We start from the raw sequence: 110860 nt of genomic DNA, 5'->3' as shown, positions 1-110860 counted from the left end.
AAACTTTCTGTTGAAGTGATATTTCTTAAGGAAAACAAACAAAATCAATCTATCTAAGGAATAATGTTATGCGGGACGTATTTAAGATTTTAAGCTACCTAGCAAAGGAATTCCTTTTTTTGTAAGTTCAATTTGTAATTTTATTTTAAATGGTTGGTTATTAATTTTCATCCCAGTTAAGTATAAATAGGTCGTGCGTATAGAATTGCATCCTTTTTGGACGAATGTTTTTGTATCCACATTGTCCCAAACGAGATTAGAGAGAGAATGCATTTTTGTATATGTTTTGTGGTTATTTGCATATTGTGTATTCAGAATATTTTGCATATTATGAATTGTATATAATGTGAATTACTGTGCTGTGTATATTATATGCATTTTGTGAATTGATCCTTGATGAATGATAATCCAAAACAAAATTGAACATAACTGAATTTGTAATTAGTTGGAATAAGAATTCGAATTTTATGTAAAGTAATTTTGAAATTCGAATCAGAAATGGTTCCTTTAATTTTTTTGTAAAGTTAATTACGTGAATGAATATTCCATATATTGTGAATTTTATATGTGATGTTGCAAAACAAAATTGGACATTATAGTTTTTTTTTAATTTAAAATTGACCGAAACGTTTTTTAAAGGTTTAAGAAAGAATGAATCATTTATTAAATAAATGAAAAATATTTTTCATTAATTTTTTTTTTACCACAAGTTATTAAAATTTGAAGAATCGCTTCGTTTACAATTTTCCTTTTTTTTTTTTTTTGTAATGTTGTAAGATTCCGTTAAAAACAATTCTATTATTCATTTTTTAATTCAATAAAATATATCTATGGATATTTTATATACTGAAAATTATGTTTTTGTTTTGTGATATTACAAATTAAAACTGGACAATGTAGTTTAGTAAATTTTTTGAAATATTTGTTTAAAGCAATGATTTTTTTTAAATTTTTGTATTGAGAAATCTAAAAGTTTTTGGTAAAAATATTAAATGTTATGTCGTTGTTTTTTCCATGCATTTTTAAGCACTGAAAGGCAATGGAATAATTTCATAAATGTATCTCTGTGTTATTGGTATTCCAGGTGTGAAGATTTTTCAATTCTTTGTGCAATTTTTAAATTCATGTCAAAGTTGATTTGAAATTGTAATAAAATGTTTATCATATTGCTTCTTACTTTTATATTTTCTGGATATGAACCAACTACCTGATAGCAAATCTCTTTGACTTCGTGTTTCAACACGTTTAGGCTACACGATTTCTGAAATATTTGAGACTTATTTTTCTTATATCTATCGCTGAAATAGATTCTCAAACTTTATTAACGGAAATAAATGGCCTCCTCTCTGATTGTCCAAAGTCTTTTCGACTAAAAGTAATCTTTTCATGCTTTACGTCCGTAAATTTAATCCAAAATAACCTTAATATAATATCTGATATTCAATCGGATATTAAAAAAAAGTTCACTGGCAGTTCAATGTTTGATTTACAAAAGAAGAAAATAATTCTCCTCGGTAAGCTGGAAGGAAAGCCAGATTTTTATTCGTGTAAGTTACTATTTCCAAATTCCTTTCAATCCTTGGACGAAAATCAGAGACAATTTCAGAAAATAAAATTGAGAGAGAATGCACTTCTCGAAACATTCTTGCATACACTCCGATTAATCACCCCCCCCCAGTTCTCCCCCCTTTAAATTGTGGGCCTTGGATAAGGCCACTAATATCTTGAATTCCGTTCACTAACACCATGCAAAATAATTAAAACTGACAGTTCTGGTGATATATATTTGCATGAATTTGCCGGTTTTACTGAATCTGTCTTGAAAATACTTGTTTTGGAAGCCTGTTTGCAGACCGACTCACGCCAAAATTTGACACAAAACTAAAATTGTAATCACAAGAGAATATAACGAATTTCATTGTTTTAAGTCATTGCTTTTCTAAATTATTGCATTTACGCGTATGTGAAAGTACAGACAGACGGATTGTCAACTATTCGACAGGTTTGGTTCTAAATTTAATAGGTATCTCCATCAGAGATGATGAACTTGTGTGCTAAATTCTATTTTCATTAGATCTTTGCGCTTTGTAATTATTGAGTCCACTTGTACTCAAACAGCCGGGCAGACAGACTTCCTCCGAACAGATTTTTTCTCAACATTTGATAGAAATCTATGAATTGGTGAAAACACTGTTTATGAAGTTTCATTTGTCTACTTTAAAGCGTTTTTGAGTTGCCTTCCTTACAGATAGTTATAATGGCAAAAGTGTGTTTCACTGTCACGGGGAATTCCAAAACGAAGAGTTTCATTAAAATTTGGAATTTGAGTTTTTTGAGCGTTACAATACTCTCTTTATACTTCACTTGCGATGAAGTAAAAATGAAATGGGACATATTGAAGCAACCATAAGTAATTTTTAAATTCCTATCAAATAATTAAGTATTTATTAAAAAATAAATAATTCCAAAGTACAAATATTATAGAACCAATATACAAATGTAGACTTGTTGCAAAGTCTGTATTACTGAAGAGCTTTGAAGTTTTTAGCAAGTTCCAAAACTTTGCATCCTTCGGTAAGAACTGAAAGTTTATCTGTACACTTTGAACATACTTGAAGAAATGAACTATCTTCTACAAATATTTTTCTTTCAATTAATTGCAGACGATAATGACTTATGATAGGAAGTACGAATTTATCGTTTGATTTTTCATTGATATTGGAGGGAAAAAACTAGGGTTTGACGGTTTAAAAAACCGGTTTTTTAAAGTAAATTTGTCACATTCGAAAACCGGTTTTTAAATTAAGAAAACCGGTTTTAAGAATTCATATTATTATGTAAAAATTAATTTTGAACTTATTTGATTTGCTATTTATTCTATGCAACGGGCAGCAAACACATTTTTTCAACGTTGCAAGATGCGTTGGCCAGTGCTTGTGTACTCCACAGTTGCGCCTCGAATTCGTTAATATATGTTTTTCATGAACATCCCTTTTCACTTTTTTTTTCTAGGTGAAACAAAAGTTTGATAAAGTCCATCTCTTGCTTCTCGTCGGATGTTTTGTCTATCGGTATGAAGTCGGTGCTAATAGAAACGTCAGCAATTTGACTGGCTCATTTCGAAGACCGTGAGAAAGGAATAAATAATTCCCCGTTTTCTGCTTCTTGATCACAGTATTTAATGATATCATATAAAATTTTCTTCGTACCACTCCTGAAAGCATTTTTACACCACTTGAACTAGCCATATCAATACGAAATATTCAGTTAAAATAAAATGCTGTCAGAAATGACATAGCACTCACATACACGTGAAAACAAATAGAACTAAAAAAGCATCTAATGCGAGAAATCCACGGTCAAATGTGCTCATCGTTCCGCGTCTCACCCCTTAATGAAATGGAATTATCGAAATGTGGTCTCAGAATCCGATCCGTCTCGAGTCACGACAGGTTTGCTTAATATTGTAAAGGCGAAAACTGGAGAAAAAAAAATAAAGTTGTTATATTTGGTAAAAATAACTTAAGTATTAAGTATATTTAATTTTTATGTTTATATTTTCTATTTTGCATTTTAAAATTTAAATTTCATTATATAAATTTCTACTATCAGAAATTAGTGAAAAATAAGAAGTTCTAACTTCTGTTTAATGGAATTTTAAATAAGACACAGGGTGTTAAAATATTCCATATTTTCTTTCGCATCGTTTTAACATAAATTATGTCTTTAGCAAGTATCGGAATTAGATTAAGAAGTGTTTTTTTTAATTACTAGAAAATGTGTAGATTAGATTATTTTAAATTATATTAATGTAGGACTCAGAAATCACTACTATTTTAGAACGCACATTTAATTACATTTAGGACGATTAGGACATTTAGGATATATATACATTAACATAAAAGAATTGAACATTCAGTAGATTTCGTCGAATACGTCGCGTCTCGTCTTTCGTCCAGATCCGTCTGATCTGCCACGTCTTCACTCTCGCCCAGATCCGTCTGATCTGCTCTCCGTCTAACCAGCGTCAACTCCGTCTAACAACCAGCAGATGGCGCTCGCCAACAGGCGCTCGTCACTACATTCGGCGATCCTGACGTCTCTTTCGACCTCGAAAGTTAAAGTAGAAAAATCTGAAAGAATAAAAAAAAGAAAACAGTATCTGGATAAAACAATAAACATTTTTTTTTTTTAGTCTGAAGACCATGCTTTCATGAAATCGGCTGCTGTGGAAGTTGTATTTGGTCCGTCATGACATCCAACTTTTTCCACGTCATAGCGATCCTTAGGTTTAACCTTAACAATCCGATATGGTCCATGAAACTTTGGTCTTAGTTTGAGTCCAGTTCCAAACTGCGTCCGTTGTATGGCCACTAATTCACCAAGTTTGTAGATGCGCGCCACTTTTCTTCGTTTGTTGAAACTTTTCCGATTCTCTTCTTGCATCTTCAAAATGTTTTCCCTTGCTTCTTCTCTCATATTATTTCGATCTTCCATCATTGCTTTTGTGTATTCTTCTTCCAATATTTCCTTTAAATGTAAATCAGTTGTATCTTTTAATTTTACACCAGTTAAAAGCTCAAACGGGGTAAACTTTGTACTCCTCGAAACAGTACTATTGATTATTTTTTGCACTGATGCAGCATGTTTATACCATTTGGTAGGATCTGTTATTGAGAGTTTTGATAGAATGGGTATTAAAATTTTATGCATTATTTCAATTTGCCCATTTCCGCGAGGAATTCCAGTGCTAATTTTGAAATGTTCAATATTTTCATCCTGACAGTATGTTTCAAATTCTTTTGAGGTAAAAGCTGAACCTCTGTCTGTTATTATTCTCGTCGGATTTCCAAAAGTAGATTGTTGAAGCTTAAGTTTAGTTATTGCATCCTGAGTAGATGTTGATTTAACCGGGTACAACCAGACAAATTTTGTAAAAGCGTCGACTATTGAAAAAATATGCTGATAGTTCTTATTTGTAGAAGGCATAGGGCCAATGAAATCTATGTGATAAGTACTTAAAGGCAAATTTTCTTTTGGGATGGGGTTAAGGAAACCTTCACCTTTCCCACGTTTCTTATTACAAAGAATACACTCCACGCAATTGGCAATCACACTTTCTATTTTTGACCTCAACTTTGGTATGTAAAATTCTTGCTTTAAAATTTCTTCCGTCTTAGCCACAGCGTAATGTCCTTTATTGTGAATTTCTCGAATAATTTCTCTTTGTAATGCTTCTGGGACTATGAGCAATTCTCTACCATTATCGTATTTGTATAAAACTCCATTTCTCACAATGTGTTCACCGTCTTCTTGTTTATCTATCAAAGCTTTCAATTTCTTAAGGAATTCGTCCTGATTTTGAGCATTGGCTATTTTAGTGGTCACTTCACTATATGAACGAGTAACTACAAGTACTGCGTTTCGACTAAGAGAATCTACGTGTGCCATTTGTTTTCCTGATCTGTGAACAATTTGGTAATCAAATTACTCTAATTGTAAAGCCCATCTTGCAACTTTTGGTGTAAGATCTCTTTTACTCATAGTTTGTTGAAAAGCGGAACAATCAGTCACAATTTTAAACTTAGAACCCAGTAAATAATGTCTAAATTTTTTTAATGCTTCGATCACAGCCAAAACTTCTAATTCATAGCTACTATATTTTTCTTGTTGTGGGGAAGTTTTTCGACTAAAATAATGAATAGGATAAAACTTATTGTCGGTTCCCTGTTGCAGCAGCACTGCTCCGAACCCCTGACTGCTAGCATCTGTATGAAGTTCTAAAACTGATCCCTGTTGATAGAGATGCAAAACTGGCTCCTGAGTTAAAATATCTTTGAGTTTTTGAAAAGCTTCCTTTTGTTCAGATTCAAACTTAAATGCAATGTCTTTTCTTAGTAGATCACTAAGAGGTTTTGCGATTTTTGAATAGTGGGGTATAAATTTCCGAAAATAACTAGTAAGGCCTAAAAAGCTTTGTACTTGTTTAACAGTTTGTGGTTGTGGAAATTTTTGTACAGCTACCGTTTTAGATACAGAGGGCTGTATAGTTCCGTTTTGGATTCTATAGCCTAAAAATTCTATTTGTGGTTTTAAAAACTGACACTTCTTAAAATTAAACTCCAAACCGTACTCTGATGCAACCTTTAGAACACGTTGTAATTTTTCTAGCCCTTCTTCCTCGGTTTTGGATGGAATAATAATGTCATCCATATAAATCAGTACAGTTCCATCTAGCATCAAATTCCTGAATATCACATTAATGTAACGCTGAAATACACTCGGACTATTGGAAAGTCCAAATGGTACTTTAAGAAATTCCCACTGGCCATGATGTGTTACAAAAGACGTAAATTTTGTGCTATCTTTCTCTACGTCTACATGAAAAAATCCGTTTTTCAAGTCCAAAGTAGTAAATATTTTTGATTGCTCAAGTTTGTCGAGCAAATCTTCTATGAGGGGTAAAGGGTACCGATCTTTAATCATCTTTTTATTTAGCTTACGATAATCAATGCATAACCTATAACTGTCATCCTTCTTCTTGCTTAAAACTACGGGAAAAGAGTAATTTGAACTACTGGGTTTTATTATCCCTTCCTGTAACCATTTATCAATCTGAGTTTCAACGAATTTTTGTTCTTTAAAGGGCAACCTTCGAGGGTTATGACTAATCGGAATATCATCGCTCAATATTATTTTCATTTGCAAATCCGCACTTTTTGTTTTGTTTGGCGAATACTTATTTAAAAGACGATTTATTTCCTGTCTCAACGGTTTTTTTACATGACTCATGTCGATTTCATCATAGTTTATCGAATCCGTTAAATGAATGAAGTATGGGAGAGGATGTGTATTTATTTTATTGCCAGTCTCAGCAAAAATAGGTGCCTGACTGTCTCTTTTCAGCTCCGAGGAACGTAGTGATACGACCTTGACCTCGTTTCTCACCAGCCGGGTGTAATTTATTTGGGCTCTTTTTTCATGAATGATAATTTGATTTTCTTGAAATGAAAAGCTTAGATTATTTAATACGTCCATGCCAATGATTATTTCGTTCGGCATTATTTCTAACACATACACATTAGTTGATATTACATATTCATCAATTAATATATCACAATAAAAAAAACCTAGAGGAGTAATGCTATCTCCACTTATACCAGCTAATTTCACATTATCAGTCATTAAATTAGGTTTACCAATTTTCAAATAAAAATCATAATTAATCATAGTAATATCACTTCCAGTATCAATTAATGCATCACAATTTACACCATTTATTTCAACATTTTTACTAAGCTTATTTACAGTTTTTGGAGAGTTACGAGTATATACTTTATTAGAGAGAGACACTTTAAAATCTCTTTGCGGGCAGTTACTGGCTTTGTGGCCAAAGTTACCACATTGGAAACATTTCAATCCTTTGTTTTTAAACTTGCAATTAGTTGATTTATGGCCAGTCTCATTACAATTAAAACATTTATTATTACTCTTGTTATAGTAATTATCATCAGCATAATTCTTTTGAGCACGAACGAACGGCAATGGTGAATTTTTAGCTTCTTTCGCGATATCAAATTTACTTCTGTTTTCGGAAACACGCCAATTTCTGTTTGTTTCCTTTTTAAGGTGACTTCGTGCAGCTTCATATTCGTCCAGTTTATTAACCAAATCTTCTACTTTCTTTATTTTGGGCAAATCGTCGAGAAAATGATCGCGTACGTCATTTGGTATTTTACTCTTTAACTGGTCAACGACCATTAGCTGCTTTAAATCTTCAAAATCGGTTATTTCTAAACAATTTATCCATTCCTCAAAAAAGTTATTCAGTTCAAAACCGAAATCCCGCCATGATGAAGAAGAATCTCGTTTGTGAGTAAAGAACTTCTGCCTGAGTTGTTCGGAAGTTAATTTAAATCTTTTAAGCAACAGTTTTTTTTATGTAATCATAGTCATTAGCTGATGGATCAGGTTCGCGAGCAATTAAATTGACTATATCCAATGGTAATAACCCGAGTAAATAAGAAATCCAGTTTTCTTTTGCAATGTTAGCCCTACTTATTTGCTTCTCAAATAACGAAAGGTAAACACTTATGTCTCCGCTATTATCATAATTCTTTAGCAATTTTAATATATCATACTTAGGCATATCTGATACAGTTAAAGTATTTTCTCTACTTTTTAACTCAAGTTCTAACTTTTTCAAAGTATATTCACGCTCTATCTTTTCGGCTTCGGCTTTTTCAGCATCTAACCTTTCGCGCTCCTGAGTGATAGTTAAAAGTAAGTTTTTTACGAACTCTTCGTCATAGTCTTTCGACTCTGTTATCATTGTAACTAACTGTCGCACTTTGGCATCCTGTGGTGCCGTTAGTTCTAATTCGTCTACTAAAGTTAGTAAGTCGCTCTTTCGTGCTCGTGTAAGAAATGCCATACTTGAGAATAAATCAAAATTGTACTCACAATTTCTTCAACGTCGATCCACACTGCGTCAGTCTACAAGGAGTTGGTATCCAAAAGGTTTATTGTAGCACGTCAAATTGCTCTACGTCAAATTTCACTCCTGTTAGGCTCTTCTTTCGTCTATGTGCCGGTCTTCATTAATATCTCGGCCGAACCCCCATATTTTGTAGGACTCAGAAATCACTACTATTTTAGAACGCACATTTAATTACATTTAGGACGATTAGGACATTTAGGATATATATACATTAACATAAAAGAATTGAACATTCAGTAGATTTCGTCGAATACGTCGCGTCTCGTCTTTCGTCCAGATCCGTCTGATCTGCCACGTCTTCACTCTCGCCCAGATCCGTCTGATCTGCTACGTCTTCACTCTCGCCCAGATCCGTCTGATCTGCTCTCCGTCTAACCAGCGTCAACTCCGTCTAACAACCAGCAGATGGCGCTCGCCAACAGGCGCTCGTCACTACATTAATATTAATAGTTAAAATAATAAAATTGTAAAATAAACGTCAAAAATATTTATTCAATAACTTTAATTTCATTTTTAGATAAAAATGAGTAAGTCGGAAGTTTGGGATAGTTTCAAAAAGTTCGGGATAGACAAGGCAATCCAATCTGAAATCACTGTAATAAAATGTTGAGCTGCAGAGGATCATCTACGAGCAATCTACATAATCATTTGAAAGCAGTTCATAAAACAGTTGTCGGAAATAATATAATTGTTTCGTTTCTTAAAGACCCTGAAGAAACGAAAGCTGAATTTTCTGAAAAACGAAAGCTGAATTATGAAGACACTGAAAGCTGAATTTTCATTATTTGAACAAACGAATAATAGAACAAAAAACTTAGATTTGTAATTTGATGCCAAACTCGGTAACTAGTGGACGAGTATTTTCAATTTCAAGCAATATTGTATCCAAAATAACGGGACTTAGCCACCGTTCAATGGATATTTTATAATTTTTAAAATCCTATTTTCTTAGGAGAAATTAAAATTAGTGAAAATAATATTAATATTATTTGAAATTTTTGTTTGAGTTTTCGTTATTTTGTGTAAGTAATATGTATATGTAATCTTAATTTTGTTTTTTATATTTTGACTTTGATATTGATTTCGTTTTTTGTTATTTTATTCAAATTAAAATAAAATAAAAAAATAGAATAAGGAAAAATATTTTATTTTTCCCTACTCAATTTTTTTTTGATAAAAATTCGAAAACCGGTTAAAACCGATTTTTTTGGGAATATCGAATTCGAAAACCGGTTTTTCAAAAAGTCGGTTTCTGTATAAACCCTAGAAAAAACCCATCTGCTTCTCTTAATTGATTTTGGAGCTAAGATCTTCAAACCAAACAACCGTCAAATTCATAAAACCTCCACTATAAAAGGGTTTTCTTTTTAAAAAATATATAAAAACAGGTGAAAAATACGCAGTTTTGGGAAATTTTTAATTTATTCGATTTTACTTATTGATAGCATTCAATTTTTTTTCTTTATTTTAATTTTATTAGTTTTATTCAAGTTTTTAATGTTTATCACACGTGCATTTAATTAATTTCATACTGTGAAAATTATAAAATTTAAAATATTTTTTTTTTCATTTTTTTAAAGTGGCGACGTAAATTATTGGTATTTGAAACAGTTAAAATTATCTGCTCTGGATTACCCTGTACGATGGACAATTCTACGCAATGAGTGAGGGTATTCAGTCCATGTGGCTTTGGGCTGAAATATTGTGAATTAAAAGTAAAAGCACTATTTAAGATCAATTTTATAAACAGAAATGTAAATATGAATTTTCCAAAAATGTTTGTACTTTTTTATAGTAGTTTTCAACTTTCTTCTTTAAATCAGCATCATGGTCAATAATTGTCGGTTTGAACTTTTTTTGATTTGAACCTCTTTTAAATACGTCGCACATAATTTCGAGGCATCTATAAAGTTTGCAAAATAACTAAAAAGTAATTTTTTTTTTGTACGGAGCAATACCGAGAACCATGATGCGCGGAATCAACGGACAGAATTTATTCATTCAACAGGTCTTATTTTTCACAATTGATACAAGAAGTGGTGAATTCTAATGGAAAACGCCAGTAATAGTATTTGCAGATGCAAGTTGTTTTTCTAGCTTTGAAAAAAAATAAACTCATGGCCGAAATTGTAAAAAAAAACTTCGATATCTTTCAATATTCGATAATTTATCTATCTATGATTATCTATCTTCTATCTATTGACCGTCTCAAAGAAGGTACGCCAATCATTTCCCAGTGTTTCTCAAGAATGACTCGCCTAAGATTATGAAAATATTGATTGTTCTAAAATTATAATATTCAAACTTAATAAATCGGTGAGATTGGATAGCAGAAGATAGAAATGCTGATTTATTTAAAAGGATAGCTTTATTTATTTCAAGAACATTTCGCAGAATACGTTTCTTTACGACCAAAGGGCTGTCTAAAATTTAAACATCAAAGTATTTTTAAGTATATTTATTAACTGAAAGAAAAGAAATTATTACAATTGACGTCATTTAAATCCTTTTGAAAATAAAATTAAAAACTATACTTTGCCAAGAATCAGATAAATTTGTGTTGAATATTTCTTCGAGATATATAAAATATGAAAACTATTCTGTAGAGCATTTAAGTCTTTAGTACCTGACAGCTCTGCTTTAAATTCTGGTTTTTAAAAAAAAGACATGCTTGATTTCTGTAAAAAAATTCTTTTACATTAATTTCCGTTGAATCATTTGCATTATAATTTTAAGTTGGAATTTTTCGGGCGCTGATAGAAAATTAGAGATAAGTAGAAAATGAATAAGTAGTAATTAGAGATTAGTAGTACATAAAAGTTTGAGTGAATTACGTGGCTATCAAAATGTGAAGCTTAAAAATATTTTGCTGACAAGGCTATTCAGATATCAAGTTACATAAACTATTTAATTGAAAATCTTAACGACCATTAATGCTAGCGAACCGGCTAGTCGCTTTTGGCGACTAGTACATATAATGAAGCTGAATTTGTAGTATGTATAATGAAGCTGAAACTCTCTACAGGGCAGACCATTTGAGTTACAGCTACCAAATTAGCAGATTTACACATTGGGGGTCTAAAATGTGCACAACGGAGCTATTCTTTTAAAATTTTTAATTATAATTTTAATGAATTAAAAAATTACGCGAAATTTCTACTTTTTTTCTCAATAATTTTCGAAAATATTATCGCAGAAAAATAATACTTAAATCAAGTTTAAGTTCATAAAGATGTCTTTTTAATGATATCATTCTTTTTCCAAGCTTCCATTTTTAATGAATTTCTAAAAAACTTCTTTGACCACATTTTTCAATAATTTATTTCGCACAAAATAAAATTATAATTTATCCTGCTTGAGCCCTTTAGATTTGCTTGGGAAAAATTAGCTGCTGCCATCACGCTGGCAAAAAATAAAAATGAAAGATTAAATTAACGCTTAGTACAAAGTAAACCTAGGAAAGTGTAATTTGCAGCGCGTGTCTGTATAAAACGAAATAAATATGACATCTAAAAAAATAAAGCATAGTAAAAAAATAAAACAAGACAAAGTAAAAAATAAAAAAGTTGTCTGTGGCGTTTTAAAATAGCTATAACATTCATTCAATAATACTATTTTATTTAAGACATACATAGTTTAATATATACTCTAATCAAGGCTCAACTTCCAATTTCTATTACTTGATTAATTAAATCTTATAAAAATGGTCTAAATGAAATAAATAATTATATTTTATGCAGTCTGAATCAATAAATGTTCTGATGAATTACGAACTTTTATACGGATTATCAGTTTTGTGAATCTTGTTTCACAAAACATTCTTGAGACATTTCCTATTTTAAATAACGAAAGTTCCACTCTTTTGAAATTAAAACGTATTTAAATATGAACATTAGAATGTCTCTATTCTATAAAAACAAGCGAATTTCGAACTCGCCTTCGGTCGTCTTGAAGAAAATACGGCATTCAAGGCTGGGACTTTTTCCAAGAGTGTTTGCCTAAAGTAATTTAATTGTTGGTAGTTCTAAAATGAAGATAATGAAAGTTTTATAACTCGGTAATGTTTGATAAGATTTTTCATGCTAATTTTACTGAATATGATTTATAGGAACGAATCACTCTATAAAATTCAAACTTCATAATTGTTTTCAGAAGTACATTTATTGATTGAAATAAAATAAATATATATATATATATATTTTTACCGAAATTAAATCTTTTTCAATGTAAAACTTAATTTTATAATAAATCAGAATTTTTTTTATTGAATAATTCTTAGAAATATTGCAAAAATTGTTTAAAAAATATATTCTGTGTTACACATAAGATTACAAAGCTGAAGGGTTCTACTTTGTTTTGTAATATTTTTAAAAAAATGTTTGTGTTTAGTAAAGAAGTTTTTGTGTTTATTATTTATATCTTTTTCTAATTTCTATTTTTCTCCATTCAATTTCAAATTTAAATTTAAATTTTAGGGAAGTTGACAAAAAATTAGAGAGATAAATATAGTATAATGTAATTGAATATTGTACGGTTTCTCTAATGGTATGAGTTAAATGACTGCAAAATTTGAAGCTTAAAAATATTTTCCTGGAAAAGCTTATAAGAGACCGTCGTATATAAATATTTAATTGAAAATTTGGAAAACATTAATCCTAGCGAACCAGCTGTTCGCCAAAGGCGACTAGTACTTATAATAAAGATGAATGTTTGTTTGTGTGTTCGCGCTGTACAGGCCAGACCGTTTGACTTACAACTACCAAATATGACATATGTATACCTTTCAGGTCAGAAATATGAATTTCGGAGCGATTTTTTTAAAAAAATTAATTAGAATTTAATTACTTCAATTTTCGTGTTTCATAGTGAATAGAATGCAATTTGCAATCAATTGTACATGCAATACATCTGTATAAATAGACGCTTTTCTTACAGTAAAGTGTTTACGCAAGCTGCAGTCACGCGTGCCATCTATGCTACAAAACCGATCGATAGTTTGAGGGATACTTCTCTTTTGATAAACAGTGAGGAGCCTGGATCTTCGCGGGGCATTGTGGGAAAGTCGCCCACCTGTTTGAAGAGCGTAGGGGCTGTATCGATCCGCTAAAGGAGGAAGATGGACAATTGGTTGATTTATTTCCGTCATTTTAGGCACACGCAATTGGTGGTGACAAGCAAAAATTCAAGGTAGAGTTAATTGATTTCGGAACCGATAATATAAAAAAAAATTTTAATTTTTTTTTACAAAAGATTAAAATTTTTTTTAAAAAACCATTTTTTTTTTCAAGAAATTTTTTTATTTTTTTTTTTATTGAAAGATTTTAATTTTTTTAAAGAAAGATTTTAATTTTTTTTTGTTTGTTTGAACAAATTATGTAAAATTTCTCCCCGTTTAATAAAAATTCGATAATTTTTGCTAATGCAAACGAAGCGCTGATTGAAAAAAGAAAAAAGGAAAAAAAGTAAAAGAAAGCAGCAAAGAAGACCAGAGAATGTGTGCGTTGGTGTTCTATGGAGACCGTTAAAGTTAGAGCTACCTCATTTGATTCAGATATACAAAGAAAAAAAATGCACCTTAAAATATGCAAATATAACTTTTTTTCAAATTTTATTAAATTTTAACTAAAATTATTGATTAAAAATTTAGTTAAATTCTGAAATTTTTCGTCATAGCTTTCGAAGCTGATATCTCGCCAAAATAATATTTACATCATCTAAACATTCAAAAGATTATCTTTAAAATGCTCAAATGAAAAAAAAAATATCTACTCAAATTAACATCTAAATTTAATAAATCGAAAAAATTATTTATTTAACGAAAAAAAATCGCTATTTAAAAGAAACTCAATTCATTTTAATTGTTGCTATAAATATTTTATACCGGATTTTTTTTTTTTCATTATTGAAAATGAAAGTATGGAGACAATTTATTTTTCCATAATCAGTTGATTTCTGTTTAAAGTGTGCTTTTAATCTTTTGAAATCTTGTCGCAGTTATATATCAAGCTAATTTTCCAAACTGGGCATAGAAAATAATTTTTTCTGTTTTGTTTGTTCTTAATCAGAGAAGAAAAAAAATCTGCAAAAAATCTGATAGTATTTTTCGTAATTATTGTTCGTCAATAGCATTCGGTGAATAGTCCAAAAGTATGTTTATTACCAAGTATGAGAGAAAGTTTTTCGGAGACCATTCCTGTTTGTTTTGTGGTATTTTCAATATAATGCATTTTTGAGCCTTCATTTAGTTACTGAGTGAAATGCACTCGGAACTCGTTCAAATAAAATCAAATATTGCTTAAATTTTGTACTGACAGGATATAGCCCTTACTTATATCCTCAGATATATCAGGGCGATGCATTAATAACTTTCATTTTTTTTCTCGTGTACGTAGTGTAGGAAGTATTATAATCGTCAAAAAATGATTTTGAGATTTCCTCTAAGTGTCAGACCACCCTGAGTCCGGAAAACCCATTTGCGGCCACAATGCCTGTCTGTCAGACTGTTACAAGTATAACTCAAAAACGATACAAGCCAGACAGTTGAATTTTGGTATATGATCTTTATACCAAGCTTTCAGATTTCTATCAAATTTTGAGTAAAATATGTTCAGATTAAGTTCGTCTGTTTGAATGTAAGTCAACTCGATATCAACAAAACGAAAACAGCTGGAAAAATAAGTTTCGATACACAGATTCAACATTTATACTGTAGAAATCAATCCAATTTTGAGCCAAACGCAACAACGCGTTTAGTATCTGCCTGTCTGTAATTTCAGAAATAAATAGTTATAATTCTTATAACAAACTATAAACTCTCCACGTTTCATTTCTCCATGAGTCCGAAAATCATATTGTTGGGCATAACGTATGTCTGTCAGTCTGTGAACACAATAACACCTAAACGCTTTAAGCTAAACGATATTTAGTGTGCTGAATTACGCCCAAACCTCGTAGGCTTCTATCAAATTTTGAATGAAATCCATTCAAAGGAAGTTTGTCGCTCTGGCTGGTCCTTAGAGTACAAGTGAATTATAAAACGCAAACAGTTAGATGGATAAAATTTGAGTATGCAGGTTTCATTTTCTAAAATATAGATACTTCTCCATTTTTGAACCAAATCCGTCAAATGGGTGATAGTCTATCGGTCTATACTTTCGCATGTTAATAAACGCAATAACGCAAAAATGCAGTGACAACTGAAACCGATGAAACAGAAGGTAAATAGATAAGGTTGTATTTTTATAACCAATTAAGAGTCGGCGTGAATTAATCTCGCTATCCCTGGTGGGGGGGCCCATTTAGCGGCTCACCACTAGCGCGGAAAAAAGGGCAATGTGGCGAGAACAGAAAACAACTCCAGCGGAGATAAGGGGAAGAACAGGACCTTCGACCCTTCACTTGATCTGTGGAAAGCCAGCGGTGAGCGTCTTCATGCATCCTGATATGCTGTTAATATTAGTTTCGTCGCCCAAAAGGTTAGATGAATAATTTAAACTGTTGATAGCAGAGAAGTTGAAAGTTTCATTAGTAATCACAGAATGAAATTAAAACATTAAGCAGCATCATAAAAATTATTTTATTACACATAAAATTTCTCTGACAATTTTAACATCAACAATTTCAAGGTAATCAACATCAAGATTAGTACACGTCTATACACTAACATGCACCAAAGCATCAAATGTGTAGACACACATTTTATAATGTATTAAGCAAGAACAAGTGGAAAGAACCAATAAAATATAAACAGAACTTGATTCCTCGAGATAAAAGCAAATTATATTTTTTGGCAAAATAAAATACTTTTAAAATAAATATTAGTTTTAAAACGAAAATAGTTTTTAAAAACATCACCGCATTACGAAGTAATGTATATGCTTTGCGATGTCAGACAACTATGATACAATTTGCAAGTTATAAAATTTTACAAAGCATGAAATTTCCCTGACAGTTTTAACATCAACAATTTCAAAATAATCCATGCCAAGATTAGTACACATCTGTAAATGAACATGCAACAAACATCAAATGTGTAGACACACATTTTATAATGTATTATGCAAGAACACTTGGAAAGAACTTAAAATGCTAAAAGAACTTGATTCCTCGAGATAAATTCAAATTAAATTTTCTGGTAAAATTTAAATATTTATACAATAAAATTTTAGGTTTCACATGAAGACAGTATTAAAAATCCCCAAATTAAAAAGAAAAGAATTTGCGTTGCGATGTCACACAACAATGATACAATTTACAATTTACAAAATAGGTATGCATGGAACTTATCGGAAAAGAAAATTAATACACTTATCGTATACTGCTTTTAAAGGCATTAAACGTTTTCTTGCAGAGTTCGGTTCTTTTATTTCTTCTTTTGGAATGTCAAGATCAGTGTTATCCTGGATATTTTCTTGATCGAAAATATCAATGAAATTGTTGACTTTTAGGAGACTCTCGATATTTTCCTTCTCCTGATGTAATCCACGACTTTCACTGAAGAATTTTACATTCCTCCGTCTGCCTGATTCGGACAGCTTCACCTCTTCAATGAAAAGATTCAACAAATCCCACTTACCCTCCTTGATTAGTTCGTAGTTAATGAAACTTCCTGTGGAACCCAAAACAGCTTCATCTTTTTTCTGTTCGTCCAGATGCCTGAAAAGAAATTTGACAGTTTCTATGTCGTCACTTCGAATAAAATCTCGCAAAATGTCGTTATAGACTATCAGCGATAAACTGAAATCAAGGGGATCGAGCAGGAAAAATTCTTGAAATAATTTCGAATGATTATATCCCCAAGAACTTCTTCGGGATAGATTGAAAAGCACCCGGATGTAAGCGCGTAATGAAAGGGAAGGATACGCGGATTTTGCAAACTCGATAAAGGCATCTTGCCTGGGCCAATCCAGCACGCACTTCAAGATCTCACAAGGGCGGTGCGAAAGCAATATCTTCTGCTCATACGGCTGCATCACGGACATCAAATAGAACAAAACGTCACCTAATTGTTGGCGTTCCTCCATGTAAAAGTAATAATCATTTGAACGTCGGCTTGCTACAGACATGGCGGTTTTCATCAATACTTTTTCTCTTTCTTCGAACGTTAACTTTTCATAAAAGTACTGAGTAGCCGTTCTGTAACCGCAGGTTGCAGCACTTTCGAACCCAAAGTGATTAATGGAGGGGTGGAATTTTCCTTTTTCTGCAAAGTATCTAAGACATTTTTTTTCTTTTCCTTTTAAGATGAAAGTCCAAACAATAACCAAATATGGCTGCTTCAGATTCGCAGGGTCGGCATCATAATAGGACTTTTTGCTTTTTTCGGGCATCTTTCGCCAAAGCTCTCTGATGTCCTCTTCTAAGCAGTACAGACAAGCGAGCTTGTAACGTTGTGTCAGGTGCAGCTTTTCGAGGCGAATGAGTGTTGCGGCTGTATCTGGATAATCTATACTCCCCAATGCTGTCCAACAAAGGTGTTCCAAATTCTCCATTTCGTTTAGGTTACACGGACCTAAATAATTTTCATGGAGATCCAACCATTTTATTATTTCTCTGGAAACTGATTTCATTAAACTGAATAACTCGTGTTTCATCGTTTGTGGAACCTTAGCTTCAGATAGAAGATCTTTCAACAAATCGTACATGGTTGTTTCGTGTTCCTTTTGACGTCGCGCTGCTGAATCTGTTTGCCCAGCATACGCAAGCATCTTGCGGTGACAGCACAACTGTACTGCCAATTTCCTCATAGCAAGCTCTTGAAGCGACTTGAAATGCAGGCTGCTGAGATCAAACTCCTTTGTCATTACGCTTTCTGGCAGATCAGGAATTTCTGTAATTACCATCACGTGATTTCCCATGTCAATACACCTTTTTTTAGTTTTTTTTTCCAGATTTATCGGATTTTCCATATTGATGTAATGTTCCTCAAAATATTCCATCTCCTCCATCAGTTCGCTGGGATGCCTCTACCTGTAAAAAAAGAACAAACAAGATTATCGATATTTTGGCAAATAAATTTTTTTATGAAAAAACTCCTTTTATGGCCGCTATCAACGTTAATATTACTTAGATGCAGTAATATCGCGTTCGAAACCAACACTTTTATTTTAGGTCAGATCTTTTAATTTAAATCCAAATCAGATGACGTATACGACCCCAGAAATGGCATTTTCTTCTAAAATACTACCACACCACATAAGCTGAAGAATGTTTGTCCCACGACTTCAAATTTAGACCTTCATACACTACAAGTCTTTAGTGGAATCAGGTTTCGAACTTGGAGGCCTCCGACATTTTAAGAAATTACACTGAGTCCTCCTGGAATCAACATTAAGAATTGAAAGAAGAAAAAAAGCTGTTGTTAAAAATATAGAAAAAGTTATTTGTAAGATTACTTAAGGGATCAAAGAGAAACTGTAACTTACAAGAAGATCTCTAACTAGGTTTCCTCATAGATTAGTTATCAATAAATCGTCTATGAGGTCTAAGACATGTGTATCAACAGGTGCAGTTTATAAGAAGCATCTGACACTGAGCTCTGAGGAACAGAGGCACCTGACACACTTTATAAAAATACATGTACATAAATGCACAGTATTTTAATGTCAAACAGTTTGGTGGAATCGTGGAATTGAAATTATATTTAAACGATTTATCTGAAAACGAACAAAATCAATATTTCTGGCGAGCAATTTGGCGACAAAATGCAAATATAAGCCGATCTGTGTATATATGTCAGGAATTAGTTGTTTTTTTTCAGTCTTCAAAAATTTATCTAAAATCTGAACTTATGCAAAACTGGTTTTAAAAAAAATCATAGGGTGTTCAAATGCATGGTCATAAGGGATGAAATATCGTCAAACTGGTAAATTAGATGGAGTATTTTTCAATCATGTCGCTGTAAAATAAAACGTCAGATGCCAACGTCAAATCTAGTCATCTTTTCTGAAGCTAGCATAATTTTTCCAATAATTTGTTGTCTTGTGTAATATATCTTGCATCTACGCTAGTTTTATTTTCTGTGTGATTTTATTTATAAAAATTTTTGAAAAGTGATCTGGCGCAGAAATTCATACAAAGGAAATTTAAAACTACAGATAATAGTTTGGTATTCTCGCATCTTGGCACTTTCCCATTAGGTAGGTACAAATTTTGTCAACATTAAATATTTCATTCAAAATAAATAATCAATTATAAGCAATTTCTATAATTTAACAACTTATTTTCAAAGAGAGAATAACTGATTTAAACAAAAGGAAAAACTCATTTCATTTCAAACTTTTTTTTCTCTTAAACTTAAGGTAACTTTAAATCACGTTAGAAAGTCTATTTTTGTGAAAAAAGTGATTTCTTTGACTTAATTTTTTATTAATAAATTTATTTAACTATTTATTTTTATTTATTTATTAAAAAATTATTTAACGTGCTTGGTTTACTGTTTAATATTTAAACAGTTTTCTTTATTACATCGTTTGGAATTTATTTCCAAGTTTATTTTTTGGGAAATACAGTAATTTTCTTTTTGCATTTTCATATATTTTAATACTATTTTACATTTTCAAATGCCATTTTCTCAAATTCTAATTCTGAGGTAGAATTTTTATACGAAAAACACTCACAAATTAAAATGTAATGCATAATTTTTTATTTACATTTAATATTATAATTTCTCAGTATGTTCTGCAGTTCCTCATCTATGGAATAAATAATCCATTCCTTTAAAAACATTCAATAGCTATTTCAATGCTTCACAATACGAAAAAGAAAAAAAAATATATTCATTTTATTTCACATTCCAAACCTAATATTTAAAGAATGGGGAAAAAATACGGCGTTTTTTAAAACATTTAGTAAGTGAATAATTCTTTTCTTTAATTCTCTTGAAAACTTTGCTATAAATTATTTTGATAAACCTCTAAAGTAATAGATTTTTGTTTAATACTTCTTTTCAACGAAAAAAACTGACTTTTTTTTTAAAATCCTATAAATATTTTGTCAATAAAATTGCTATATTTCGGTTAAACCAATGATTCTTAAAATCATTTTGATGCAGAAATTAAGAAATATAACTATTTTATAATTTTTGTAGAAAAATATCAGCCTCGGCGTAATCACATATTTTAATATAAATATAAATTATAGAAATATATACTATATTTGGAAATATTGAGCAAGTTTTCGTTTGTGGCAGGATCGCTTTTCGTTAGATTGGACTGTCAATATATAAATAGATCACCATAATTTACCTTTAAAAAACAATTGCAAAAATCTAGGCTTATATGGAAAAATATTCATTCAATACATATTAAATGCAACAGCTAAATCGAGGTTAGTAATCAGCAAATACAACCTATAAAAATAAATCAAGAAAGATCGCGAAGAAAGATTAACTCAGAATATATAGGCAGAACTCAGAATATATAGGCAAAAGTTAAGAATATATAGGCAGAAGCTTTCGTATCTAAAAAAGAGACTATGTTCATTTTTGTTTCTCATATACAAAGATATAAAGAAAGTATTCCAATCGTCAAAAAATCAATCTCGAGATTTTGACGAATCTCCACATTATAGGCCAGAAAATAGAAATGAAAAAAAAAAATGAATTAAATCTATCTGATTGCCCGACTGTCTGTCTAACTGTGATAAAAATAACCCAAAAAAATACTTTGAGTAAAAGGGATAAAATTTGTTGTTCGATCTTTATATCAAATTTTAAGATTCCTTTGTTATTTAGAGCGAAATCGACTCAAAAGAAATCTGTCTGTCCGGTTTTCCGAATGTAAGTTAATAGGATAGCTACGAACCGATTAACGCTGGATTAGCCTGACTGGTAAGGCGTTGGATTTGCAACCCTTGGGATGTAAGTTCGAACGCCACCTACCGAAGACTATCCCTTGGTGGCTTGTTCACTTATAAATATGTCGTAGTCACAATGTCTTCCAAGTAGAGACATTACCACTAAGGGGATTGGATCAGAGGTGATTGCTTTTTGACAAAGACAGTTAGAACAAAGAGAATTAGATGGATAAAATTTAGTGTATTGATTGAATAAATAAACAGTCCTTTAAAAGTCTAAAATATTTATTTCAAAAATTTTTAGCAAATTCAGGACTTTACACGAACCAAATATTACAATGACGCACTTGAGTACAGCGCAATTCAGTGGTAACTAATATCAAAATAACAGACTTGAAAAATTCTCATGCGATCAGATCACCAGCGAAAATTCTTTCAGTGAACTCGTCTCTCTCTACTTTTCCCATGACATGTCCTATTTATACCCAGCCTTGGCGAGAAATGACGTAAGCATTATTCCTTAGATTTCCAAAAAAGTACCCTAACTACCAAAATATTATTGCTAGAGCTTCTATTCTCAAACTTCCGAAATCTAAAGAATTGTCGACAAGACCGCCAAAAGTCTGGCCAAGTAAATGGAAAAGTCGCTAAGCGGCAACCCTGCAAACTGATAAACCGATCCATCGTTAGCGGTTACTTACGCATAAAATCTGTTTCGTCTGTAATATTTACAAAGAAATATAATAAAAATAAAAAATATTTACAAATCCCTAACAATATAATCTGTTTCAGCAGACAAATTTGAATGAGAGATTATATGGATCATCAGTTTAATGAAGTACTTGTATTTTTTGAACTCTCTATCTGTGATAATTTAATAAGACAATCAGTTATGCGTGAAGCTGTTAAAAATCGGACAGTGTTCCTTCAAGAACAAAGACCATAGATTAATATTTTACAATCGAAGACATCTCAAGTTGAATTGAAACCATTCAGTCAGTATATTGTTATATCTGGAATGTGACAGCAATTGTAAGCAGCTGTAAAAAACAATTACCATATTCTGAATTTGAAAATGTCATTGCTCTAATTTTTTTTGAAAACCAGCAGCCATGAACATTTCGAAACCTTATCGCTCACTCTGTAAAAAGGCCAAACCATATCACAGGACAAAAATTGTGAATCGGGCAAGGATATGAGCTGTTTGCATGGCATTGACGTACAATAGTTAGGAAATATTAACGTTTGGCATGAACTGAGTTTCTTTACTGAATCTAGAGCTTGATCCTTAGAATGTTTTTAGGAAATTAATTCCTGGCATGTTTTAACAGTATCCGAAATTCGTGTGTGTTTTCTATTCATGGTTATTTCAACCGATTGAAACAAAAATTTGATGCACGACTGCAATGGTAGTCACACAATCTCATACCTAATTTGATATATTTACCCAAATTAGAAATAAATATTAAGTTTAATGCAAAAAGAGCCAAAAAGAAGGATATGATTATTCTGGCCTGTAGACTTTCTCGAGGGTGACCCTCAGGCAGATATTCAAACCAGTGATTTTTTCTGTGTTTTATGGTCTCTTTCTTGTTTGGTTTTGAGCAAATTTGTTATGATCTTATTTAGATTTAAAAATATGGAAATAATTATTCTTGTTATTGTGTAATTTATTCTCTTTCACTTTGTGATACTAATTTTATCTCCAAAACCACAATTTCATGGGATTTTCGGGTGACGAAGGATCCATTTTTTTGGATGAAAGTCAGACCGCTCATAGTACAAACCTGAGCTGGACCCTTGAGAATGTACATCAATACAGGCCAGATACATCTTTCTTTTTGGTCATTTTTTGCATCAAACGTAATATTTATTTCTAATTTGGTTAAGTTTATTTGTGTTTAGTTGTAGCAGCAATAGCGTTCTGTAAATACAATGTATCTTTTGTTATTTGATTTCACGAATTATATATTTTAAATGAATTTAATAATGATTGCTTTGGGAATGATAGTTTCGTCATACATTTAAGACACTACGTTTCCGAGTTATCGTGCTTCTGAAAGTAGAAACCGACAGACGGTCAATCGCTTATTGGATTTTTATCAAAATTTGAAAAGTGTTAAGACTTGCACATGCTAATTCTGTGCATTGAATTTTATCTACATAGCCCTCTTCTTTTTGTAGTTTTTGTGTTAATTATTATTTGGAAAGGGCAGACAGACTGACTTTTACTCTAGTTGGCACAAAATTTGATGTAAAAACCGTATACCAAATTTTATTTGTCTATCGCAAAGTGTTTTCTGCTGATCTTTGTCATAGACATAATGCCAAAAACTTGTTTTTCGTGCTCAGGTGTTGTTTAAATGTGAAAATTAGTCGAAGATCTTGAGTTCGAATTTTTTTATGATTACAATATTTTTTTCTGTACTTCAAGTAAGAGAAAGTAGAAACAAGTAGGAAGGCTAACTATACAAGTGTTTTTAGGAATAAAGAGACAAAACTTTTTATCATACGAGGCAAATAATATTCTCTAATGCCAAAATTTAACTCTAATTTATTTTATTTTTAATTCATTCTCTTTCCTTTTCTCAGAGTTGTTTTTTCTATCTAAAACTAAATTTGCCAATCAGAAAAAACAGTATATTAAAAACATATTTTAATTATAGATATGTTTGAACTAAAGCATCAGAAGTTGGGAAACCCCGAAAAGTCATTGAAAACAAGCCGAAGTACGAATTCTGCTTGTACATGTTATGTGCGGTTAGATATACAAAAATATTGTTATAAATTCATGGAGTATCTTTTTATTTTCTATAGAAATATTATGTAAAAATGTATAAAAATTTTTGAACTCGGAAATTTACTACACATATTGGATTTGATGAACAAAATAATGATAATTATTCATGAACAAAATAATAATTATTGTTTTATCCCGTGTAAAATTTTGAAGATATCTTATTTAAATATTTCATAAGAAAATGAATTATTTATGTTTCGGTATAAATAGTTGAGTTATTAAATCTTTTATTATTATTAAAATGGTTAGTTCTACCAATATCTTTGTTTACATCAAACGAATGAAATATTTGCATTGTTAGGTCAATCAAAAATTTGCATGTAGTCATTTCAATTGCATCAAGATATAAATACGTTTAGATAGAACAAATCAGAGAAAATGTGATGAATTACATTAAAGAGAAACTGAAAGTTTTAATTAATATTAAAACTAATTAATATTGAATTTTAGCTAACAAATTTTTTTTTGACCACAATATTTATTTCATTTAAGCAATTACTTTTCAATAAAATTTTCAATTAGATATTGAATAGTCTTAATTTTTTAATAGCTTCTGTTTCAAAATATTTTTAAACTTCGAATTTTGATAGTCGTAGAGCTAATACAGTTATAGAAGCTTTAAGATATCCAGTGCATTTTACTATACAACTCTTTAATTTTCGGTCAACTCCTGTAATATTTAAATTTGAATTTTAAATAGAAGACATAAAACTTTAATAAATCTTGGAACTTTTTGGCTGAAACTAAAGATACTTTTTTATATATGACTACAGAAAATCGTATCCTTCAATATAGTAATTTGCCATAAATAACACACACACACACACACACACACACACACACACACACACACACACACACACACACACACACACACACACACACACACACACACAGACTTATCTTTAATTTAAGCGTAGATAAATAAATGTGTCTTTGTGTGTTGGCGCTCTACAGGCCAGACCTTTCGACTTACAGCTACCGGATTGGGCGCATATATACCTTGAAGGTTGGAATGTGCACCTCGGAGCAGATTGTTATAATTTTTAAGTAAAGCTTTAATTGATTAAAAATTAAGCGAAATTTCGGAACTTTTTTGCGATAACTTACAAAAATATTACAGCACTAAACTTATTTTCACAAAATCAAATAATATATTCAACAATACTAAAGTTTTAACCAAGAAATTAAATTTTTTTAATGAAGTAGTTCTTAAAAAATTTTAATCATATTTTTCAGCAATTTATTTTGCACAAAATAAAAATATAATATAAGCTGCATGAGCACGTTACGCGCCGATTCGAAAAATTAGCTTTTATCAAAGTGTTGCATCACATTAACAAAAACTCATATTTAAAAAAATAAGTTAAATGCTATTGCCAATTAAATATATTAAATATATAAAAGCGTAATTTTCAGCACGTGTCTGTATGAAATGAAATAAATATAAAATATGATATTTTCTATAGAGTAGATGCAAGGAAACGATTGCTATGATACTTTATAGTACCTATATAACTGATTCAACAAAACAGTTTTATTTAAGGCAAATACGGTTTAATATATACATCTAATCTAATCAATGCCCAACAGCTAATTTGTAAACCTTTAGTAATAGACAAACATCTGTTAACAAAATGGTCTAAATGAAATAAAGAATTATATTTTAAGTAATTTGTGTCAAAAAATGTTCTGATGAATTAAGAATATTCAATTTTTATATATACCCTCTTCCTTGTGAAACAAACTTAATAAAATTCTTTTAAGACGCTCATATTTAAATACACAAAAATTGCCCTCCAATAAACAAAATTAATCATTAAAGCTGTCCGTTTTATGTAAATTTGAATATGATTATTTTTTAAAAGGCACGATGGGAGATGATTGGCACGAAAGAAGCCAATCATCTTCCTTCCTTTTTATAAAAAATTGTAATTTCTTGATGTGAAATTTCCAAAATAAAAATTAAAAAAAAATTCTGAAAATCTTTAATAGGCTGAAGCATTTAAACAGTTTGAAGCAGAGAAAAATTATTTTTAATATTTTCTTAAATCCGTCAAAGGCAAGGTCGAATTGCGCCTTATAAGGGTCTTTAGGCAGAAAAAGTCCCGGTCCTTTTTCACAAACATTTTTTTTAAATTCTTTTTAATATATAAATAGTTTTACATACCAAATTTTGACGAATTGAAATTGAAAAATATTAAATTTTAAGATAATAGATTTCAGCATACAAAGTATTAAATTCTATATACGAAAATAATAAAATGACAACATTTTGCAGAACTTAAATACGATTTAATAATACGATCGGACATTTTTTTTTATATTGTAAAGTTATGTGTGCATAGATATTTAAAATCACAAAGCAATGAAATATAAAACTAACAATATGTAATTTATTAGAAAAATTTAAAATAGTATTCCAAAATTTGAAAGATATTTAGTTGAATTTTGAATAAATAATAATATATTGTCTTTGTATATTCAATGAATGTACAAAATATTTTAAAAATATTTTAGATCTAATTGAACCCCTTGTCCTCGGTGAAAATGGCAAACATGCCATGTTTCTTTAGAACTAAACAATGAGGCGCAATTTTTTCTCCTAATCTCCACCAAACAGGTGGAAACTCAGTAATTGAATACAGTTAGATTATCATTGGTAAAAATAAGTTTAAAAATAAACGTTTCTTAAAGATCATTCAATCGCTCATTATTCGCTTTCTGTCAACAGTGCAATCACTGAATGACGTAAACAACTTACCTCTCCAGCAGTATGGAGATTCTATTTCGCTTTCAAGGTCGCTTCTTTGTAGATTCAGAATGCAAGCCACTGTTTTTTCACTCTAGCCAGAAATGAATTGGTATCGAGAAACCATTCAACAATTACCGACAAAAATTAAATCGTTATAAATTGTAAAAATCGAATATGACAGCAGGCGCACTTCTAGAACATCTGAAACAATGGTCGAATCTCATCCGAATGATGCCACTTGAAGACGATCGATCTGTTTTGCTCTGACGCTGATGATGATGTAGAAAATTTGACACATTGCGCAGCTTTTAGATTTTGACGCACCTATTAATAATTTGAATTGAAAGAATATAAAAAATAATGTGTTTGCATCCTTTTTTATGAATAAAAGAATTAAAAACAGTTTTTTTAAAAAGATATTTTAGAGGGAATTTCTTCAAGCCAAGATTACATGTGCTTCATTTTTTTTCTCCATATAACAAATATTTTTACATTTTTTTCTTATCTGTTCTATAAAATTTCTTTCTCAAATCATATATTTATTTTTTTAAAAGCGCTATTAAGACCACTTGCAATGTTTTGAAAGAAAAATTTAAATAAGAAATCATCATTTCTTTTTATTATATTTTCATCGAAGCTTGCGTTTATAGTTCTATGTTCTCTCCACAGATGGCACCTGTAGCAAAATCTCTTCTGGATATTTCTAGAATAGGAAACCGCAAATATCTAGCTACCGATATTGATCTATAATCTCAATTTCGAACTTTTTTCAATTAATAACACTACTTAAGTGCATTGTGCATAGAATGCAACTTGCAATCAATATTACAGGCAATTAGTCTGTAAAGTCAGATGCTTTTCTTGTAGCAAAATGTTTCCAGTGTTTATACAAGCTGTAGCCACACGTGCCATCTGTGCTGCAAAACGGATCGATCATTTGAGGGGACGCTTCTCTATTAATAAACAGTGGGGGGCGGTGGATCTGCGGGGGGCATTGTGGGAAAAATCGCCCACCTGTTTGAAGAGCGTAGGAGCTGTATTGATCCGTTTAAGGAGGAAGACAGATAATTTTTTAATTTTTTGCCGCCATTTCAATCTCGCAACTGGTGGTGACTCGCAAAAATTCACGATGGCGTTATGTATTGATTTCGGAGTAGAAAATATGAAGAAAAATTTTTAATTCCTTTTACAGAAATATTTTAAATTTTTTGAAAGAAATATTTTAATTTTTTAGAATAAATATTTTTAATACTTTTGAAAGAGATGTTAAAAATTTTTTTTGTTTGAACACATTGAAAACAGCGCTAATTGAAAAACAAAAAAGGAAAAAAAGAAGAAGGAAGAAGCAAAGAAGACCAGAGAATGTGTGCTCCGGTGTTCCGTAGAAGTTAAAGTTAGAGTTACCACATATGATTCAGATATATCTTGGAAGGTAAAAAACTTCCACCTGCAAATATGCAAATATGACTTCTTTTCAAATTTTGTTAAATTTTAATTAAAATTATTACTTAAAACTTTAGTGAAATTTTGAAATATTTCCCCTTATATTTCGAAACTGATATCGCTCCAAAATGGTATTTACATCATCTGAACATTAAAAAAAAATATCTTTAAAATTTTCAAGTGAAAAAAATTTAACTCAAATTTACATCTAAATGAAATTAATTAAAAAAATATTTATTTAACAAAAAATCACAATTTAAAAGAAACTCAAATCAATTTCATCCTTGTTATAAATATTTCATACTCAATTTTTCTTTCATTCTTGAAAATGAAAGTTTTTTTTAATTAATAATTTATTTTTCAATAATGAGCATATTTCTGTTTAAAGTGTGCTTTTAATATACCTTTTGAAATTTCGACGCTCTTGTATCTGAAGCTAATTTTTATAACTAAGCAAAGAAGATAATTTTTTCTGTATTGCTCTTTCTCGAAAAAAAAAAAAAAAAATCTGAAATAATCGTGGTTTAAATGGATTTTTCGTAACTATTGTTCGTCAATGCAGTCGGTTTATAATCCAAAAGTAGGTTTTTTTTTTACAAAGTATGAGAGAGAGTTTGTTGGAGACCAAATAAAAAAAATACAATAATTCATTTCATCGTTTCCTCATTTTCCCATTCTTTCAATAATTTTATAAAATCTTCGAAAACAACAATAACAGATAACAATACAGCAATAAATCTTGTACTGTATACAACAAAAAATCATGTACTGCATTACATTTCAGTAAACTAGCCGCCTTTGGCGACCATCTTTTTCACCTAGATTCATGATTTATTATGCTGTTAAATATTAATGATTTAAAAATTCTCATTTTATTGCTTTCTAAGACCGAAAAACATTAATTTAATAGAATACGCTAAATGAAATTAAAAACTGTACATATTACAAAATAAAACCGTAAGTGAAAATCCTATTTTGGAATAAAAGTCTGAACAAAAATTTTCTTTTAATATTAATCTAAACGCGACTGAATGTTGTGACGGATGATTTTGAATTTCGTAACATTAAAGCTTATCTTTTACAAATCATTTATTACATTTAAAATTTATCAAAAATAAATAAATTTTGTGCGGGAATAAAATGGATTTCATTAAAAAAAGTAATGTTTTGAGCTTTCCAGATAATGCAAAATACTATTTTTTAGAGAAAAAAACTTTGGAAGTTATGTTTTTTTAATACCCATAGGTAGATCGTAACGATATTTATCTGTCAATGGTTAAGCCTAATTTCTCGCCCCGATATACTTCACTTGGTTCTTATTTCTTTTACTTCTATTTTCTTCTGAGTGAATAATGTTTTTGGTGAGCAATATCCCGAAGAATTTTAACAATATTTTGCAGCTTCACTAATTAGCAAAGCGGCGGATCAAGTGTAGGTGTTTAGAAGTTCAATAAAACGTTCTGAAACGTTCTTACAGTGATTTTTTACCTTAATTGATGCCATTAGATAATACGTAATTTCACCTCATGAGTGAAAAGAATTTTTAATCCAAATACATTTCTAATTATATCCTTCAGCTTCATTGATCAGCGAAATGCTGAGTGCAGCTATAAAAACATTCGTAATGATTTGTTTCTATTTGGCTACTATCATTCGACAGTATGTAATACGAGCTATTTCCGTCCTGCGTACATAAGCCTTTTATGCAGTGGCTGAAACAATTGAGAGTACACCTTACTTTTACTTGATAAATGCAACTTTCAATATAAATAACACATTACAGAGAAGTGCAAACATGTTTTTACTTTTACCCATAACAAATGGTTTCATTTAGAGTAAAAATAAAGAACAATTAACGATGAATTTCTAAATTGAAAAGTTTCAGAAGCATTTTAAATAAACATACGCAGATTTTTGCCTCACAAAATTGAGAATGCACCAGTGAAATTTTTGTAATATCTCGCATAGAAAGAATGTGTCAATATTTAGTTGCATGTCTTTTGAATTTTTTAATGGCCTTTAAATGTCGTGGTACCGATTCGACCAAATTTCTGTGGTATCTGACGATATTTTTCCCCATTCTTTGTGCAACACTTGTTTTAAATGGGTTTTGTTTCTAATTTTGTGTTTTTGAACCATTGTTTCGAATGTGGCCCACAGATATTCAATAGCATTTATGCTGGGGTACTGTGGTTGTGTGTGAAAAAGTTTTTACCGTGAAAAATACACCACATTTTGACGTTATGTGTAGTTCTTTTGGGGTCGTTGCCCTGCTGAAAAATGAAATTTTCATCTAAACCTAAATTTTTAGCACTTTCCTTTGAATTGCTGCTAAGTATATCCAAGTAAACCTTATGTATTATAATGTCATCTATAAGAACTAAATTTCCTAACCCGGATGAAGCTATACAATCCTAAATCACAACGGAGTCACCACCATGTTTGACTGAAGGATGTACATTTTTTGGAACCAAAGCAATATTGGGTTTTCTCCGTACGGTGCGGCGATTGTCACTGTATAAAATGCTCAGTTTTCTTTCATCACTAAATATATCTTTCTTCCAAAGTTATTATGAGTTTTTCCAAACATCAAACACTTTTTCTGAATTTGGAAGCTGATGAACGGTTTCTATATAACTGTTCGACTTTGATATCCATCTTGTCTAATTACATTTCGCACAATTTCAGCACTTACACTCCTTCCTATAATTTGAGAAATTTCTGCCGGAAGTTCGATGAACTATATGATCTCAGCAATCTAAAGGAAAGTGCTAAAAATTTAGGTTTAGATGAAAATTTTATTTTACAGCTGGGCAACGCACTGCACATAACGTCAAAATGTGGTGACTTTTTCATTGTAAACAGCAGTTTCACACACAAGCCCAGTAACCCGGCGTCAATGCTATTGAATATCTGTGGGCCACATTCCAAACAATGATCCCACAACTCAAAATTAGAACCACAACACATTTAAAACAAGTGTTGCAAGAAGAATGTGGTAAAATATCATCAGATACCACCAAAATTTGATCGAATCGGTACCACGCCATTTAAAGGCCATTAAAAAAGCCAAAAGACATGCAACTAAATATTGACACATTCTTTCTATGCGAGATATTACAAAAATTTCACTGGTGTATTCTCAATTTTGTGAGGCAAAAATCTGCGTATGTTTATTTCAAATGCTTTTGAAACTTTTCAGTTTAGAAAGTCTTTGTTGATTGTTCTTTAATTGTACTTTAAATTAAACCAACTGTAATGTGTAAATATAAAAACGTGTTTCCACTTCTCGGCAACGTGTTATTTATATTAAAAGTCGGATTTATCAAGTAAAAGTAAGGTGTACTCTCAATTTTTTGAGCCACTGTATATGCAGATATTTCATCTGCTTTTATTGAACGTACGGTGGAATTATTTATTATATTTTTTATAGTAAAATAAAATTAGACGATGCAATAGTTATTACAGACGAAGAAAATGTACTTAGTATTTATGAAAATTTTAATTTTCAATAAAAAAATATTTATTTCTGATAACTTATATTAAGCAAAATAATTAATTAATACATTCATATATATAAAACCGAGTGCTTAGTTCATACGACTATGTTTAAGTCGTCAGTTTTATAATATGTAAATATTTGAATTTCTTTATTGATTTATGCAGATTATACTAACAATTTATCCAATTTAGTCAATGCATTACTGATTTTAATGTAAATGACAACGTTAAAAATTCGATTTTGTTTATGAAAATAGGATCTTTTTATTTAATATTTTAAGAATTTTCTTTGTGGCAAGTGCTATAAGTGACAACAACAACAACAGAATTTTCTTTAGAAAACTGTTGAAATTTTTTGGGAAGTTACACTGATTTTAGTATTTGCGATTGCAGAAATTGAAGTGCTATATTACATCTTAAAGTCCAATTTCTCAAATTTTCATCTTTGATAGAATTTTCTTATGAAGACGCTCATAAATTAGAATCTAATGTCTATTTCGTTTTTGTTCAGGTTTGATATAATAATTTCTCAATGTATTCTGCACTTCCTGAACAAGAGAATAAGTAATTTATTCATTTTGAAATATTTTATACGTTTCACAGTGTGACAAAATTTTCATGTTTTTTACCTACTGAACCCCAATATTTAAATAGTGGATAGAATTACAGCTTATTTTTAATTATTTTTTAATTCATTCATTATATTTCTTGAACGATAAAATTTTAAATAAATCATTTGATAAACCTCTAAATTAAAATAGTTTTGCTTAATACACTTTTCTATTTACCTAATCAAGATCTTTTTTCCAATTTTTAAAATCGTTTGGCATTTAATTATAATATTTGATTTCATAGATATTTTTGAATATTTTTTATGCAGAAAATCAAAACTATAAATATTTTCAAACGATTTCAAAACAATTGATGTCAAACTTAGTCATGAATCTTGAATTCTAAGTATTAATAAACTATGTGAACTTTTTTAAACAGTTGTCAAAGAACATTTTGATAAAGAACAGCATTATAAATTCGTTAAATTCAATGTTAATAAATTTACTTGATTGATTTTATGTACGTTCTTGTCAAACTATTTTGCTCAGATATTAAATATAAGTTCTATATAACCGTTTCATATTTTAACTTATACATAAAACCTTACTAACTTATACTTATATATTAATTTATACTTATACCTAAAACACAATTTGGCAAATTGTTTTATTTGTAGAAATATGTTTTGAAACTGAATATAAAATATAAGAATAAAAGATAATATTCGGAATTAAATAGAATATGTGCGTATTACACATTTAAGTTTTATTTCAATTCATTTAAAAAGTAATAAAATTTCGAAGAGTTCAGTTATTTTAGTATGAATGTATTGATAAAGATTTGGCTAAGAAAATTTTAAAAATTTTCATTTAACACATTGATTTTCTTTATTTTTAAAGATGAAAGTAAAAGATGATTAATAAAAACGCTCTCAATATCTATTTGCAGAACATTAAATATTAAAAAAAAGAAGAAGTAAAACACGTGCAGCTTCTAGAAATTTCTGATCAATCTCTACATTTCTTTATTTTTATTCGTTCTACATCTCTTTAGCTTCCCGCTATTAAATCCACGTACGGTTAATCATTTTTGAAATAAGAAATTATATTCTTTATTTCGTAGAATAAATAATATAAATTCTGATATCTTTCATAATTAATAAGTGTGGCAATATTGTTCACCAGCAGATATATATCAAAGCCTTTCTATTTTAATTAGAAACCAGAAACTAAATTCTCACAGTTACATGAGAGAGAGTTCAAAAAACAAATTTTTTTTTGATTGTGGTTTACAATCTATAAGAAACAAATTATTTTTGACATCAAGAAATTATTTAGGTAAGGTGAGAACTAAACCTTTTTTGGAATAGTTTTAAATTAACTATATAACTTCTTGTTAAATAAGAATAAATTACTAACATAATAGTTATTCAATTTTGTTTTACAAGTGTTTCACTCTCAGTCAAACTTTCCTGATATTTTGATTACAAGTTCTTAGTTTATTGCTTGTTAAAATGATCAGTGACGATGTCGTTCCCGCGCTACCACGGAAAAGAGTTTCAGTAGCTTCTGAGGATTAAGACCGGTGTGCACCCGACGGCAGAAGGCTGACTTCTATCTCATATGAAGATGAAATTCACACATTCGCTTGCACAATCCCTTTTTACAGGGGGGCACATTCACACATCTCACAGAGAGAACACCGATGAAGAACCACCATGCCTGAACCGGCATTCGAACCCGCGACTCCCAGATGAGATGGGTTACCCTTATGTAAGGACGCCGGCAAATGATCATTTAAATAAGGAATTAAATATTCTGAGAAATTTACATTCTAATGTTTCTATTCTAAAAATTTTCGAGACTAACGTTGTAATGAGAAATTCGTAATTAACAAATTGTGAAAAATTCTTGAGTGTGAATATATATAAACATTATTTTTGTGTCATTCTATGAAACAGCAAATAATTTACAGGTGCCTGTAAAATTTTAATGTTAACAACTGAAAAATAAATATTTTAGTTTGTTTTGAAATATTTAAAATGAAAGAAAGAAATTTTCGCTTCTTTATTAAAATTGAACTGATTAAAAAAACAGCAATTTTTAAAAAAAAATTTTGTAAACAATTTCAAATGTCGTAATTAAAATTGAAGAAGGGAAATATATTTCGCTTCGATTTAATCCAAGTCTTACAAAATTGGTTTAATATAAAATTATATTTCAGTTAAATATTAAAATTAGATATATATAGGTATGGGAAAAGTTAAGTTTTATTAATTGAAATAAATCTAATTTTTTTAAAATTATTTTCTCTGATATTAAATCAAATTATATTTTTTCATGCAATTCTTTAAGTTTAAAATTCACGAAATAAATATTTATTTCATTAAAAGATATTATCAGTTTTAAAATACACATAAATAACTAATTAATAAATCGTATTAATCTTAATGAGATTTCCGCAACTTTTGTATATACGTCTTTAAATTAACAGTTGATGATTTTTAAGTCATTTATAAAGGAAATCCTAAATATGTGATAACTTAATAAAATTGTTAATCTATACTTATAATAAAGCTCAATGTGTGTGTGTGTGTGTGTGTGTTGGCGCTCTACAGGCCAGGTCATTTGACATACAGCTACCAAATTTGGTACATGTATGCCTTAGAGGTCGGGAATGTGCACCTGGGGTCCCTTTTTTTGAAATTTTAATTAGAATTTTAATTATTAATTAAAAACTAACTTTCCCGCCAAAAAAAATCTTCCATTTTCCCCACCGCCAACTTTTCCGTCAAAATAATCTTCCATTTTCCCCAACTCCAAATGATTTAGGCTTTAGTTCTTTTTTTCTCCCAACAGTAATGAGGCTAGGGTTAAGATTTTTCGGCGGATTATTTCAAACGATTCTGTTTATTTTCTTAATGTTTTATGCATTTAAAATTAAACATTGTTAATTAATCCATGTTTCAGATTCATTCTGAAGTACTTTTGAATTAAAATAACACAGAATAAAGGAAATTAAAAATGTATAATCTGCATAGCGTTACCCCAACTGGCGTAGAAAAATTCACGCATTTGCGTTACCGTAAAAGGCGAAGAAAATTCACGCATGCGCACTGTGTTCTGATTGTTGGCATGGCAACCATTATCAACGGACGATTTAAATTACTTTTAGGTTAGTTGTATGCTTTTGTAAGGAAATTGTATTTATGTTAGTTATATATTTTTTGTATATGCTTATAGTTTTAAGTACATCGTTTTTTAAGTAGTTCTTTTTAACCTGTTTTCAATGATTTAAATTATTTTTAGGTTAGTTGCATGCTTTTGTAATTAAATTGTATTTATATTAGTTATATATTTTTTTATATATGCTTATAGTTTTAAGTACATCGTTTTTTAAGTAGTTTTTTTAAACCTGTTTTCGACCGATTATTTTAAACGATTCATTTTATTTTCTTAGTGTTTGATGCATTTAAAATGAAACATTGTTAATGAATCGATCTGTTCATGATGAATCTGAGAAAATTTTGTTGACAAATTCTTGAGATATTACATAAATTAAGAAAGATATTCTTTAGTGCCCATAAAGTTTAAACGCTCAGTGACTCTATTATCAGTAATTATATTATTAAAAAAAATGTTTTGTTTCAGTAAAAAATATTATTATATTAATTGCAGATTAATCCTTTACACTTTAATTTAAAGCATAAATTCTACGAGGGGTAACAGAAAATTAGAGAGATACATATCACGTTATGACTGAAGGCCTTTATAATATTATGAGTGAATTATATGACTATCAAAATTTGAAGTTTTAAAATATTTTGCTGAAGAATCTATTAAAGTTGGAATTGCATAAAATATTTAATTATTAAAATTTTAACGAACATTAAGATTGGCGAACCGGCTGGTCGCCAAAGGCGGCTAGTATTATATAAAAGTAAGCACGTAAAAAAATTTTAAAAATTCTTCAGTTTAAAAGGAACAGTTATCCCAGAATTCCTTAGAGCTTCTAAAAGCTGATATTCAAGCGATTTTAGAATAACTATTCTCTCTTGTGCTTGCGATTGGTTTTTTAACTAAATTCTCTAAAACAAAATTTTTAAAAAAGTATTTTTAAAACAATTCATCATCCTGCTTAGTACTATGTGATTATTATTATTATAAATAAATTACTACTATTATAAATAAATAATTAATTATATCTTAACTATATCTTTATATAATAAAATTGAATTTTTTTAATTATTCATCACTGGAATTTTATTATTTTACACATTTTTTTGGCGACTATACTCATATTTTTCTATCCATCTGCCTCCGGGTCTTTTTTGCTTAGTTGGAAATCTAGAAATTATGCTTTCATTAGAGTTTTAAATAATTTTTCTTCTTCTTTCCTAGAAACTGATATGCAGCATGCAGCTGTTATTCGAAGAAATCATTAGAAAAGCTTACAAAAAATATATGCTTCTGGTTTTACTGAAAATCTTCTCAGAACAATTTCTAATTCGACAAATATATGAGAAGAAAGAAATATAATATGATATAAATAATAGAATAAAGAAAATAATAATAATGGAATAAAAAATATAATAATAATAAATAATTTTAAATCGAATATATAAAATTGAATTTTTGTTTGTTCGTATTTTATCCGCTGACGTACCGTTCATCCGATTGCGGTTACACTTTGCCAACTTACTAGTTTGCACCTAGAAAATCCATGTTTCCCATGTCCTGTTGGATGTTGATGCTCGTGAGTCGGAGAGCCAAGAAATTTATTTGTGTGTGCCAAAAGAATGTTGTCTACTCTAAAGAATACTTGAATAATAAAGTAAAAAAACAAAATAAATATTATTTAGATTGTCCTTTATGTATCATTCAATTTCAATGAATGTCGACAAGTAAAAAGATGTCATTCTTTCTATCGTATCTAATTTAAAAAGATAGCTATATCAAACGATATATCCAAAATTATTTTTTCTGCGACAGCAACGTGCCGGGTACCAGCTAGTAATAGAAAAAAAAATAAAAGAATATAAATAATAGTTGTCACAGCATCATTGTCCCATGACCTTACATTAGGGCCATATAAAAACAAGAGTTAAGAGAATGATTGTTCGTAAAAATTGCACTAATGAAAAACAAGGACAGTGGAATTGGATGTTGAAGGATATGGGTGGCAAAGTTTACATGCAAATGGGATGGCATGTGATTTCGATTTGTCAGGAAAATCCATGAACGGAATAGCTATAAGAATACTAAAATGTCATAGTTCATTATAATTATGATATTTTAATATACCTTGTTGATAACATCATAAATATCAGATTATGTTTAAGAAATTCAATTGAAATTGAACAAATACAGAACTACAAAAGTGATTAGTGCACTTTAAATACACACTAAAAAAGTTGCTTTTACATGTTTGTGTCAGTTTCGTGGCCCAATGGGGTTGACCAATAATTTAAACTGTTGATAACATAGAAGTCAAATAGTTCATTGCTAATCACAGAATTAAATTAAAACAGCAAGTAGCATCATAAAAAAATTTTAATTACACATAAAATTTCTTCGACAGTTTTAACATATACAATTTCAAGGTAATCAATATCAAGATCAGTACACGTCTATACACTAACATAACATACACCAAACATCAAATGTGCTGACAGACATTTAATAATATATTATGCAAGAATACTTGGAAAGAACAAATAAAATGTTAATAAAACGTGATTCCTCCAGATAAATTCAAATTAAATTTTCTCATAAAATTTAGCTATTTTTAGAATAAGATTTTCGCACGACATTCGTTTCAAAAATCGCCGAATTACAAAGTATTGTATTTGCTGTGTGATGTCACACAACAATGATATAATTTGCATGTTACAAAATTTTATTGCACTTAAAATTTCTCTGACAGTTTCAAAATTAACAATTTCAAAAAAATTCATACCAAGATTCCTACACATCTATACACGAACATGCACCAAACATCAAATGTGTAGGCATACTTTATGCACGGACACTTGGAAGAAACAAATGAAATGTTAAAAGAATTTGATTCCTCGAGATAAATTCAAATTCAATTTTCAGGCAAAATAAATTATTTTTAGAATAAATTTTTAGCTTTCACAGGAAAACAGTTTTAAAAATCGCCACATTTAAAGGGTAAAGTATTTGCTTTGCGATGTCATACAACAATGATACTAGTTGCAATTTACAAAATAGGCATGCATAGATTTATTGAAAAAGAAAATTAACACACTTATCGTATACTGTTTTTAAAGGAATTAAAAGTTTTTTTACAGCCTTCGGTCTTTCTCTTTCTTCTTCTTGAATTTCAAGATCAGTGTTATTCTTGACATCTTCTAAAGTGCCTATATCTTCTACAGTGTAATTTTTGAGGTCTATGAGACCCTGGATTTCTTCCTTGTCCAGATGTAATCCACTGCTTTCACTGAAAAATTTCACATTCCTCCGTCTGCTTCCTTTGGACAGATGCGCCTCTTCGATGAAAAGATTCATCAAATCCCACTTACCCTCCTTGATTAGTTCGTAGTTAATGAAACTCCCTGTAGACCCCAAAATAGGATCATCTTTTCCCTGAGCTTCCAGATGTCTGAAAAGAAATTTGACAGTTTCTATGTCGTCACTTCGGATAAAATCTCGCAAAATGTCGTTGTAGACTATCAGCGCTAAACTGAAATCAACGGGTTCGAGCAGTAAAAATTCCTGAAATAATTTTGAATGATTATATCCCCAGGAACTGTTTCGAGATAGATTGAAAAGCACCCGGATGTAAGTGTGTAATGAAAGGAAAGGATATGCGGATTTTGCAAGCTCGATAAAGGCATCATGCCTGGGCCAATCCAGCGCGCACTTCAAGATCTCACAAGGGTGGTACCAAAGCAAGATCTTCTGCTCATACGGCTGCATCACGGACAACAAATAGCTCAAAACGTCGCCAAATTCTTGGCGTTCCTCCATGTAAGAATAAAAATCGGTTGAACGTTCATCTGCTACAGCCATGGCGGTATTCATCAGCGGTTCTTCTCGATCTTCGAACTTTAACTTTTCATAAAAATACTGAGCAGCCGTTTTGTAACCATGGGTTGCAGCACATTCGAACGCTAGGTGGTTAATGGAGGGGTAGAATTTCCCTTTTTCTTCAAGATATCTAAGAAATTTTTTTACTTTATCTTTTAAGATAAAAGTCCAAATAATAACTAAATCTGGCTGCTCGAGATTCGCAGATTTGGCATCATAATAGGACTTTTTGGTTTTTTCGGGCATCTTTCGCCAAAGCTCTCTGATGTCCTCTTCCAAGCAGTACAGACAAGCCAGCTTGTAACATTGTGTCACGCCCAGCTTTTCGTGACGAATGAGTGCTGCGGCTGTTTCCCGATAATCCACACTCCCCAAGCTAGTCCAGCACAGGTGTTCCAAATTCTCCATTTCGTTTAGGTTACACGGACCTAAATAATTTTCATGGAGATCCAACCATTTTATTATTTCTCTGGAAACAGATTTCATTAAACTGAATAACTCGTGTTTCAACGTTTGTGGAACCTTAGCTTCAGATAGAAGATCTTTCAACAAATCGTACATCGTTGTTTCGTGTTCCTTTTGACGTCGCGACGCTGAATCGGTTTGCACAGCATACGCAAGCATTTTACGGTGACTGCACAACTGTACAGCCAATCTCCTCATAGCAAGCTCTTGAAGCGACATGAAATGCAGGCTGCTGATATCAAACCCCATTGCCATTACACTGTCTGGCTGATCAGGAATTTGTATAATTACATGACAGTTATTTCCCATGTCAATAATCTTAAGTTTATTAGGGTTTGTTTCCAGATTTTTCCGATCCTCCATCTTTTTGGGATGCTTCATATATTACGGCACATGTTGACATTGCTCAAAACATTCCATCACTTCCGTCTGCTCGCTGCGATACCTCTACCTGTAAGGAAAGAACACATAAGGTTATCGATGTTTTGACAAATAAATTTTATTATGAAAATATAATTCAAAACAAGAATCAACATTAATTTATTTTATTTGCATTTATATCCTGTTGGAAAGCAAAATTGTTATTTTGGCCCTGAAACTGTAACTTACAAGAGGATCTCCAACTACGTTTCATCATAGATTAGGCATCAGTACATTGTCTATGAGGGCCATTGGGGAATGTATCAACAGGTGCAGTATAAGAGGCATCTGACACTAAACTCTGAGCACAGAAGCACCTGACACACATTACAAAAACTCGTGTGCACAATATACAGAGTGGGATAAGTAATTAAAATAAAAGGTTTTAATATCAAACAGTTTGGCGGAATCGTGGAAATAAAATTATTTTTATCTGAAAACGAACAAAATCAATATTTCTGGCGAGCTAATTGGCAACGAATTCCAAACATAAGCCGATCTGTGTATATATCAGGAATTAGTTGTTTTTTTAAGCCCTTAAAAATTTATCCAAAATCTGAACTTATGTGAAAGCGGTAAAAAAAAAAAAAAAAAAAAAAAAAAAAATCATAGGATGTTCAAATGTGTGGTCATAAGGGATGAAATGTCGTCAAACAGCTAAATTAGATGGTGTATTTTTCAATCATGTCGCTGTAAAGTAAAACGTCAGATGCCACCGTCAACTCTAGTCATCTTTTCTGAAGCTAGCATAATTTTTCCAATAATTTGTTGTCCTGTGTAATATATCTTGCATCTAAGCTAGTTTTATTTTCTGTGTCATTTTGTTTATTATTTTTTTTAAGTGAGCTGGAGCAGAAATTCATACAAAGGAAATTTAAAATTACAGATGATAGTTCGGTATTTTCGCATCTTGGCACTTTCCCATTAGGCAGGTACCAATTTTGCCAACATTAAATATTTTATTTTGCGAACAATAAAATAAATAATCAATTATAAGCAATTTCTATAAAAAAACAACTTATTTTCAAACAAAGAACAACTCATTTAAACAAAAGGAATAATTCATATCATTTCAAACTTTTTTTCTCTTAAATTTAAGGTAACTTTAAATTACGTTAAAAAGTCTATTTTTGGAAAAATTTTATTTTTTTAATTCAATTTTTTATTAATTAATTTATTTAACTATTTATTTTTATTTATTTATTAAAAAATTATTTAACGTGCTTGATTTATTGTTTATTATTGAAACAGTTTTCTTTATTACATCGTTTGGAATTTATTTCCAAGTTTATTTTTTTTTAATACAGTAATTTTCTTTTTACATTTCCGTATATTTTAATACTATTTTACATTTCTAATTCAGTGGTAAATTTTTATATGAAAAAAAACAACTAATGAATTAAAATCTAATGTTTTTTTATTTGAATTTAATATAATAATTTTTCAGTATGTTCTGCAGTTCCTGATCTATGGAATAAATAATCAATCCTTTAAAACATTCAATAGCTATTTTAATTCTTGAAATTCTAAAAAGAAAAAAAAATCAACTTATTTATCATTTGAAACTCGATATTTAAAGACTGGATAGAAATACGGTTTATTTCTTAATTTAGTAACTGGTTAATACATTTCTTTGACTTTCTGCAAAATTTTCCGTAAATCATTTTGATAAACCTCTAAATTAATATATTTTTGTTTAATACCTCTTTTTAACTAAATAAAAAAAAATTAATCTTAAATCTGTTGTCGTTTAACTGATATATTTTGGTTCCACCAATGTTTTTTAAAATCTTTTTTTACCCAAATTCAGAAATATATATATTTTATATGTTTTGTTAAAAAAAAAAATCAGCCCTGACATAATTACATACCTTCTTGTATACATAAATTTTAGAAATAAATTCTATATTAGGAGATCTTTAGCGAGTTTTCGTTTGTGGCAGGATAGCTTTTCGTTAGATTGAACTGTCAATATATAAACAGATCACCATAATTTAGCTTTAGAAAAAAGATGCAAAAATCTCGGCTCAGATGGAAAAATATGCATTAAATATATATTAAAAATAATAGCTCAATCGAGGCTAGTAATCAGCAAATACAACCAGGAAAAATAAATCAGGAAAAATTGTGAAGAAAGATCCTTTTATTTTATTTTACTCTGAATTTCAGTGAGAGTAACATAAAATGAATTGCAGAAGTTCGGAATATGTAGGTAGAAGCTTTCGTATCTGAAAAAGAGACTGTTTTCATTTTTATTTCTCATATACGAAGATATAAAGAAGCTATTCTAATCGCCAAAAAATCAATCTCGAGGATTTTGACAAATCTCTACATTATAAACCCCTTCAAGGCCAAAAAAAAAAAAAAAAAAAAAAACATTAAGTCTGTCCGTTTACCTGATTGTCTGTGAAAAAAATAACTCACCAAAATACTTTGAGTAAAAGGGATAAAATTTGTTGTTCGATTTTTATACCAAATTTTAAGATTCCCTTGAAATTTAGAACGGAATCAACTTAGAGGAAATCGATCTGTCCGATTTTCCGGATTTGCATCCCTTGGGTTGTGAGTTCGAACGCCACCTACCGAAGACTATCCTTTGGTGGCTTGTGCACTTATAAATATGTCGTAGTCGCAAAGTCGCGTAGTCTTCCAAGTCGAGACATTACTACTATGGGGATTGGATCAGAGGTGATTGTTTTTGACTCAGGTCTAAATTATGATCTGTGGATGAGTGAATGAAATGCATGAATGGAGTCCACCCCCATTAAAAGGGCTGTGATGCCTGAGTAGCTATGACGTACTCTTGGCCCTAGATGGCGCTGCTGAAACAAGAGATGCTAAAACTCGGCGTAGAATCGTTAACTTCGTCGGCGGGCTTGCCCACGACAAGTGCCATAAACAGCAACGGCAACAAAACAAAGAGAGTTAGATGTTTAAAATTTGGTGTATCGATTTATTAAATAAACAGTAGAAACCTATCATATTTAGAATCAAATCTGTCAAGGGATTAACTTTCTGTCTGTCTGTACTTTCAGAAGTAAATTTAATTCAAGAATGCATTACTTAAATATATGTCATTTGGTATGCAGGGTTTTTACTTCTGTCTTATTCAATCTCAAATTTGGGTCCAAATGGGTGTAAACACCGAATCTAAAATTAATTCAAATTTTCGGGGACCTATTGCTAAATGCCAGAGATTAATCTCCAAGAAAGTCGCCAAGGATTACTTTAAAGATTTAGCAAAAATGCTTTATTCAAGCCAAAGATCAAATTGATGTCATTAATGATACCAAATGCCATGCCACGTATTTGTGCTCTTTCCAAAGGTCCACAATTTCATGAAAAGTAATAGGAATAACATCTTCATTAGAGAGTATGAGAGAAAGTTCTGGAGAAGACTTCCTTCGGTTTAAAACTTTCTGATACTGTTATGGTTTCGAGATTCTTTCGATTTGCTGGTCGATGAAGAAAAAGTCCTTTAAAAGTCTAAAATGTTTATTTCAAAAAATTTTGGCAAATTCAGGACTTTACACGAACCAAACATTACAATGACGCACTTGAGTACAGCGCAATTGAGTGGTAATTAATATCAGAATAACAGACTTCAAAAATTCTCATGCGATCAGATCACCAGCGAAAATGCTTTCAGTGAACTCTTCTCTCTCTACTTATCCCATGACATGTCCTATTTATACCCTGCCTTGGCGAGAAATGACATAAGCATTACTCCACTGATTTCCAGAAAACTCCGCTAACTCCCGAAATATTATTGCTTGAGCTTCAATTCTCGAACTTTCAAAATCTAAAGAACTGTCGCCATGATCGGTAAAATGCTCGCCAAGTCGGTGGGAAAGTAGCCAAATTCGTCGCGAAGCGGCAACCCTGCAAACTGATAAACAGATCCATCGATAGCGGTTACTTACGCATAAAATATGTTTCGTCTGTAATATTTACAAAGTAATATAATGAAAATAAAAAATATTTACAAATCCGTAACAATATAATCTGTTTCAGCAGACAAATTTGAATGAGAGATTATATGGCTCATCAGTTTAATGAAATACTTGTATTTTTTGCAATCTCTATTTGTTATAATTTATGAAGACAGTCAGTAATACGTGAAGCTGTTAAAGATCTGACAGTGTTCCTTCAAGAACCAAGACCGTAGATGAAAATTTCCCAACAGAAGACATTTTAAGAGGAATTGATACAATTCAGTCAGAATATTATCAAATCAGGAATGTAATAGCACATATCCTGTAAAAAAACAATTACCATATTCTGAAATTGAAAATGTCATTGCTCTAATTTTTTCTGAAAACCAGCAGCCATCAGCGTTTCCAAACCTTTTCGCATACTCTGTAAAAAGATAATATGACTTATCCCGGCAAATCGAGCAATGAAATGAACGCCTTGCATGGCATTGGTGAACAATAGTTAGGAAATATTAACGTTTGGCATGAATTCAGATTTTTTACTGAATCTAGCGCTTGATCCTTTGATACTTTTTTAGGCGATTAATCCCTGGCATGTTTTAACAGTATCCGAAAATCGAATTTTGTTTTATACATGGTTTTCTAAGTCGATTGAAACAAAAATTTGATGTACGTTTGCAATGGTAGTGCCAAAATCTCATACCTAATTTGATATATTTAACCAAATTAGAAATAAATATTAAGTTTAATGCAAAAAGAACCAAAAAGAAAGATATGATGAGTCTGGCTTGAAAACATTCTCAACGGTCAAGCTCAGGCAGATATTCAAACCAGGGATTTTTTTCTGTGTTTTATGATCTCTTTCTTGTTTAGTTTTGAGCAAATTTGTTATGATCTTACTTAGATGTAAAAATTTGGAAATAATTATACTTGCTATTGTGTAATTTATTCACTTTAAATTGTGATACTAATTTTATCTCCAAAACCACAATTTCATGGGATTTTCGGGTGATGAGGGATCCATTTTTTTGGATGAAAGTCAGACCGCTCATAGTACAAACCTGAGCTGGACCCTTGAGAATGTACATCAATACAGGCCAGATACATCTTTCTTTTTGGTCATTTTTTGCATCAAACGTAATATTTATTTCTAATTTGGTTAAGTTCATTTGTGTTTTAGTTGTAGCAGCAATAGCGCTCTGTAAATATAATGTATCTTTTGTTATTTCATTTCAAGAAACACATTTTTTTAATGAATTTCATAATGATTGCTTCAGAAATAATAGTTTCTTGATATTGATATATTTAACTCACTGCGTGTCCGAGTTATCGCGTTTACGTGCTTCTGAAAGTAGAAACCGACAGACGGTCAATCGCTTATTGGATTTGGATCAAAATTTGAAAAGTGTTAAGACTTACACATGCTAATTCTGTGCATTGAATTTTATCTACATAGCTCTCTTCTTTTTGTAGTTTTTGTGTTAATTATTATTTGGAAAGGGCAGACAGACTGACTTTTACTGGAGTTGGCAAAAAATTTGATAGTCATCTATAAATTTGATGTAAAAACCGTATACCAAATTTTATTTGTCTATCGCTAAATAGTTTCATCTTATCTTTGTCACAGACATAATGCCAAAAACTTGTTTTTTGTGTTGTATAAAAGGTGAAAATGAGTCGAAAATCTTGATTTCTATTTTTTTGATCATTAAAATATTTTTTTTCTATACTTGAAGTAAGAGAAAAAAGAAACAGGCAGGGATGTATGAGTTTTTATAAATAAAGAAACAAAACTTTTTATCAAGCGAGCCAAAAACTTTTATGTAATGCCAAAATTTGACTCTTCTTTATTTCATTTTTTTATTTGTCCCATTTGTGTTGTACTCACCATATACAGATGATGTTAAAACTCAAAAACATCACAAAAACCATGTATTAAAAAATATTTTGATGATAGATATGTTTCAAATAAAGCATCAAAAGATGGGAAACCCCCAAAAGTCATTGAAAATCAGCCGAATTTCGAATTCATCTTGTAAATGTTAAGTGCTGTTAGATATACAAAAATATTGTTATCAATTCACAATCTTTTTTTTTCTATAGAAATATTATGTAAAAATGTATATAAATTTTTAACTCATGAACAAATTAATAATTACTCTTTTATCTCGTGTATAATTTTGAAGATATCTTATTTAAAAAATTCATAAGAAAATGAATGATTTACATTTTGGTATAAATTGTTGAGCTATCAAATATTTATTATTATTAACATGGCTAGTTCTACCAATATCTTTGTTTACACCAAACAAATAAAATATTTGCATTGTTCAGTCAATCAAACATTTGCATGTAGTTATTTTAATTGCGTCTAGAAATAAATAAATTTGGTTATAACAAATCAGAGAAAATGTGATGAATTACATTAAAGAGAAACTGAAAGTTTTAATTAATATTGAAATCAGAGGATAATTTTAGATTACAATTTTTTTGATCACACTATTTATTTCATTTAATAAATTACTTTTCTGTGATATATTAAGTGTAGCCCCCTTTGACAACCAGCTGGTTCACCAGGAGTACTGTTCAATAAAATTTTCAATTAAATATTTAAGCATCTTAATTGTTTAGTAGCTTCTGTAGCAAAATATCTTTAAGCTTCAAATTTTGATAATCATAGAACTAATACAGTTATAGAAGCTTTAAAATATCCAGTGCATTGTACTATAAAACTCTTTAGTTTTCTGTCAACTCCTGTAATATTTAAATTTGAATTTTAAATGGATGCAATAAAAGTTCAATAAATCAGACAACTTTTTGGCTGAAACTAAAAATATATTTTATATTTATATGACTACAGAATATCGTATCCTTCAATACGTAATCTTATGTGCACGGCAGATTATTTTTTTTATAATTTACGCAGTTATTTCAAAGAGATTTATTCAAAAAAATTTCTGTGGTTCCTTCTAAAATTCAGCTTTTCTTTCAAAAATACTTGAACCGTAAATAACACACACACACACACACACACACACATCTTAATTTTAAGTACAGATAAATGAATGTGTCTTTGTGTGTTGGCGCTCTACAGGCCAGACCTTTCGACTTACAACTACCAGATTGGGCGCATATATACCTTGAAGGTTGGAATGTGCATCTCAGCGCAGTTTGTTTTAATTTTTAAGTAAAGTTTTAATTAATTAAAAATTAAGCGAAATTTCGGAATTTTTTTGCGATGACTTACAAAAATATTACAGCACCAAATTAATTTTCACGTTATATTGAAGTCCAAAAAATAATCTATTCAATGCTGCTAATGTTATAACCAAGAAATTAAACTTCATTTTTAATGAAGTTCTTAAAAAATAATTTAATTATATTCTTCAACAATTTATTTTGAACAAAATAAAAATAAAATATAAGCTGCACGAGCATATTACTCGCCAATGGGAAAACATTTGTTTTTATCAAATCGTTACCATCACATTAACAAAAACTCATATTTAGAAATAAATTAAATATTACTGCAAATTAAACATATTAAATATATAAAATCGCAATTTTCAGCACGTGTCTGTATGAAATGAAATAAATATAACAATATGATATTTTCTAAAGAGTAAAGGCAAGGAAAAGTTTGCTATGATACTTTATAGTACCTATGTTACTAATTCAATAAAACAGTTTTATTTAAGGCAAATACGGTTTAATCTACTCTAATAATCATCTACTCTAATTAAGGCCCAACAGCTAAATTGTAAACCTTTAGTAATAGACAAACATGTGCTAACAGAATGGTCTAAATGAAAATTTCATCAGTATCAATAAATGCTCTGATGAATTAAGAATTTTAAATTTTTTCAAATATATACTCCGCCTTTTGAATCATATTTAATAAAATATTCTTTAAGCGCTAACAGTTAAATACACAAAAATTGAACTCCAATCAACAAAATCAATCACAAAAGCAGTCCGATTTGTAGAAATTTGAATATCATTATTCTTTAAAAACGCACGATATGAGATGATTGGAACGAAAGAAGCCAATCATCTCCCTTTCTTTTTAAAACAAATTGCATTTTCTTGATGTAAAATTTCCAAAATAAAAAAAATTCTGAAAGGCTATAACAGGCTGAAGCATCTAAACAATTTGAAACAGAGAAAAAATATTTTTAATATTTTCTTTAAATCGTCAAACGTATGTCCGATTTGCGCCTCATAAGGGTCTTTAGGCAGAACAAATCCCGGCCCTTTTTCTCAAACCAATTATTTTTTATTATTTTTAATACATAAACAGTTTTAAGTACCAAATTTTGACAAACTGAAATCGAAAAATTTTAAATTTTAAGAAAGTAGATTTCAGCATAAAATGCATTAAAAAGGAATTATAATTAAAAAGCAATTTTATATAGGAAAATAAAAAAAATGACAACAACATTTAACATAATTTAAATATTATATAATTATACGATCGAACATTTTTTTAGATTACGAAGCAACATGTGCAGATATTTAAAATTACAAAGAAAGAAAATATAAAACTAACAAAATGTAATTAATTACAAAAATTTGTATTCCAAAATTTGAAAGATGCTTAATTGAATAAATTTTAATTTTATTATATGGTCTTTGTATATTCAATGAAAGTGGAAAATACTTGAAAAATATCTCGAGATCTAATTGACCCCAAAGCCTCGGTAAAATAGGAAAACATGCCATATTTCTATAAAAGTGAAAAATGTGGCGCAGTTTTTTCTGCTAATCTCGACGAAACAATCGAAAACTCACTGATTGTTTACTAAAGAATACAGTTAAATTATCACTGGTAAAAATAAATATAAAAATAAACGTTTCCTAAAGATCATTATTCGCTTTCTGTCAACAGGTCAATGAATAAACGACGTAAACAACTTACCTGTCCTGCATTATGGAGAATCTATTTCATTTTCAAGGTCGGATCTTTGTAGATTCGAAATAGAAGCCACTGATTTTCATTCTAGCCAGAAATCAATTGGTATCGAAGAACTATTCAACAATTACCGACAAAAATTAAACCGTTATAAATTGTAAAAATCGAATACGACAGCAGGCGCACTTCTAGAACGTCTGAACCGATGGTCGAATCGCATCCGAATGATGCCACTTGAAGACGATCGATCTGTTTTGCTCTGGCGCTGATGATAATGGTTGAAATTCGACAAATTGCGCAGTTTTTAGTTTTTGATGCTCTCATTAATTATTTGAATTGAAATAGTTAAAAAAAAAAGTCTGTCAATCCGTTTTTCGATTAAAAGAATCAAAAACAGTTTTTTTTATTAATATTTTAGATAAAATTTTTTCAAGCCAGGATTACACGAGCTTCATTTTTTTCCTCCATATTAAAAAACAGTTTTAATTTTTTTCTTCTTATCTTTTCTGAAAAATTGCTATCTCAAATCATTATTTTAACTTTTAAAAAGCGTTATTAAGGGCACGTAAATGTTTTAAAAGAAAAATTTAAATAAGAAATTATCATTTCTTTTTATTACATTTTCACCAAAGCTTGCGTTTATAGTTCCATGTACTGTCAATAGATGGCCCCAGTAGCAAAATCTGTTTACGGATAACCTTGGAATCAGAAATCACAAATATTGAAATCTAGCTACCGATATTGATCCATAAACTCACTTTGGAACTTTTTTCAATAAATAACACCACTTCAATAAATAACAAGTAATTCGTCACTACGAATGTCAAAAATGATTCTGCAATTCGAAGATGAAAATGAATTATCATTTTCTTTACTTTTCAACTTCGTAGAATTCATTTTTTTTATTTTGTGAAAACTTGCCATGTGTTGATATAGGCACGTGCAGTGACAGTGGGGAAGGGGGTGGGGGTCGATTATATTAACTTTGTTCTTACACTTAGCTTGCAACTGATTTGTACTTGAATGATCCAAATTAAAATCACGTAAAATTTAAATATCAGAGCATTATTCTAATATTTCTACTTTCACAAATTTTATATTAAATTCTTTAATATTTCTAAAAAAAAAAATGTTAGTTCATTTTTTAAAAAAAATTAGTTCATTTCTTTAGTTTTTCGTTTAAAACTGATTTTAAATTTGCATTTAGAATTCTTCTATTAAGAGAAATACTAATATCAACCCTTTACAAGTGGTATTTTAATTAAATGTTTTACCGTTTGTCCGAAATTATTAATATTAACTCCTCATCAACACATCGACGGACCATATTATTTATTCCTCATGCCACATTCATTTTGTTAATTCTCTCTACTATATTAGTCATCACCCATGCTAGAGACACACTTTTATTACAACACAAGACAGAACAGAGAAACATATACATCAAGACATTGCGTAAAGTGATTGCATTGAGTCACGTGATAAGTCAGGATGGAGAAAAGCGTGCGAACATTCCCCCCCCCCCGTTGACATGTTTTAAACGTTCATCTAAACGTTAATTATCACATCACAAAAGATAAAATTTTAACTTAGAAATTACAATAAAATATTAAACATTATACTGTTAAAAAAAATACTTCTATTGCGTAAAGTGATTGCATTATGTCACGTGATAAGTCAGGATGGAGAAAAGCGTGCGAACATTCTCTCCCCCCCTCCCCGTTGACATGTTATAAGCGTTCATCTAAACGTTAATTATCACATCACCAAAGATAAAATTTAACTTAGAAATTACAATAAAATATTAAACATTACACTGTCCAAAAATATTTCTAAAAAGATAAATAATAAAAATGACAATTGTGCGACCACTTAGTGGCCAAAACTTTTCTCGAACAATACATAATAAATTCGAAGTTTCAACATGCAAACGCTTCTTGTGATAATACCCTAAAATAATCATAGTAAATTTATTACCTTTTGGCAAGATTGCCGGGTGTTTTGATACGAAACTTAAATTTGAATTTTCTAGCTGGCCTCCAACCCTCAAAATACCATCAGCATCCGAAATCGGGTTGAGGCTTTTGAACATACTGTTTGGAGAAACGAATAATTTGAGTTGCAGGTTTTGAATATCTGCAGCAAATTCTTGATGTTGCACCGCTTTAACCGAGACATTCTCAGCTTTCTCAACTCACTGCTGCTGAGAGGACCTGTAGTACGCCCACGTGGATTTCGGGCATTGTCACTAAATATAAAAATGTAATTAAGAACACGCAAAATAGACATATAATTATTACCCAGCTTAATTAATTCATACATTAAATGCCCTTCAGTAATATTAAATATTTTAAAGTTTTTAGAATTGTTCTTAATTTCAGCATTGAACTCTTCATTAGTTTCTGATACAAGAGCTGAATGATTAGGGTAGTTATTGTCAGCAAGAAATTCAGGTCCATTCTACCATAACTCACAAGTTTCTCGGGGTCTATACCTCGAGATAAGATGTCCGCCGGATTTTGCTCTGACGATATATGATGCCACTGTTTAGTATTAGAATCGTCGCTACACGGCTTTGGACGAACTGTTTTAAGTCTATTGGTTGTTTCTGGAGCCACGCAAACACAATAGTAGAATCAGACCAATAGTAGACACTAGTCACTGTCGTTTTGATTGCTGCCATCACTTTTTTCATAAGTTTTGACAAGACTGCGGCGTTCAATTCTAGCCGGGGAATCGACAAACTTTTAATCGGCGCTACTCTGGATTTACTGGCAACTAATTTAATCGTAGTATTTTTTTGTGCATCACCTGATTTGCAGTACACCACTGCTCCATAGTAACTCTCTGAAGCGTCTGCTGTTGTTATTGTGTGGTTTATTGGCGCAAGAGCCATTTTTGGCTATACTGCGCCAAGCTTACGGTAGAATCAGAACAGACATTTAAACCATCACGATTTTAAATTTGCCACAACCTACATGTCCATCTGATTTTGAACCATCCATAAAAATTGGTACAAAAGAAGAATATTGAAAGCGATGATGCAAAAACAGGTGTTTAAAAATAGCTGGATCATTTGAAGATTTATCAAAGTCTGCAAAGGGATTCATGTAAGAAAATGTTGGGATGTCCCGGGGGGAGGAACATATCTACAGTCTTAATGATAACATTTGAAAGGTCTGAGTCATGCAAAAATACTTTCGTTTTCTCACTAAATCGAAGAATGTGAGAGGAACGAGCATCATATAGGCTGCGAATATTAACTGGTAGCTTTATATTAGAGATGGGATGATTAGAAAAAGATTTTGTACGGAAATAATAACAGGCAGACAATTTTTTGCGCTATAATTCAAGAGGTAGCTGATTGCAAATAGAGTAAAGGCTCTCTACGGAAGAGGTACGAAACGCTCCTGAACAAATCCTTAACGAAGAATGGTGAATGGTATCCAATCATCGCATGAAAGAAGTACGAGCGGAACCATACACTATACACCCATAATCCATGCGAGAGAGGATGATTGCTTCGTAAATATGGAGCAGGGATGTCCGATCGGCACCCTAAGAGGTTTTAGAGAGTACCTTTTAAATATTTAGTGTTTTCTCCCATTTCTTCCGCAGGTTTAAAATATGAGGAAGAAAGGTGAGTTTACTATCGAAAACTACTCCCAGAAATCGTATTTGCTCCACAACAGCGATAGATGCATTTCGTATTTTAATGACAGGATCTACATGGATATTTCGTTTCCTGCAGAAATGAACGCATCTGCTCTTCTCCGGAGAGGGTGTGTGCCCGTTATCATCGCACCAAGCTACTACTTTATTAACGGCATTTTGCAATTGTCGCTCTATTAAGTTCATATTCTGCCTTGGCATGAAATCTGCAGATCATCAACATAAAGTGATGCCTGAACAAATGAAGGAAAAACTGATAAAACTTCACTAATGTGATTAATAAAAAGTGTAACACTGAGGACACTTCCTTGCGGAACTCCCTCAGCTTGAATAAAAGAATCAGAATAAACGTTGCCTACACGAACTCTAAAAGTCCGATTGATAAAAAGTTCTGTGAAAATATGGGAAGGTTTCCCCTAAAACCAAAATTATAAAGTGTAGAAAGTATGCCATAGCGCCATGTCCGGTCGTACGCCTTCTCAATGTCAAAAAATATGGAGACAAGATTGTTCCTTCTAACAAATGTGTTGCGAATTTGAGTTTTCAGTACTACAAGGTTATCATGAGTAGATCTACCTCTTCGGAAACCACTCTGCAATGGGGGGATACATCCTTGTTTCTCCAATTCGTGAATGAGACGTGCATTGACTATTCTTTCAAAGGTTTTGCAGAGGCAATTCGTCAAAGCAATTGGTCGGTAGTTCAGAGGGTTAGATGCTCCCTTGCCATGTTTTAATATTGAGATCACAATAGCTTCTCACCATTGTGAAGGGTACTTCTGTTCAGTCGATATTCTGTTAAATAATAATAACAGATTCGAAAGGGAAGTTGCATTCAAATGGCGGAGCTTATTATACGTCATCCCATCTGGTCCAGGGTTTGTATCATGGGCTTAGATAAAGCCGTTTCCAGTTAAGACATCCTGAATTCACAGTTATATGGATTGGTATTTTAGGCTTTAAAGTACAAAGGCAACCGTTTCGCGCAATTCTTAATTCCCAGAAATTTAGGGCTGTAAGAATCTATTGTGGATACTTGTGCGAATACTTGTGCGATAATATTGGCAATATCTAACGGGGCAGAATGCGCTATATTTCCTGTATTTAAAACAGGAATGTGGGTTTCACTGTATATCCCATTAGCAGCCTTTACTTTCTTACACAAATGTTTACTGGAAGTGGTGGATGTGATGTATGACACGAATTTAATCAAAGATTCCTTCTGACTATGTCGGCGTATGCGACGAGCAAGGGCTCTGGCACGCTTAAAAGCAACTAGATTTTTCGTTGTCGGGTACCTTCTAAAATATTCCAAAGTCGTTTTTGGTTCTTATGACTGTCGCAAAAGACCCATTCCACCACAGTCTAGGAAGTTTTCTTAGACGTGGGGAAGTCTTCGGGATGGTGGCATTTGGGGGAATTTATTATGCTCTCAACGACATGTTGCACTGCTTCCGTGATGTCGCAAGTATTGACCATAGTCTCTGCGACATTTGCCAATCGCATAAAAGTACCCCAGTCTGCCCGCTGGTATAGGAAACGTGGAGGACAATGAGTCACCCCACCTATATTAGCATGGGAGACAATAATAGGGAAATGATCACTATTATAAAGATCTCTGCTCACTGCAAAGGTCAGCAATGGCAGAAGTTCAGGAGAACATATGAACAGATCAATTGTATGGAATCTACGTGTGGATTCGTGAAAGTATTGTTACGAATCTGTAATGCTGCTTCCCAGCATAGTTGGTTCCATTATCGGAAAGAATGTTTTACAGTCATCTGTATTGGACGGAGTCCGTGTGTCGCGTCGGAGATCCCGGAGCTTGGTGACGAATCTGGCCACTTCGGCGCCAAAATAGTTTATACCGGAAATATTGAGAACTTTCCCGATCCGTCCAGTAGGAACCGAGATACGCTTCGAACGTTCCTGATTGGTTGAGAGGCTTCTAGCCCCGCCCCCTGAGACCTATAAAAGGAGGCGGCCGCGGCAGCCAGAGGCGTCGTGAACCAGTGGAGTCGACGGTGAAGACCTGGTCTTCCAAGGATAAGCAGAGCAGCGACGGAGTCAAGCTGGTGCTGAACTAAGCTGTGCGCTACTGTCTGCAGTAGAGTCTGTTGTATGCTGCACGTCTCGTCTGAAGATAATCTTCTTCTGTGCTGTATATAGTTGTCGTCTTTGTGCTGTCCTGTGTGACTTCGTGTAAATAAACGTCGTTGTTTCAATTTCTACTGCCGCCTGCTGATTGAGTGTTCTCCACACCATATTACTCCCACTATCCATACGAACCTACGGAAATTTCGTAAAATTTGGTGTCAGGAGTGGGGTAGTGGTCAACAGTGTATGCTGAAAACGAGATCCCAAGCAAAAATGGCTGATAATGGTAATGGTCAGTTACTGGCTCTGTTGGCTGAGATGAAGAAATCTATGGATGAGATGAATCAAGGACAAGAAAGATTTTAGAAAGAGATGCGTCCCAGTCAAGAAAGAATGGAGGAGATGAAAGCCGGATTGGAGAAAGAGATGCGTTCCGGTCAAGAAAGAATGGAGAAGATGAAAGCCGGATTGGAGAAAGAGATGCGATCCGGTCAAGAAAGAATGGAGGTGATGAAAGCCGGATTGGAGAAAGAGATACGTTCCGGTCAAGAAAGAATAGAGCAGGAGCTTAAGAAGGACATCGCAAGTGTTAAAGAGGAATTCTCCAATATTATTCAGGAGAAGATGAATGCAATTGAAGATAAGGTGTCTTCATTTGAGAATAAGGTAGTTTCAGTGGAAACTAAAGTTTTGAAGATGGAAGAAAGTATTGACAAGGTTCGAGAAGACCTCGGAAAAGAATTTGAACAGAAATTTTGGAAGGAGATTGAAAGCCTGAAGAAGCAGATTTCCCATGAACATGAGGAATCCAAAGTGATATTTACACCTTCCCTAGCGACGATTAAACTCTCGACATTCGACGGAAAAACATCCTGGCAAGTATACAAAGCACAGTTTACTATGGTAGCGGAAGCTAATGGATGGAATCCTCAAACCAAAGCGTTTCACTTGGCAGCTTCGTTAAGAGGATACGCTGCCGACATCCTTGAGACTCTTACGGAGGAGAAAAGACATGATTTCCAAGCTCTATCGAGTGCACTTGAGCTGCGGTTTGGAGAGAAGTGCACTAAAGAATACAGCCGATAGCAGTTAAAGTTCCACTATCAAAAAGCTGGTGAAAGTCTGCAGGAATTAGCTACCGATATTCAGCGACTTTCCCATTTAGCATTTTCTGATTGCCCGGTTGAGACTCGTCAAGATCTGGCTCTCCAGCACTTCATCGATAGTGTGCGGGATCCGGAAACACAGAAGGCTCTTAGACTAGCAGATGCCAAAGATATAGGATCTGCTTTAGTCTTGGCACACAAAATAAAGGTTGCCCAGCAGGCTACACGTAAGGACCGACGCTCAATCAGAGCTGTCTTTGCTGCGGATTCAGACTCTGATTTCGTAAAACAGATTGACGATCTGCGAAGAATAATTCGGAGGTTAAAAGGGCGCAAAGATGGCAGAAGTACGGAAATTCGGTGTTGGACTTGTGGTACATCCTGACACGTCCGTAGGAACTGCCGGATTTCTAGAAGTGGTGGAAATAGTCAACAGCCCCATTTCAAAGTATTTCATATTTCATCCATGAGTGGCGGTGACAATGGACTTTACGTGGTAGGACAAATTGGTGACATCTCATGCAATATGTTTGTCGACACTGGAGCCAATGTGACCATAATAAGAGAAGATCTGGCACGAAAATTAAAATTTAACATAATCTGGGCGCCGCCCTGCATTACTTTACAGACAGTGACGGGAGATAAGATTTATGTTCATGGGAAAGTCAACCTCGCTATACGTTTTGGAAAGATAAACTACCACCATACAGCATTTGTAGCAGAAATTACCGACCCTTGCATTCTCGGACTAGATTTTCTGCGGACATACGATTTTAAACTAGACTTCGGAAATAGTAGAATGAATTCAAAATTTGAATACATCACTCTTTTTGGACTACACGCTGAACTGGAATCCAACCAGAAAATAATAGCTAAAACTGACATCTCCTTATCGCCTAGGACTGACTGAATGTGTAATACCCGGTTTGGTAGCAGATAACCGAAAATTCCGATTTGGTGTAATGGATTATCCTGACACAGGATTATCCTGTGCCAGAGCAGGAGTGTTGGTAGCTTCGTCGGTAGTGGACCTCTCAAAGTCAGTCATCCCAGTGAAAGTGGCTAACATCAGTGATAAGACAAAGATTATACAGAAAGAAGAGGTGCTAGCAACTTGCACACCTGTCACTTGTATAGACCGGAAGTGTAATAGTCAGAACGTTTCTTCAGACGATCTAGTCCAAAATTTGCTGCAGGATACAGATTTAGATGAAAAACAGAAGTGTGCTGCTAGAGAGTTGATAAAAGAATTCCAAGACTTATTTTCTCGAACATCTGAATACTTTGGAAGGACTCAACTAGTAAAACATCGAATTGATACAAGAGAGCGTCCTCCTATTAGGCAGCACCCCAGACGACTACCTTAACACCTCTCCATGCCCCTGCGACTATAATCTTAACGATTATTTAAACAGTTGGGTGGACATGGAGAGTGAGAGTTGCAGATGGCTAAGCTAATGATGTGGAGGTAATGGTGATTGGGCTGATGATGTGGAGCTGATGTTGGCTGAGTTGTAGTTGGCTGCGTTAAAGATTTTTAGGCTGCAGTGGGTTGGAGTAGGCGAGCTGAATTCGGTTAGACTGGTGAGGAGCTGACTTGGCTGGGTTAGAGCAGGAATGGTTGGTTTTAGGTTGGGTTGGAGCAGGGATGTCATGGGCTATGCAGGACTGAATGGAGTTGTCTGAGCTTGAGGATGCGCTGCGTTGGTGGTTGGAGTTTCCGGGCCTGGGTGGAAGTCTTGTCGTGCAGGTGGTGAGATGGGTTTTCCGATGTTATAGGAGTGGCGGTCAGTATCTGAACAGCTGTGACTCTTCATGCAAGAATTGAACCATTTTTCTGATCTTGGCCCTACTGAGAGAGTTATCTGCTACCCTGGAGAACCAGGCCTGTTGAAGGTTAGCTGATGGTTTCGTTAGGTGATAAGATGTAGTTAAAATGCATTCTGTTGCGTAGTGGAGTGGTGACCCCACTTCGCCGCAGGTGCAGTAAGGTTCGTCTGCTAAATTGTACCTTTTTAAGTAGGTGGGAAATGGGCCATGGCCTGTGAAGAAGAGAATTTCTTCCCTTCTCCAGGGCGTAAGTTGTTGAGTGGCTTTTGGAAGAAGCTGGTAGATGAGTCTTCCAGTTTCGCCATTGTCCCATTCCGTTTGCCACTTTTCCAACATGGTTCGCCTTAGACTGGACTTTATGAATGAAATTGGGTATGGTTCGGGCTGGATAGGGCTGTCTGAATCAGCAGCTTGTTTGGCAAGTCTATCCGCTTTCTCATTACCTGCATATCCGGCGTGGGCCTTAATCCAGGATATCTTTATGTTTGCATTTGTAGAGAGTATTGCAAAGATTTTCCTGGCACATTTGTTATTGGATTTTGGATTTTTTTGCTGCTAAGATGCTGGCCCTATTGTCGACGTAGATGGTAGATGTTGCTGATGTGGACTTCAGGAATTCTGCGGCCTTGTATAGGGCCAGGATCTCAGCTTGAAATACTGTATTGTGGTGGGCCAGTTTTGTTGCCCAGGTTGTTGTAGTTACTCCATTGTTGAAGACACAGTACGCTGCTCCTACTCCCCTGTCCGTCTTCGATCCATCTGTGTAAATTCCATTCGGGTCCGATCTCAAGCCTCCGTCGTCAAGTGAAATCTGGTGATCTTCTAGGTGTACCGAGGGATGAGAAGTCCAGCCTGAAATCTTACAGTCTATTTCTAGTTGGCTAATTTGAAGGTCGCAGTTGTTGGTCGGGGTTTTGAGCCTATATAACGAGATGCCCTTTGCCTCTCTTTGTAGTTGGAGGTGGAGAGGGGGATTCCCAAAATTATTTGTAGGGCTGCTGTTGAGGTAGTTTTATAGGCTCCCGATATGGATAGTAGAAACGGTCGTTGGATGGCTGCAAGTTTCCGTTTCATCCTCTCGGTGGGATCTTGGCACCAGATGGCTGCGCCGTGTGCAAGTACTCTTTCTATTACAGTTGAGTAGAGGGTTTTTCTTTGTGCCTGCTTAATTCCCCAGGATTTCCCTGTTATTTTTAGGAGATTTTGGTGGAGGATAGTTGCTCTTGTTGCTTGATATCGAAGGTGTGCGTTCCAATTGAGTTTGTCGTCTATTTGAATTCCTAGGTATTTTATTGATTTTTTTCTTTTGATCGCTGTGCCGTTCCATTTTATTGATGGGCCTCTTACTATTTTACTGAGGAAGATATAATTGGTTTTATTAATGGCTATTTCCAACTTGTTTTTATTTGCCCATTTGGAGAATTTTTCTATTGTTGCGTGTGTTTGGTTCTCAATTTCTTTCCTGGTTGGGGCGTGAGTTATTATTGCAAAGTCGTCCGCAAAAGCCTGGATGGTGGTGTTGCGTGGCCAATCCTGCTGAAGGATTTCATTTTCTACCAGGTTCCAGAGAGCAGGGCCACTGCAGGATCCCTGTGGGCAGCCTTGTTTCTGTTCTCTTTCTGCTGGTCCTTCTGCTGTGTTGAGGACGACTTTTCTATTTTTAAGTATGTCTTTGAAAATTTCTATCAAGTTGGCAGGGCTATTGCTATTATTTAGGTAATCTTCGATTGCAGCATGTTGAATGTTGTCGAACGCACCCTTGATATCAATTGAGAGCAGGAGGACGTGGTTCTTGTTTTGTTTTGCCAGTTTAATTTCCCTCATTAAGTTGTCAATGGCCATGTCCACTGATTTCCCTTCACGGAATCCATATTGTCTATTGCATATATGGTTGTTCTTTTCTAGGTGGTAGGTGAGTCTTTGGGTTAGGAGCTTCTCCAAGACTTTGCCTATTGTTGGGAGGAGTGATATTGGACGGTAAGAGGTTGCTTCATTAATAGGTTTTCCTGGCTTACGGAATAAGATGATGTTTCCTATTTTTAGTGAATCTGGGAATTTCTTTAATGTTAGGCATTTATTGAAGAAATCCGTGAAGAGCTGTGGAAATTTTTGGTTGATTTGCTGGATGACTATGTTGTCAATGCCATCCAACCCTGGGGCTTTACCTTTTGGGAGGCCGTTAATCGTTCTAGCTACCTCCTGTGGAGAGAAAGGGCAGTCATCTGGTGAGTAATTTACACTTGTTGCCTGTTTCGGGGTTGAGACAGGGTGTGGGAAAATTGCTTCGAGGATTCCTGCTGCTATTTGGAGTTGGCCTCCTGTCGCTTCCTTTTCTTTTCTTTCAGTAGTATCAGTTGAGCTGGAGTAACTGAGTTTCGGAATGCAGCTTTATAGTGCTTGCCATAAGGGTTTTTGCCTGGGAGCAGAATCCTTTCCTTCCCAAGTTCCTTCCGATTCAATCTGTGGTTGGCGTCCATACAGTTGATGCACTTGGGCAGCCTACTAGTGCAATTGTGCATTAGATGGGGACCTGCACAGAAGGCGCAGTACAAGTATTTAGCGTCGCATTTGGAGGCCGTGTGGTCAAATGCTTGGCATTTTGAGCATCTCCTCACACTACTAAAGTGCTCAACTCTGTGGTTTTCCCACTCGAAGAGGATCCTGCCTCTCCTCCCTTTGATCTGTTGATATATTACTGGCGGAGCGTGAAAAACCCAGTGATTTTTGCCAGTCTTTCCCTTTATGGAGAATAGGACCTATATTGCAGCTGTTGACTGATGGTCGAAGTTCTTCTTCAGGCCTTCTTCTATGGCTTCTTTCTTGACGTCAGTATGGTAGCCGTAGGTGATGAGACGTGGAAGTTTCTTTTCCACTTGGATAGGCCTGATCTTTTCCTGCAATGTTTGTTTATGGTTGATTACGGACAGCAGGTAGGTCCTATCTTCTTCTGTGTTGCAGTCAATTGCGACTCCATTGTTTTGGAGTTTTCTAACATTTGTAATTTTAAAACTAGCGTTTGTATCCACCTCTTTTTTTAGCAGGGACACGATGTCCGTTTCTCCCTCTGTCTTGGTTGAGTAGAGCAGTACTGTTTTTGGGTGTTTTTTCCCTTTTGTTATATCTACATATGATGCCACGGTAGGTGTTTGTTTCGATGGGGAAGGGATTGGTGTTAGGGCTTTCCTGTCCTCTGTCTGCTGGCTCTTTTCTTCTGTTGTAGGTGGCAGCTTTAGATTGTAGGTTTCTAGATTATTTATTGTGCTGCTTAGATGGTCGAGCAGTTTATTTGCCTTTTCTCTTTTTCCCGCTTTTAGATAAAATCGACTCTCCGTTTTTTCGTTTATGATTTTTCTAATTTTATCTATGATGGTTTGTGACGAGGTGTTCTCGTCAATTATGGAATGTTCACATCTTGAGGAGCCCAGACGACTACCATTCGCTAAACAAGAAGTCCAAACACTGATTAAAGAAATGCAAGATAATGACGTAATTGAGCCGTCATCGAGTCCTTGGGTATCCCCCATCGTCTTAGTAAGGAAGAAAGACGGGTCTACTTGATTTTGTGTGGATTATCGCCGGTTGAATGATGTCACCAAGAAGGACAGCTACTCTTTGCCACGGATAGATGAGACGCTTGATACACTTGCCGGCAATACCTGGTTTTCCACCCTGGACCTCAAGAGCGGGTATTGGCAAGTAGAAATACATCCTGAAGATAAAGAGAAGACGGCTTTCACCACAGGACAGGGGCTATGGCAGTTTAAGGTTATGTCTTTTGACTTGTGTAATGCGCCAGCAACATTTGAACGCCTTATGGAAACAGTTCTCGGAGGGCTTTCTTATGAAGCCTGTCTGGTTTACCTCGATGACATCATCATCATGGGGCGTTCCTTTGAAGAACATCTTCAAAATGTTAGACGTGTACTCCAAAAACTGAAGGAAACTAACCTGAAATTAAGCCCGTCCAAGTGCCATCTATTCAGGCGTGAAGTCACCTATCTTGGGCATATCATTTCGGCAGAAGGTGTTTGAACAGACCCGGATAAGATATCGGCTGTAAGACACTGGACCTACCCGACGGATGTTCACCAGCTCCGGAGTTTCTTAGGCTTATGTACGTATTACCGGAAATTCGTGAAAAACTTCTCAACAATCGCCAGACCACTCCATAAGCTGACCGAAGCGAAACAGAAATTCATCTGGACGGACGAGTGTGACAACGCCTTCAACAAGTTCAAAGAAGCCCTAACATCTGCTCCCGTCCTGGCCTATCCTGCAATTAGAAAGCAATTTATTCTGGATACGGATGCAAGCCATGAATGCATCGCAGCTGTGTTGTCCCAAGAAATAGATGGACAGGAGCGTGTCATCGCCTATTTCAGTAAGTGTCTGTCCAAACAGGAAAGAAATTATTGTGTGACCAGGAAGGAACTTCTGGCTATCGTAAAGGCCGTAGAAAACTTCCACCCTTACCTCTACGGTCGAAGGTTTCTGCTTCGTACAGATCATGCTTCATTAACCTGGCTATTGAATTTTAAAAAGCCAGAAGGTCAAATAGCCAGATGGATACAGAGACACAGGAATATGACATGAAAATTCGCCACCGAAAAGGATCAGCGCATGGAAACGCAGATGCTCTTTCGAGAAGACCATGTTCAGAGAACTGCAATTACTGCTCTAGAGTTGAAAAGAAATATGGCGTGGTAGATCCTGTATTTCGCCAAGTTACAACATCATCAACATCAGAATCCGATCCATGGAGTGACGAGAGCGTCCGGAAAGACCAACTAGCTGATCCTGAAATAAAACCAATAATTGAATTTAAAGAATCAACAGGCGGAAAGCCTAACTGGCAGGACATCACCCCTTTCCATCCTACAACGAAGCGTTACTGGGCTCTTTGGGATTTTCTCTGGGTATTAATTGCCATCTAAGAAATGGTGTGCTGTATCGCAAATGGGAGTCTGACGAAGGAAAAGCATTCAGATGGCAATTAATACTCCCAAAGACAAGAGTATCAACAGTCCTTAAAGAATTCCATGGCAGTCCGACTGGGGGTCATTTTGGTGTTACGAAGACTTTATAAGAAGTTCGAGAACGGTTCTACTGGAATAATGTGTGAAATGATGTGTAGAAGTGGTGTCGCACATGTGATCCCTGTGCTGCACGTAAATGCCCTGGGAAACGCATTAAAGGAAGACTGCAGCTGTATAATGTGGGGGACCTTTTGAGCGAATAGCTTTTGACATTCTAGGCCCTCTTCCTAGGTCATCAGATGGCAACAACAACATCCTGGTTGTCATGGACTACTTCACCAAATGGCCTGAAGCTTATCTCATTCCCGATCAAGAAGCTCCGACTGTTGCAGAGATTCTAGTTCAAAACTGGATTTCAAGATACGGAGTTCCTCTACAACTGCACTCTGATCAAGGAAGAAACTTCGATTCGGCTGTTTGCAGGAGACTGTGTGAGATACTCGGCATCGACAAAACTCGAACTACGGCTTTACATCCTCAGTCAGATGGCATGGTAGAGAGACTCAATCGGACCATTCTGAACAGTCTCTCTCTCCTGGTGTCCAGCAATCAACAGGACTGGGACAAGAAACTGCCCCTTTTCCTACTCGCCTATAGAAGTGCCATCATGAGACTACTGGATATTCCCCATCCCAAATGCTCTTCGGACGTGACATTCGTCTGCCTGCGGATCTACTGTTCAGCCGGCCTCCAGATGCTCCCTTGGTGCCTGAGGAATATGTTCAGAACCTCCGGACACGGATGGAGGAGGTGCATCATCTGGCCAGAGATAGGATCGGTATGGCTTCAGAGAAGATGAAGACCCGATACGATGCTAAAGCAACGGGACACAATTTCCACGAAGGAGACCAAGTGTGGTTATGGAATCCAAAACGTCGCAAAGGACTTTTTCCGAAGTTTCAGACCAACTGGGAGGGTCCTTATACAGTCCTTAAAAGACTGAATGACGTTGTGGTACGGATACAGAAATCACCACACTCAAAACCGAAGGTGATACATTGTAACAGGCTAGCCCCTTACCTTGGCCAAGGTGATTAAGATCTTATCAGTTCAGACCATGGTCGACCATTATTTGATAATAATGTAAATCATTTATCTTCTTAATTTTGTTATTTTAGTATTGTAATTTATTTTTGTATTTTTCATGTATTTTGAAAATATTTACGCTGTATGTCATCTTGAGTATTTGTTATTTTATACTTGCTTATTGTGTGAATATGGTAATCCTGTAAGTAAATGCCTCTTACTCATATATTGTACTGCCCGGGACGTGCAGTCCTTAAGAGGGGGACAATGTTACGAATCTGTAATGCTGCTTCCCAGCATAGTTGGTTCCATCATCGGAAAGTATGTTTTACAGTCATCTGTATTGGACGGAGTCCGTGTGTCGCGTCGGAGGTCCCGGAGCTTGGCGACCATTTGGCGACTTGGCGACGAATCAGGCGACTTTGGCGCCAAAATAATTTATACTCGAAACATTGAGAATTTTCCCGATTCGTCCAGTAGGAACCGAGATACGCTTCGAACGTTCCTGATTGGTTGAGAGGCTTCTAGCCCCGCCCCCTGAGACCTATAAAAGGAGGCGGCCGTGGCTGCCAGAGTCATCGTGAACCAGTGAAGTCGACGGTGAAGAACTGGTCTTCCAAGGATAAGCGGAGCAGCGACGGAGTCAGGCTAGTGCTGAACTAAGCTGTGCGCTACTGTCTGCAGTAGAGTCTGTTGTATGCTGCACGTCTCGTCTGAAGATAATCTTCTGTGCTGTATATAGTTGTCGTCTTTGTGCTGTCCTGTGTGTCTTCGTGTAAATAAACGTCGTTGTTTCATTTTCTACTGCCGCCTGATGATTGAGTGTTCTCCACACCATATAACTCCCACTATCCATACGAACCCCCGGAAATTTCGTAACAGTATGTTTTCTCTTCGTTCTTCAGTAAACTGGGACAGTTATTGGCAATAAACTGCTCAAATTCTCTCCCACGAGAGTTTGTACTATTCGAACCCCACAAAATATTATGACCGTTGAAATCACCAAGTATAATAAAAGGCGAAGGAAGCTAGTCCACTAGATTGTCAAGGTCTTGCTGGCAGATCACATCATGGGGCGGTAAGTAAATGCAGCAGACTGTGGCTAATGTTCGTACGTGAACTTGCACAGCCACAGCCTATAGAGAAGTATGTAAATTTAGTTGTGAGCTCGGATAAAGATTTGAAGTGAAGATACAGGCTCCTCCTGAACTGTGTGATCTCGTGTCTGCATCTTTCCGAATACAAGTATAACCGCGCAATTTAATGGGAATGTTTGGTGTCAAAACGGTTTCTTGAACACCAACGCAAACAGGATGAAAGTTGTTGAGAATGGTCTTGATGTCATGAAGTTTGGACCGACAATTCCAAGAGAGGAAGGTACCCATTAAGAAAGTCTTTTTGCAAGGGAAGGTGTGGGAGCAGTGTTCGGAGGTTGCGTGACATCGCACGTCATTTCAAATTCATCCTCCTCCTCAGATGGATGGAGTGAGATGATTTCGGGACTTTTTGATGTGCCACCAAAAGTGGACGTTAAGTCCTTATGAGCGATACTTTTATCTGCAAGTCCCAGAGCAACAGAACTGCTTAAAGTTGTTGTTTTTTTAAGTTTACTGGCAAGGTCTTTAGTAACCAGGCCACGTTTGGAAAGCTTTAGCTTGAGGGATTTATTTGATTACTGTTTTGATTTAAGTGTGACAGTTTTAGTATTATCAGGAGTACTATTCAGGGAAGTTTCAGTGTGAGAATCAGACAATTTTAGCTGTGTTTTTGTTTTGATGCCTTTTTCAGTACAGTTTGTGCAAGAGCAGTTTTCACAAAAGCAGTTTTGAACAGCGGATGCATAATTTAAACCAGGTTTGGGTGTTAATGCTACAATTTTTCGTCTCGCTTTGGGATAAGATATATTCTCTTTTATTTTAACTGTTGTAAATTGTTTTTCCAGTTGCCAGCGTTCACAGGTTCGAGAATAAAATGCATGATTTCCATTACAATTCACGCATTTTCCTTCTGCGTTGCATTGTTGGCTTTCATGGCCTTTTCTGCGCAGCGGGTGCAAGTTAGGGTCCCGCAGCAATTAACTTTGGAATGCCCAAAACGCTGGCATTGAAAGCATCTCAACGGATTTGGTATGTACTGCCTAACCGGTAATTTTATGTATCCTACATATATGAATTCTGGTAATTTGGTACTATGGAAGGATAGAATGTAATGTTTTGTTGGTTTAATTTGACCATCCCGTCGAATATCGATTTGACGTACCTGTGTTACTCCTTGGGATTTAAGCTCTTTTGTTATTTCCTCAAGAGGGACATTGAACAATTCCCCGCACGTAATTACTCCCTTAGTATAGTTTAAGGAATTATGAGGAATAACTGTCACAGGAAATGTAGCCAAAGCTTTTATTTTAATGATTTGCTGTGCTTGCTTTTTTGAACTGAATTATACCAGCAAAACACCTGAACGCATTTTTCGAATGGAAAGCACGTCTCCAACTGTTGCTGTATTAGTTTTTGTACTAGAAAAGGAGAGATATTGTTAAATGTTTCATTTTTTTCTGACAATAGTTTCATTATAAAAACAGAATCGAAATGATGGACATTGGTGACAAATTTAAGATTTTTATGATGCCCACTGAAGGGAGATTTCTTGGAATAGCCCATGTGATATTGATAGAAAATTCAGGCCCGACGGCACCGCCCACCACGGAGCCCAACAAGGGTAGGCATTCACCGGCTCTGCCCATTCCCAGCCTCGGCGCTTACGCTCAGTGCTAGCCGGAACTTATACGCTCAGAGTTACCTCCGAGGACAGTGACTACCCTTAACGCCAAGCCCAAGGAAGGACCCCTTCGCTTGATCCCTAGCAGATTAGCCACTAAGGTGACTAGCTACCAACCGATTGATACACCGGGGACCACAGTGCGCCACCCGTCTAATGGGTCGCCACGCACGGCCAACACGTGGTGTTTTGGCTGTCCATGAGAAGCAGGAAGCAAACAGAGCGGCGACAGCTTCTCATGGAGAACTCCCTCGCTTGCCGTCGGGGGAAGGAAGAGATACAGCAGAAAGCAATAGGTTTAGGGGAAATAAACATGAAAGGAGTATAGATCCCTGGAAACCTCGGGATTGGGACACTCGTACCCACCTATAGCAGGTGAGCCCCTGAGGGGCTGAAGAGTCTGCAAAGCCATGAAGCTCTACACTCGTTGGATGGTCAAGGACTACTCGTCTGTTAATCAAAATTTCATTTATGGCTTTGAGAGAAATTAGAAGACGATGCCATTCTCGATATTCTGATTCAGGCAGAACATCATTCCAATCGATGTTTATACGCCATAGTTCTTGCATGATTATTTTGGATTTAGCTATCACCGGACCCAGAAGGTCAAGTGGGTGAAATATTCGGGCAATAATTGACAATACTTCTCTTTTAGTATACAACTGTTTCGGCTTGACATCCACTCGAAAAGCAAACATATCTTCCTGAGAGTTCCATAGAACTCCCAATGTTTTTGTTCCCTCCTCTTTATCAAATTTATAACTCTCTTCCAATGGCCTTGATTCATTCTCAAAATTGGTATGTCACTTATGTAATTTCAGTCCCGCTGACTGCATAACTTCAATAAGTGGACGCTGTAACTCCTTGGCACCCTCTAGCGTTGAACAGCCACTGACTATGTCATCCATGTAAGTGTCATGCAGTAGAATTTCAGATGTTAAGGGAAATCTGGAATTCTCATCTATGGTCAATTGCTTAAGAGTTCTTATGGCAAGAAAGAGAGCGCAGGACATCCCATAAGTTACAGTTTTCAACTTATACGTGGTGGGCTCGCTGTCAAAATTTGTTTTCCATAGAATTCTCAGAAGATCGCATTGATCTGATTCGATGAGTATTTGCCGATACATCTTTTCTATATCAGTGGTAAAGGCAAATTTGTGTCCCCTAAAACCGGTAATGGTTGTGAATACGTCCTCGATAACATCCTTCATCCTTTCATCAGAATGTCATTTAAGCAAATACCATTAGTTGTAAGAGGCGATGCATTAAAATCTACACGAAATTTAGTGGTCGATTTTTCTTGACGAAAGATTCCATGGTGTACTAAATAATAAGAGGAAGATGATGCAGTTGTCTCATAAACCTTCTTCATGTGACCTAACACCTCGTATCCTCTCATAAAATCTAAATATATCGATAAGTAATCTGAATCCTTCGACAGATGATTCCACAAAGAATTAAGTCTTTTTACCGCAATGTCCTTTGAATGTCCCAAGCAAGAGGGATCCTGTTTCAAAGGCATTGTAAGCACATACCGACCCTCCTCATTCCTCTTATGGGTTTTCACAAAATGAACTTTGTTCTCTTTCACCTCATTTACACTACCACTGCGTACATAACCGAAAACTGTATTCTGCAACAACAATGATAAATTCAAATCACGGAATTGTCCAGGTCTCAACAATTCATAAAATACTTCAGTCTCTAAAAGTAAGTCTATCTTTCCTGGGATATTAAAACAAGGATCAGCCAGGGATGGAAGCCCTAATACCTCCATACTTACATCAATTACCTTGTTGGGGGTAACATCAGTAAATTTGTTGACCACTAACATGGACAATTCTCGCTGAAAATTCCTATTCTTATTGGCAATAGTTGTTCTCACACAATTGTTAACCACCATTGTAGCGTCATTAACGCATGAAACAAACTTATTCTTTTTAATCTTAACTGAAGTCGTTCTGCACAATCTTTCTTACACAAACAAGACTGACTTCCTACAATATAATAAGCATCGAACCTCCACAAACTCAGAATATTCATTTTTAACCAATGCACGAACAGTACTAAGAAGGGCATTTTTACTTTGGCTCTTTTGCAAACTCGTCACAACTCTCTTAGGCTGGGTACTGGCCGCTGTTTCTTTTATCGTTTGGCTCTTAATTGCATCCTCGTTATGGACTGGTTCACGAATCGCAATACTTTGAGACGGTGAACTAGAATTATTATTTCCCCCGCGAGGAAAATGTAGCATTCGATTATGAGATTTGCAGCAAAAACAATTTCTATCAGAGCGACAATCACGAATTTTATGTGGTAACAATCAACGGAAACACAGATTATTCCGTTTCACTACATCAACTCTTTCCCATACAGAAAATTTCTAAAACTGAGGGCAGTTATAAAGAGGATGATTGGCACTATTCTTACACATAACACATCTTGAATTTTTTTTTTATTTCTGGTACGAACACTTTAGAAACGGTTTTTTCAGAATGCCAATTTAGAAATTTGTGCGATTTATTTCCCATAAATCTTTTTGTTTTTTCTGCTACGATCTTACTGTTTATCTCACTTTTACATTTACTTTTCGAAGATAAGTAACTGTCACACTCCCTGCCAAGCTCATGAGGTTTAACATAATGTTCACCTTGTTTTACCGCAATGTGAGTCATTAATTCTGGATCAAAAGTTTCGAATATTCTATCAGAAACTAGAAGCTCGCATAGAGATTGGAAATCCTTCACTTTGCGCAACTGACAATAGTAGTCAAAAGATGCACTTAATCTGGATGTAAGTTCAACAAAACTCTCCAATGGGGATTTTTGTGCTTTTTTAAAATTATTTAAACATTCCTGAGGGTGGGCTCAAATTATTTTAAAACTAAAGTTTTAATTTTCTTATAATTATTTAAATCTTCTTAATTAATATAAATTAACAAATTATTGACTTTTCCCCCCAAAATATTTAGTAGAATTTCTACTTTCAAATTTTCTGAAACATTTTTGTTTTGGAATGCTTTTTCCAAAAAGTTGAAAAATAGATTAAAGGATTCCGATCTACAATGTACGGGAATGGTTAATGATTTAATACTTTTTATCAAGCTTTCTAATTCAACAGTTGATGAACTGGAATCCACGATTTCAGTGCTTTGTATTTCAGTGCTCTATTTTAGCATTTGCTAACTCTATTTCTTTCTCTATTTGACTCAATTTAACTTTTCTAGCTCTAACTTCAATTTATTTTCTATTTTTTCTTTTTCATTTTTTTTTTCACTAGCGTTGCCTGAGTATCGACTATTACTTGATCTACTAGGCCCTGGACTACTCCAGTTTGTGTTTTAAACACTTCACTTTTCTCAATTATCTCCCTCAACTGAATTACTTTAACATTATCAGGAACGGAAAGCCCTAACTCTTCCGCGATAATCCGCAACTCCTCTTTCTTTAACTTAGTACTCGACGGCATGGTTGATATACGTGAAAATAATATTTACATACAACCTCTCACAAATTATACCTTTTTATACCGCTCATTTTGCAATCACAGGGAAAACATTCAAATCGAAACTACGACACCTTTAATAATGATTCCACTACGAATTCCAAAACGAAACCGAAATCAACTTTGTCAGAAATGCTACTTTCAAATATAAATCACAATTTGCACAACAAAATACACTTACAGGAATTACTAATCCTAATCTAAAAGCAAGAGTTCCAAAATTGAAACCGAAACCAACTTTATCAGAAATATTACTTTCAACTTTATAATAAATTGAACAACAAAATACACTGACAGGAATTACTAATCCTAATCCGAATCAAGTAAATTCTCATGAACAAATACCAACAAACTAAAACTATTTCTTACATAACAAAATCTCAATCAATCTCGATAACAAAATCTCAAATTCAAAATTAACTCCAATTTCACATAAACAAAAAATAATAACAGTTAAATCACACAAATTATGAATATTTCACATTAATCTCTTTATCCGAAATTCCATAACCGAATACTTTCTCCAAAAAATATTTCCTGATATCTTCGTAATAAATTCTATCACACATCTCAGTCCTTTTGATTCCAATGAAAACCAAACTAGTTATTCAAAAATTCCGAAGGTCGCAAATATTTCTCCGGCTCGACGGACCAAAATGTTAACTCCTCACACAACACATCGACGGACCATATTATTTACTCCTCATGCCACAACCATTTTGTTAATTCTCTCTATTATATTATTCCTCAAAATAACACCCACTTTTATTACAACACAACACAAAACAGAGAAACATATATATCAACACATTAGTCGCGTGATTGCATTGAGTCACGTAATCAGGCGGGATGGAAAAAAGCGCGCGTAAAACTAATATAAAAATATACAAGCATACTTATAGGGATATAGATAGTACTTTTATAATTTATATAGATAATTAAAAGCAATAAAATATGAATCTTGTATATAAAATTAGAAGGGTTGGAAAGACCGCCCACCCCCAAGATTCTATATTTGTTTTTTCGTTGCCTATGGGTACCTAGGGGGTTTAATTCTACCTTAACTGGAGTCGGATTAAGTGCATATATAAACAAATTAGGCAAATGGCTCGACAACGTCTCGAGGTTTGTTTTGTGGTATTTTCAAATAAATTTCATTTCGAACTTTGATTTAATTTATAAGAATCGCGTCTCGGTCTTATTCAAATAAAATAGTTTCGCTTAAATTTGGCTCTAATATTCCTACTTTATTGCCTTTTCTAAATTTCGTTTTATAATTCTAACCATAGTAAGTGGTCTCCTCAAGAACTTCCCACATATTCTCCCCCCCCCTCCCTTCACCGCATAAATTTTTGAACGCGAATGCCTTGCTTGGTATTGGCGAGAAATAAATACGCAATATTGATCTTTGGCGTGAATTCAACATTTCTACTGAATCGGTAGTGTGAACATTGGCGATTAATCACTTGCATGTGGATAGTAGTACTGTTTGTCAATGGATACTGAGACGACCACATTTCGACGACTTCATCTCATTAAGGGGTGAGACGCGGAACGATGAATGCATTTCTGGTATTCTCTTTGAACTTGAATTTCCCGATAAGATACTGTAAACGTAAACATCTCCTCCTTTCATCTTTCTTTTCACCCTTATTTTAACGAATTAAATCCATCCTAACGCATGCGCAAAAAGGCGGAGAGTTTTACAATCCGTTGCTGAACAGTACTCGAAAACTGAATTTGTGTTTTGAACATTTTTTTTTTTTTTTCAACTGACCGAAACCAAATTTTGACACAGAATTACAATTATAGTTACAAAGTTCACATGCTTTTTTTCTTTTCACATTTTTGAGTTATAGCTTTCATATTCTTGTGAAAATACTGGCTAACAAAAACTCAATTTCTTCACCGATTTGATTCAAAATAATATAATGGTGATCGCGATCCCCTAAACCGTTCCGAAAAAATCGGAGCAGGAGTAGGCGGCGTTATGATTCTCAAGGCAAGTTCTGCTATTTCCATTTTAAATTTGGGAAAAAGTGACGACCAGAAAAGAGTGTACAACCATGCAGCTGGAACGAGGCGGGAAACCAATCCCAGCAGTAGACGCCGCGGCGAGTCCTGCTGCCGAAATATTACTTGACCTCAAATCCCGTCTATTTGACAGAGACAAAATGACGGGCTGCCATTTCCTAGTGGATAGTGGAGCTGATGTGTCCATTATTCCCTCTAAAAAGGGTGAATCCAAAATTTCTGATTACAAATTGTATGATGCCAATGGAATTGAGATACCAACATATGGCATTAAGATATTAACTCTAGATTTAGGCTTAAGGCGACCATTCCAATGGCCATTTGTGATTGCAAAAGTATCTAAAGGCATTATAGGTGCAGAATTTTTGAACAAATTCCAACTGTTAATTGATTTATATAACAAAAAATTAATTGATGGTGTAACAAACCTTTCAACAAAAGGGGAAATTACTGTCATTCAAGAAAATTTTGATTTGAGCACCATTAATAAGACATCAAAATATTTTGAATTATTAAATTTATTTCCTGATCTAACAAAGCCTAATCTAATAAATAGAACCATTAAACATAATATTAAACATCATATCATAACTACAGGACAACCAGTCTACTACAGGGCTAGACAATTAGCTCCTGATAAACTTCACTTAGCCAAGCAGGAATTCCAGTTCATGTTGGACAATGACATAATGCGGCCATCCAAATCTCAATGGACTAGTCCTTTACACTTGGTCAATAAGAAGGAGGGTACATTAAGACCATGTGGTGATTACAGAAGATTGAATGCCCAAACAGTTCCAGATAGATACCCAATTACAAGAATTGAAGATTTCCATTTTATATTGAAAGATAAAAATATTTTCTCAAAAATTGATCTAATGAAGGCCTACTATCAAATTCCAATTGCAGAGGAAGATAAGAAAAAAACTGCAATTACAACACCATTCGGACTGTACGAGTTCAATGTCATGAGCTTTGAACTCAGAAAGGCACCATCCACCTTCCAGCGTTTCATAACAGAAGTCTTGCGTCGATTCTATTTTGTTTTCCCCTATCTGGATGATGTGCTGGTAGCATCGTCATCAGAAGAAGAGCATAAAAAGCATCTCTCTTTGATATTTGATAGGTTTAAGCAATATGGCCTAAGAATAAATGCGTCTAAATCAGTATTGGGAACAGACCAAATTGAATATTTGGGATACCTCATTACTGTTAAAGGTTCATGTACTCTACCAGAAAAAGTGGAAAATATAAGAAATTACAAGTTGCCAACAACAATCCATGGACTGCGTACATTCCTAGACATGATAAATTTTTTTCGAAGGTATCTGAAGGATGTTGCAAAACCACAAGCTCCTCTACATGACATGCTGAAAGAAGCAAAGAAAAGGGATCTCAGAAAAGTGCCATGGACGGAAGAAGCAATAGCCCACTTTGTAAATCAGATCTAATGGAAGCTGCTTTATCATCTTTTCCGAGATCTTGTCATTATCCCTATGCACGGATGCATCAGACTTTGTCATTGGATCAGTGTTACAGCAGTATGAAAATGTGAGTTGGAGGCCAATAGGATCCTATTCTAAAATTCTAAATGATGCACAGAAGGTGTATAGCACCTATGATAGAGAATTATTAGGAATATACCTTTCTGTAAAGCATTTCAAACATCTGTTAGAAGGCAACGATTTCATCATTTATACAGACCACAAGCCTCTCACATTTGCATTTCGACAAAAAAAAATGAAAAAGAATCTCCTAGACAGCTACGACAACTACAATATATTTCCGAATTCTCAACTAACATCCAACATATTCAAGGTAAAGATAATGTAGTTGTCAAGAATTGAATCTGTCTCAACTATCGACTATGATGCTATAGCACAAAAGCAAGTGGATGATAAAGAATTACAACAATTAATGCAAAATAGTTCCTATTTACAATTTAAACCATCACTGTTACTATCAGGAAAACACAATGGTGTGATATTTCTACATCCAATATCAGACCATAAATCCCAGTAGATTTTCGAATGCAAATGTTTAAACAAATTCATGGTTTTTCTAATCCTGGAATAAAAAGTACCACCAAACAGATGACTGAAAAATTCATTTGGCCAAATATAAAGAAACAATTTGGTGAATGGGCAAAGGCGTGCATTCGATGCCAAGAATGCAAGGTCAATAGGCATACTAAATCTAAATTTGGAGATTATTAAGTACCAGATGCAAGATTTAATGTGATACATATTGATTTAATTGGCCTACTACCACCATCAGAAGGCATGATTTACTGTATAACCTTCATTGACCGGTTTTCTTGCTGGATGGAAGCAGTTCCTTTGCCAGAAATCATAACCGAGATAGTGTCCAAGGCCTTTTATGAGCACCGGATTTTCAGATTTCGAGTACTAGTAAAAATAATTACAGATCAGGGAAGACAGTTTGAATCCCATCTGTTCAGAAGTTTGGATGCAATTTGTTGTGCTACAGTAGCACATATAACTCCATATCACCCACAATGCAATGGGAAAGTGGAATGTTTGCACAGAACCTTGAAGGGTGCTATAAAAGCACATAACCACATAAAATGGACTGAATCATGGCCTATTGTACTTCTTGGATTAAGAGCTGCTCTATGACCCGACAGTAATTACTCCATATCTCAACTGGTGTATGGCTCAAATATCAAACTGCCAGGTGAATTTTTTGATCCACCCACAACTAAAATTGATCCTGAAACCTTTGTCACCAGATTGCAAACATTGATGGAAGAGCTGAAACCTACTACATCTAAAACTACAAGACATCAAAAGATTTTTGTGCATAAAGATTTAAGATCTTGCTCCCATCTGTTTGTGCGAGTTGACAGAGTTAGGAAAACACTTGAGCCACCATATGAAGGGCCCTATCCTGTTTTGGGAAGAAGTGAGGAATATTTCAAAGCGCAAGTGAAGGGCAAGAATGTAAACATGTCAGTGGATAGGCTGAAACCAGCTTATATGTTAGTGACAGGCCCAATACCTCACAAAGTAGCAACTCCTGCTAAACAACCAGATGAGAATGCAGAGCAAGAGAACTCTCACCTCTCATCTGATAATCCAAAAAATTTCTAGGTACGGTCGGAGGATAAAACAGCCAGTAAGGTTTAAGGATTAAAATGTTGTGTACATAGTTTGCTAATTACTTTTTGTATAAAAATTTATGAAGTTTTAATTATACTTTGAATATGTAGATACAAGAAAAATATCACCACATTATATTGTTTCTTGTAAATTTTGCAAATATAATATAATATTAGAAAAAATAATTTCATGCTGTTATTCATAACCAGATAATTATAAATAGAAAGGATTATGAAGACTTCCCCTACGCTGTAGTTTTACCTGCGAGCAAGAGGCTGTTAAACGTCAAATAATGAATGTCCATACTAAGATTTGTCATGCTGGATTTCAAATACTCGTGAATGTAATTCGAGAAAGATTTTGGATTTTGAACAGTAGGAAAACCGTTAGAAGTGCTTTGTGAAGATATCAAATGGGTTTTTGTTGAAGATGTAACTTAAGAAACCAAGAAGCAGTGCTGGCACTACTTCCAGAAGACAAATTACGTGATACGGCTGCGTTTCAGATTGCAGGTGTGGATATGGTAGGTCCTCTTTTTCTCAAAAGCAATTAAAAAAACAATTGGATCTTGTTATTTATTTGTGCCACATATCTGGCTGTACACTTTAAACTCGCTAATCATTTAATCTGTTTCTATTGATGCATTTTTGATGGCGTTATGTAGATTTATAGCGCATAGAGGTAGACCAATGACCATCTATAGCGACAATGGCACAAATTTACTGGTGCAGCCAATTGTCTGAATTGGAACCTCATACAAAACTATCGCGCTTCTTCAAACTGGCTCGTGATGGGGCGGATGGTGGGAGAAGCTTCTTAGAACTCTGAAAGAACTTCTGAGGAGAGTACTCGGAAAAGCTTGCGTTTCTCATGAAGAGTTGGTGACCGTGTTGGCGGACTGTGAGAGAGTTGCGAATTCACGGCCATTAACATACATTTTAGTACAGGATTCCCTTAGACCCATCTCTCCATCGATGTTCTCGAAGACGTTCATGATGGTAGTGCTCCAGATATTGAAAATATAAAGCAAACAGATTTAAATAGAAGATTTAGGTACAGAAAATGCTTCATGAAAATTTACAATATAGATTCAGACCGGAATATTTTGGAATTCTCTTTCAAACACCTAAAAGGAGAATATCTGATGCGATTAAGATAGGTCAGGTAATTTTAATTAGAAGTGATAATGGCAAGAGAATTGAATGGCCTCTTGGAGTAATAACTGGGTTTATACCTAGAAAAGATAAACATGTACGATTGATAAAAGTGAAGACGTCACACTTTACTTTATTATGCACGATTCTAAGGATTTATCCTCTTGAAGTCGATTCGAGTAAAGATATCAATAATCCCGGTAAAGATCTAGAGGAGCAACCATGCGCATAAAGGCTGAAAAATGCTGTTCGGTCGATGGCAAGTATTTGTCCTGATGGGACAATTACAAGCCGCTGTATTGTATTTTTAATTACTGCGCATGTGTTTGTAGAATTAGGCGTTTTTTTTTTTTTTTTTTGGCGAGAAGAAATTAATCACTTATTATAGATTATTTCTGTTTGTTCTGTCTGATGCTAGGTTATGTGCTTGTTTTAATTTTATTTGCCATTTCTTTTCTATAGTTTTACAAATTTAAGTATGTTGAGCTTTTTATCTTTATTTTACCAGGTTTCTTTGAGTAAACATCTATCATTTTAATACGATACGCAGTGAAAAAAGAACCATTCAGGAATGAAAAAACGGCAATTTATGGCCAAGCATGGAATGCTTGAATCTATCTTATGAAGTTGCGGAAAACATAAATCAGTCTCTTTCTACGCATGCGCTGCCTACTTGTCGTCTTATAACTGGCCAAGTGTAAACCCGGCATTATTTCAAGTGAAGGATACCAGAGTATCTAACATTACTCGATCTGGTCGATTTGTAAAAATTCCTGAAAGACTCAAGTGGTGAAAATTCTTTCACAAATTCGAAATTTCAGAAAATATATTTAGCTGTTATATATGTGTTTCTGAATTGTTTGAAATTCAGGGTGGGAGAATGTTATATTTTGCATTTACTTTTTTTAAAAAAAATATATGTATAAATTTTATTTAATTTATATAAATATATGTAATAATTAAATTATATGTAATTATATATAAAAATTATAAAAAATTAATAAATTTTTTTATTTATATAAAAAAATTATATTTTATATTTATTCCATTTGCAATTATATTTGACTTATCTTTTAATCGAAGCTTTTGTTAATGTGATGGCAACTCGTTGAGAAGAGTTAATTTTTTCCCATGATTGGATGACGTTCTCGTGAAGATTAAATTTTATTTTTATTTCGTGCGAGAAAAATTACTGATAAATATGGTTGAAATTATTTTTTAAAAAATCATTTAAAATTAGAAATTTAATTTATTATTATTTAAAATGTTAAGTGAAGGGCAACGTTACAACATTTTTTTTTTTTAGTTTAATGAAAGTAGTCAAGCTGTTGTAATATTCCACAAAAAAAAGATGTCGATTTAAAAAAGGGTTATTAGCTTCTTACTTTTGTTAAGAATATCAACTTTATTGCGTAGAATCTGGAATTCAAATAAAGTGAATGAAATTAGCATAATACAAAACATAAACTTTATTTTAAGATAGGTACCTTACGAGTTTTGTGCAACTGTTTAGTAAACGACGTTTTCGATAGCGCGTTAAAAACAGTATTATTCCTATTCAGATTTTCCAAAATTTTTGTATGTATATCTTTAAATTAAAAGTTAATGATTTTTGCGTCATTTATGCAAGAAATTCTAATTATGGGAAAACTTAATAAAATTGTTAATATTATATATAGATAAAGAGGAAAACATTTTCAAAATTCTTCAGTTTAAAAGGAGCAAGGCAGAAAAGTCTTCAGCTATCCCAGAATTCCTCAATGCTTCTAAAGCTGACATTCAAGCGGTTTAACATTATTCAATATTTATTCTCTCTTGTGCTTGCGATTCGTTCTTAAACCGAATTATCTAAAGAAAAAAAAACAATTAATAAGCAATCCATCATCCTGTCTACTTCTATGCGGTAACTATAAATAAATTATTACTATTAGTATTATAAAGAAAAAATTAATCATATCTTTTTTATATGATAATATTGAATTTTTTAATTATTAATCACAGGAATTAATATTACATCTTTTGTTATAATTATAATCACATTACAATTACTATTATAATCACATTACAATTACTATTATAACCACATTATAATTATAATTATATTATAATCACATGTTTTGCTATTATCATTATAATCACAGTTTTTTTGGCAACCATACTGGTATTTTTCAATCGATCTGCCTGCGGATCTTTTTGGCTTAGCATCCATTCTGCAAATTATACTTTCATTAGCTTTTTGAATAATTTTTCTTCTTTTTTCCAAGAAAATGACATTCAGCCTAATGCTTTTCCAAGAAAATATTAGAAAAGCATACGAAAAATATTTATATATATATATGCTCCTGGTTTTGCTCAAATTTCCACAGAGCAACTTCTAATTCTAAAAATATATAAGCAGAAAGAGAATAATAGGATATAAATAACCGATTAAAGAAAATAATTACAATGGAATAAATAATATAATAATAATAAATAATTATAAATGTTATATATAAACATCTGTTGTTGTTTGTTCGTATATTTTATGCGCTGACATACCGTTTATCCGATTGCAGTAACTTTGAATACTTACTACTTTAAACATCAGTAAGTATGATCTAATGGCCCGTTGGATTTTGGACGCTCGTGAGACGCCAGCCAAGAATTTCATTTGTTTTTACTGAAGACGGGAAAATATACTTGAATAATAATGTCAAAAAATAGAATAAATATTATTTAGATTGTCCTTCATGTATCATCCAAATTCAATCAATGTCGACAAGAAAATAATTGTCATTTTTTTATTATTCCTAATGAAACAAGATGGCTATTTCAAATTTCAAACCATATTTCCAAAATTATTTCTTCTTTATTATTATTTCTACAACGACGTGCCGAGTACCAGCTAGTAATAGAATAAAAAAAAAGTTTATAAATAATATTCCAGCATAATTATTCCTTGAGCTTGCATTAGGGCAATATAAAAACAAGCGCGCTAAGGAAATGATTGTTCGTAAAAAATTCACTAATGCACCACAGGTACAGTGGAATTGGATGTTAAAGGATATGGGTGGCAAAGTTTTCATGAAAATGTGATGTCATGTGATTTTGATTTGTCGGGAAACTCCATGAACAGAATAGCTTCAAGACTTCTAAAATGTCATAGTGTTGTATATTTATTATAATTATGATATTTTAATATACTTTGTTGATAACATCAGAAATATCAGATTATGCTTAAGAAATTCAATTGAAATTTAACAAATACAGAACTACGAAAGATGATTAGTGCACTTTAAATGCGTTTTAAATTGCTTTTACTGTTTATGTTAGTTCCTTCACCCAATGGGTTTGACGAATAATATAAACTGTTGATAGCAGAGAAGTCAAATAGTTCATTGCTATTCACAGAATTAAATTAAAACAGTAAGCAGCATCTTAAAAATTTTTTTAATCACACACTAAATTTCTCTGACCGTTTTAACATCAACAACTTCGAAATAATCCATATAAAGATTAGTAAACATCTATACACGAACATGCACCAAACATCAAATGTGTAGACACACATTTTATAATTTTATATTTATTACTTGGAAAGAACAAATAAAATGTGAAAAGAACTTGATTCCTCCAGACAGAATCAAATTAAATTTATGGTAAAATTTAAATATTTTTACAATCAAATTTTAGGTTTCATATGTAAACAGTTTTAAAAATCGCCGCATTAAAATGTAAAGAATTTGCGTTGCCATGTCACACAACAATGATACAATTTATAATTTACAAAATAGGCATGAATGGTACTTATTGAAAAAGAAAATTAATAAAATTATCGTACACTGCTTTTAAAGGCATTAAAAGCTTTTTTACAGCCATCGGTTCATTTATTTCTTTTTCTTGAATCTCAAGATCAGAGTTATTCTTGACATCTATGAGACGCTGGTTTTCTTTCTTCTCCGGATGTAATCTCCGACTTTCACTCAATAATTTCGCATTTCTCCGTCTCTCTGATTCATAGAGTTTGACCTCTTCGATGAAAAATTTCATCAAATCCCATTCACACGGTTTGCATAGTTCGTAGTGAGTGAAACTGCTTGTGGAATCCAAAATAGGATCAATTATTCCCTGAGCTTCCAGATGTTTCAAAATAAATTTGACAGTTTCCATGTCGTAACTTTGAAAAAAATCTAGCAAAATATATTTGTAGTATGTCATCTCCAAATTGAAATCAAAGGGACCGAGCATAAAAAATTCTTGAAATAATTTCGAATAATTATATCCCGAGGAATTGTTTCGGGACAGATTGAAAAGCACCCGGATGTAAGCGTGTAATGAAAGGAAAGGATATGCGGATTTTGCAAGTTCGATAAAGGCATCTTGCCTGGGCCAATCCAGCACGCACTTCAAGGTCTCACAAGGGTAGTACCAAAGCAAGATCTTCTGCTCGTACGGCTGCATCACGGACATCAAATAGAACAAAACGTCACCTAATTGTTGGCGTTCCTCCATGTAAAAGTAATAATCATTTGAACGTAGGCTTGCTACAGACATGGCGGTTTTCATCAATACTTTTTCTCTTTCTTCGAACGTTAACTTTTCATAAAAGTACTGAGCAGCCGTTCTGTAACCGCCGGTTGCAGCACTTTCGAACCCAAAGTGATTAATGGAGGGGTGGGAATTTCCTTTTTCTTCAAGGTATCTAAGAAAGTTATCTATTTTTCCTTTTAAGATAAAAGTCCAAATAATAACTAAATCTGGTTGCTTGATATTCGCAGGGTTGGCATCATAATAGGAGTTTTTGCTTTTTTCGGGCATCTTTCGCCAAAGCTCTCTGATGTCCTCTTCCAAGCAATACAGGCAAGCGAGATTGTAACGTTGTGTCACGTCCAGCTTTTCTTGGCGAATGAGTGCTGCGACTGTTTCCCGATAATCCACATTCCCCAAGCTAGTCCAGCACAGTTGTACCAAATTCTCCATTTCGTTTAGGTTGCACGGACCTAAATAATTTTCATGGAGGTCCAACCATTTTATAATTTCTCTGGAAACAGATTTCATTAAACTGAATAACTCGTGTTTCATGGATGGTGGAAGCGGAACTTCAGGTAGAAGATTTTTTAACAAACCGTACATCCTTATTTCGTGTTCCTTTTGACGTCGCGTCTCTGAATCTTTTTTCACAGTATACGCAAGCATTTTGCGGTGACAGCACAACTGTACAGCCAATCTTCTCATAGCAAGATCTTGAAGCGACATCAAGTGCAGGCTGTTAAGATCAAACCCCATCGCTATTTCTGGCAGATCAGGAAATCGTATAATTTCTATACAGTTATCTCCCACGTCAATAACCTTAGTTTTAATATTATGTTTTTCTTGATTCATCAGATCTTCCAACTTTTGGGGAGGCTTCATATAGTCCTCGTTTTCGTAATAAAATTCCTCAAAATCTTCTATCTCTTCCATCTGTTCGCTGCAATGTCTCTCTACCTGTAAAGAAAGAATATGCACGATTATTGGTATTTTTGTAAAGAAATTAATTAATGAAAAAAACTTCTGCAATAGCAACAATCAACATTAATTTAATTTAGTTGCATTAATATCCCTTTTGAAACCAAGTCTGTTTTTTTTTAGTCTGTTTGGAGGCCTCCGACAATTTAAGATTTTACACTGAGCCCTACAGGAATCAACATTAAAAATTCAACTAGGAAAAAAACTGTTGTTTAAAATATAGCAAAAGTTATTTGCAACTATCCTCATAAGATTAAAACGAAATTTTAACTTACAATCGTTTCTCTAACAATGTTTCCTCACAGATTAGACAGCTGTTGGGAATTGAAATGAATTGAATCCCAACGTTGCCTAGTAACTGTTTCCATGTACATATGTTTTGTTGTTTTTAAATAGCGCCGTTATCTAGCAACTCTTTCTATGTACATATGTTTTGTTGTCTTTAAATAGCGCCGTTACCTAGCAACTGTTTCTATGTACATATGTTTTGTCGTCATTAAATATCGCCGTTATCTAGCAAATGTTTCTATGTACGTATGTTTTGTTGATTTTAAATATCGCCGTTACATAGCAACTGTTTCTATGTACATATGTTTTGTTGTCTTTAAATAGCGCCGTTGCCTAGCAATTGTTTCCATGTATATGCTTTGTTGTTTTTAAAATAAAGTTATTCTGGTCTGTTTTTTAGCAAGCGTTGCGTCTTTATATTGAATCGACTGCTGTAAAGGCATCGGGTAGATGCAAGAGCCCCATTAAAGATGAGAAGATTTATTTAGATAATAATTATTTGCTTTAAAGAAATATTTTCATTTAAAAGCATCATTACATCGTCTATGAAAGCCATGACAGGTGTAATTTGTAAGATGCATCTGAGACACAGTTCTGAGCACTGAGTACACATTATAAAAATTCATGTACACAATATAGATAGTTGGATAGGTAATTAAAATAAAAGGTTTTAATGTCAAACATTTTGACGGATTTACGGAAATAAAATTATATCTAAACGAATAATCTGAAAACGAATATAAATAATATTTCTGGTAAACAAATTGGCGACGAAATCCAAATATAAGCGGATATGTGTATAATTTATGAATACGTTTTTCTCCTTCAAAAATTTATTCAAAATTCAGAATCCATCAAAACCCATTAAAAGGCCAAAAGAAGAAAAAAAAATCATTAGGCATATAAATATGTCGCCAAAAGGAGAAATTATCCCCTAACAAGGAAAATAGAAGGAATATTTTCGAGTCAAGTCGCTGTAAAGTGAAACGTCAGACGTCAAAAAAAGATCATTTAACTCTTGTAATCTTTTCTGCAGCGAGCAAAATTTTCCCAATCATTTGTTACCTTGTGTACTATCTCTTGCAATTATGCTAGCTCTATTTCTTGTGCCATTTTATTTATTTTTTATATTTTTGAAAATCGAGCTGGCGCAAAAATTTATATAAAGCTAATTTCAAACTATCGATGATAGTTTGTTATTTTCTTATTTTGGCACATTTAAATTAAAAGAATGATTCATTTTATTTCAAACTTATTTTTTTTTTAAATTAAAGTAGATGACTACATTAAACGTTTTGCAAAATTGTAATTTTTTATTAAAATTTGAATTTTTTGCTAATTAATTTATTTGTATATTTATTTTTTATTAAAATATATTTTTGATGAAATTAATGTGGTTTTTTTTTACTGTTTAATATTTAACAGTGATATTTATTATAACATTTGGATTTTATTTCCAAGTTTATTTTTTGGGAGATAGAGGTGTTTTTTTCCATATACATATTTTTTAATATTTCACATTTTTAAATGCTTTTTCTCAAATTCTAATCATTGTCAGAATTTTTATAAGATAAAACTCATAAATTAAAATCTAATACATAATTTTTTGATTAAAAATTAATAGAATAATTTCTCAATATATTCTGTAGTTCCAGAGTTCTGGAATAAATAATCTATTCATTTAAAAGAATTCTATATTTATTTTAATGCTTCATAATTCGAAAGAGAGAGAGAAAAAAAAGAAAATTTTACTTTAACTACCGTTCGAAATTACTTTCTGCAAAATTTTCAGTAAATAATTTTGATAAACCAATAAATTACAAGATTTTTGTTTTTATAAAGAAATGCATTAAAAAGAAAAATTTGTTTTTATAAAGAAAACTTTTTTTTAAAAAATCCAAATCTTAAAACATCTTTTTCATTTAATTGATTTATTTCGGTTCAACCAATGTTTTTTATAAACTTTTTTATGAATAAATTCAGAAATATAACTATTTTATAAATTGTGTTGAAAAGTATCTGCATCGACGTAAACACATACTTTAATGTAAATATAAGCTAAATAAATAAATACTATATTTGGAGATATTTAGCAAATTTTTGTTTGTGGCAGGATAGCTTTTCGTTAGATTGGACCGTCAATATATAAACAAATCACCATAATTTAGCTTTAGAAAAAAATTGCAAAAATCTCGGCTAATATGCAAAAATATGCATTAAATACATATTAAGAGCAAGAGCTGAATTGAGGCTAGTTATCAGCAAATGCAACCAGTAAAAATAAATCAGGAAATACTGTTAAGGAAGATAATTTCATTCTATTTTGTTCTGAATTTCTGTGAGAGCAAAATAAAAAAAAAATCTAGAAGTTCACAGTATGTAGGCTGAAGTTTTCATATCTTAAAAAATCTCCAGATTTTGCCCGAATCTCCAAATTATACACCACTTCAAGGCCGAAAAATGAAAAAAAAAAAAAAAAAAAAAAAAAATAAACAAATAAAGCATTAAATTTATCTGTTTGTCTGACTGTCTATCGACGCGTGATGAAGATAACTCAATTAATACACTGCTTAAAAGGGATAAAATTTCGTGTACGATCTTTTTACTAATTGTTAGGATTTCTTTGAAATTTAGAGCGATATCGAATCAGACAAAATCTGTCTGCCCAGCTTTCCGAATGTAAGTTAACTACAACGCAAAGAAGTCCGGAGTAGCTTGTCTATGTAGGGCGTTGGATTTGCATCCCTGAGGTTCGAACACCACCAGCCGAAAATTCTCCGTTTCTGGCTGGTGTACATGCAAATCTTGGTAGTCGCAAAGACCTCCATGTTGAAGAAGAAGAAAACCACAGGGGGGATTGGGTGCGAAGGGATTGCTCTTTCTTATGCATGTCTAAATTACGTTCTGTGGATGAGTGAATGAAATGCATGAATGGAGTCCACCACGTCACAAGGGCGGTAACGCATGGGTAGCGAAAACGCATTGTTGGTTCTAGATGGCGCTGTGAAACAAGAGATGCTAAAACTCCGGTTAGAATTGCTGACTTCGTCGGCGGGTTTGTCTATGTCAAGTGCCATAAGCATCAACGAAAACAAAACAAAGAGAGTTAGGTGAATCGATTTAATAAATACACATTAGAAACCAATCACAGTTAGAATCAAATCCGTCAAGAGATTAACTGTCTATCTGTACTTTCTGAAGTAAACTTATTTAAATATATATGCTATTTTGTAACTACAATCGTAATTCAATGTCAGATTTATGTCCAAATACGTGTAAACACCGAATCTCTAAAATACAAATTGGATTTTTGGGTACCTATTACTAAATGTCAGGGATTAATCTCGAAGAATTTCTCCAAATGTTCATTTTAAGATTTAGCAAAAATGCTTAATTCAAGCGAAAGATCAAATTGGTGTCATTAATGTTACCAAATACCATACCACGTATTTGTGCCCTTTCCAAAGGTCCACAGTTTTAAGAAAAGTAATCGGAATAACACCTTCATTAGAGAGTATGCGAGAAGGTTTTGGAGTAGACCTCCTTTGGTTTAAAACTTTGTGATATTGTTATGGTTTCGGGATTCTTTAGTGTTGTTATTCGTTGAAGAAACAGTCCTTTAAAAGTCTAACAACAGAATAACAGAATAAAACAGAATAAACAACAGAATAAAAGTCTTAACTAATAACAGAATAACAGACTTCAAAAAGGAGAAAATTTGCTCTCAGTCAACTCGTCTCTACCCACTTACCCTATCACACGTCCTATTTATACCCAGCCTTCGCGAGATATGACGTAAGCATTATTCCATTGATTTCCAGAAAACTCACCTAACTACTGAAATATTAATGATAGATCTTCATCGCTCGAACTTCCAAAATCTGATGGAAGGTCACCAATATCGCCAAACATTTCGCCTAATTGGTGGCAAATCGCCAACTTGGTCGCCAAGAGGCAACCCTGCAAACTGAGAAACCGATCCTTCGCTTGCGGGCACTAACGCATAAAGTCTGATTTGTCTGAAACATTTCTACAGAAATAGAATAAAAATACAAAATATTTACAAATTTGTAACAGAATAATATATTTCAGCAGACAAAATTGAATAAGAGATTATATGGCTCATCAATTTGATAAGACTTGTACTTTCTACAATCTGTATCTGTTATAATTTATGAAGACACTCAGTTATGTTTAAGGCCGTTAAAAATCTGACAGTGTTCCTTCAAGAAAAAAAGCACATAGATGAAAATTTCACAACCGTAGACATCTTCAGAGGAATTGATAAAATTCCGTCAGAATACTGTGAAATGAGGAATATGACCATAGATATCTTGTAAAAATACTATTATCATATCCTGAATTTGAAAAAATCTGTTATCAAAAATAGGATGCTCGTTTCTTTCCATCCGAATGCGTGTTGATGATTCGAACGAGGTTCGAATCATTTTATCAAATGAAGTGAAATGATGTTTCCGATTATTTATGCAAATGTTATGCAAATGTTTTTCACTATATATATAAAAGCGGAAGCACTCATATTTATATATTAGGATACTGAGGTGCATGAATCATGCTTAGACGAAGATTCAGATTTTTCTTTTTGTGTTCATAGTCTGTGTCGATGTGATATTTTATAATGCAATAAAAGTTTGTTTGTTTGTCTCAAGAAATATCGTCTGTCAAAATTTTTTTGCTTTAATTTTTATTTGCAAATTTGCTTTAATTTTTAAGTAAAGGCTTCCTCAAAACCAGCAGCCTAGTCTTTCCGAGACCTTCTCGCATACTCTGTAAAAAGTACTCTCCACTATCCCCGACAAAAAAATTGTGAATGCTGGCTAGGAAATGAAAGCCTTGCATGGCATTGGCGTACAATAATTAGAAAATATTAAACTTTAGCTTAAGCTCAACTTTTTAAATCAATCTAGCGTGTGAAGCTCATCATGTTTTTACGCAATGAATTCTTTGCATGTTTTAAAAGTATCACAATATCCAAAAATCGTCTTTGTATTTTACGCATGGTTTACTCAACCGATTAATTCAAAAGTTTGTAGCAAAACTTCAATAATAGTCAAAAAATCGCATACATAATTTGATATATTTAACCAAATTAGAAATAAATATTAAGTTTAATGCAAAAAGGACCAAAAAGAACGATAAGATAAATCTGGCCTGAAGACTTTCTCAATGGTCATACTCAGGCAGAGATTCAAACCAGGGATTTTTTTCCGTGTCTTATGGTCTCTTTGTTGCTTGGTTTAGAGCAATTTTGCTGTTATCTTATTTAGATCTAAAAATTTGGAAATAATTCTGCTTGTTATTGTGTAATGTATTCTCTTTCACTTTGTGATACTAATTTTATCTCAAAACCCTCAACTTTCTGGGGTTTTCGGGGTGTCGAGGGTTTATTTTTTGTAGACGAATGTCAGACCCCTCACAGAAAAAACCTGAGGGTGACACTTTAGAAAGGCTTCCGTCCGGATTCATCATATCTTTCTATTTGTGTTTTTTTTTTGCATTAAATTTAATATTTATTTCTCTTTTGGTTAAGTTCATTTGTGTTTTAGTTGTAGCAGCATCAGTACTCCCTAAATACAATGTATCATTTTTCTCTTTTTTTTTAGTTCAGGAAATATATTTTTTAAATGAATTTCATAATGATTGCATTGGGAATGATAGTTTCTTGATATATTTAAGTCCCTGCGTTTCCGAGTTATCGCGTTTACGTATTTCTGAAAGTAGAAACCGACAGACGGTCAATCGCTTATTGGATTTGACTCAAAATTTGAAAAGTGTTCAGACTTATAGATTCTAATTCTGTGTATTGAATTTTATCTTAGCTCTCTTCTTTCTGTAGTTTTTTCTGTTAATTATTATTTGGAAAGAGCGGACAGACTGACTTTTACTGGATTTGGCACAAAGTTTGATAGAAATCTATAAATTTGATGTAAAAACCTTATCTCGGGGTGTTTTCTGCTTATCTTTGTCACAGACATAATTCCAAAAGTTTGTTTTTCGAACTGAGGGAAGTTTAAAATGTAGAAAAAGTCAAAATCTTGCGTTCGAATTTTTTTGATAATTATAATATTTTTTCTATACTTCATATAAGAGAAAAAAGTATCAAGCAGGAAAGCTCAATATGCATGTGTTTTTAGAAATAAAGAAGAAAATTTTTTTATCATACGATACAAATACTATTCTCTCATGCCAAAATTTAACTCTAATTTAGTTCACTTTTTATTCGTTCCATCTCATCCAATAAATATTTCCAATCCTCCAAAGTTTTTTTTTCGTTCCAATAAATATTTTGATCATAATATATATTTTCTTTAAAAAATTACTTTTCTGTAATATATTAAGTTCTAGTTCCCTTTGAAGACTAGCTAGTCCATCAGGCGCAATATTCATTAAAATTTTGAATGAAACATTTAAAGTATCCTAATTTCTCAGTAGCTTCTGTAGCAAAATATTTTAAGCTTCAAATTTTGGTAGTCATAGAACTAATACTGTTATAGAAGCCTTACGATATCCAGTGCATTGTACTGTATAACTCTTTAATTTTCTGTTAACTCCTTTAATATGTAAATTTCAATTTTAAATTAGGGCAATAAAACTTCAATAAATAAGACAACTTTCCTGCTGAAACCAAAAAATTATTTATGACTTCAGAAAGTCGTATAATTTAGCACTGTATTCTTATAAACAGGCAGAATTATTTTTTATATTTAATTTATGCCGTATTTAAAACTTTCAATCAATATAAATTTCTCTGATTTCTCATAAAAGTCAGTTTTTCTTTAATCCCATTGAAGCCCTAAGTAGCGCGCGCTACTTAGGGCTTCAATGGTACACACATATTTATTATTATAAGTTTACACACATATTTATTATTATTTATCACTTAATTAATTAAAATCTAATCGAAATTTTGCAGTTTCTTTGCGATAACTTCCCAAAATATTACAGCAAAAAATTGATTTTTACATCATATTGAATTTTAAAAATTATCTATTCAATGATACTAATGTTTTAACCAAGAAGTTAAATTTCCTTTTTAGTGAAGTTCTAAAAAAATGCTTTCATCATATTTTTCAACAATTTATTTTGCACAAAATAAAAATGAAAGATAAATTGCCCGAGCACATTACGCGCCGATGGTGAAATTTATAAATTATGAACGTGAAATTTATAAATAACAAAAGCTCAAATTAAAAAATAAGTTAAATACTGCTTCAAATTAAACATATTAAATATATAAAAGTGTAATATTTAGCACGTGTCTGTATGAAATGAAATAAATATAAAATATGATATTTTCTAAAGAGTAAATGCAAGGAAAAGTTTGCTATGATATTTAAAATACCTATATTACTAATTCAATAAAACAGTTTTTTTTAAGGCGAATACAATTTAATAAATATACAAGATATCTACTCTAATCAGGGCCCAACAGCTAATTTGTAAACCGTTTGTAATAGACAAACATCTGTTAACAAAATGGTCTAAATAAATAATTATATTTTATATAATTTGTGTCAATAAATGCTCTTATAAATTAAGGTGTACGTACGCACTTGAAACTTCGAAAATAGTTCAAAATATCGAATATTTTTTTTATTGCTTCAAAATGTTCTATGTTCTCTGAATCTTCAGCTTTCAAACAATACCAAGATGTTGTCAATATTCTGACTATTTCTCGAGTTATAATTGTTTTTCTTGAGGTGCTTTCATTAAAAACTCTAGTTTCGGCGTTTTTTTTAAACTCATTTTATGAAGAACGATATTTTTCCATTATGTTGCTTCATTTAAACAATCATAATTCAACAAGAAGTTAACCAAATACAATTATTTAAATATCAAAATAATCTGTATGAAACAGTGGATGTTTTGAGCCTCAATCAAAATTATATTTTAGAAATAAATTTTTAATAGATATTTAAAAGTTAAAATGACAGAAAAAATAACGCTTTATGTATTCATCATTGAGGAAAAAATTGTTTCAAAAATTAAATATTTTTATAAATTGATTGATTCAGACAACATGAATACTAATATTAGGCATAATTACCCACTAGAATTGTGTGTCTGTACAAATTAGAATTTAAGATATCATGTTTCAAAAAATATGATGATTAGCTCATTAAATATTATTTAATTAATTAATAATAAGTGTAATATGGTTTTTTTCTCACTGAAATGAGTTTAAACATATATTACTGACCTACTGTGAAAAAATATATTCTGGATTATTAAAGTTAAACTTTAAAAAAAAAATCTAGTGTGTACGTACACCTTAAGAATTTTAAATTTTTACATATATCCTCTGCCCTGTGAATCATATTTAATAAAATAATCTTTAGGCGCTAATATTTAAATACAGAAAAATTGCACTCCAATCAAAGAAATCAATCACTAAAGCTGTCCGATTTATGGAAATTTGAATATCATTATTCTTTAAAACGGCGCGATGGGAGATGATTGGTACGAAAGAAGCTACTCATCTTCCTTTCTTTTTATACCTTTTTATAAAAGAACAAATTGCATTTTCTTAATATCAAATTTCAACAAAAAAAAATTCTGAAAAGCATAACCTGGCTGAAAGCCTGAAAATAGCTTGAAACAGAGAAAAAATATTTTTAATATTTTCTGAAAACCATCACAAGTAAGATAGAATTGAGCCTTATAAGGGACTTTAGGCGATACACGTGCCAGACTCTTTTCTCAAAATCAAATATATTTTATTTTTTTTTAATATGTAAAATGAAATTGACAAACTGATATTGAAAAATATTAAATTTTAAGACAGTAGATTTCAGCATACAACGTATTAAAAAAAGAAAATTATAATTGAAAAGCAATTTTCTAGAGGCAAATTAAAAAATGACATTTCACAGAATTTAAATACTATTTAATTATACGATCGAATATTTTTTTAGATTGTAAAGCTGTATGTACATATATATTTAAAATTATAAATCAATGCAATATAAAATTAACAAAAAGTAATTAATTAGAAAAATTTAAAATAGTATTCCAAAATTTAAACGATAGTCAATTGCATTTTGAAATAAATTTTATTATATTGTCTTTGTACATTCAGTGAAAATACAAAATATTTGAAAAAATTTCGAGATTTATTTGACCCCAAAGCCTCGGTAAAATAGGAAAACATGCCGTGTTTCTATAAAAATAAAAAATGTGGCGGAGTTCTTTCTGCTAATCTCGAAGAAACAAATGAAAGCTCACTAATTGTTTACTAAAGAATACAGTTGGATTATCATTGCTAAAAAGAAATATTTTTATATTTCTTTTTAGCAATGATGAGCGATTTCATAATTAGCAAATAATGAGCGATTTCATAATTTTTTTCGAAATTTTTATTTTTATATTTCGAAAAAAATTATGAAATCGCTCATTATTCACTTTCTGTCAACAGTTCACTGACGTAAACAACTTGCCTGTACAGCATTATTCACTTTCTATTTCACTTTCAAGGTCGGATCTTTGTAGATTCGAAATAGAAGCCACTGTTTTTTCACTCTAGCCAGAAATCAAATGGTATTGTGAAGCTATTTAACAATTACCGATAAAGATTAAACCGTTTATAAATTGTAAATATCGAATATGACAGCAGACGCACTTCTTTCACATCTGAACCGATGGATGAAACGCTCCCGTTTGATGCTATTTGAAGACGATCGATCTTGTTTTGCTCTGGCGCTGATGATGTTGGAAGAAATGTGACCCATTGCGCAGCTTTTAGTTTTTTTTCCACCCATTAATAATTTGAATTGAATGAATATAAAAATTTGTGTTTCAACCTTTTTTTCCAAATAAAAGAATTAAAAAAAAATTTTAAAATATTTTAGAGAAAATTTCTTCACGCTAGAAATGTACAAGCCTCATTTTTTTTATACTCATTTACACAAGCCTCATCATATTCTTGTGAAAATACAGACTAACTGAAAATCAATTCCCTCAAGGATTTGATTCCAAATTTGATAAGTTTCTACACTTTGCATGGAATTTTATCCATTTAGTTTTCCTTGTTTTGTAGTTATACTTTACATATTTGGTGTGAATACCATATGCCGAATTTCATGTGACTGATTCAAATCCTTTTAAAGTTACCTTTGTCACAGAGAGGCGGATCGACAAATAGACATAATGCCAAAATGGGTTTTTCGAAGGCAGAGAAGTTTAAAACTTAGAGATGCGCAAATATTTAGAGTTCAAATTTTTTAAAGATTACAATACTTTTTTCCTATACTTTGTGTGCATTAAATAAATGAATAAAAATGTATATAACTTTTTTATTTAAAAAATGCCTGATGTTATTTTTAAATAATAATTAGACTGAGTGAAAAAAATTTCATTCCTTTTTATTTTGCTTGAAGTATTTTTCAGATTTTTTTTTGTGGAATTAATTTGTTGTTAAGTAACTTACCAGTTCTTCAAAAAGTAGCAATAAATGAAATATTATGCTATTTTTCTTAGTATTAAAAACTGCTTACAAAGAAATTAATGTTATATTCAATTAATGAAAGGTGATTTTTTTTGATGCAGGTCTAAATTACCATCTGTGGAAGAGTGAATGAAATGCATGAATGGAGTCCACTCCGTCACAAGGGCGGTGACGCATGAGTAGCCAAGACGCACTGTTGACTCTAGATGGCGCTGTGAAACAGGAGATGCTAAAACTCAGCTTAGAATCGCTGACTTCGTTGGCGGTAGGGATTGCAATACCGGTATACCGGTATTTTGAGCCATTTGTACAATTTTGTAATACCGGTATTCACAAGTTTAAATACCGGTTTTTCGGTATTTACTAGAAATTTTTAAAATTGTCTCCACTCTATGTTCAGGGATCGTCAACATAGCAAAATAGTATACGTTTTTGTTTTTATGTCTCCCTAACGGGTGAAATTAACTAATTAATGGTTTAATAAATTGCTTAAATATAAATTAGCAAAACATGGATTATCCCTGAAAGAAGAAATTGTATCCATAACGACTGATGGAGCAACAGTTATGGAAAAAATTGAAAAGGTGATTGGTGCAAATCAGCAGTTGTGCTATGCTCATGGATTTCAGTTAGGAATAATAAATGTATTATAACAAAAAAAATAAAGAACAGAAAAATCCAAATACTGTGGATATAGAAACTTCGGATTCCAACTTTGAAGAGAGTAAGAGTGAGAGTGATATTAACAATAAAGATAATGACAATGTAACTAACTGTTGAATACAATATTGCTAATGATGATGAAATATTAACCCATGAAGAATTGCTTCCTATAATTTATAAAGTTCGAAAAATTGTTAAGATATTTAAACGTTCTTCTGTAAAAGATGACATATTATTAAAATACATACTAACTGAAAATAAAACAGAATATATGTTAATATTAGATTTTAAAACACGTTGGAACCGTTTACTCCTAAGAGCACATATCACACTAGAACAGCACACAACACTATCTGAAGATTATATATTACATTGAAAAATCGCACAGAAGAAAGGCATATCGAAATAGAAAATGTCTTATGGTATTTACATAATTATAATGATTTTAAAAATGAAAATGAAAATAACCAATTCAAATCTGATTAAGTTTAAATTTTCTTAACATTTTTTACCCACAACCTATCTACGTTCAAAAGAATTCGGTTCAGTTATCGAAGATTATGATGACACTAATGTCGATAGTGAAAAGGAATTGTCTCTTGAACAAAAATTAGAATTAGCGATAAATAAGAAAATTTCAACTAACCAAAATGCAATACAGAAATCAGCTATATCCAAAACCATCCGATAAGAAATCGATTCATTTGAAGATGAGGGATTTAGAGGTAAATACTTGGAAAAAGTATATCGCGCATTGCTAACAGTACCACTAACTATCGTAGATGCCGAAAGAGCGTTTTCGACAGCTAGTAATTTTTGCACAAAATTACTTTTCAGGCTTAATGACAGTACAATCGATGCATTATGTATTTTAAGATCACATTTCAAAAATTTCTGTTAGTACCACAGACTGAATAGTGATATTTACAGTTTTTTGTGATCTAAATAAATAAATTGTTCCTTTACTTTTTTGTGATTCTTTATATATTGTTATAATTTATAAATTACAAATTAATTTTTGTGATATTTACCCTTTCTAATAAAACTGGCAAATAAAACAAAAAAACACCTGTATTTTCTTTCTTTTTCTAAAATTTCTAATACCGGTATTAAAACCGGTATCCCGGTATTAAGGTCTAAAAAATACCGAATACCGGTATTGTAATTTTGGTTCGGTATTGCAATCCCTAGTTGGCGGATTTCACTACTTGAAATGCCATAAGCACCAACGACCACAAAACAAAGAGAGTTAGATGCATATAATTTGGTGAATCGATTTAATAAATAAACATTAGAAACCTATCATATTTAGAATCAAATCCGTAAAGGGATTAACTGTCTGTCAGTACTTTCAGAAATAAACTTATTTAAACATATATATGCTATTTTGTAACTACAATCGCAATTCAATATCAAATTTAGGTCCAAATGGGTGTAAACACCGAATCTCTAAAATACAAATTGGATTTTTGGGTACCTATTACTAAATATGAGGGATTAATCTGCAAGAAAGTCTCCAAATGTTCATTTTAAGGTTTAGCAAAAACTCTTAATTCAAGCCAAAGATCAAATTGGTGTCTTTAATGTTACCAAATACCATACCACGTATTTGTGCCCTTTCCAAAGGTCCACAGTTTTAAGAAAAGCAATAGGAATAACACCTTCATTAGAGAGTATGCGAGAAGGTATTGGAGTAGAATGCCTTTGGTTTAAAACTTTGTGATATTAATATGGTTTCGAGATTCTTTCGATTTGTTTGTCGTTGAAGAAACAGTCCTTTAAAAGTCTAAAATATTTATTTCAAAAAAATTTTATGAAATTCAGGACATTACACGGATGAAATATTACAATTACCCACTTCAGAACAGCTTAATTCAGTGGCAACTAATAACAGAATAACAGACTTCAAAAAGGAGCAAATTTGTTCTCAGTCAACTCGTCTCTACCCACTTATCCTATCACACGTCCTATTTATACCCAGCCTTCGCGAGATATGACGTAAGCATTATTCCACTGATTTCCAGATAACTCACCTAAATATCGAAATATTATTGATATATCTTCAATGCTTGAACGAAATCTGATGGAATGTCAGCAATATCGAAAACAATTTCACCTAATTGGTGGCAAGTCGAAAACTTAATCGCCAAGAGGCAACCCTGCAAACTGAGAAACCGATCCTTCATTTGAGGGCACTAACGCATAAAGTCTGATTCGTCTGAAACATTTCCACAGAAATAGAATAAAAATACAAAATATTTACAAATTTGTAACAGAATAATATATTTCAGCAGACAAAATTGAATAAGAGATTAAATGGCTCATCAATTTGATAAGACTTGTACTTTCTACAATCTGTATCTGTTATAATTTATGAAGACACTCAGTTATGTTTAAGGCCGTTAAAAATCTGACAGTGTTCCTTCAAGAAAAAAAGCACATAGATGAAAATTTCACAACCGAAGACATCTTCAGAGCAATTGATACAATTCGGTCAGAATATTGTGAAATGAGGAATATGACCATAGATATCCTGTAAAAATACTATTATCATATCCTGAATTTGAAAAAATCATTGCTGTAATTTTTCAGTAAAGGCTTCCTTAAAACTAGTAGCCATGGTCTTTTCGAGACCTTCTCGCATACTCTGTAAAAGGTACTCTCCTCTATCCCCGGCAAAAAAAATGTGAATGCAGGCTTGGAAATGAACGCCTTCCGTGGCATTTGAGTACAATAGTTAGAAAATATTAAACTTTAGCATAAGATCAACTTTTTAAATCAGTCTAGCGTGTGAAGCTTATCGTGTTTTCGGGCAACTAATCCCTAGCATGTTTTAAATGTATCACAGTATCCAAAAATCGTTTTTGTATTTTACGCATGGTTTTCTCAACCGATTAATACAAAAGTTTGTAGCAAAACTGCAATGATAGTAAAAAAAATCGCATACATAATTTGATATATTTAACAAAATTAGAAATAAATCTAAAGTTTAATGTAAAAAGAACCAAAAAGAAAGATAAGATAAATCCGGCCTGAAGACTTTCTCAAGAGTCACACTCACGCAGGGATTCAAACCAGGGATTTTTTTCTGTGTCTTATGGTCTTTTAGTTGCTTGGTTTAGAGCAATTTTGCTGTTATCTTCTTTAGATTTAAAAATTTGGAAACAATTCTGCTTATTATTGTGTAATGTATTCTCTTTCATTTTGTGATAATTATTTTATCTCAAAAACCTCAACTTTCTGGGATTTTCGAGTGACGAAGGTTCAATTTTTGTGGACGAATGTCAGACTCCTCACAGAAAAAACCTGAGGATGACACTTTAGAAAGGCTTCCGTCCGGATTCATCATATCTTTCTATTTGTGTTTTTTTTTTGCATTAAATTTAATATTTATTTCTCATTTGGTTAAGTTCATTTGTGTTTTAGTTGTAGCAGCAATAGTGCTCCCTAAATACAATGTATCATTTTTCTCTTTTTTTTTAGTTCAGGAAATATATTTTTTAAATGAATTTCATAATGATTGCTTTAGGAATGATAGTTTCTTGATATATTTAAGATACTGCGTTTCCGAGTTATCGCGTTTACATGCTTCAGAAAATAGAAAGCGTCAGACGGTCAATCGCTTATTGGATTTGACTCAAAATTTGAAAAGTGTTCAGACTTATAGATTCTAATTCTGTGCATTGAATTTTATCTACATAGCTCTCTTCTTTTTGTAGTTTTTTGTGTTAATTACTATTTGGAAAGGAAAGACAGACTGACTTGTACTGGATTTGGCAGAAAATTTGATACAAATCTATAAAGGTGATGTAAAAACCTTACACATGCTAATGCTGTATATTGAATTTTATCTACATAGCTCTCTTCTTTTTCGTTAATTATTATTCGAACGGACAGACAGACGGACTTTTACTGTAATTTGAACATATAAATCCATACATTTGATACACAAACCATATACCAAATTTCATTTGTCTATCGCAAAGTGTTTTCTGCTTATCTTTGTCACAGACATAATACCAAAAACTTGTTTTTCGAACTGAGGGAAGTTTAAAACGTAGAAATAGTCAAAATCTTGCGTTCAAATTTTTTAATGATTACAATATTTTTTTTTCTATGCTTCACATAAGAGAAAGAAGAAACAAGTAGGAAAGGTCAATATGCATGTGTTTTTAGAAATAAAGAAACAAAACTTTTTATCATACGATACAAATACTATTCTCTTATGCCAAAATTTAACTCTAATTTATTTCACTTTTTATTCGTTCCGTTTGATCCAATAACTATTTTCGAATAAATATTTCCAATCATCCGAAGTTGTTTTTTTTTCGTTGCAAGAAATATTTAAATCATAATATTTATTTTATTTAAAAAATTACTTTTCTGTAATATATTAAGTACTAGCCCCCATTGACGACTAACTGGTCCATCAGGAGCAATATTCACTAAAATTTTCAATGAAACATTTAAAGTATCCTAATTTCTCAGTAGCTTCTGTAGCAAAATATTTTAAGCTTCAAATTTTGGTAGTCATAGAACTAATTCTATTATAGAAGCCTTACGATATCCAGTGCATTGTACTATATAATTCTTTAATTTTCTGTTATCTCCTTTAATATATAAATTTGTATTTTAAATGGATGCAATAAAACTTCAATAAATAAGACAACTTTCCTGCTGAAACCAAAAAATTATATATCACTTCAGAATGTCGTATAATTTAGCACTGTATTCTTATGAACAGGCAGAATTATTTTTTATATTTAATTTACGCCGTATATAAAAGATTTATTCAATATAAATTTCTCTGATTTCTCATAAAATTCAGTTTTTTTTTTTTTTTTTAAATGTTCAAGCCCTAAGTAGAACGCTCGCGCGCGCACACACACACACACATATATTCATTATTATTTATCTTTTTTTAATTAAAATCTAAGCGAAATTTCGGGGTTTCTTTGCGATAACGAAAAATTGATTTTTACATCATATTGAAGTACAAAAAAATCTGTTCAATGATGCTAATGTTTTAACCAAGAAGTTAAATTTCCATTTTAATGAAGTTCTAAAAAAATGTTTTAATCATATTTTCCAACAATTTATTTTGCACAAAATAGAAATGAAATGCAAACGCGTTGCCATCACATTAACAAAAGTTCAAATTAAAAAATAAGTTAAATACTGCTGGAAATTAAACATATTAAATATTTAAAAGTGTAATTTTCAGGCCGTGTCTGTATGAAATGAAATAAATATAAAATATGATATTTTCTAAAGAGTAAATGCAAGGAAACGATTGCTATGATACTTTATAATACCTATATTACCAATAGGGTCAATTCATGTGACGTAAAAGTCACATGTCATGAGCTATCCGCGCATGGCATTTAAGTTTCATCCGCACCGCTTTCATCGATTAGTCTGCCATTAACGTTCTCCGCCGAGTATGAAGCGGATTTTTTTGTTTACATTTGGAGTTATAATTTTTGAGTCATTTTCTTCCCTCTTATTATGTGTTAAAAGAGGAAATACTGGTGTGCTGATGGATGCATGCTTTAATGCGAAACACAGAGTGACTGTCATGATAAAATGTATTCTTATCTTCCTTTCAACAATCCTGCCTAGTGTTGTACCTTTGGTATAGATTTTTTCAAGCCTTCAAAGTCGGTGATATACTTCGATCATTTTGAAGAATTCATTCAGTGTGTGTTCATTTATTAAATCGTAAATGGAATTCCAGTAATCGCAAATGTTTCAGTAATTTTTTAGAAAAATTCTTCGAAAAAAAGAATTTTGTAAGCGATTTGCCTACAAAAACAATCAAATAAAATCGTGAGAGCATTTCTAATTCACTTTATTCACATTTGATGAAATTTCTGATCATTTTGAATATGCTTAGAAGGTTTTAAAATGTTTACATGAATATTACATTGTATTTTCTGAAAAATCTTATCTAAATTTAATTAATGTAAGTAAACAAACTCCTGCTGCAAAAATAATAATTGCTATAATGCGAAACTTAGGTGGAAGTGAATAAATTTCTTAAAGATTTATTTAATAAGTGAAATCTTTACTAACTACTGAAAATTGAATTTTCTTATTGACTGTTATAATATATATATATATTTGATGTATTTTATTAAACGTGCTCTTAATTTGATAAATTGAATGCTATATATAAGAAATATTATATATATATTTAAGTTTTGAAAACACATGTCATTTAATTAAGTATATAAATTAGTTAAGTATAAAAACCATTAATTAAATGTCAAATAATTTTTGCATTTGATTCTTAGTTTTTGGCATTATAATAAAAAGCATTATGAGGTTTCACTTTTTTATTATGAACCTTAAAGTTTTCTTCATCTTTTAGTAATTCAGTTATTGCTGGGTAATCATGTCTAATAACAAAAGAGCAAAATGGATGGCTCCAGAAAGCATTATTACTAGTTTTCTAATTACATTTGCAGATTTGTGATGGATTCACAGTGAATTTATATCAAACAACTTTTCTATTGTTAAAAATGAAATGTCAATAGTTTATTGTATTTAAACTGAAATTGACTGTTATCATAATATCATGTTATAACACTGTGCACTTCAGTGATTTCTATTTTAATAAATACAGGTCTTTTCATTGAAAATCAATTTCCATATAAGCACTTATTATATAATTTTTATTCCCAACTTCATTGCTACATGCATGTTTCACTTTTTTTTTCTATTTTTTTTAACATATCAATTTTGAATAATAAAATTCTGTAAAAGCATAAAAGTGTTTCTTTCAACTTCTCTTTATATCCTATTTAATTTCTCTTTCTCTCTCTGTATATATATATATATATATATATATATATATATATATATATATATATATATATATATATATATCATGACCTTATTCTTGTTTATTAAATTTACTGTATTGTATGTTTTATTTTATGATATTCATTCAATGTAATTTTTATCAATGTAACTTTAACATTTAAAAAAAATTTCATAAATGTTCTGCTCTAAAAGTATATTGTTCAACATAATGTTTTTATTCGTGATAAAAAAAACTGTTGTTTAGTATTTAGAATGTTTCTGTTGAATAAAATTGATTTCATCGTTTACATTGACATTCTTGTCATACTGTGTTTATATTTTTTCTAAGTGTCTAGAAAAATAAATGTTGATAAATAGTTTTTTGAATTAGTGATTACATTGAAACATCCATTTGATAACCTTTTTTTTAAATAATTATCATATATATCTTATCTATCTATCTATCTATATATATATATATATATATATATATATATATATATATATATATATATATATATATATATATATATATATATATATATATATATATATATATATATATATATATATATATATATATATATATATTGTAATGTGTAAATAAAAAATATAAAACTGTAATTTTGTTTGTTTCCCTTTAATGATCTCTAAAAATTAAAATTAAATAACTGATTCTCATAAGTTGCATAGATTTAAAAAAAGGTATCTATACCTTTTATATTTCATAATTTGAAATCGTAAACATAATTTATTCAATATATACTAATTTGAATTTCATGTTCTTTCCTCTGAGAAAATGAAAACATCAATGTCTCAATATTAATAAAAATCATTACATAAGAAAAAAAATAATAATTTTATTAGTAAGCTTTAAAATATTAACTTATCTAAGAGTAATAATTTATTTTTAAAAAGTACTATATTTATAAGATTCAACATTCAATAATATTTAAATAATATGTAAAAAAAAAAAGAATATATGTAATTTTTCAAAACCACTGCCATAGTCATTTGTCAAAATGTATCTTTTGGATAAAATGGGGGGGAGGATATGGGAAAGGAAAGAATAAAGCAGCACCAAACGAATTAAAAAGCGACGTTAATTAATTATGCAAAAACAATAATTCCGTTGAAAATATTACTTAAAATTTTAATATAAGAAATAAAATTATATAACTACGAAAATTTGGAGAAAATAATTCAAAATAATATCTTTAAAAAAAACCAGAAGTTTTTAATAATTGATCGGTTAGCGTAACATATACTAAACAATGGTTTCATCAACGTTATCGGCAGACATCCCGACATGCGCAGAACGGTTGAAAATTGAACTGAAACGGTTTGTTTGGTACCTGACACGTGACCGTGAATTGACTCCATTCAATAAAACATTTTTATTTAGGGCAAATACGACTTAATAAATATAAAAGATATCTACTCTAATCAGAGCCCAACAGTTAATTTGTAAACATTTGTAGCAGACAAACATCTGTTAACAAAATTGTCTAAATGAAATAAATAATTATTTTTTATGTAATTTGTGTCAATAAATGCTCTGATAAATTAAGAATTTTAAATTTTTACATATATCCTCTGCCCTGTGAATCATATTTAATAAAATATTCTTTAGGCGCAAATATTTAAATACACAAAAATTGCTCTCCAATCAAAGAAATCAATCACTAAAGCTGTCCGATTTATGGAAATTTGAATGTCATTATTCTTTAAAAAGGCACGATGGGACATGATTGGCACGAAAGAATCTACTCATCTTCCTTCCTTTTTATACCTTTTTTTTATAAAAGAACAAATTGCATTTTCTTAATATAAAATTTCAGCAACAAAAAAAAATCTGAAAAGCTTTACCTGCCTGAAACCCTCTAAATAGTTTGAAACAGAGAAAAAATATTTTATAATATTTTCTGGAAATCGTCAAAAGCAAGATCGAATTGAGCCTTGTAAAGGACTTTAGGCGGTACAAGTCTCAAACTCTTTTCTCAAAAAAAAAATATATATATATTTTATTCTTTTTAATATGTAAACTGAAACTGACAAACTGAAATCGAAAAATATTAAATTTTAAGGCAGTAGATTTCAACATACAATGTAATAAAAGAAAAATTATAATTGAAAAGCAATTTTTTATAAGCAACAAAAAAAAATGACATATCACAGAATTTAAATACTATTTCATTATACAATTGGATATTTTTTAGATTGTAAAGCAATGCGTGCATGTATATATAAAATTATAAATAAATGAAATATAAAATTAACAAAATATAATTAATTAGAAAAATTTAAAATAGTATTCCAAAATTTGAACGATAGTTAATTGCATTTTGAAATAATTTTATTACATTGTCTTTGTATATTCAGTAAAAGTACAAAATACTTGAAAAATATTTCGAGATCTAATTGACCCCAAAGCCTCGGTAAAATAGGAAAACATGCCATGTTTCTATAAAACTAAAAACTGTGGCGCAGTTATTTCTGCTAATCTCGACGGAACAATTGAAAACTCAGTAATTGTTTACTAAAGAATACAGCTGGATTATGATTGCTAAAAATAAATATAAAAACAAAAATTTCGAAAAAAATCATTCAATCGCTCATTATTCGCTTTCTGTTAACATTTCACTGACTGAACGACGTAAACCACTTACCTCTCTAGCAGTATGGAGATTCTATTTCATTTTCAAGGTCGGATCTTTGTAGATTCGAAATACAAGCCACTGTTTTTTCACTCTAGCCAGAAATAATTTGGTATTGTGAAACTATTGAACAATTATCGATAAAAATTAAACCGTTTATAAATTGTAAAAATCGAATATGACAGCAGACGCACTTCTTTCACATCTGAACCGATGGATGAAACGCTTCCGTTTGATGCTATTTGAAGACGATCGATCTGTTTCGCTGTGGCGCTGATGATGTTGGAAGAAATGTGACCCATTGCGCAGCTTTTAATTTTCTTTGCACCCAATAATAATTTGAACTGAATGAATACAAAAATATGTGTTTCAACCCTTTTTTCCAAATAAAAAAAATTAAAAACAAATTTTTAAAAATATCTTAGAGAAAATTTCCTCAAGCCAGAAATGTACAAGCCTCATTTTTTTTATACTCATTTATACAAGCCTCATCATAATGTTGTGAAAATACAGACTAACAGAAAGTCAATTCCCTCACGGATTTGATTCCAGATTTGATAAGTATCTACATTTTGCATGTTATATCTTTGTATGGCATTGTATCCATCTAGTTTCCCTTGTGTTTTGTAGTTATAATTTACATATTTGGTGTGAATGCCATATGCCGAATTTCATGTGTCTGGTTCAAATCCTCTTTCAGTGACCTTTGTCACAGAGAGACGGATCGACAAACAGACATAATGCCAAAATGGGTTTTTCGACGGCAGAGAAGTTTAAAACTTAGATTAAAAAGTTTTTAAGATTAAAAAGTATTGTAATCTTAAAAAAATTTGAACGCTAAAATTTAGAGTTCAATTTTTTTTAAGATTACAATACTTTTTTTCTATACTTTCTGTGTATTAAATAAATAAATAAAATTGTATATAGCTTTTTTATTACAAAAATGCCCGATCTTATTTTTAAATAATAATTAGACTGAGTTCAAAAAAATATCATTCCTTTTTATTTTGCTTGAAGATTTTTTTGTTGAATTTATTTGTTGTTAAGATACTTACTAACTCTTCAGAAAATAGCAAAAAATTAAAATGTTATGTTATTTCTCTTATTATTAAAAACTGCTTACAAAGAAATTAATGTTATATTCAATTAAAAAGAATATCTGTATATGAAAATTGAAAAGTATTCTGTAAGGGTCCCTAAAGATCCACTGACAATACCAGCCTGGTTAATGCGGCCCAGGTTAATTCGGGGAGAAGGTATTAATCAAAAAAAAAAAAAAAAAAAGGCAAACACAATATATATTTCTATATAATGTAGAAAATTACTGTATCGAATGAAGATCGTTCGATTGTAAATCTCTTGCGAATGAAAGAGAAGAACTGTGCATGTGTAATAATTAGTTAAAAAGATGTAAAGATGCATATTAGACATTTTGAAAATGTCCAAAACACAGAGCTTGAGAAATGTTATTATTATTATTTTACTTTCCCGTATGCGAAGTATCGTAATCGTCAAATAAATTCTAATTCGAAATTGTGACATGAAGTCTAACATGTTGAAATTGGATCTCCACATGTTCGAACTCTCTGAGTTCGAAAAACACATAATCGATTGAGATAAACGTGTCTAAATCACAAACTCCATTTACGGATGCTATTCTCCGCATACTAGGGATTAATCATCAAAAAACTCGCCACGGATGACCCAATAGATTGAGTAAAAATGCTCACTTCCCCACAAAAGTTAATATTTCGTAACCATTGTACGCCAATGGCAATAAATGCGAAAGCATGGCAAAAGCTTGACAAGCGCATGCCTTTACCGTGCTTTCATCTGCATAACAAGTTTACTATAGAGTATGCGAGAAAGTTATTGGGGAAATAACTCCAGCCGTTTTAACATAATAATGTTTACAGGATGTGTTTTTTTTTTAATTGCATGCTGCATTGTGCTTAGAATGCAACTTGCAATCAATATTACGGGCAAATAATCTGTAAAATCAGATGCCTTTCTTGTAGCAAAATATTTGTTTTGAATGTTTTTATGGAAGCTGTAGCCACACGTGCCATCTGTGCTCCAAAACCGATCGATAATTTGAGGGGACGCTTCTCTATTAATACACAGTGAGAGAGCTGGATCTTCGCGGGGCATTGTGGGAAAATCGCCCACCTGTTTGAAAAGGGTAGGAATTGCATCGATCCGCTGAAGAAGGAAGATGGACAACTTTTTGATTTATTTCCGAAATTTTAGACATCCGTAACTGGTGGTGACCAGCAATAATTAAAGATGGCGTGATATATTGATTTCGGAACGGATAATATAAATAAATTTTTTTTTGCTTTTTAAAAGAAATATTTAAAAAAAATTTTAAAGAAAAATTTTAATGTTTTTATCAAGAACGATTTTTATTGTAAGATTTCTTGAAACAATGTTTATCTATTACTGTTTCGTTTTGGTTTCAAAATATTTATAAATCTGTATTGCTTTGATTTTTCAATGCTAAAATTAAACTTCTTTGTATTCAAAACTAAATTTTCATTGCATAATCATGGTTAGTCAATATTTTATGCATAGGTAATCTGCCTTTTTTAAAATGAAAACGAAAGAAAAGCCAGACAACATCTAGATTCATTCCGTCCTGAGCTGGCGCCGATGCTTTAAAAAAAATTTTTTTCAGTGATGAAAAGCTCAATATATTTTTTTCTCTCAATCGTTTTCTTGATATATTATTGCAAGTGCAGGTGTTATCAAAGTGTAATTTTGAATGCATCAGGGAAGTTCTATCTCATTTCCGGTGTTATGTTTAAAGGTTAAATTCTTGTTTTGTTCTTTATGAGTTTAAGAATGCGATATTTTACTTTTGGAAGCATCAAATGTTGTGGTTAGATGTAATAAATCTTTTTCATTAGGTATAATATACTTATACTGGTATAAAAATAAAGTGTATGATTCAAACGTTTTTATATTGTTAAAGGTTTAAAAAAAACCTGGTTATACACAATTTAGAATGGTTTTTTTTTTTTTTACCTTTTGAACTTTGATATAAAAAATTAAGTATATTGTTATTTCTTTTACAAAAATAATATTACTTTCAAGTATTATATCTAATTTCAATTTCAATTATTGTAAGGAAATTTGACTTTAGGTTTAGCTTGGAAAATGTCTCATTAATCAGCGAAATGCTGAATGCAGCTATGAAAACGTTCGTAATGATTTCTTAACCTTTGACCATTTTCATTCAATAGTATGCAATAGAAGTGATTTTCTTGTTGCGTTCTCTAGCGTTTATTCCATGCCGATACCATCTGCTGTTATTTAACGTACGGTGGAATTATTTATTATATTTTTATAGTAGAATAAAATTAGATAATAGTAATAGTTATCATACTGGAAAAAAATATACTTAGTATTTATGAAAATTTTAATTTTCAATAAAAAAATATTTATTTCTGATAACTTATAATCAGCAAAATAATAAATTAATACATTCATATAAATAAAACCGAGTGCTTAGTTCATATGACTATGTTTAAATCGTCAGTTTTATAATATGTAAGTATTTGAATTTCTTTATTGATTTATGCAGATTATACTAACAATTTATCCAGTTTAGTCATAAACATTGCATTATTGATTTTAAGGTAAGTGACAACGTTAAAAGGCCAATTTTGTTTGTGAAAAAAAAAGGATATTGTTATTTAATATTTGAAGCATTTTCTTCAGAAAACCGTTGATACTTTTTGGGAAGTTACATTGACTTTTGTATTAGCGATTGCATGAATTGAAAGGCTATTTTACATCTTTAAATGCTATTTCTCAAATTCCAATTTTTGGCAGAATTTTCTTATGAAGACGTTCATAAATTAAAATCTAATGTCTATTTCTTTTTTGTTCAGGTTTGATATAATAATTTTTTAATATGTTCTGCAGTTGCTGCACTACAAAATAAGTAATCTATTCATCTAGAAATATTTTATATGCTTCACAATGTGACAAAACTTTCATGTTATTTACATATCGAACCCCAATATTTAAAGAAGAGTGAGTAGAATTACAGCTTATTTTTAATCAATCAACTGGGTAATATATTTCTTCAACGGCAAATTAAAAAAAAAATCATTTGATATACCTCTAAATTCCAATAATTTTTGTCTTAATACATCTTTCTATTGATCCAATCAAGACTTTTTTTCCAATTTTCAAAATCGTTTGGCATTTGACTAGTATATCTGATTTCGTACATGTTTTTGAGTCTTTTTTATGTAAAAAATCAAAAATATAATTACTTTCAAACGATTTCAAAAATAATCATGCGAAATTTAGTCATACATCTTAAATTCTAAGTATTAATTAATTCTGTTAACTTTTAAACAGCTGTCAAAAAACATTTTGACATGCATCAGAATTCTAATAAACAGTATTATAAATTCAGTAAATTGAATGTTAATATATTTACTTGATTGATTTAATGTACATTGTTATCAAACTATTTTGCTCAGGAATTAAAAAAAAGATCTTTTTAATAGTTTCATATTTTGGATTCAACAAATATCATATTGAAATCCAACAATATGGTATATGTACTTGAATTGAATTATTCAAACAGAAATAGACTTCATATAATCTAAATTACATTGAATAGCGATGAAAAAAAATGAATTTTCATTTTTATTCTTTTTAATCAGAATCAGAGACAGTTGACACTTTGAACGTGAGAACTGGAATCACAATTTTCAAATTGTGTTATGTTAGAAATATGTTTTGAAACTAAATATAAAATTTAAGAATAAAAGATAACATTTCAGAATTAAACACAGTATGTGCGTATTACTCAGTTCAGTTTTATTTCAGTTCATTTTAAAAGTAATAAAATTCAGAAAAGTTCAGCTGTAGCGTTATGAATACATAGATAATAACATTGCGAATAAAATTTAAGAAAATGTTATTTAACAAAATAATTTTGTTTATTTTTTAAACTAAGAGGAAAAATATTATTAAAAGAAACAAGGGAATGTCGCTTTAAAAATCAAGATAAAATACAAAAATTTTAAAAAAAAAATTACGGATGTTACTGTTTCTTTATTTTTACTCATTCTAAATTCTTTTCAGCTTCCCGTTATTAAACTTTAGAACACTAATTGTAATGACTCGAGTGTTTTTTTAAAGAAATAAAACGCAATAAATCACAAATAAAACGCAGCACTCGGACCTTTCTTAAAATTATCTATTCATATTTAAATCAAAAGCACAACCATCGTTCTCCTTCCGCCACACAAGCTCCTCTAAACATAACATATCAAAAAAACAATAACCCTCAACAGCGGCGGCGAACCGCGCCAATTGTTTCCGGAGACGTCGCCAATGGTGGCCAAACATCACACTAATGTTTAATCATTTCTGAAATAAGAATTTATATTATTTATTTTGTAGAATAAGTTATATAAATTCTTATAATATAGATTTCATAACTAATTTTTTTCAGTGTGGTAATATTATTCACCAGCAGATGTATATCACAGCTTTTTTATGAAAGCTTTCTTTTTTACATGAAGAAAATTTCACAAATAAATTCTTCAATTGTGGTATCCGATCTTTTAAAAATAAAAATTTTCGAAACAAAGAAAATGATCTAGGTTAACTAAGAGGTAAAAATACTTGGAATAATTTTAAATTAGCTATATAACTTCTTGTGAAATCAGAATAAATTAGTAACATAAAAGTTATTCAAGTTTTTTTACAATTATTTCATAATAAGCCATTCCCCCCTTCTATTTTAAATACAAATTGTTACTTTCTTGCTTGTTAGAATGCTCAAACAAACAACGATAAATACCAAGTAAAAAAAAATTAAATATTCTAACAAATTTGTCGACTATCGTTGTTTCTATTCTAACAAGATTGGGGATTTATGTTATAATGATGAATTTATCATGATGAATTCATAAAGTAATAAATTGTGAGGAAATCTTGACTATGAACAAATACAAATACTACTGTTTGAGTATTCTATGAAATAGCAAATATTCTTCAGGTGTCTGTGTAATCTTAATGGTACCATAACAAAAATAAATATCTTATTTATTTTTGAAATTTTAAAAATTATACAAAGAAATCTTCGCTTCCTTATTGTAATTGAACTCATTAAAGAAGGTGCAATATATCTAATTTAATAGGAAATTACAAATGCTGTAAATATAATTAAAGAAAAGAAATATATTTCATTTTGATGTACTTTAAGTGTTCAAATTTGTTTAATTTAGTCCTATTTTACAAAATTGGTTTGTTAGTCCTATTTTACAAAGTTGATATATATTAGTTTAATATTACACTAATATATATATGTATGGGAAAAGTTTTTTAGTAATTGAAATAAAATCAATTTTTAAAAATTATGTTGTCGAATTGTAGATCAAATACTGTTTGTTCGTACAATTTTTTTATGATTAATATTTATGAATAAAGTATTTATTTCATGCAAAGACATTATAAATTTTAAAATATGCATAAGTAACCCATTAGTAAACCGTGTTATATAAATATATATATATATTTTACTTTTTAGAAAACATTACATTTACTTTTAATTTTTAGAAAAAAAAAATGATATTTTGTATTTATTCAATTTACAATAATATTTAATTTATTTTTTTTTAATTTGAGATTTTGTCAATGCGATGGCGACTTGTTGATAGGAGCTATTTTTTTTTTTTCATGCAAGCGAAATGCTCTAGTGCAGATGAAATTTTATTTTTATTTCGAGCGAGCTAAATTTCTGAAAAATATGGTTAAATTATTTTTTTTAAAAAATTATTAAGTATCAAAATTTAATTTTTTGGTTAAAATATAAGTACCATTAAAACGATAATTTTTTTTTTTGATCTTCAATATTGTTATATTTACTTTTGTGAATCAAAATTTCAAGTTAATGGCAGCGTTTTTACAATATTTTTTGTTGTTGCTTTTTTTAGCGAAAGTGGCAACACTGTTGTAATATTCCATAAATAAAAAAGATTTCGATTTAAAAAAAATTATTGTTGGCTTCTTGATTTTACTAAAAATATCTACTTTATTGCGTAGATTTTTGATTCAAATAAAGTGAGGGGCATTACTAATCAGATAACAGAAAACACAAACTTAATTTTGAGATAGATAACGGACGAGTTTTTTTGTGACTGTTTAGTAAAACGATGTTTCCGATTTTACGTTATATAAAATAGTGGCGTCTGCGACAGGACAAGATAAGTGTCACGAATATATTTCCTGTTGTGTAAGGAATTAATAACGAAGATTTAAAAACTGTAGCAGAAGCGCTTGGAACATTTATACCAGCAATTAGCACGAATCGGAATTAAAAGATTCATTTATAAATGTTACAGAGTATAAGGATGATGCTGAGTTTATAAAAGAAATATTGCGACAACCGATGAAGAAAGAAAACAAAGAGATGAATTTGAAAGAGAAGAGAGAAGACGAAAAGATGAAAGAGAAGAAACAGAGAAAGAAAGACTGTACCAATTGGTAAAGTAGAGACTTGATAACGAGCTAGAGTTGGCGAGAATTAGACAAAAATTAATTTCCTCTGATGTAACGAAAGCTAGCAACTCTTGAAGAAAGTACACCTTACCAAAATTACAATTTAGACAGTTAGGAGATGATTTGAAAGACTGGTTATCTTTTCGGAGTCAGTTCCAACATATTGATAAGGATGAAGATATAACAGCTGAGGAAAAATTCCAGGATTTAATGCAAGTGAAAATTGCCGGTTCGAGAGCCAGAGAAGTAGTAGAGAGTTTCTTCCAACCAGAGCTAATTATAATAAGGCAGTGGAGAGTTTAAAATCACGTTTTGGGAAGGAAGATCTTTTGGTTGAGGTGTATGTTAGGTAATAAATTAAATTAATTATTTTATTAAAAAAAAGAAACTTTTCATTTACATCAATATATGACAAGTTTGTATCGAAAATGCGCTCTCTCGAAATTTTGGAAGTTTCTCCGGATAAATGCAG

At 32.0% G+C, this 110860-nt stretch overlaps 5 protein-coding genes across 6 annotated transcripts; all 5 read right to left on the bottom strand.

Moving 5' to 3' along the window:
* Positions 1–16100: 16100 nt before the first annotated feature.
* On the bottom strand, positions 16101–27067 carry LOC129957545 (uncharacterized). The gene is made up of 2 exons (XM_056069899.1): positions 26860–27067; positions 16101–18469 (listed from the first exon to the last, which is right to left on the bottom strand). The coding sequence occupies exon 2, from the start codon at positions 18445–18447 to the stop codon at positions 16783–16785; it is 1665 nt and encodes a 554-aa protein (XP_055925874.1). The 5' UTR covers positions 18448–18469; positions 26860–27067; the 3' UTR covers positions 16101–16782.
* Positions 27068–37923: 10856 nt separating this feature from the next.
* Positions 37924–49339, bottom strand: LOC129957547 (uncharacterized). The gene is made up of 2 exons (XM_056069902.1): positions 49137–49339; positions 37924–40314 (listed from the first exon to the last, which is right to left on the bottom strand). The coding sequence occupies exon 2, from the start codon at positions 40242–40244 to the stop codon at positions 38592–38594; it is 1653 nt and encodes a 550-aa protein (XP_055925877.1). The 5' UTR covers positions 40245–40314; positions 49137–49339; the 3' UTR covers positions 37924–38591.
* Positions 49340–67477: 18138 nt separating this feature from the next.
* On the bottom strand, positions 67478–67885 carry LOC129956764 (uncharacterized). The gene has a single exon (XM_056068705.1). The coding sequence runs from the start codon at positions 67883–67885 to the stop codon at positions 67478–67480; it is 408 nt and encodes a 135-aa protein (XP_055924680.1).
* LOC129956763 (uncharacterized) lies at positions 67882–68577 on the bottom strand. Its single transcript, XM_056068704.1, has one exon. The coding sequence runs from the start codon at positions 68575–68577 to the stop codon at positions 67882–67884; it is 696 nt and encodes a 231-aa protein (XP_055924679.1).
* An 11589-nt stretch (positions 68578–80166) lies between these two features.
* LOC129957546 (uncharacterized) lies at positions 80167–103073 on the bottom strand. 2 transcript variants are annotated; one of them, XM_056069900.1, is made up of 2 exons: positions 102868–103073; positions 80167–81954 (listed from the first exon to the last, which is right to left on the bottom strand). In XM_056069900.1, exon 2 carries the CDS (start codon positions 81928–81930, stop codon positions 80275–80277), a length of 1656 nt encoding a protein of 551 aa, XP_055925875.1. In that variant the 5' UTR covers positions 81931–81954; positions 102868–103073; the 3' UTR covers positions 80167–80274. The 2 variants fall into 2 exon arrangements, with proteins under 2 accessions (XP_055925875.1, XP_055925876.1); XM_056069901.1 differs by having other exon boundaries at positions 80167–81950.
* Positions 103074–110860: the final 7787 nt, after the last annotated feature.

Source organism: Argiope bruennichi, chromosome 11 (assembly GCF_947563725.1).
Source record: "Argiope bruennichi chromosome 11, qqArgBrue1.1, whole genome shotgun sequence".
NCBI classification, from domain to species: Eukaryota; Metazoa; Arthropoda; class Arachnida; order Araneae; family Araneidae; genus Argiope; species Argiope bruennichi.
The sequence above is the reverse complement of the archived record's forward strand: the minus strand, read 5'-3'. Positions and strand labels throughout refer to the sequence as shown.

What these genes read in the sequence shown, in the direction of transcription:
- LOC129957545 (XM_056069899.1), bottom strand. Translation starts at nt 18,447, where the DNA reads ATGGAGGAGATGGAATATTTTGAGGAACATTACATCAATATGGAAAAT.
- LOC129957547 (XM_056069902.1), bottom strand. Translation starts at nt 40,244, where the DNA reads ATGAAGCATCCCAAAAAGATGGAGGATCGGAAAAATCTGGAAACAAAC.
- LOC129956764 (XM_056068705.1), bottom strand. Translation starts at nt 67,885, where the DNA reads ATGAAGGATGTTATCGAGGACGTATTCACAACCATTACCGGTTTTAGG.
- LOC129956763 (XM_056068704.1), bottom strand. Translation starts at nt 68,577, where the DNA reads ATGGTGGTTAACAATTGTGTGAGAACAACTATTGCCAATAAGAATAGG.
- LOC129957546 (XM_056069900.1), bottom strand. Translation starts at nt 81,930, where the DNA reads ATGGAAGAGATAGAAGATTTTGAGGAATTTTATTACGAAAACGAGGAC.